The sequence below is a fragment of the Oryzias latipes genome, chromosome 12, assembly GCF_002234675.1.
Source record: "Oryzias latipes chromosome 12, ASM223467v1".
Taxonomy (NCBI): domain Eukaryota; kingdom Metazoa; phylum Chordata; class Actinopteri; order Beloniformes; family Adrianichthyidae; genus Oryzias; species Oryzias latipes.
Genome location: NC_019870.2, coordinates 12,597,415 through 12,702,245, shown reverse-complemented (window position 1 = coordinate 12,702,245; position 104,831 = coordinate 12,597,415). Strand labels below are relative to the sequence as shown.

At 38.5% G+C, this 104,831-nt stretch overlaps 1 protein-coding gene and 2 long non-coding RNA genes across 5 annotated transcripts; 1 reads left to right on the top strand and 2 right to left on the bottom strand.

The window, feature by feature from the left end:
* Window positions 1–7,043: 7,043 nt before the first annotated feature.
* tbx3 (T-box 3) lies at window positions 7,044–15,958 on the bottom strand. Of its 2 annotated transcripts, none has more exons than XM_011481780.3 (7): window positions 14,251–15,958; window positions 13,072–13,354; window positions 12,777–12,923; window positions 11,836–11,912; window positions 11,437–11,594; window positions 10,382–11,028; window positions 7,044–9,671 (listed from the first exon to the last, which is right to left on the bottom strand). In XM_011481780.3, the coding sequence occupies exons 1-7, from the start codon at window positions 14,640–14,642 to the stop codon at window positions 9,216–9,218; spliced, it is 2,160 nt and encodes a 719-aa protein (XP_011480082.1). In that variant the 5' UTR covers window positions 14,643–15,958; the 3' UTR covers window positions 7,044–9,215. The 2 variants fall into 2 exon arrangements, with proteins under 2 accessions (XP_011480082.1, XP_004074812.1); XM_004074764.3 differs by having other exon boundaries at window positions 9,216–9,671; window positions 13,087–13,354; window positions 14,251–14,642.
* A 6,681-nt stretch (window positions 15,959–22,639) lies between these two features.
* LOC110016063 lies at window positions 22,640–62,417 on the top strand. Of its 2 annotated transcripts, XR_002291331.2 has the most exons (4): window positions 22,640–26,450; window positions 26,749–26,808; window positions 61,718–61,805; window positions 61,980–62,417. It is a non-coding gene; the product is annotated as an uncharacterized LOC110016063 (long non-coding RNA). The 2 variants fall into 2 exon arrangements; XR_002291330.2 differs by lacking the exon at window positions 22,640–26,450 and having other exon boundaries at window positions 26,459–26,808.
* On the bottom strand, window positions 26,579–28,294 carry LOC105355231. The gene is made up of 2 exons (XR_909696.2): window positions 27,952–28,294; window positions 26,579–26,851 (listed from the first exon to the last, which is right to left on the bottom strand). It is a non-coding gene; the product is annotated as an uncharacterized LOC105355231 (long non-coding RNA).
* Window positions 62,418–104,831: the final 42,414 nt, after the last annotated feature.

Here is a 104,831-nt window from a genome sequence, read left to right as displayed (position 1 = left end):
GGGATGTTCCAGATTCCTTTTATTTCTTGCAAGATAATTAAGTGTAAAATAAATATGTGTACAAACAGACATGTAAACAAGAATTAAGGGCAAATGCATTCACATTTTAGTTTCCTAAAGTTTTGAAACTAAAGTTTGGTCATTTTTATTTTATGTGCTGCTTTATTAGTGTTTCCTCAAACTTCCTTAAACTTTTAGAAATTGATAGGATTGCACATCACAGACTGAATTCACTTTATGCAGATTCTGATGAGTTTGAAATGTATGGATTTTGTTATAGAACTAGCTTGTTTACTGCATCCACCATGATAGTCTAGAACACGTGTCAAAGTCAAGGCCCGGGGGCCAAATGTGGCCCTCCATGTCATTTTCTGTGGCCCGCGAGAGCCTACAAGTTTTTAATCTCTTAAAGTAAAAATAAAAATTGGTGTGTTTTTATTCATATCTAGGGGGAATATTGGATTGGGCAACTATACATTAGGACGTAACCCTTGTGCTATCCTAGGCACTTGGTTGGGTCATCTAGACCCACTAGTCAGGGCTATGAACCTTTTTTCTCCAATGATTTGTGACCTTCACTGGTGTCCATGGATTACATGAAATCTTTCCACCTTTATCCACCTTTTTCATGGTAGGGAGAACACGTCAATGTAAGGGTGGGGTCATCTAAGATAGCCCAAGGGTTAAACACTGTCCTTGTAACCTAACCTGACAGAATCAAATGTAAAAGGATTTATGCTAGAGTAACAAGCAAACATATGTTTTCCATGCAACTGGAATTGTCACTTCATTACTAAAAAATGAGTTATTTAACATTAAGGAGTAGTTACGTTTATTTTTCGGTATTTGGTTACATGTATAAGTTACATCTGGCCCTTTGAGGACAACCACTATGCTGATGTGGCCCTCGGTGAATATGAGTTTGACACCCCTGGTCTAGAACATGTGTTGACATTCCTGTTCTTTAGGCTTTCTGTTGGAGAGCTCCCTGCTGGAGTTTAATATGAATACACCTTTTGAGGCTGAATCTAAAACAGTTCTTTATTTATCAGACATGTTACGTTTTAAATCTCTAAATAGTTTTTCTTGTTTTATCAGAATCCACAGATCTTGAAGGGGATTTTGTGCCAGCTTGTTAAACTGGTTTGCTTTTTTTGCCTTTTCCTTTTTCTGCTGATTTTGGTTATCAAAGGGCACTAAAATGCAGCTTATTTTTTAATTTTGTATTTTAATTAAATAGAAATAAACTTTTCTTTTATTTACTTATGAAAATGACTTTATTATATTTGTAACAATATTGCTAAGAAATGAAAATATCTTTATTATATTTGTAACAATATTGCTAAGAAAATAATAGTTAGAAAAGCTGTCCAAAAAAGATAACTATCAGCTTTACACAATGCAAACTGTCTTTAAATAACTCTTTCCAGAGCAGATATATGCCACTTACTTTTGTTTGCTGTGTGTCATAACATTTTTCCGGATTACAGCATGTACACTCATCATGAAATGTAATGTAAGATGTAAATCTGCATTAAAACGCAAAAGATTGTTTTTATATTGTCTATTTATAGGTTTTTCTCATAACGTTACAAACAACTGTGAAGATACATGTTTGGCATTCACTAGACTCCACAAGTATGAACCACGCCCAGTGGTGTTAGGTGATGAGAAGGTGAGTAAGTGTGAAGGTGATGACACAGATCTGATCCACAGGAGGGACTTGGCAGTGAGTTAGAAAGAAGATCAGCTGAGAGCATCACGAGAAGAAGCTTCAGTGTTAACTGTTCCACAAATGAAATGCACTCATATTTTTGACAGCGCTGCAGCTGCTGCTGACTCCAGATACAGAAATGTGTAATATGAGGTTCAGCGACGGATTCCTTCGCTATAATGTTCTGTAGCATGCTACAACAGAACTCAGCAGCTTCAGGGCAGAGCTCTGTTTTCTGGCAGAGGCACGGATGACACTCGCAGAAACAGAGCAGTTCTTTGACTGACAGCGAGACATGTCGGTGAACTGCAAACGCCTCAGAACAATGTAACTTTATCCTCAGAAGTGATACCTTGAGATGTGCCATTTCACAACATCAGTGTCCAATAAAGTCCTGAGGGCTTGTAACTATTTTCACACCGATTAAAGTCTGCACTGTCTTCGGGGAAGTCAACCTAAAGTGACATATTTTCAGTTGTTCTGTAATTTGTGGTAATTATAGTTTAGTTTTTCTACCACTTTTATGTTGCAGAAACTCTCAAGTTACTTCCATCCCCAGATGTTGCAACTTGTACAGTTAGTGACAGTTTCAATGACGATAACTAAAGCAATAAAAACAATACATGCAGCTTGTTAAATTATTAGTTCCATTAATGTATAGAATGTTTTCTAATAGGTCACAAATGAATTATTGGTAATAAGGGGACCTAGGAATATTTGGAACTGTTTGCTACAAACAGTTACAAATATTGGCATCGAGTTAGAAAGAAGAGCAGCTGAGATTAACTAAAAAAGCGACTAAAGAATAAATGAATTAAAGGATTCAGTCTAATAATAGTTTTTTAGATACAAGTTTTTTAGATTGACTACATGTTTTATGACAATAATAATAGTAATAATAATAATACATTTGATTTATATGGCGCTTTTCGGGCACACACGGTCAACTTGCAAGTGAAAAACAAAACATAATTGTAAGAATAAGACAATCCTTAAATTTATAAAATCATAAAAGACGGTAAAACTATGAATTAATTAAGATCAGCAATGTTTCACAATCACTTAGGCCACTGTGCGGTATGTTTTACAAGTAACCTATTTCTACAGGATTCAAATACTGTAGTTATTACTGCTAGTTTTCTGAATAAAACCTGCAGAGGGTGGCACTGAATACCAGCATAAAAGGAATACATGTTTAATACAAATATGGTCAAGGATTTCCAATAATTTCCCTTCAAACTTAATGAACCATTGCCAACATTGGAATAAATGTACACGTGACTTGGAAAAAACATTTCTTTAAAGATATTGCTTTAAATCAATGGTTTTTAAATATTTTTATGTAATAAATCTAACTTACATCAGTAAATATAAATGAAAAAAACGTTTTTGTCAATTGGAAATAACTTCAAGAGTTGTGATTTTAAAATGCATTTTAAGATTGAGACATTATTTTTTGATTTAAAGGCCAAAAGCATTTCTAAAAACAACAAATAGTAATAGATATTTAACAAGAAGATAAGAGTAGGCCAGAAATTCATCATATTTGGTTACATTTTCTATAAAAACGCAATAATAAATTTCAATTTCAAAATATTTTGACATGTCACTAACTTCATTGAGACTTTTCATCAGCAGATGGTGCAATTGTGTCAGTCTGGAAGCTGTTGACTCAACAAAGTGGCTCTTTATTGACAGCACTCAACCAAAATGTTTTATTCATTGCTCGCTTTACCTGTTTACTCTCAACCTCAGCTATATTTCATCAAAAATGGCTTTCTGGCTTACAGTGTTGGCAATGTATGTACATGTATAATGACAAAAACAGACGTTTCAAAACATCTGATATTGATAATGCGCAAATAATTTATTCTCTGCTGTTTGTTGAAAATTCACGAGTAGGGAACAGACTCCAAATTTCAGAAAAGCTATTGGAATATGATTTAACATTAAAACACCCCATGGAATTTATGAAAACCTTAGTTTAATATTAATAGGTTGTTTTCCCTGAATAAACAAAGATATAAATAAATAACAGAAAACTCAATAAAATGAGAAAATGTCAAAAGCTGGTTTTAAAGGTATGATGAATGAAATTAAATAGGTTCTATAGACTATTTCAGAACAATTTATGGTAAATGGTAAATACCATCTACTTACATAGCGCTTTTCTATCTTCTTGGATGGTTTTACTGTCCCATTCACCCATACAGACACATACACACACAAACAAACATACATGCACATTCGTACACTGATGGGGACCCTGCTGCCTAGTTTACACTTGTGTAAACTAGGTGCCAGGAGCAATGTGTGGTTCTTCCCCAAGGAAACTTTGACATAGGTGGGGCAGGAATCAAAACTGCAATCTTCCAATCAGAGGTCAACCGCTCTATATCTGCTCCATGACCACCCCATGTAAATCAGTAGTATGAAAAAAATCAACGTATCTCAATATGTAGCATTTTGACATGCCATATTTTTGCAGGGACAGTTTTTCTTTTTAAACCTTGTGCTATCCTAGGCACTTTAACGTTGGGAGTTAGACCCACTAGACAGTGCGCTGAACCTTTTTTCTTCAATGATTTGTGAACCTCACTGGTGTCCATGGATTACATGAAATCTTTCCACCTTTATCCACCTTTGTCATGGTAGGGAGAACACGTCAAAGTAAGGGTGGGGTCATCCAGGATAGCACAAGGGTTAAGTGACAAGTGTAGTGACATATTTTGGACACAGGAGGGCACTGCCATTCCATGATAAGTCATTTTGTAGTGAACGCTTACTTGAATTTATACAGAAAAAGTAATCAATTTCTTTATTTTTCTGTGTGCTGTTTTGGCTAAACCCTGAAAATAACCGATTATTAAAGTTTATGGCATATTAGGTCTAATTTATTGACTGAAAGATAAAATAGATCAGTCTGTCTTCTAGACCAGTGTTTTTTGACCTCGTTTGAGCTTAGATTTTTTCTAGATAAAAATCAAAAGGCACACCACCAACTCAAAATGTAAAAAAGAACCTTGTTACCTGTATTAAAAATATTCAGTTAAAAAAAAAATCAAACTATCGTGAATAAGAACCAAATAAACACAATAAAAGGTCTTTCATGATTATTTACTCACTGAGATACTGTCTGCTGATCACACAAGGTCTGCAGAAAAATTCTCGTAAAATTTGAAACAGATAATAATTCATAATTTTCAGATAATAATTCACTTTATTTCAGACTCAGATGCAGTCCATAAAAGAATACAGACAGAACATACAAAAAGAAGAGATACAATTTACAACCATTTAAACTGAGTATAATCTCTGTGCCCAGTGCTTCCTTAAGGCGGAGGTGTAGCAGCATGAGCTTCTTCGAGGGTCAGTCAGAGACATTATAATTGTGTTTTTGGACTTGTCCAGGTGCTCCATGAGGCTGAAGATGAACACATAGTTGACATCTTGGCAATTTTCAATGTTTTTGACTACTTCAGTGAAATTGAATAATTTTCCACGACACACCAAATTATCTCTGACGGCAAACCAGTGTACTGCGGAACGTTGGTTAAAAAACACTGTTCTAGACCTGCTTGTTCCTTTTTATGGTCATGGGGTTGCTGGAGCCTACCCAGCTATTGTAGCACAAAGGTGGGGTACACCCTGGACAGTTCATGGGGGGGCTATTCAGGGCAACACATAGACAGACACATTCACATGTGAAGGACTATTTAGAAACACTGATTAACCTAGGATGCTTGTTTTGGACTCTGGGAGGCAGCTGGCATGCCTGTTTGATGTGATCAAACATCGTAATATCTTGTGATGGGGAATGTTATGTAGTTTTTAATACTTATTTTGTATTATATCTGTCTGTACTTTTTTACATAATGGACTACATGGAAACAAGTTTTTGGTTAATTCTGGCTTGTAACCATGTGTTTTTCTTTAAATTGAGCTGTACCTTTTTGAATATAGTATTATTATTATTATTATTATTAATCTCTGGCAAAAACCCATACATGCATGACGAGAACATGCAAACTCCACACAGAAAGGACCTAGCCAGGATTTGGACCAGGGCCTTGTTGCCATGGAGTCATGGTGCTAAGACCCACACCAATGCAGATAAATCCAAAACCAAAATTGAAACTAAAATTGTACTTTTCATATCAGTGACAAACTTACTTCTTCAATTTGAAATATTTAATAAGTATACAATAAAAAATCTTTTTATGAAGTTTGTGTTTTACATTTGAAAGACACTTGTATTTCTAGTTGTGACAGGGAAATATGTGTAATACAGGAGGAATTCATCAGAAGTCTTCCTCAGAAGTGTATGCAAGGTAAAGATACTTTTCTTTTGTGCGTACAAACTGAGCATTTACTCCCTCCTGTGTGATAAACAAAACTTTCTTGTCAGACAACTGGGACTGAGTGCAACGGCTACAGGAAACATGGGTTCAATAGAAGACTGACACCACTTCAGCGTCACATTTTAAAACACAAAGCTATAATTATTACCTACCAGTGCCAAGAGTTACAACAAGAGCTCTAGATAAAAGCCATCTGAGCCGACCCTGTATTGACTCTGAGTCATCTCTAGATTATTTACTACATTCAGATCCATTTATGAAAAAAGCGTTCTTTCACTTTGGAAAACACCAATATGTCTAGTGACATTTGTAAACAAAAGACAAAAACTCAGAGATCAAATATTTTTGCTGAATTGATCAATTTTTTCTGATCTGCGTTTTAATCAAATTGTTTGATAACAGGAGGTTTTAGCCATATAAAAAAGGAGGCTATAATTTATGGCCACTAGATGGCGCAACTTACCCTTGGCATTCACCATAGGTGAAAGATCTAAGTGGAAAAGGGCTGTGTGCTCCAAATGAACAATTCAAAACCCCTGCTTAGTGAGCAAAGAAAATAAGTCAACAAAATGCTATTTACTCCCTTCAATGTTTTCATAATTGTACAGCAAATATTATTTTATGTTGAGGGTGAATTTCCTAGGCTGTAAAACTGCAGATGTAAAGGTTTGCGTTCTTGCATTTTAAACTTTAATTTCGCATTTTAATTTAAGTTTCATATCCGGCCGCACACAAACGCTGAAGATAAATTATACTTTATTTAGTTCTATTTTGAGAGTTGTTAACAAAACCAACTAATTGAGTTTTTAAATTGACTTTTTTTACGTTTTTGATCTTTGCTTAATTTAAAAATGACTACTTGGTTTATATATTTTCTATTTTCAAATGGGTTTTTTTGTACAAGATTGCGCGTGTTACTTCTCAATGAAGCTAATATATGTTCTTCATAAAAACTCACAGAAACCAAAAGGATTTAAAATGCTTTATTTCAGTTTTTAATTAGATGTCCTGACATTGTAATTTATTTTGAGCGCCTGAAAGGCAGAAAGGTGCACAGAAGCGCTGATCCTCCACGCAGACTAAAAAACATGTCTTTGCTTTAAGGAAAAAAAAACTTATCTTACACTTTAAGCAGCCCTGTGACAAAGTCAAACTGTTGGTCAACCTCTCTTATCCGTCCATCACCGCCTGCGCTTACACTCTGTTTGCGCTTTGGTCCTTTTGGGTTCATAAAGCCGCGGCTGCTGCCGCTTGGGGGCGTCGCATTATGGGAAGATTACAGACGCATTGTCGCCTTCCGTGCAATAAAATGGAAGATATGCCCGCGCAAGGCGCCAGGTGAGCAATAAGGAGGACCAATTGAGACAGTTTGTATCATGTTTACACCTATTCACCAGCGCCAGGCGGGCTAAACATTAATCAGAAGATATACAAATGCAGATATGGTCTTGATAAACTCTTGACTGAGTGTGCAGTTGAAAGAGTTTTTTTTTTCTTTTTCTCACTCTGACCGACAGTAACTTTCCTTTTGTTTTTCAGCTTTCTGAATTTTTTTCCTTCAAAATTTAATTTCATAAAAGAAGTTGGATCTTATTTTGGATCCACTTCAGAAGAAATTGCACTTTCATTTTTAAACCTAACTCTCACATTTGCGCTTGAATCAATTTTGATTTTATTCTGAGTGGGACAGCAAAAAAACGACTACAACATTTATTTTATGAACACTCTAGTTTAATAGAGATTTAATAATTAAGAACAAAATATTTTACCTGAATAAGATTTCAACTTTCATGCGGATGGTTTTAAATTTGACAAATTAATATTTTTGTTAGATTGATGCACTAAAAAAACAGCATTTGAATGTTTTTATTGAAACTTTCAACCACACGATGTCGATGTTGTAAACTAGACAAAACTCCGGTACAACATAAACCCACTGACAACTTAAGATAGACAAAAAGAAACCTTCATATTTGTATCGATTATGCGGCACTATGACGATCAGGTGCGCAAAATGTGGAATAAAAAAGAGGAGGGAGGGGGATCCATGTTCGTTACGCTTTAACGACACTTTTCCAAAAGAAAAAATATATTTTTTTATTTTCAAGCCACGGGTGCAGTGCGTTGTCGCCTTTTCATTCGTTTCAAACAGTAGCACTTCACACACAGGGAGAACAGGTGAAAATACAATGGCACATAAGTGTGAATAACTACAGCTGAGGTGTTTTTTTTTCTTTCTTTTTTATGTGAAGGGGGCATAAAGACAATATATTTTTTGAAAGAGTTGAATATAAACGGTAAAGGGGAAAAACAAAGAATAATAATAATCCACAAACTTTTTACACAGGTACATTGATAATAAATTAAGAACTGATCCCTAAAAACAAACTACTCCATAGTATGTACAGGCAATACCAATATGAAATAATTACATAAATATTTGATATATCCCTATTTACACAAATCAAATTATCAATAGTAACTTTTATTTTTCGTTTTTTTTCTTTTAAATAGATGTCTGCTTCCCTTTGCCGGTTCAAATCCACATGATTGGGCACATTTGGCCCAGCAGTCATTCCTTAAGACCTTTTTTTTATTTCCATAAAGAAGTTGAATGAATTTAAAAAAGAAATTGGGAAATGACTTTTAAATTTGGAACCTTTTTTTTCTAAATGTTTCCTTCTTAAAAGAACCTCCTGGATTCAGAGGACATGCAACAACCGATCGATCAATCAGTTCATAAAGCTCCAACACAATACAGCAGTCTATTTTTTTGTAGGTCAAAGATTCGATTCAGAGTGCATGTTCCAAATACTTTTTTTTTCCTTAAAGAAAATCCAAGGACAGAGCAGCAACTTTTCCAAACTTTCCAAAGTCACAGACACACCAGCGCCTCCTTTCAATACTTGTATGGTATTCAGATGACAGAGGGGAAGGGTTTCATTTAAGAGAAACAATGAAAAGAAAAAGAAAGAAATATACATTTGTATTAAACAAAGTGCATCTCAGAAACTAAAAAAATCCAAAAGTTGACGTTTGGAGTTATTCATTTAATATTTTATTCCTCAACCTTAATAAATCTGTGAAGTTGTCCTCCTAAATGAAGTTGAAAGTCTTTCTGGTCGTTTTCATGCTGTTCCTTAAGGCGACCCGCTCCGCGCCCTGTCCTGGCTGGAGTCCAGTCCGCTGACCAGGCGCTGGATGCTCTGCAGCTCGTTCGCGGCCTCCTTCTCCGCGCACGCTTTTGGAGACATGGACACGGATCCAGATGACACCGTGGATGAGTGGCTGGTCACTTCTGACGTGGAATCCAGCGTGACGGCAGACACGGGGCTGGCAGGGACGAGGCCATCCGGTTTAAGCTCGGTGCCAACGCCGCCGCCGCCGCCCATCGATGGCATGGCCGTTGTGAGCAGCGTGCTGTCCGGTACCGTCATGGGGAGGGGGTAGGGGCTGTACCTGAGGCGCGGCCGCACCGCGTTCAGAAAGGGGTGCCGATGAACCGAGGAGGAGGCAGCGGAGGAAGCAGCGGCGGCCGCTGCCATGTAGGTGTACGGATACGGGAACAAACTCCCGAATGGAGACATGGCAATGCCCTGTGGGGGAGGACAGAGAAACGGAGCGTGAAGATCCAGGCTGGTGCCGTAGCATAATATGGGTAAAAACGCGAGGAAAAAAACATCTTGGAAACGCATTGCATTAGAAAGAAAATACCAGAGGCGTCTTTGTGTCCCCTTTGTTCACGTTTACTGCTTCTGTTTTGAAACCTTTCAGTACTAAACCCCCTGAGCGCGCGCTGCAAAGCTTTAAGCAGTAACACAAGCGTGTTGCTTGCTCAAGAATTTGTAATTCAAACGACTTCTGCCATCAAACAGAGTAAACTGTCTTTAAAGATTTAAGTCCAACAAGAAAACCAATGAAATCACATTTATTGACTCTTAAAATATCATTTTTTATCTCCTAAGCCAAGGTGGAACGTACCAAGCGCGAGTAGTGCAAGGGCGCATGTCAATAGATTGTTCAGTACTTCAATATGTTGTGTTTTTTTTTTTTTTTTGCATTTTAAGTTTGTGTCTTCTGAATTACAAGTAAAAAACAATTTACTTTTGTCAAATGTAAAAGTTTTTATCTGATTCAACAGTCAGATAGAGCGCATTTTCTAACTTGGTTTGATTGTTTTAATAAATAAATATTCTTATAACATGAACGGTATCTCTGCTTATGACGTGTGAGATCTGTCATTCGGCAGTCCAATCACATTCTTCATAGTTGCATGAGGTCCCGAACAGAAGTAAACAGGTTTTACCTGTGATGCCAAGACATGTTGCTGCAGGTGAAAGGGCAGGCCCGGCGTCCCCGCCAGGCTTTGGGAGGGCGATGCCATGCTCGTTGTGTCCATGGTGCTCACTCCTCCCGAGGAAACTGCTGCCAGTAGAGGTCCCATCCCCGCGGCCATGTTTGAGAACGCACCCCCCATGTTGAACTGACTGGGGTGCAACAGAAACGGGTGCGCGCTGCCAAGGTGATTGAAAAACTGCTGTCCTGTTAAACCTGGTGGAAATCCGAAATTATGCAAGTGGTTGTGGCCCAAGTGCGCGCTGTCCGTCTGCACAGTCAAAGGCATGAAGCTCTCTTTGTTTATTGACCTGCACTCGTCAGGTTTGGACTGGTCCAGGTTGGGGCTCTTCAGGTCTTCCCCAGAGCGCGTGGTGCTGGAGATGACCGTGATGGGGCTCTGCCGTGAGTCTGCCGGGGTTTTCTCAGTTCTAGGGCCGCGTTCACGAATCCTGCCGGCAGAGTCGGTTGTGAGGGCATTCCCCCCCTGCTTCATCGGGCTGGCCTCGTGGTCCTTCCCGTCTTCGGTAGTTGTGGAGATCTTGCTGGAGTCCGGTCCGTCTTTATTGTGTCCATCTTTGCTCTCGTCGTCGCTGTCTTCGTCACTGTCGCAGAAATCTGCAGAGGAAAAAGGCATTTGTTGACTTTTGCGATCACCTTTCAAACGTGCAGGGCACTTGTTGCAACGTACGGGAGCGCACTGGTATCCAATGACACACAATTAGTCTGCTCAGCAATTAAAGTTTATTTTCCCGATTCCCACCGACATACATTTCAGGCACACAAATTATGCAACCAATTAATGACTAAATTCTTTCCTTCTTGCGCTTTTTTACGCATTTCAATTAACATACAATGTGGGAACATCCAATTAGTTTTTCCTTGATGGTTCGCACGTCAGTATATAGAGCATGTCAGAACTGTTAAATATGCTTTAAAAAATACCAAAGCGAAAAAACAACAAAAAAAAAGTCTTTACTCGACTTTCTAACGTTAGAGGAGGGTAAAAGAATCTTGACATCTTACCTTTTAGGTGTGGGGGGGGCACAGTGGAAACAGCAGGGGAGGAGGCCTGGCCGAAGCACTTAAAGGGGGCCTGCTCGCCGGAAGAGTCGTCTGAAGCGCCGTTTTCCTTTTTTTGCTGCTCCTCGTAGGAACGCATGGATTGAAGGGCCAGCTGTTTCCTACAATCCAAAGATCAGGCTGTTAGAAGCGGCAAAAGTCAAAGTTCTGGTTGGGGTAGCGCAGGAAATAATCAAATATAATATTTAGGATGTTATCAAAAGACCAAATCCACTAACTTTGTATGTATTCGTTTATTTAAAAACGGAAAGTATTTTTAAAAGGGAACATGTAAAAGTTTCGGTGCAAATTTAACCCAGCCAGATCCCCTTCGTTTTTTTCTATTAAATCCTCTTGTCTTACCTCTTCTCTCGCCTCCCATTCCCGGTGTCACGGAATCCTTTAGCAAACGGATTATGATCGATTTTCAGTTGAGTTATCTGAAATAAAAAGAAATTATATGTAAAGACACGTAAATGTATAAATACATTTTTTATTTATTTTAACTCGTGCCTTGAACTATGTTCATGTTGGGTTGTTAAGTTAAAAACACCTCGGAAAAGCTCAAATAAATTAAATACATTAAACACTCAAGTCTGCACCACTCTTTTATGTATAAAGAATATCAGAAAAATAAATTAACAACTTTGTTTTGACTTTACACAACTCCTCTTCCTCCACTTTAATTCTTGTGCGCAATGGCGCACGAGCGCAGGTGGATGCGGTGCCAACGTTTTCCATCTGATTTTTTTTTCTAAATTGATTTTAATTAAGAATAAAAGTCTTAAAGTTAAATTTCCATCCTCCTTTCATCCCCTTCCTCTTTTAAACCCATCCCCCCTTCCCCGGATTTTTCTTTTTTCCCCTAATTTTTTTTCAAACCAAAGCCCCTTCAGTTAACATATACACGCACACACACATGCACACATACGTATGCACAAAATATCCAGAGGAGGGAGAAAGGAAGCCTGAGCCAGTGCCAAATCCCTTTCACGTGATTAAATAAACGTAAGATAACCTGTATAGCATTCCACAGAATTATTACTTTCCGACCACATGCAGGTTGGTGAATGTGGCACTTCCTTGCAACATCATACCCCCCCCCCCCCCCCGCCAACCACCAGCCCCCACATTCTCTCAACCAGATATGACGTCTTTCATATTTAATGACAACAAAATGCTGCGGTGCATGAAAGAGAGCGCGCGCATGACAGGACCGGGGACACACCAATCTATGTTTGGGAAAATGTTAAAAAGTGTTGGAACACTCTCCGGCCACCCCTCAGGGTAATAATCCTGCTTACCTTGTCATTTTGATAGGCAGTCACGGCGATGAAATCCGTTTCGGGGAAAACGTATGTTCTGAAGGTGCTGTACGGGAGTTTGAGAATATCGTTTGCCCTCACAATGTGAAAGCGAGGCTGATATTTGTGCATGGAATTAAGAATAGTCTGCAACAGACACGTAAAAAGAAGCCCTAATTAGAAAATCAAAAACAAGCATATTATGCTCTTTATACATTTAAAAAACAAGAATATAATAATACAATAAAATGCAAATAATTCAAGAATAATTCGATTATTAGGAAAATGTACATACATTAGTTGAACTTACAAATCCATGCTTGTCGGAGATGTTGTTCGTCAGCTTGAGTTTGTGAAAATTAACAACTTTTGACATCCACTGCTCCCCAGTTGCTGGACTGTCCGGGTGAATGTACATCCTCTTTGGCATTTCGGGGTCGGCCTTTCCTGCCACCATCCACCTCGAATTGTGAAACTTGTACCTGCAGTCGTCGGCTGCAACTATATCCATCAAAAGTATATACTTGGCCTTCTTGTCCAGACCAGTGCACCTCACTTTGAAGGGAGGAAACATCCTCCTGAAAAGAAGAGGGGAAAACATAAAATAAATAAGGTTGGAGAAAAGGTTGGGGGAACTTTAGCAATTCTTTGTATCCAAAAACTTGGGGTTAACGCACAATCTGCTCTAAATGTTACCACTTATAACTAAAAATAAACACGTATTTTTTGCGTACATCTACAATTTTTAACCACTTTTTTGGAGTTTATGGTATTTGCAACAAAAATCTGCCTCTTAGTGTGTGCGTTAAAGAAAGTGTTTGACCTTTTTAAAGCTTTGGAAGACTTTACACAGCAGCCCCTTTTGCATATTTTCACTGCCATGACGACAAACAACCAAGACCGAGCTTTACGCACCCACACTTGACATTTTAACACACAGAGCATTTTCGCAAAGGGTGAGAGGATTATAAGCAAACCATATTCCTGATATCAGAACGTGTGTACGGATCCTTAAAGCTGAAAGCTAATGGGAGCGGACGCTGGAATTAAACAACCCAGCTGCTGCATGCATAATCTCCTTTTTAAATGCGTTTGTTGTCATTAAAGACGTGTTCATAAGCAAGCATGAAAGCCACCAATTTATCAACAGGTTTTCATCTTCATTCTTTAAGTGTTTTACTATACTTAGGTGGTGTGTTGGTTTTGGTTTGGGCTTTTATTTTAAAGTAGGCACATGTTTTACAGATTATACTTTGGTGCCATCTGTGTGGCAATTATGAGAGGTAATTGTCTTAGATTGTGTTAAAAAGGGGTCGAGAGAGGGGGTGATTAAAATGTGTAGTATAATTTAATTAAAGCCTTACATTTTTGGGCAACAAAAAAGTTATTTATGAGGGTACACAACTGATTCTTGAAATGAATCATTTTACTGTTTTTGTTTCGTTTTCTTTTTTATTTAAACAAGCAAATTCACCTTCCGGATTTTGTGATCACCATCTCGGTACCCTTCTTATGGAACAGTTCCCAGAGCTCCTTGGCTTCCAAGTGAACTTTAGGGTCATCCTCCACCTCTTCCTCGGGCTCCAGGCTCTTCATTGGCCTTAGGTGGGCGGCTGCAGCCTGGTGTCCCAGCGAGGAGAAGTGAAGGCCGGTCTCCGCGGCTCCCATGAGCTGGTCCATGATCGGCTTCCCCAGCGCGCCCGGCAGAGACAGGGAGCCATTGGGAGGCAGAGCCAGAGCCGGGAAGAACGGAGGCTGGTGACCCAGCATTGCACTCATGGCAAATTCCGGACCCCGGTGAGGTATAAACGGATGATATGCCATACTCGAGCCTTGTATGACTGGATCTCTCATCAGGAAGTTCATCCAAGTGCAGGCAACAAATGGAGACGATCGTTCGCAGTGTTTCTTGGAGTAGCGCAAGCTTTCAAGAAGAGCAGTAACTTGGAGTGAAAATAAGATTTAAAAAAATAATAAAAAAAATCATTAAAAAAGTTTTAAAATAAACCAGAATTCCTCTTTTGGTGCAACAGAAACAAACATCCAATATTTTTCACAAGTTCTGAAATCAGTACAGTCCGGCGTTGAGGTTTATGATGAAAACTTTGAGAAGCAAAAAAAGGATCTCCATTAATCTTCAGAGGCGCACCGATTCACTTCGGAGGCTGACACTCTTCTGACACCCCTGTTGGCTTTCGGACATTAGTTGATCTGGACGCACCGGGGTGAGTCACTTTAATTGTCCGCGGCGCATTCTTCCTCCTCCGCCGCCGTTCAAAATATCGGCATTCCTTTTAAAAAGCGTTCCTTCTTATTGGCTTCGGTCCTGCTGCGAGTGCGACGTGATGAAATATTTCGATAGCGCCGAATAATCCCCCCTGCCTTTACGCACTCCGGACATGCACTCTGATGCGCACACACTCACTTAATTCCTCCTCTTTCTGCCGCGCGCGCACACACTTTTTCAGAGGAATACGTGTGCAGAGAAAGGAGTCCGGAGAGAGGAAGAGAGAAAGAGGTGGTAAGGTCCCAGCTCCGTGATTTTCCTAGCGCCTCTGTGGCCCATAGGGCTTCATAGTGTATGGGATGTGTTGCGTGTTACGAGGAGCAGCGCACCGTTTGATTGGCTCTTTCACGCTTTCGGACCAATTGTGTGGCTCTGTGGGCGTGGTTTTGACAGGTCGGGCGGAGGGGACAGACTTCAGACTTATAAAAAGGTGTTTGGACACTCGGAAGAGTTTTTTTTTTACTCCCGTCAAACGCCACCCATCCTCGGTCAGTATCGTGTGAATCTGTCAACAGCGGGCAGATGCGGCGCTGACGAACAGCACAGCTAAGCCGGGCAACCGGCTCTCTCCAGCGGGGGAGATGTTGCGCTCTGCTTCACACTGGCTGTGGATTCTCTGAGTGTTTGCAGACTTTTAAAGATTACAAATCTATTAATTCTTGGTTGTGTATTTTGAAATGAAAGCTGGAGAATTTACTAGTTAATGCAGCACCAACAGTTATAAGTTATCGATTTGTGCATGCATAATTCATACAGACTTTTCAATGTTTCTCTTTACTGTTTCTTTGTCTTTTTTTACTAAAGTCTCAAATTTGCTGTCACAACTATGTGTTTAGAAGTTGTTTAAGAATGTATCATTTTTGGTAATAAATAAGGTATTTAACAAATATTTAATCAAAAAACAAATTTTTTCTTCTTCTTTGAGATCTCCAAAAGCACAACAGTTTGGAGCATATGCGCAGGAAGAGTTGCGCAGAGCCCTTCAGCCGTAATATGCCCATGCGTACAAACTATCTATCAAAACGTTCATGGCTTGAGTCACGCCGATCAATTCTCTTGTTAAATTTAGAACGATTTCCCAGCACAAGTGTCTCTGCAGGGAGACATTTTTGTAAAATGACAGTTGCATGGTGCAGCAATAACCAGGTGTTGTTGGCAGAAGAGTCCATCACAACACGTTGTATTTAGTTAGTTTAAGCCTCTGACAAATGTTTTTTTTTATGTTTGTTGTATTAAATTCCATCCATTGTTTAGAAATGAAGCTACTGGTCATTTGAAGATGGCGCGTCCTTGTTTGGTGCAGTCAGTCAAGCATCAGAAATGTTGAACTCAGCCACAAATTCACAGGTAAACTAGAGTGTTGTGGCCAGCCAGCCACCGGACAAACATTGACCGTCAATTCTCAGTCTGTTGTCTGTCTTGCCTGAGACCAAAGTAGGCTTCCTTGAGTCATTAAGGTGGGTATGGGATGGGATGGGGTTGGGGGGGGGGGGGGGGGGGGGGGGGGTTCACATTCTAGCAAAAGAAACTACTATTCCAAGATTTTATTTCTTCTGGTGTTTTGCCTTTGTGTTCTTTTTACATTTTCAGATATGTAACCTGGTCAAACTCTCTTGATTTGGTTGAAAGGTGTGATGCACTTGTTGCACACATAAAAAACATTTATGGGCGCCTGTATTGTTTTGAAGTTTAGGGCTGGAACATGTCAGTTGCAGCCTCGGGGCTCAATCCAGGCCGCAGTGGCGGCATTACTTCAACAGAATTCACATTTTCCAAGTGTTAGTGTGAGAGCTCGACAGTTTCTGCACGTTGTCGATCACAAGCAAATGTCATGCTGCCTTCTGCATACATGGATGGGTGTTGTCATCAAGAAGACCCGTCCTTGTGCATGTGCATGCATGTGTGCAGAGGGTAGTGCTCTGCACGCACCATTGTATATTCCCTGAGGCGGACGGGATATCTGGCATGTGCTCTGTGATATTGATTTGCAACAGAAAACAAATGCAACACTGTTAAAAAGCTGCTGTGGCATCTTTCTGATTGAAAATTTCCCCAAAGCGCCAGCAGCCAAGGCCAGTGATGCATCAGAGCAAAACTTTAGATGCACTTTTTGACTTGATGGGACCTCACAGCCTTCCTTTTGTGTCAGCATGGGGTCATGTCTGTGTCAATTGCCGGGGCTTATTCTCCTTTAAACACTCAACCCCATTAGTGGCACATTTCAATTTAGTGGAAGGTGTCATCAAATAGGAAGCAGTGTTGACATTGTCAGCCCCTCAGAGTCTGTGGCCAAGCTGGCTTCATTAGCTAAGCAGTGGAGAGTGGTCAATACACTATATAAACTTTTACTGGGTTAGGGCTCACAGGGACTTGGAAGAGGCTATAAAAAGGTCTGAGCTGACGCGACTGATTGATGAAGCAAACTTTGTCAGCGCTTCCCTTTATGCATCAACAAGGAAGATGCACATCAAAATAAACAGAGATGGTAAATCTAAAAATTCTTACTGCCAGTACAGGGGTGATCTCTGACAGAAGGAACTGATGACTCACGCTTTTAATCTGACTGATAATTTGAAGCATCTTGCAGTTTACTTGTCCGCACAAGCAGTAGGAGTTAACTTGAATATGCTGTCTATTTCCAGCATGTTTTTGAATAAGTGCGCTGACATTTTGCTCTTTTGCTAATCTCACAATATCAGTGCTGAGGAAAACAGAGCAGCAGTAGGGTCTGTGGTTATGAGGCTTCCATGCCCTGACTGCCACTAACAGCTAGGCTGTGTAGGTTCATTAAGCAAAGCTTCAAAGACATTCCTGGAATTGATCATGGAGCTGCAAGTGATGTAATGTATGCTGTCCTGTTTATTTGCAGATTGTTAATGATAAGCAAGGACAGACTTGGTGGCACCGCTCCTGAATAGAGGAGATTGTCTGGTGAGAGTCATCAGCCCTAACACGACATGATAGGGAGAGGAAACATCGCCAGATTAGTTTATTCAACAAACGCACTGATTCCAAACGCCGCTGTGTCCGTCCTGACGTGAAGCGGACGAGATGTTCAATTGGCAGCATAATGACTTTGTAAACGCAGGCTGTTCCCCTCAAAGATGGGGCTAAAATTGATCATATGATTCTGTAACCCCCCCCTCCAACAGTGACTACAAACCATGATTTTACTACCAGAGCTGCACACGTTTTTAGTCAAAGAGCTAGCAGAACGATAAACTCTCTATCTGTCCACAAAATGTCTCTGTCAGGCATTTTGAGCCGATTCAACCATTGCTCCCATCAATTCTTGTAGCAGCCAGTTATGGCTATTGATGAAATACTATTTTTGTTAATTAGGGGATGTGCTTATTGATGGCGGCGCATTGACTACAGATTGACAGGGAAATGGTATGTGGGCAAGGAAGACATTTGCTGCTTTGGTTGTGGTTGTTAATCAGCCCTGAGTCAGGCTCATATCTTTTACCTTAATACCTTGTAGTTAGGAAGGGGTGGATTGAAGACAAGCTTAGCATGTCTGGTATTTGATGCACAATCTATAGGTAAGAAAATCAATGCTCAGTGGCTCAGAGGAATCGGATGTTGTCATTGTTATACATGGTTTTAGGTGTTTTACAGAATCACATTTATAGGCACAAACAGCAAGAAATATGTTTTTTCAAATGTAGGTTTGCATCACATTGGCTAGAGGGCTGCTAAAAGCTTGGTTAATGGTTCCAATTCACGGAAGAAAGTAGAAAAAAAAGCTCGTTGTTGCTTGTTTCTGCAGAATAGAGTCCTGACAGCTGCGTTTTGAGAGTACATTGTACACAGCTCCATTAGAACAAACCAGTCCAGTGGCATGCATCACCTGTAGAGCATAATGCAAGGGATTTGTCTGCTCAACCCCATAAACAGCCGTCAGGCTTTTTCTGTAAGCTACAGGCTGTGTGATCAAGATACTCACTGGAAAAGCCTCAGATGTGGACCATGTGTCAGAAGCATTTAGCTTGCCTTACGTGCCACCACTCGCCAGCATGCGAGATAAGCATCTTTCTGTGTTCCGAGGACTGAGAATTGGTCTGGATCTGGTTTTGCATGCTAAACGGCAAACAATTGCAAATGGGAAACAGAGGAATCCTCGGGTTATTTGTCATCAAGTTAGCGCGGTGTAAACACAGCGCGTTCCTTCACGAGAGCCATCAGTTAGGTTAGATTCAAAAATGTCTTGGGATTTGCACAGTGATGTGCCCTGATGTGGGTTTCTGCTGTCCGTTTAGCTTCCCCACCGCAGGCATCAAACATTGTGAAGCTTTACTACAACCGCACAATGTTAGAAGCTTTAACCGTTGATTCCAACCTCAAGTCCTGATGCTTTTAAGAAGAGAGTGCTAAAGCAGAGGATTCCTCCAATGAGGGAGTCTCGGACTAAGGGGGTTAGGGCAGCTTCTCTCTGGAGGTTAAGTGGGATAAGTGCGTGGCTCATGTCAACCCCACTACCCCCCAATAGTTTCTGGAAAATTTGCAAAGGGGTCAGATTGGATTACTGTGTTTTGGTATTTACATGGAGACATAAGGCTTTGAAATGGAAAACCATAGGCGGAAAAGCAAGTGCCATGCAGTCTGGAGAGCCTGGTAAAAGAAACCAGCAGTGATTTTCAATGACAAGATGGTTGAATACATGTCTTTTTCATCTGTCTGCACTACAATCAGACGTTTTATTAAAGACAATGATGATTGAGGAAACTGGATCAAGTGCAATGTAAACCCTTTAACTAAATCTGTTCTAAAAGACCTGAGATTGACATTTAATAGGAAATAGGGACGTTTTAGGCATATACTATCCCAGATGGGGCTTTGGCTCCAAGGGAGCTCCTTAAAAGCACTTAAGGAATTTTGCAGCATAGTTATACAAGATAAACTGCAGTACACTCCATCCTAAATGACCTTGTAAAAAGTAACTTAGGTGTGAGTTACCCTCAAGGTAAGCCAGGTTTTCCTGGATTTGTTCTTCAGGAGGTCTGTCATTTTTCCTGTTCAGCTTCATTGCAGCCCTGCTGGGATAAGTTTTTCTGGGTTATTTGAAGAGGGATTCTCCAACCACTCCCTGCAGGTGCTGTGTGCAGGCTTGAGCCCCCTAATCTGCGCCATTCAGTGTGGATTTTGCTACACCACAACCCTCTTTTTTTGGGTTTGTTTGTTTAAAATCCTGTGAAGATAAGGAAAATGACAGGGTGTGCATCTCAGGAAAAAACCTTTATTTTATATCAAATAGCCCCTTTTGAAAATACAAATGCAGAAAAAATGTATTTTTGTGCCTATTGTGAATTCAATGCGTATTTCAAAATAAAATTTGAATTTTAAAAATAAAATAAAATAAAATCCACAATCAACAAGTGTTTTCTTTATGGGAAGCTATCTCAACGTCATTCTTCATGGATGCTGTCGGCCACTTTCCTGCTCTACTCTCGCCGAAACTTGACCTCCCGTTTCAGGGTGATTTAACGGAGTTGTCAGGAACGGGAGCAGCACTTTGAACGCGCGCGGCTTGTTCGGGTGGCGACACTGCTGAGTGCGGTCAGTCCAATCTCTGCAGAAAGCTACTGTATGTAACCTTGTAACTATATATGAAAACCTCACTTAAGGCCTGGCATTGAGGCACTGCGAGATCAAGTGCACTTTAAAAAAAAGTCCGCCCTTAAATGGCAGCTCCGATGAAAATTAAAAAGTCATCATTAAAGTAGCAAAAGAAAGTTTTGTTTTAAAAATTAGATGTTGCTCAATAATGTTTAAAAATACAAAAAATGCATTTGTGTTGTATTTCCCTTTAGAGTTATGCATTTACAGGTTTGTCGGGTCTATAAGTCTATATACACAAAAATTAAACTTCTTTTACGTATAGTTTTGTCTAAATATCTGACCTCCATCCTATAAAACTTGGTCCAGAAACCAGCCTGATCAACCACCTTGGATTAAAACTTTCTCCGCTCAGATCTGACTTCAGAGTGACCCGAGTCAGTCACAGCGTTTGAGAGCCATTCTTTTTTACTTTTTCTTTTTCCCTTTACTGCCTGTTTGCCTCTGGTGCTTTTTCATGTCTAAATTGCCAGTCCTTGCATACTTACGACATTTGAAATATGAGACTGGTCGTATTTAAAGTTAGACAATACACCCAAACCACATGAAAATCGAAATGAGAAGGGATGCGGTTAACGGGGAGGGAGGGGAGAGGGGTGCTTTCATTTATTGAAGTCGCTACAGATGTTTTGCATAAAGACGTTTTTCGGGGTAATGAGAGGGAGTTGTTGAACGTAAACTGAACTTGGTTAAGTTAACTTATAGGCGTTTTGGAGTAACCACGAGAAAACGCGTAAAATGCTGGATTACTACAACTTTTGCAAAGAAATCAACATTTTTTTTTAAATCACTGGGGAACAAAGAAATATATTTTTAATAACTAGGTTTAATAAGTAAAATGTCATATTGAATTTGTATTTAAAATGTCTAATTCATGTATTTTATTGTGTTGCTTTACTGTGCCACGGTGGGCCGTTTACGCAAGGTTTTACTTCGCGCAATTCAAATCCATTATAAATTATTTTCCTATAGCCATTTGACACCTGTTGATTCTGATATCCAGATATTTTTTTGTATATATAAAAACATAAAGAAATAACTTAACTCGGTTTTATCCATCACCGTCCGTTTTTGTTGATTCGCGCGCGCAAACGCCAGATTATTTCCAGTGCGCACCCAGAAGACACAATTTTACTACACAACCAACCAATTAAAATCCGATTAGAAAGCATCTGAGTTGTCCAGCGCAGGGCAGTGAAAAGCCCGTAACCTTTACTCGCTGAGGTCATTCACCTAATAAGATCCATTGCCTATAGTGAAGCCGCAGACCTTCACAAATGTTCCTGGCGACCGAATGTGGCCCCAGAGACCTTTGGCATGCATCGCTGTTTAATTGGTCACTGTATTTAATAATAAGTTGGGATTCCAGTTAATTAGTGGCGAAGTGAATACGATTGAACATTATATGATTTGCTCCCGCTCCCCAGTTTGTTAGTGCGGATTTGGGCTGGATCAGCTTTTGTGCTTGACAAATGAGAAGTGAGTAGCGTGGTGCCAATGCACAGTGTCGTTTTGTGGGCTGGCGACAGTCTCTTTTCATGGGAAAAACTTAAAGGCGGCCCGCGTTATCACAGGACCTCATTATCTCATGTCTGCGACCATCTTTTGAGAGCAAGCCCTAATCAAACATGGCACAGACCTACTTTGCAGAACTTTGGTGCACAAAAACTCCCCCTTTCCACCCCTCACTTTCCCCTAAAACACACGCACTCATTTCTCTCACTCTTTTACTACAATTTCATGCATCCATTAAACACGTTCTGCGTGAAGTAATTAATCTGAGATTACTTTAATAATCTGAAACAGGTTTTCACTTGCTAAGAAGTTCTACTTTATTTTCCAAATATATTTAAGTGTTCTCAATTTATTTAAAATTCAAATGATTAAAACAATCTTTGCATTACGTCTCATCAGAGATTTCAGGTTTCTTCCTAATCTACACATTATTAAAGGGCTGTTAATTGGGCTTGATCACATGATCCATATCTTCTGTGTGCCTCTTGGTGCAAGACAGTGATGACATCCACCCCGCAGGGCTGTTTGCTCTATTTGCACAAGCCCGCAAAACCAGAGAGGAGTTGGTTCATTTGTGCAGCCATAAAGCATTTATTTACCTCCAGGTGAGTGCCGCACAGAGTGCAGAGTAAAGATCGCAGGAGAGATTTACACCTGTCTCTCCGCTCAAAAGGAGAAGCCCATAGCCTACAGAGATGGCCACTGGAGCCAGCTTGTCTGGGGCCGTGCTAGACAGCCCACCCCCTTTTTCTCCAGTGTGGATTAAACAACATCATAAAAAATGACCATCAACGCGCACACTGCAAACAGACCATTCTCCTAGGCGCCTGCCGCGCAAAGCTTTCGTTTAAGAAGCGAATGGCGGGCTGCAGAGTGCTTCCTGCGTCTTTCGTTTTTCAACACACTTCTTTGGACACTTTCCGGGCCATGTAAACACCGCGGAGCGTTTTGATGTTGCTGCTGCGGGTTTGAGAGACTTGTGGGAGGCTGCTGATGGACATCTACCAGATAAGGAGCCGCAGCTATTGCACCACAAGAGATTCTTTTTTAAATCTGTGGCTCTTTGAGACTCTTTGGATGCACACATTTAAAAAAAATGTATCTGTGAAAATTTCTATATGACAAGCTGCACACTATTGTGCACCCTTCTTTCACCCCTGTTTTACCTGTTGCTCATATCTTAACTGGGCTGTCAAGCCTGCAGGCATTTGCAAAACACATCACACCCTTTACCTGAATTTCGTTCACTGAACATATTCTGTTTAAAGATGGTCAGAATCACACTGTTTATTATATATTTATAGAGGTTAAGTTCATGAAGGCCATAACAAGTCTTATATTACTATTTTATTTATCTTTTAAATGTTAACAAAAGTCCATCTCACATTTCTTTAGTGTACTTCTTCACATATTCTACATATTTTAATATATAGTAACTGAAACCGAATGTAGCGACAAAAAACATGGGATTACATGAGGATTAGGAGCAACAACTTGGAAATATAAAAAATATCCTTAAACACCTTGTTCAAAGATATTTACCTTGTACCTTAATGCCTTTGAAAATACTTTTTTTTAAACATTTTTGGTATGTGAACAAGGCAGATTTTTTGTTTTTTGATGCATTTTAAAGTTCAAACTTTTAGGCAACTTGAAATGTGAACATTCTTTTTAAAGGTCACCCAATATGCATATGAGAAAGGAAATTAAAGAACTGATTTTAGATTTTCCGGCAATATTTAAACTTTCTACTCACAGTACCCCTCACAGGATCCTAGTTAGGCAGAATGAACTACTTTAGTAACATAACCCAAAATTTGCTGTCCATGCATGTGGGTCTTAAGAGGTTAATCTTCAATGAAAAATTTGGGCTAAAATTTGAGTGTGATGGTAAAGAATCAAGCACACACTCAGCAAATTCGCCCTGCACGGCACTGCTTCACAGAAGCCAGTTTAAAACTCTCCAGATTTTTCCCAGCCATCCAGCACAATACGGCTTTCGCAGCCACAAACACACTCGGGCATTTCTTTTCACTCTTCTCTTAACAAATTTTTTTTTTTTTTTTTTTGATGCTCAATTTAAACACCGACCACATTTGCTGGGACATTAGCCAGTGGTCACTCTGCTGTCCTCAAAGCAGGGAGGGTCTCCAACAGTCCTGTCAGGGAGTTCCATGCCCCACCGTTGTGAAAAAGGTTTCCTTTGACTTCAAAACAGGAGGACTGTAGAGGTTCTTCTTGATGGCCACAAATTAAAAGCTTTACCAGTCATTTCCTAAAGTTGTCAGCATTCACTTGCCTAACTCTTCCATAATTATTTTGGATTTTACACAGAGTTTAAAATATATTAATTTCATTTTAAAGTTCGTTTTTTTTAAAGTGTTTGATGCAAATTCCCAGAAACTTTAATAATAATTTTTTTTTTATGTGCAACAAGATAGAAACTAGGTCCGGAGCTTTTTTTTAGGATAGTTTTTGCCAAAGTGACTCCATTCAGCTGAAGTCACAGCACAAGAAAAATATTATTCAAATTAGATAAGATTTTGAGCCGACGAAAACTTGATTTTTACTCTGCAGAATGTTGCAGTAGAATCTGACCGTTGCATGGATTTCAGTTAGAAGAATGTGTCCATACGTTACACTATATTTGATTGGGGAAAGTGTACCGGTATTTAAAAGTAGTAAAATGACGAAAATTGTTTTGTTTCGCAGGCAAAAAAGTAGAATTTCTGTGATGCAAAGTGCGGCTTAGAGGAAGTTAATGGAGAACTGCAGATTTTTCTTCAGATTGTTTAATGTTTTATTTAGTCATGGAGCCTTTCAGTCATTTTACACTAGCCGTCTCTTCTGGAAAGCTGTGGGACTGGCAGCGTATGTGCAACCTGGAAATTATAAAAGGAAGCCTTGCATCCAGTGAATCCATGAGGGAATACTGAATGGGAGCAGCAGGAGCCAACAGAGAGCGGTGATTTCCAAAATGGCTCTCCTATTGAATGACAATAGCCAGACCTCTATGCCTGTCTCTTTTTCTTTCTTCATCAGACAACAAAAAAACCCCTCTAACATAATAAAAAAAAAGGGGCAAGAAGAAAATAACGAAATGTGATTTGTTTGGATTGGAGCAAATTAGATGTGATTTCAATTTGCCAGCTGAGATTTCAGTAACAAAATTTGTCATCCATGTAGGAATTTCTCTTTTTTTTGAGTGCAAATTTGCTGGTATTTTTTGATTTTTTTTTTGCAAATAATCAAGATATTTAGTAAAATTTCATTTTAGGATGTGCAGAAATACATAATCTTTAGATCACACAGAGAGTAGATTGTTAGCTTCATGAGACTTTTTGAAAATTAAAACACAAAAAAGTAAAATATTTTACTTCTTTGTGCAACAAAAACCTTTTTGGTGGAAAATTGTCTTCCACTAAGTGCATTAAATTAGTTATTTTCCCTGTGTCACTGTACCATCCTTCATTTGTGCTATGACAGTTATTTATATTCCAAAATTTTTCATTTAGTTTTGTGTTTGGTTTTTGTTTCACACCACCAGGCTGTTTATTTTTCTTAAATGTATGGGATTGTAAGACAGGAGCCCTACTTATTCTCTCAACCTTCAAGGATAGGGAAGATTTTTTTCAATAAATAATTCACCACTGATAGCCAGACCTAATGCATACATGAACAAATCTCTCAGTTACAGCCATCCTGGGAGTAAGCCAGTCCATGAGCATACTTAATAAACACATACAGAGCCTGGCAAGCTCTAGTTTCACTGATGTCTTTCCGAGAGGAAAGTATTTGAAGACAGTTGGTGAAACAGCATCCTTTCTGAGGGTGAAGGTTTAGGGGTCAGGTGTGGGTTTTGCTGTAAGGCCACGTCATCTCGTTGCGCTGTTGCTGCTGATCCTCGGGATAGATTTACTGTCTGTTTTACACAGATCGTAATGTAAGTGTTTCTTCAGCTATATCTGACATTTATGTCTAAAAGATTTTATGATCTTGCACCAAGACAAATGGCATAGAAACCCTACACGCGGAATAGCCAAATGTACAAATAAGCCCATGTATAAACACAGGTATGTGCCTCATATCTACACTGCAGTCTGTTTGAGCCCGTTATCTTTTGTGTCCACATTTACGACCGCAGGATTGACTCAGTATCAGAACCTCACATTGACCACATGTGCTCTTCACCCAGAAACATAATCCAGACATGATTCCTCTAACTCCTTTGGCTGAGGTGGCCAGATGTGCACGTATGTGCCTTTATATTGTACGTTTTTCATTATTATTATTTTTTGTGTGCATTTCAGTGAATCTCATACACTGCATATACTCTGCATTTTTGTTCTTTTGGGCTGTGAATTAAAAATGGTTTACACACTTTTACTGCATGTCATATTTAATCAAGCACATTGATTGTGTGTGCGTCGTTGTTGTTGTTATTTAGCCCATTTGTGCGTCTGCTGCATGACTCCCCACATGAAATATTCAAAGTCCAAAGAAAATGGATCTGCTGATCTGAAGTCTGTTTCACTGCCTCTCTCTGACCAGATCCCGGCGGAGCTGCCTTGGAGAAGGATCCCGGTATCACGTGTCAGTTGGATGACAAAGGTAGGCCCCGCATGACTGCCGGCGTTCAAAAATCACTCGGATACTGTTGAGGATGCAGAGGAGCACACTTTACACACCGGTTAGACCTGACTGCATGTCACATGGATGATTTGACCACCTCATGCAAATTCAACAAGGTAATTTTAGCCTCTTTAGTGAAAGCTGATTTGTGTGCTTTAAACGTTTTATTTTTTACAAAGTCATCAGTTAAATTTAAGATATGTATGTGTATTTTTAGGGTAAACTAAATTCTCACTTGACTGATTTTGTATGCTTAAAAATACGGTTTTATGATGACATCTGTTAAAGCTGAGTGTAAGATTATCAGTTGGTAAACTGCAGATCAGCTGTCATGACCTCTTCCAATCATAGGCCTTCAGGTCATTTAATCTGTGCTTTGGAGCACGGAGACCTGTACAAATGTCATGTAACCCCACGATTAAAGTGACACATACACAAAAAAAAAAGTCAAGCTCACAGAAACCGAACATCCTCGTCTCCCACTGTGCCCACCTCCCCTTTCTGGCTGTGACATGCTTCCCTAAATGTCTGCGACACTCTCCTCAGAGCGGCACAGCGCTGCACTCCGACTAAACGAGAAACAATTCGAGGAAACGGGCTACAATCTTAGGCAGGCTCCAGCGGGCTGCCATAAAAAAGAGGGGCTGCCTCTCCGGCTTTTCCCTCATGCCTTCAGCTTTGACTCTGGGCAGATGAAAGATCAATGGGGCAGCCGCTGCTGTTGCTGTCTGCCACTGCACCAGGAAGCAAGCCAATTACAAAACTTCAGAGAAGAAAAGGAGAAATGACAAAAAACATCAATCTTTATGAATGCAAAATGTGATTTGTGAGTTAGCTGGATGTGCATTTCTTCCTATCGTCCAGCTTTAAATACTTTCAAAAGCGGAATGTTTTTAGCCTGTGGATTATATTATAATCTTATTTTAACCCCACACATTCGCTGCAGTCTTTACTTCGCTCTCTTAACACTCCTTCAAACAGCCCCCCAGTCTCAAGGAGCTGAGGAACTCAAGCAGGAGCGACAGGAGGACTGGTGCAAACACATTGCAGCAGACAGACAAAATCATATTAGGTCTTTGCTGCCACTGCTGGCAGCATGTTTAAAGGAGATTTGTACCCTACCAGGAAGGAGGGTGCTTCCATTTTCCCAGGGAGGGGGTGCGGTAAACAACATGAGGGAGAGAACAGTGGAAGAGAAGAAGTGTGGTCTTTAACCGGATCACAGACACCTCTGCCCCTTCTGGCAGGAATGCAATCAGCCCCCAGTGGGGGGAGAGAGGCAGAAGAAAGGAGGAGGAAGAAACAAGCAGACAAAACAGGGGAAGGATAAAGGGAAAGAAAAAAAAGCCTGCGAGGGAAAGTGCGTGAAGGAGGGAGATGGACGAGCAGAAACGTCCTCCTGCAGCTTAAGAGAGGAAGGAGTGTCTACATATACAAACACAGACAAAAAAACAAACCAATCACCACACTCTGGCTGCGTTGAGAGCACCTCCGCTAGAGCACATAAGAAAACAAACAGAGCATTAGGCTTCTTAAATCCCATTTTAACCATGCTGCTATGGTTGTCATGACCTCAGGCCGGCTGCTGCCTAATTTGTTGTGTGACGGCTGATAGCTGAAGAGAGATCCCAAGTTACACAATGCAGAGGTGCCAAAATGTTAGATGACTGTTTAAAATTTTCTCCTTTTGTGAGTTTGTGTCATTCCAATTCAGAAAAAGAAACTGTATAATACTTTTTTTTTTCAAACAAGCACACTTTAACTGTCAACAGCTTTTCTTGGGAAACTTTAGCCCAAGTTAAATAAACACAATAAACCAGAGTGATGGGGTAATTGCTAATAATCCCTCCACTAAAGATGCTAGTTTGTGTTTTTTATGGTGTTGCCTTAAATTGGAAAAAAAAAACAACAAAACATTTATTCTTAATCCTTGTGATGATCTTTTCATGGCATTCCTGCGGGATAGCTGCGAGCGCTTTAAGTGCCAAGGGGAGATTGAGGATCAGGGGTTCATTTACAGTTCAGGCAGGAGCAATTCATTTGATCTTTACATTTTCATCTGCCCTTGGTGATTTCTTCTCTCCTTCAGCTGTTGCAGTTTTTTCTGCTCCCATAATGAAATGCTATCCTGGTGACTGCACACAGTTATGCCTTTACTGTTGGACACATGTTCTGGATGCTGTGTTTAATTCATAGTTATTCTGTCATTCAAGATTACTTGGCACACTGCAGTTCATTTTCTGTATTTGGTCTCTTGTATCGATTTCTAATTACTCCAAAAAGCGTCACGTGAATAGGTTTAGCTCTGCTGCAATATGATCACTTCATGCAGTCAAAGGTTTAATCTCTTCCAAGCAGGATGACACCAGAGCAGCCAGTTATTTACCTTGTCAATAATTTTCTGAAGTGAGGATTGCACAGATGAACCAGATGTGGTATAAACAAAATATCTCGGTGATTCAGGGCAACAACGGTAGTTATTTTTGAGGATATTAGTATGCTTGCTAAAAATAAAATACACGTTATGGTAAATGAAAGATTTTTAATTTACCTTTTCAGAACCATTATAACAGATTTTGATCATCATCACATAATTTGCTGAAGTACAAGCAAATATTTCCTTTAAAAAATTTAACATTTATTTAGTTTACTTTCCATTATCATTTCTATTAGACAAAAAAAAGCATATATTCCAGAAAATATAAAGCTTGCAATATTTCTCAGCTACCATGATAAGAACATTGTTTGTAACAGTTTAAAAAAATCAAATGCATGTAGTTATCCTTTTTTAAACATTGTTTTACCAAACAAAAGAATGATACAATGAGTCAAACGTTTTTAATATTATGTATATTTAATGTAAATTCACAGAAAGTTCCATGAACTTTCTTTACTATTATTATATTTTGCTTCTTTTTCATGTTTTTTTGCTTTTCTCTCTGAAATACTAGAATCATTCTGAGGTTCACACAACCAGCGGTGGTTTGATGCTCAAACCTTTTTCTGCTTTTCATCTCTGCGAAAGGTCATCGGTTCAGTTCCATCTTTGTGTCCGACCAAAGTGGCAGCGGGACTAAACTTATTACTAGCATATGTGGCCGGGTGAACGTGTGCATGCGCCACGGCCTATCACACAGCATCCCGCTGCCTATCAGCACCCCCAGATGGATCTTAACATTCATTAATGCAAGCCCACGACGAGCTCATGTTTCAACATGTTAATAGGGGATTCAAACATCTGGATTACCGAGAATATTGTGGCTTCCTTTTCTTTGATTTCTCCTTTTTTGGTCTTCTAAAAAGAGAAACTTATATTTTCCTCTGCTAGAGAAGAGGAAGTGGAGCTGATGTTGTTGTGGCATAGGACATCAAAGAGATGTGAGTCATGAGCAAGTAGAGGGCAGAACCTGGTCAATAGCAAGGATTTGTCATCTAATAACCCCTCTGGGGAGACTTTAGGTCTAATTTCAGAGGTGCTGAAAGTAGGATTTTATGGAGTTTGTTGCGTCCAAAGATCCTTTTGTTTCACATATTTTTTCTATTATCAGTGGCCTACTGATAAGTAATGCATACGAATGTGATATTAATTGTAAATGTATAGTTTTAGTCACAAACCAATTAGAGTCTCTAGAGAATGAAGCATCGCCATAAATAATTTCCATTCAGACTTTCATATTTATGGAAATTCATCTGTTTATCCCCTGTAGTCTGCTGATAATGTCATATTGATGGGACATGTTACGTCACACTGACAATAGTTCCTCCGTTTTGCTTGACTATTGATGTTTTCCTGCCCTTGTCTCTTGATCAGCAATATATTTAATGGTCACTTTCTGTGCTTATTCAGCACAAGACAGACTGGAGCAAGATAAACACGTCTCCATGAGCAGCATTCGTTTTAAAGGTTGAAAAAACTAGCTTGTATTTAATGAGGTCTATGTAAGAAGAGAGGGTTGACATTTGTTTCTTGCTGAATTAACAGGAAACACACCAAACGTCTTAGACTTTGAAGCTATACATTGTTCTACCTGCTATTGTTACAATCCTCTAAAGTCAGTGTCAATGAGAGGCATTGTTAAGACTAAATTTCACGTAAAATGGCTTGATTCATTTTGACTGGTGTGGTTAACTGATGATGTGGTTGTAAATTTCTGTGTCATGGCTCTGAGTATTTCTCCTCCTCTTGTCTAATTGTTTACGTCTTCTCTTTTGCCTCTTCATTTAATTCATCCACAATCTGCCCTTTTTTACGGATTAGGTAGAGATGTGCAGGACACTACTACAACATTTAGGGAGGAAATTCAGCAAACTGCCCAGTTGAAATCCATCTTGCAGAATTATCCGCAGTTGTGTGGTGAGAACTGTTTGTGTTGGCTGCAAACCAGCAGCAAGCTCAGAGAAGGCCAGGTTTTGAGGTTGTGGGGGGATGTTCTGTTGCTGCTGCAGCAGATGTGCTAATTGTGCATTCCACCATGCGGAAACTATTCTTCTTAAACGTTTTAAACCATCTGCAGTAGGTGTCACTGCTAGGTTAAACCAACTTCAAAATGCAAGTGGTGTTTCGACTTCTCACTGCTCAGTTGCAGAACCCTGTGCCCTCAAAAAAGAAGTGGAAAAAAAAGTGTTTGAAGAATGAGTTCTACAATCACAGTCATGGCTTACATTAGTTTGTTAGGTGCCTGTACTTTTCCACATGAAAGTGAGGGTACAAAACAGAAAGAAAAAAACTGGAAGATACTGTAAAGAAGGAAAAGGGGAAATTGTCTCAAACTTTTCATTACACACTGTAAGTTCCCTTCAAATCTTACAATCTAAAAGGTAAAATAAGGTCTACATATTTTGATTATAGAAAAACTGTTTCTATATTCCAACTTCTTTTATGTTGATGCACAACTATGACTAAAGCACATTCATTAAGGCCATGACACACAGCCACTATGCAAATTTTTCACGTATGTTTTTTTTTTTGTGTGATACATGCATGATATATCTAATTCATTAGCGTTTCTTGCATTTATCATTCATCAATGTGCGCAGATGTCTGGCAAGGGTTTTAGCCGACGGGTCTTTATGTAAATTTGTTTTTGAGCTGTTCAAAATATTTGATCGGTGGAGAATTACACAGTTTACAAATGTTTTACGTAGTTTACGCAATCATTACATACATTTTATGCAATTGTTTGGGATTTTTTGCAAGATGTATATGCAGATTTTTGTCTTTCCACCACCGTTCCACGTATGGCCACGTATGTTTAACAGACTTTTTACACACGTCCCACCCATGTAAAACTTTTATATTGCGTATATAACAATCAAATAACGTAATTGACGCACAAATCACCAATGAATCGCATATAAACAGCACAATAGTCACGCACGGTACATGTTTTATGTCGATTTATGTTTTCTTTGAGCGGTTTATCTGTACTTCTTCCGTTCCGTTCCTTGGTTCATTCGTAATACATCCGTGAAAATTTCAGGTAAAGACCAAACCTTTTCTCACTTTTTCCACATATATTCACATATGACTAATTTTCATCCATGCAGTTTGTCCAAATGTACGTAGTGGCTGTGTGACGTAGCCTTTAGCTACAGTGATGTTTTCTTTGAAGACTTCAGTTCAGTAAACTGTATTGATCAGCTATAAACTACAACAAAAATATCACAGCTATAAATTACAAGTAAAAATGTGGTGCATATTAGGTTGACCTCTGACCGGAAGATTTCAGGTTCAATTCACGCCATGGACAAGACACTGAACCCCACCTTTCCTCTGGTGGAAGGTTGGTGCCAGTGTTTGGCAGAGTCGCCCCCAGTGTGTTACTGTGTGAATGGGACTGTGACTGAAGTTAGAAAAGCGCTATACAAGTATGCCATTTACCATTTAAGATGTTTGCTATTCACAAGCGCCTTCAATGTGAAGAAAAACAGCTCCTCAGATCTGGTCTAATGACGCCTGATATACATCCTGGCATGGCTCAACACTTGGAGTGATAGAGTCCTTCCCAGAAAAAAAACACATAATTTACTGCATTTACCAGTTTTTGCTTTTTCTGCATGCTAAGTTAGATGTCTTTTTATTGAAAATGAATGAAACACTTCCCAAACATTAATTTCCTGGGAAGTATAAGACCATGACTTATTTCACATTTATTCTTAACTTTTTATTTAGTGTCATTCCCCACTTTATCTGAATTTTATACTTTTTTAAAATAATGATTCTGACAATAAAGCAGAATTCTGGTAAGGGCTTAACTTATGACGTATTGAAACTGAAACTCTTGAATCAGTAAGGACGCCCAAGGGTATTGTGCAAAGCAAAGGGAGAAACGATCCCTCCACTGTTTAAGATCACAACACCTTACCTGTGCCTGTGTGCGCAGGGTTGCTTTAGGTTTGCTGCAAAGTTTTCAGTGGTTGTATGACCTCATAACTCATTTTCATTGACCCAAAGTTGAATTCCAGAGACAATCCTGAAGTCTCTGTGAATAACATATTGTTTTCCTTTAAAATCAGGTATTCTCTGAATGTTTTGTAGGTTAGTGGGTTGTATTAAAGCTTTCTAAATGATGAAATGTTAAGAGAGAGGTGATTCCTGAGTCACCCTGGAAATCTTGACTTCTTAGGGAAATTTGCCTACATTTTTTTTAAATTGATTTCAGATGAGAGACAAGTCCAAATGGCCACCCGCGGTTTTGGACCAATCTCTGCATTTTAATGCTGTTACTTTGAAAACTAGCTAATGAATATTATCAGGCTGAAAAAGAGGTGGCATGTAAAACTGTGTTTGTACATTTGAGCATTACATAAATGCTTGCATGAGGATGAGCCTGTAGTCCCATGTTTGGCCAGCCGTGGCCACATCTGTTTGTCATGTTAGCACTTAAGCGCCTGCAGGAGCCACAGCACTAAGTGGAGACAGAGTCCTCTCTCTCACTCTCTCCATCCACCCTTTCTCCTAATTGCATTTGTTCATTAATCCATTTTCTGCCCACTTCTCTTTCTTGTTTATGTTCTTGCTCCAGTGGGCTTGCACCTCCTCCAACTAGCAGACAGTGACCTTTGAGAAGATGCCAGAAGACTCTGTAAGACAATGTTACCCCTTCACCCTTCTGCCCAGTGCGCCCACACACATATAAAGACACACACCCCAGCTCAGTCCTTTCTTGGCCCCTCAGTATCCCCTCAGGCCATCTCCTTCAGAGAGGCTAATGGAGTTAGCCTAATGTCTGCACAGTGCCAGCCATAAAACTGATTTGAGGCTAAAGGCTTGGTGCCGAGACCACCACTCTGCTTACAAAAAAGAGATGTGAGTGAGATGTTAAAAGAGAGCAAGTGTATCTTTAGAGGGAGAGATGTTGTGGTGGCGGCTGCAGGGGAGAGGGACAGGCTGGAGTAACTACGGCAACTGCAGACAATCTAATTGGTATTGACATCCTTGTCTTGGAGGAAATTTGACATCTAAGGGCAAATCATTCTATTTAGTCGCCTGAATAGTCTCCAAGGCGGGGCCTAAGGAGCACAATCATGCAGGAGCGTTGTTCTCGTCCTCATGTCTGGGCCAGCTCAGCCACGCAGCAATCGATCCTAATCTGATCGGGGTGGGAGGAGGATAAGAGGCTCTGGGAGGAAAAAAATGAAATTAAAATCAAAAGCTCTGTTGGGGTAATATTTAACAAGAGGGAGTACAATTGGGCCCTGTTGGGGCGGCAGCCTGTAATGCACTTCTGCTGCTGTAGCATGGCTAATGTATAGAAAAACCCGAGTAATGACTCTCCAGTCAAGGTGGCCAGGCTTCAAAGAAATCTGCTTGCTTTAGCTAAAAGTCTGCCAGGCTGGGCTGCCAAAGACTTTCATTCTGTTAGAGCATCAAATATTGCCCCCTCTCTGGACACACAGACACCCTGATTTTATTATCCTCACTCCCCTGAGAAACTCATCCCATCCCTCTTTTTGTTTGTGTGACTGACCATCAATGTGTAAGAGTGAAGTGGTGCTGTCCATCAAAAGAAACACTACCTTTTTATTTTTAGGTCAAGAAGGACAGCAATCTGTGTTGCTATTTCACTCAGGGAAAAAGTATTTTGTTTTTCATATAAACTTTGCACAAGATGAGTGTTTCAACAAAATCCTTTGAATGATTCATATCCACTGGTACAAGGCCTTTTAAAAATTGGAGACATAAAGTCTTTCTTACATAGAAATGGAATACACATTTTGGCTCTCTGAGGCGAAACGTTAACTTGGTTAATGTGAGGGTGAACAAATTTCAACAAAAGTAAAATTGTTAAACAGAAACTGTATTAACCTATTACCTTATGCATTTCCACCAATATTATGGCATCAAATATTTTTGTACATACCATGATGGAGTTAAACAGGTGGTGGAAGCTGGCGGTATTTCACCAAAAATGTGCACACTCATGTTAAAACTGGCATTTGCTGGGTTTTCGAATCTGTTTTATCATGCAAGGGTTATAAAAATTAGCAACACTGCAAGGTCTTTTAACACAATGAAGATATATATTTTTCTTTCAACAATAATTTAATATCAAGATCATATACACAGTAAAACATAAAGCTATTGTTTGGCAAAAATGGTTTTAAATTCACTTGGAGAGAGCAGGCTGAAAAACAGTTATCAGTGGTATTTCTTGGTAATAATCTTAAATAATTCCAACCAACCAACCAACAAGGAACATTACCAAATAATACGATTTAAGTTTCATATATGACATAAACATGGGTTTTCTAAAAGAAATTTATTTCAAATAAATAAACTTAAATAAACTGTAACGAGAACCAAATAAATTTAAAAATTTTTAATAAAAGGTTTTGACTTTCCTACATTGACTCAGATTTAAAAACAATCTTAACAGACTTAACAGATCTGTATAACAACTCCTAAATAATGATATGGTAAGGTTGTGAAAAAAAACATATAAGGAGAAGTTCAATATTCCTGAATTAGGCGCAAATATGATCAAACTGGTCATATAATTCATTGATTCATTTTTATGTAAGAATATGTCCTGTAAGAATATTTGAAAATCGACCAATGAAACAAAAACACAACGGTCTGTGATGTCCAAAGGACATTTTAAAATAATAATGGCTTGGCGACCATGTTGTGGCAAAGTGTGAAATTGGGCGATTTTAACATTGTCCCTCAAAATGGGAATAGAAAACTTTTCTTCAAGCAGTCTTCACAAAAATTTTACACTCACTCCAGGTTAAGGCTTCCATTATAACCACATTTTTTTTAATAGCTCAAGCTGAATGAAACAATCTGACATATGAACATATAAGAAATGTGGGTGTGGTTAACAAAAGACCTCAGTTGCTGAGTATATCCAAAAAAAGTACTTTTGCAGATACTTTTAAAATCAGATACAGAACAAAAATGAAATTTTTGCTATGGAGATAAACCAATAAAAAGCTGTGATTTAAAAAAAAAAGTGTTTTTATTATTTTTATTATTTTTTAGGAATTTGCAACATGCAGCTCTGATCAGGGTGGCAGGGGCAGAAGGGGAAGCTGAGGGGTGTGAAGCAGACATCCATCCAAGGCGGGTCAAAAGGGGATGCCGAGCATGGGGGTGGCGAGGATGGTGGTAACTAGCGGCTTTACTTTTTTGTGATCGGACACAATTGTGTGTAAATTTGACCTTGACTTTTTCTAAGGGAAAAAAAAATTGAAATATCTCAATATAAATATATTCAAATGTACATGCATCAATAACATGTATTAAGGGAGGTTTGAGCTGAAGTCACCCAGATACTTCAATCATGGTGGGTCTTGGTGCCCTGTGACTGTGTGGGCCGTGGTGCCTGATGATATCAAAGTAAAACAGTTGCCTCTCTATCAGCAAATAGGAGTACAGAGACATTGGTACATTGCTTATGTATATCCAGTATGTTTGAGTAAAGGGTTGCAATGTACTGTTGGGAAAATGCCAGAAAATGCTGTGAGAAAAATGTACAAACCAGTACAAGCTCCTGGGACAGGGGTCTGCAACCCGAGGTTCTAGAGCCATGTGTGGCTCTTTTATCCCTCCATTGTGGCTCTTTGATTCTTCAAGAAAAAATAACAGGTTAGAAATTTTGGTTCATTTGTTTTAGTGAATTAGGTTTTGTCATTTATTTTTAAAATTTTAACATGTCAGATAACTGAGCAAAATAATGTTAAAAAGTGTAACATGTTGTCAGAGTAATTTATTACTCTAAAAAATTTAACGGGCCTACATGCTATTCCTAAGCTTTTTATAGTAAACAAAATCCATTGATATGATAATATTATATTACCTTTGGGACACAAAAGAACACATTTTTTATTAATTGTTAGTTTTTTCCTGCGTTCATTTGCCTACCTGGAAGTAAAACGTCTCAATATCTGAGGCCCCAGGTTTCGCTTTGTGTGGGTGCCACCGATTTCATGACATAAACCTAGAGTCTGCCTCAGCAAAGTGTCTGCATGAAAACAAACAACATCCAAACTTTTGCAAAGATGTGCAAGTTTTGCATTACAAAAGGAAAGCGTTTTTGCTGTTCACCACTAGCTCTGCGGAGAAAGTGGTTCTGTTTTTAGCCTGGGGGGCAGTGCTGGCTGCGCAGACTCTTCCTGGAAGAGGCTGTTCCCACTCTTTACATCAGCTTGTGAGAACCCGTTCGTTTTCGTGGATTGGGTGGGGCGGGTGCTCAGAGCAAAGGTTTTTAGAGAAATACTCAGAAATGCGTGATCGAATCAAAATAGCGTTTTGGGTTTTTTAACCTGAGAACAAACATTATAATACACTAAAATACTCAAAAGATTGATATAGGCCCTTCAAAATCATATTCTTATCTTCTACTGCGCAACAGTGTCTAGTTGCTAATGCTGGGAAACTTTCTTAAGTGTATATAATTGCATTTATATGCATTTACATGTACATAAAAAATAAGTTCTACACTAGCATTAATTAGTAAAAGGAGAAAAAGAATGGTGGTGTACCAAAATCATGACAACACATAAAGGCTTTTTGACTTGACTTTCTTGCATTTTTAATTCAAGTAAATCTGCTGCAGCAGGAGGATTGTAACAGTTTTATCATAAAATTAACTTGAGTGTGCTGCCGCCAAAAGTAAAATAAGTTAAAACTGCTTTTTGAATGATAAAACACTTAAAATTAAGTTATTGCAAATATTTAAAGGGAATATTTTATAAAAAATGGCCACAAAAATATAAATAAAGAGTGGGACTTTGCAGCTTTTGCTGGGTTCTGGTTGGTAAAAAACTGGCCTAAATGGCTTTTTTGGCAATGAAGGTTGCAGACGCCTGTTGTGGGTCAATTACAGCAGGGTTTTGTTGGGGCTTTGCCTTGTTTCTGCCAAATGAAAATAACATAAAATTATAAAACCTAAATAAAGTTTTTATGCACAGTATGCAAAAATCCATTTTTTTGCAGCGGACTCTGGAATTGCAGAAAACGAAGTGACAACAAACTTTGTTTGTTTTTCTGCTTTTAAAATTGTTTTTGTATATTTGAAAAAGCTACAAAATAGCAGAACTTGTCTTGCACACTACAGATGTTGCTACTACAATACTGTAGCAATCTGTAATTGAGGTTAATGTTAAAAAATGCATTTGTCTAATTGTTGTTTAAGGGTTTGTTTATAGCTCAATAAGCTAATGAAATTCATTATATTTGACTATAAATTTAGCCAATTTCGGCGGGCATTTAGGGAGGGTTTTAAACGACACAGAAACCAGACCAAACCTGATCCCGTGTTACTGTGGTTTCCATGCAAGTAGGGCTTCTCAGATTTGATTACAGAGGTTTAAAACATTGCGTAACACCTGCATAAACCTTCACTCAGATGTCATACATAGTTTCTTGCTGTAATGATATATGAAGTATGCTGCTCTGCATGTGTAGACTTGTAAATAAATCTCAATGTCATGAAAAGTAAACATGGTTTGAAAAAAAACTGCTTTGTGCAAATTTTGCTAGTTTGTAAGATGAGAAAAATGTGTCTTTGTTGTAAATTAAACTAATGACCCATTTAGATGTTTGGCCTCCAAGTGTCTCAAAAAGCTTAACAGGGTATGAGCTGGTAGGGCAGAAATGTCTAGTAACGCAGATGGTGACTACAAGAGCAACGCTGACTTGAGAAGTTATGCTGTCACCATTCCTCATGTCTTCACTCGTTCCCCCGCCTGTACGTCTCTGACCGGTAGCACCCAGCAGGCCTTGATGTAGAAGTCAGAGGTCTCATGGTAGAGGCAACAAATTGTCAGAGGGGGGTATCAGCACCTCCAGGGTCTCTGTATGCCAGCAATTGTCTCTGGCCTGGATTAGTTTTTGTATCTTGTTACGGACTGTTATTCCTGTGGAGCCAGTTCATCATGGGACTGAGGGCCAGCAGCGCTGCTGAGAGCCCAGTGATTTATGTGTTGCTGAGTGAGAGCAGCAGGTTCAAGTCAGAAGATTCTGGACAGGGTAGAGTGCCATATTTGTTTGCGTGTGTGTCTAGATATGCAGCCATTTACAAGACATTGCTCTTCTCTCCAACACAACTAAGCGTGTACTCTGAGAAGCTAAAGGAGGCCCAACCATGCGCTCTCAGTAGGGAGCCTTAAACTATTTAGTTTGGAGAGGCTCCACTTGTTTGACTGTGAACATGCCTCGAAGGGTTTCAGGGCATAAAAAAAAAAACGTCTGGTGTCAGGAGGCGGGGTTATCTGTCTACAAGCTGTGTTGATTGGCCTAGGAGTGACAATGAAGGATGGGCTTTGATGACAGAAAAACTTTTAGGGAATAAAGAGAAAAATTATCACGCATGCAAGCATTTGTTTTGGCAGTTTAAAAGCAACCAAATGGACAACTTCCCTACAACATTAATCATGTGGATTTAGCTATCATATGACCAGTTCATGCCAGAAAGAATGCCATTGATATATCCCAAAACCACATGATCTAATTACTCAGGCACACAAGTGAAGTCACTGCCTCCTGCAAAGGTATTTGCAGACTTTCTTGTTTTTCCTTTTTTATTTCAAGAAAAGTTGACCATGGTCAGCTGCCAAAAGCAACAGTTTTTCTAAGTCAGTCTGCTGATTTCAACAATGATGCAACCCTATAAAAAAGTAATTAAAAAAAAGTTTTAGCTTTCAGTAATGTTTTCTTCTTTTTCTTTATTATATAAATATACATCCATCCATTTTCTCAACTCATTATATCCCTTTCAACGTCTCGCCTGTCTCAGCTACTGTTGGGTAAAGGCAGACTACACTCTGGACAGGTCACCCGTCTGTCACAGGCCACACAATCGTTTTTAGAGAAACCAATCAACCTATGAAGCATGTTTTTGGACTGTGGAAGGAAGCTGGAGAGCCCGGAGAAAACCCATGCCTACACAGGGAGAAAATGCAAACTCTGCACAGAAAGGTCCCAGCTGAGATTAAAACCAAGGACTCCTTGCCGTGAGGCGAGACTGTTAACCACTGTGCCACCGTTTAGCCTACTAGTTTATAAATATATTTAGCTTTTTCATCATTACATCAGTTTTTCTTACTTTCCTATGGTTGCAATTCTTCAACCTGTCGGTTACTTTGAGTGAGTAATTAACAAGAGTCAAAAAACAAAAAAAACTCAACTTTGTTAAAACTGTACTCATAATCAATGGAGGCAAAGTTAACGCAGTGTGGGCGTATTCACCCCCCCCCCCCACTTCAACCGTAGTCCTTTGAAATATGATGTCTCAAAATTTGATATTTATTCTCGATGGTCCATTTTTTGGATCTCACAGATATTTTAAAATGGGGCATCTGTCCTGTGGCTTGGTCAGCCATCTGGATAAGATGGGACAAGGAGAAGATGTTAATGCACTTCATGATGAGAAAGGAGGATGACACCTTTGACCTTCTCTAGCCTTTGACCTCAGCAGCCAATACGGAGCTACTGATGCTATGGGTTTCCTATATCGGACATATGCCGACCGCACCGATTCCTTAAAAGAAATTCTTCATTTGCCACACACTGTTTATATAGCCTCGCCCCCACACCCCTGCTGTAAACAGCGACGCTTTAAGAAAATAGATATTTACTTCTCAGGCTTTCTATTTGATTGCAGAAAGGAAAAAATTGACATGCATATCTTATATGTAACTGTGTTTATTACGAGAAATGCTAATAAGGAATGGATGTAAATGTGTGGAGTCGGAACTGGGATATGTCTTGCTCCTTTCATAACCATTCCCTTAGATGAGTATGGCTGAGTGGACAACTCAGGCGAGAATGCGGGTGCACATTTTTGCAGATTCAACACGGCTTTGTTTTCTTACCACAGAAGCTCATGTCCAGGAATATGAATGAAATTTTGAACCCTCAACAAGGCTGCACTCTCTGAGACCACCACTAGAGAGACACAAGGAGAAGTCGCTTGTACTCCACGTGTATTCTCAATGGCAGCTGTGTTCCAGTGCATTGACAGTTAAATAGCATTTCCCTTTGGTGTGCAGCTCAAGAGCTTAGTGTAGCGGTTGGAAGAAATATAAAGGTGGAGGGTTGATCCCTGTACTTTGTTGCTCAGCTCCTGTCAATAGCAGCCTACGTGCAATGACTGATCACTTTTCCACACTAAAATTTAATTAGAAATTAGAGAGCACATCACCTCTGACCCCTAATTCTGTTCCTGCTCTTGTCACAGGAAGAAACTCTTGCTATATTTATATGAGAACTGGGACCAGGGCTCCCACACTATGTATAATAATCATTGTCCAATGAAGCTGTCAAAGCAGATTTGGTGCTCTGACCGTCAATGTGAAGATGTTAAGAATCTACAATTGGTCTTTACCTCTTAATTGACAAGAAAGTCCAAAGAAACTAAGAGAACCTGTAGAAATGTATCCTTTTTACATGACACAAACATACTTTTGCAATTTTTAAGCTTTTTTTTCTACCACTCATACGGGTTTGTTGCAAAAGTTCCATTGGATCTTTTTCTTTGTTTTAAACCAAGATTTGCATTTTTTGAGGATGTTTTCAAGCTACTTTAAACTTTTAGGAACTCAGAAATATAGTCATCTTGATTTCCTTCTAGATATTCAGTTGGATTTTTGACTGTTCAGGAAACCATTCTAGTCATTTGACCGGTCCTGTGTGCTAAACATTGACCTTGTGACCTCTGCTCATGACCCCTGACCTGTGATGTTGACCCCTTGGATTGGGGGAAGGGTCTCTTAAATATTTCGACTGGCCGTCTCCATTGACTACCTGCCAGGCACCTGCTCTGAGAAATGAAGCCAAGGCAAATGCCTCTCCTGGGAGCCTTTTGGACTGAGCAGACAACAAGGCCTGGCCCCAGCCCTGCATTTGAATAGTCTTTGAGTGGCCCTGGTAAACCAATCTCCCTAATTATCTATTGAAAGAACATTCTTTTTCCTTGCCCAGTCATTACCTTGATTTCAATTGCTGAAAAGTAACATGGAGGAACTAAAAAGCAAAAAGGGGAGGGAGAGGATGTAGACAAACACGCACACATGCATGTGCACCCACACTTGCACACTTATAAGACATATAGCAGCACAAAGAGACTGTGTGTCTTCCTGATTTCATTAAGGTTAATTGTGGGTCAGAGGGAGCAGATTTTAGATATAAATCCAGGATATGGGTGCAGGTCAAGGCTATGAGGGGGAATTAAACATGAATTAATGGCATGTAGCTTCATCTCACTGCTTCAGTAATTGCTATTAAGGTAAGTTACCATAGCATGTGATTGGTTGCCCCCAAATCATTACTCTTGTCAAGAAACTAAAACAATCTTTGTTTAGGTGTGAATAATTGCTTCCACACCAAATCTCTTTGTCTCTGTCTAAATTTGTTATACGTGAAACTCAGAAAAAATATATAAACAGTGTAAAACTTTGTATTAATAAGTGATGTATTGCAATTTATAACCTTATGCAAATGTTTGTAATTTGTTTTACTGATGTCCCACCTCACATAAGTCAATGAAAGTTGGAGAGTTGCTGCATGCTGCTTTGATTATTTGCTGTAAAAAAGAGCTTTCAGCTTGGCTAGATTGATCTTTTTAGCTTAGCCTTTCATTCTGTTTCTTATTTTTTTCTCCACTATTTGTTACAGTAGTTAGATCACAAAAATGACGCCAAACAGCACTAAATACCTACATAGAATGCTTAAAAAACAGAGCATTTCTTCGTGAAGGGTTTCCTAATGAGCTTTTAAAAGATTAATTTTGCTGCTGTGCATCCCTTACCATAGCTAAGTCTGTCTGCATCCTGTGCTGCTGGGTCAAGGGCTTGGGGACAGTCACTCAAGAGCATGCTCTCTGGGTTCTAGTGTTGTTCCTAGTACTCAGGCACTCAAGGTTTGCACACAGTCACCATGTAGTGGAGGAGATAAGAGAGGAAAGAACAGTCCTTTGAAACTAAAAATAGGTCATAGCAAGCAGCATTTAGTGACTTGCTATCAAAACATCCTAATTTTATTCCAAGTATATGCTTCACATATGTATAATTTAAAGTTTTCTAAACTGCAATGTAAATATGCAACAATATATAAAGACATCAATTTTCTCAACCTGGGATTGATAAAATGTGTTCAATTTGTGTTGCAGAGATCTTCATCATGTTCACTGATGTGTGATTCCAAACTGACCATCCTTTGGGGAACTGAGAAAAGCAAACAATAAAAACCGAAAAATGACAATTGTTAAAAGTTATGTGGGTTTTAAGTGCTGCAGTGTTAGGGCTTTATTGCTCTATTCAAGTCTTTGAACTTTACTGAATGATTGTCTATCTTAAGTTTTTTAATCTCCTCCAGCCTGTCTGCTTCCACAGCAGCACCTCTAAATCAACCCCCACCTTTGGACACTGACTGGAACCTTAAATCTCTTCCCTCTCTGATCTCAAAACGCACACACACACACACCCACCCACACACACACACACACACACCCACACCCACACACAAGCACACACAATGCATACGTTTTCTTTTTAGTTATAATATTTTTTAACACATTTTTTTTTCATTAAAGACCTCATTCAATGAACATTGCGTTTTAAAATGGTAAATGGCGTATACTTATCTAGTGCTTTTCTACCTCCTTTGAAGGCCTAAAGCGCTTTACAGTCACAGACCCATTCACCCATTCACTCACACATTCACACACTGGTGGCGGCTCCACTGCCGAACACTGGCGCCAACCTACCACCAGAGGCACGGTGGGGTTCAGTGTCTTGCCCAAGGACACTTCGACAGTTTGAAATTGTATTTCTAGGTATCTCTTTATTCAAAGCATTGTGAATCAGAAGTAGACGAAAAAGAATAGTTTGAAAAAGCTCGTAGCTGTGACGTAGAAGCGACGATTGGTGGGCCACAAGCTCCCTGCTCTGCTCCAATCTGATGCATCCACTTACAGACAAATAGAACCATGTATGTCTTTATTTTCCTCGTACAAGCTTGTATTTGTCTCAGAACTCTAAGACTCCAAAATTGGTCACCATTTTTATTGCCCCGGTAATGTTAAGTTGGGGTTCTAAGGGGCTGTAAGCTTGTGGAAGAGAGTGTAACAGTTTGATGGGAAACAGAGGCGAGTTTACAAGTCTGTACCAACAGTCCCGCCCACAACTCAGTGGTGAATTTCTGATGAACTTCTGCCACTCAGCCGAAATTATTTCCTAGAAAACAACAGAGCGAAAACAACAAACTGGTATAATCAGAATTAAAAGACCATGAGGAATGCTTAGATCAAAAGATAATGGGAGTGGATCTTTAAAACAAATCAAAAATTTAAAAGTAGCGCACATGTCTTTCGTGATGAGGAATAGTTACTGTCATGTAGACTGATGCAATGAAATATTATCTCTGTGTACATCAATTATAAATAGAAACTTTTTGATATTCAATAAAGGTTCATTTTTGGATATATTTTTTAAACAAGAGTGAATGAACCTAAAATCTTCATAAAATAAACTTAAAGATCACAGAGTATGGTGTTTTTCTCAGTGGCTATGACTATTCACACTGAAACTTGTGGTTTATGTAAAGAGAAATATGCTCTCAGTTTTGTCGTCATTAGAGAGGAAGCTCGGAGCCCTTCAGTTGCCTATCTTCTTAACCAGCACCAAACAACTCCACACTGCTACTGGCAGCTAAGCAGTTAAGACTAGGGGCTCCATATCTGCTAATGACCACTTAAAGGCTTTGTTTACAAACAGGTACATTATCAATCATATTTGTTCATATGTAAAATGTCCACATGCAGGCATATTTGAACACCCTGGAGATGAAGCATCTAAAGATTAGACCCCATGAGCCCTTCAGAAGTACTCCAATAAGCTTTCTGTGGACAGCACTTCCTCAGTCACTTCATTTATCTTCCAGGCCAGGGGCACTTCAAGGCCCTCAGAGATGCATGGTACTGAGGTCATAGTGGTGGTGGGGTGTTGGGTTGCTCTGAAGATGTACATGTGTGAGAGAAGCATGACGCGGAGAGTGTTGTAAACCCATATCAACATATTTATGCCTATTTTTATGTTGAATAATGGCAACCAACATAATGGCATATTGCCTCGTCAACTTAGCCTATGGTCAACTTAGCCTATGATCCCAGCAGTTTCTGTATAGGTTGATAATTACTTACAATAGTCAATAATTACTTACATTAGTCACAATAATAGCATAGCTTTTGCCTTTTTGCAGTTTTTTTTAACCAAATGTGATGCAAATTATTTGAAGTTAACTTGAGAGATCACCTGAATCCTCACTTGACCTGTTTTTTACATGCTCTTCAGTTTTTTTTTGCCGGTCTATTGAATGCTATTCATCTGCATTACTTTTCCTGTTCTTGTTGTGGACCGTCTTCATTTTTTTGTCATGTTTTTGTTATTTTTTCCATCTACTCAACTCCATTGTTTTTGTTTCTGGTTATCTGCAGGTTTCCAAGCAGTTTTCTCCCGTTAAAAGATGCAGGCTCCAGGTATAACAGACTCCAGGTCCAATACATTTAGTAATTTTTCTCCAGATTTGTTGGTTTGTTCTGTTAGCTGCCCCACAGCATTTGGAAACATTTTGAAAGCTATTTTGCATATTTTCTTTTCAAATCCACAACTGCAGGAAAATACAATCCATGCAGCACGGAGCAAATTTTTCAGCTTACATTTCGGATTCAGCCCAACATATTACTCTATTTGAGTAATATTACTCTATTTAAGTAAAATTTAGAGTAATATTTTGATGCACACATGCTGCTTTGAATTGTAGGTGCTTTGAATTATGGGTGCTGTTCAAAGCAGCATGTGTGCATCAAGTGTGCACAATCCCGTCCCGAGTTTTAAACATGTTGTTCCAAACAGCTTTAGGAATGCTTTTCAATGTTCCTTTGTTTTCCTTTAATTTCTCACTTTGCCTTTTCCAACTGGTTGGAACTTGACACCATAGACTTTATAACAAACTGTGGTTAAGGTAATCACAAAAAAGTTCTTTAATGGATTTAGTGAATTTGAAATGTGGTCTTTCAAGCATACATTTTCTATTCAATAGGTTTTCCACACATATAAAATAAAGGTTATACTTCTTCCTGTCTTTATAAAATGCTTTAAAGTGATCCATAAGAACAACCAAGTAATAAAACTGCTATCGACTGGGACAAAGAGCCGTGCAATAAGTATCTTTTTGTCGATAAACATCTTTTGGAAGTTTAGAAGTCTTCTGCTCTAACCAACATTTTGTTCTGTGCTTTCTTTCCATATTTGAGGGGATTTTATGTGCTGAACATGTTCTGTGGGAAGATTTTACCAATACTTGGTTTAACGCACACTATATTTTAATGCAGTTCCATTATTCCTGTAGCTTTTTCACTCTATAGCTCCCCCACGGTTGGTTTAAAGCACTACGAGACGTTTCTTGTTTCTGTATCAGTGTGCATGTATTATGTGTATGGATGGAGGTGGAGCTGTAGTGTGAGTGATGACACTAGTGGTGTAATTCCACTGACATCTGCTTCAAATCTGCTAGATGAAAAAGACACTCTTATGACCCCTCACTTGCCCCCAACCATCCTCTACCCCCACCCTGTTCCTTTTGCCCGATGTTGTTCACTGTCGTTTCAGTTCCAATCAAACAGTGGGTCATGTTACACAAGATTTCTACCATAACTTGCAATCAAACTTTCAGGGAAGGGGGCTTGTGCTGGCTGTGTATGTGCTGTCATCCACAGACTTATCAATCACTAGTTTTATGCCTCAGAGTGGCTTTTCCTTCATATGCTTTGGAAGCATGAGATAGAAAAAGATGGACATTTAAAGTTTTGGTTTTGAGGAGATTGTGCTGCCTTTGGAAACTTTCCTGCAGATGGAGCCTCAATTTTTCTGGAGTAATTGAGAAACAACTCCACAGCCAAAAAGGCTAAGCCTGAGCTGATGAGCAAGGAGAGGATGTGGGTGATTGAAACATGGCGGCAATTTGTTTTAACTGGCTTTGGAAGTAAGCATGGCAGAGCTCTTGGGGCTTGGTAGCTGTAAATCTGGAGCCTTCCAAGAGTAGTGTCGGTTCATAACCTTTCTTTTTGCCTCTTGGTCCCTCCCTTACACCTCCCCAGGGTACATTTAGTTGAAGAAATAGAGCTTTTCTTTTCTTTATTTGACTTCCTCCTCGCTGGCAAACTCTCCTTCTTTTTGTCTGCCTTACACAGGCATATGCACACACACATATGTACTCACATTCACTTTGACCCTAATTTTGCAGAACCCCCTAACTGTGTCTGTGCTGGTCTGTTGTGGGAGGACAAGGACACAACACAGAGATACATTAGAGAAAATCACTTCCCCCTTTCAGCAACAATGGCTCTTGGAAGTTGTGTAATTCTTCCGCGATCTGCTTTCCTTCTGTCTGTCCATAAATGAATTTTTAATTGCATTATTCTATGGACAGTCTGCATGTATAGAGTGGAGTTTTGTATTGTCCACTTCTGTTTTTGTCCTGACGACCATACGTGTGCTTAGAATAGTGAGACCTTAGTTTCTGACTGCACAAGATTTTATATTTAAGGAGGATTTTAGATAAACCCTAAAAGAATGAATGAATAAATAAATAAATAAATAAATAAATAAATAAATAAATAAATAAATAAATAAATAAATAAATAAATAAATCTTGCAAAATGCAAAGCAAAAATCATTTCCACAACTGTTGCAATTTCCAGAGAATACATTGGAATTCATACTGCTTTGCAGCTTACATGATTAAAAACAAACATCAAGGGTTAAATCTTAATATTTTGATATTTGTGGTGCAATTAAATTCATGCAATCCTGATAAAATACACATTGATTTGCTTTTATAAAACTGAGAGGGGTGACGTAAGCCTTTTAATGACCTATTAAATTGGACAATATAACTATCTGAGCAGTTAATAGGGTTGTTTTTCCTCTGGTTAAAATACAACATGTTCTCTTTGTGCAAACGCTTCAAACACAGAGACAACTTAAGGTGCAACAATCAAAGCAACACTCACCTCAAGGCCTTTTCTTATTGCAGGCTGTGTTTTCTTCTGTGGGGTTTTATCTTTAAAAGTGATGTGGAAGTGTAACAGGTTTTTCCTTAAAAAGGGGAATGGATGAGAGATTATTGACATGTTCAAAATTGTTAGTAGACATTATTTTCACACAAAACAATTACAACAGGGAATTTTGAAAATTGAAAACATTTTTGGTCATTCACTCTTATTTTGCAAGCATAGAAAGAAAACATTTTAGAATTCTGCTTGGATAGCGATTGAAGATTTAACCAGAGCACTTAAAAGATTTATTTATTTTTCATGTAATACTGGAGAAACGTTTTATATGGCAAAAGCATTTTTTTTTCTTCAAAAGAATAGTCTGAAATTTTTGGATTTTTCGGGTTTATTTTTAATAAAATATATTTTTTTAAATAACTGTTTTTCTTTGCACTTGTTTCTTTCTTTTTCTTTAACTTGTTTTTCTTACGGCTTTTACGTATACACGAACCATTTTAAACTAAATCTGTCATTGAGTTAGAGGACAGGGAAAATTATTTACCGGCAGAAAGTGTGAGCGGATCTCTCTGTTCGCACGTCTGGTTCAAGGCCTCCGCCTCACCAGCCTCCTGCCATGTTTTGTGAACTTGTCTCCCGGGTTGCACATGCAGAGTCACACATGTTTAGTCACACATCCCCACACTTTCTCTCTTTCACCTCCAACATCCCCTTCCCTGACGCTGTCCTTCCCATGGAGCGATTACTGAAAGTGCTGGTTTCTTCCGAGGCCAAACACTCTTACACACTGATCTTAGAGTCACACACCACTGCATCACAAAGAGCTGAGTGCTTCTCACTCTATGCTGTTGGTCAGTACTCAAGGTTTACACAGGGGGCAAAGGTGTTAATGCTACATGCTTTAAAGAAGTACAAGATGTCTTCACTTCAGCCCTTAACAGGCACCCTGGGTAAAAGCTGGAACTAATCTTAGGTGTGTGTGCAGGAGAAACCATTGCAAAGTGTGCAAAAGAGAGTAACAAGGCTTGAAGCAGAGCACTGCACACTGCTAAAGAAATAGGGCCAAGAAGAACTATTATTGTGATGTGTTTCTATGAATGGAATATGTTGCATTTAAATTGAACATTCATTATGTGCAGTTTGGGTCTTTATTTTTCTGCATTTTCTGCATTTTATCTGTTAAAGCCAACAAATAAATTCCATTTTAGCTTGAATTTGACAAAAACGGCTGTAAAATGTCCTTTATTTTATATTTTTCCCACAATCACAACTGTGTGTTTGCGCGCTTCACCATTGAAGTAACCATCCTAAAGCTACCTTTAGTGCAGCAAAACCTGGCTTAGGTCATAGCATTGGTAATGAATGAAAACACATTTGCGAGCAAATCAATTTTTACAACCTTTGTGTGTTTATTAGATATTCCAAGGCAAATGCAATAAAGTGGCCAAAGCCAATATTGTATGCCATGAAAGGTGGTGGAACAGTTCCAATCCGTAATGTCACCTCTACGGACAGAGCTCAGACATTACACATGGACTGAGCTTTGGTATTGAATTGGTGTGTTTATGAGCAAATATGTTTGATTAAAGCCACACAGGACTGGAAGTGATAAAACACAAACTTCTGTTCAGTGATTATTGTTTTTCTTTGTGCTTTTTCATGCTTCTTTTTGCTGTGATTGCTGTGTATATACACATCCGACTTCAAACATACATGCACACAAACACAGTTGCACACGCCGTCCTCCCCTCTACAGCCAAAGGAAGTAATGAAAACAAATGGCAGAGTTCTATTCCCACAGGGTCCCGAGGAGGAACTTAGTCATCAAGCTAATTTTATTCTTGTCTGGCCCAGAGACTCCATTTCCTCTGGGTGTTTTTACAAACGTTGGGTTGCACCACGCCATCGGCCAGTGATGGATAAGAGGGCCTGATGGCCGGATGGCAGATGCTGGCCCTGTAACTCAAGCTCCAAACTCTTGCTGATGACCCCCTTTGCACTCGTGCTCCTCACTCAACACGATCTTTCAGGAAACTTGTGCTTTCGATAGAATTGGACTTTTATTTCTCAGGCCAAAGCTATCATGTACATACATTATGTGTATTTATTTATTTATGGAGCAACAAAACACAAGTTAAGCAAAGTATACCTTTTCTAGTGAAATAATCTCTACATTAAATGAAAGCAGAGGTTAAAAAACCCTGAAGAAAATGAATGAAGTGGCTACATCTCTATGGTTCTGTTGCATGCCTTTTCCATGACAAAATTATAAATTCACTTCATCTTTACTTTTTCAGTGACTTATGAGCAGGAATCACGTTACAGTGACAGGTTGGAGATTCGCAGCTTAAGAAGTGAGAGCTCTTGTTTCTCCTACAGGCAGCTGAGGTTAGCTTAAGACTGTAATAGTTTTATTTCAAGTAGAATTTGTGTTTTGCTTTTGTCTGTATATAGTCTTAAACACATTGGGGCATGGTTGTTTCTCTAAAAAGTCCATATCTAATGAAAACGACTAAAAACAATGTTTACTGCTTTGAATGACAGAAAATAAACTAAAAATTCTAACTATTTTGAAATATTTGAGATAATTAGACAAAAAGTAGACATTGTTTGCAATCTACTTGGGGAAAAAAACATTTTTTTCTTTTAAATGTTTAAGGGCATGTGATGTTATCTCTCTTTTTTTAATCTTTCAGGGTTAGTAGTGTTTAAAAAGCCATCCATAACATTCCTTATAATTCCCCAGATTAATAATAAATGCTAAAAACTTTAATTTTGAAGTTGTGGCTTAAAAGGGACAGGACATGTCACAGTGGTTCATTTGCTAAACCAAATTATTTGGATCAGTATTTCATCTTCCCATTCTTTCCTGCACCACAGTCCCACTTTGTGACATGCACACAGCTGGGAGCATAGGACACATGGGACAAAGCAGAAAGAAAGCCAAATGGCCTGCTGTTCCAAGTACTCTTTTACCAGCTTGAAGCTTTCATTGCAATGCACCCTCCATGGATTATTCAGTGACTCCATACCCTTTTAGGCTTAGCTTTGGCCTGAAATGGCAAAAAAAGAACCTTATTGTTGTTGATTTATATGCAACAACTTTCAGAAAGGGAGGGAAACATTAAAAAGCAATTAATACACCAGAGTGCAAAAGAAAAAGAGAGCCGCCTTGGCCTCCAGTGGGACTCGGCATATCTGCAGCACGACCTGAAAATGCGGAAAACATGGAAAAGATGGCTTTTAGTGTGACTCCTGTTCATATTTGCAGATGGATGACTGACGGGAGAAAGCGAGGGGCAAACAAAGGCAGTTTACAATCAGCATAATCAATGTGACATCAGCACAGCAGCATAATGCACAAGGGTTGGAGGGAAGTGGGGTGGGAACACAAGATGCTCTTTTTAATAATACTGTAACTTGTTCCTTTGTGATTACACCTTCCTGATCTCTGCTTGAAGGAAGTTGTTTCTCAGGCTTCTTGATGGGACATCAGTGTCAGCCGCTTTAAAAGCAATTGTGTGCATTGAAACTTCAAACTGACAGTTCCTGTACTGTCTGTCAGGGTCCTGGTTTTCTCTGCATTGATGTAGCCCCCACTCACCAGAAAGTTGTTAAAAAAACAGAGGATTTTATATACTTCACTGTACTCAAGAGAGTTGAGCCTTTGCATTGGCTTGTTAAGACCTCAACCAACCAAAACTGTAAGTAAACAGGAAGTAAAAGGAAAACAGGATACATCTTCTAGTTATCACAGTCTTTGCAGATCTGCATTTGGCACAGAGAACAGGTTGGAGCATCATACTCTTAACCTTGACTTGTCAACATCATGAAAAGGGCTTCAAATGACTGATTTACCTTCAATATTCTGGCGGTGCAAGCAAACCTGACATGCTGCAATCAGAGATTGTGGTCATATTTCTAGGGATGGGCAGTGTTTCGTATTGAAAAGACCTGACAGGCCCTCGGATGCATGGACACACAAACAAATGTGCAAAACAAGTTTTTGTTGATCCCTTTCTGTTCCTCACCATTCATTTAGTTCAAGGCTAAGAATAGGAGGAGGGCGTCATTTCTAGTGGGAACCACTCAAACCCCGCATGCTCCAAACATCACAATGAGGAAAGAGGAAAATCCATTTTTTGCTTTGACAGGCCTAGATTTTATGAAAACAACCAAGGTGAATGTGCCAAGCAACAAAAGAGTGCACACACATGCACACAATATGGAAACAGAATGGTTAGCCTTGGTCTGAACACCATAATGACAGGGCACATGGACCTAAAAGGATGTTTTTTAATAAAATCCACAAAACAGCAATGGACAATTAGACAAATATAAGTTCAGATAAAATCAAGTTTTCAAGTATGTAATGTATTTCAAACATAAGCAGTGCTAAAACTACATCGACTGTCATCTTGGTTTGCTTATTCTGTGATCCTTCCATTTTAAGCTGCACGATGTGACACTATGCTCCAAAGCCCAGGTGTCATAGAGGCTACATGATGGCTTTTTCTTCCAACGCGACTCGTTCATCATCTGAGGGGCCTGTAGGGTTTTATCTCTGTTTGGCTTACTTTGAAGCACTCGATCCTCTATCATGTCTGCCGTTTGAGGCTCACTATGTCAAGCAGGAGGTCACAGGTAGGGCAGTATCACTGGCTGCTTTCCCCCCTGCAATCCATTCATTTTTTTCTGCTTACACTTTATATCCTTTGCAGTATTGGATAGCTGGAGAATTGTAAGGATGAATAGACAGACTGTGTGAGAGCAGGAAAGACAGAACGATGGGGTCAGATGGAGCTGAATCAATCAGGGCACATCAAATCAAGAATTCATACATGCTGAAAGTGACAAATATTGGTGTGGACAGTTAAAGCTGTCAAGGGCTTGACATACAGTAGCTTAACTCTGATCATCCTCATTCTATCATCATCTGTTTTTTGGGTTTATGTTTTCCATTTCATACAGTCATTTTTTAATTTATATTTAGACAGAAACTGTGTAATTAGTTGCCTCACTCACACACGTATGCTCGTTTATTTAGATTTGGAGTATGCAAAATCAGTGAAAATATTTGACCCAAAAAAACCTACCTATATACAAAATGTTTGGATTATCTTAAAGTTGTAAAACAAAAACTTTTCAAATTCAGCAAAACATATTACCTGTTTTTTGGGGGGGCACACTGCAAAAGACATAAAAATAGGATTCTTCCCTAATTCTTTTAAGTTGACCTTGCAGTACTTTGAGTCCTTTTTTCCTAATGAAAGTGGATTTTATAGTGACTCCAAAGCCCTTTACATCTCTTGTTGGAATGTGCAGCACAGAATCACCAAAGCATGTAAAAAGAAAATGCTGTGTAAAAAGGTAGGACACAATAAATCAGTCTGGGTGCAGATCCCCACAAACCGTTGAACTCAAAGTATCACCCATCACAGCATTTGCGGGAGTTATCAGCCCCTTCTCTGCCCCCTATCTCCACTTACTCCTTCGGGTCATCCTGGTGTCATCAGCTGGCGCAAGCATATGTCTGACATCTCCCGCTCTGTCTGCCTGCTCCTCTTTCCCTTTTTTCTTTTTGCCTGCTCTTCCAACTCCACCCTCCTCACCCCACATGTCACCGTCGGTGTTGCTTGTGTCGACCATGGTCCACGTAAACATGTAGCGACCACTTGATATGTTTAGGGGGGGGTGAGCATTACCATGTTTTGAGAGATGAACATCTGGTGAGGGGAAAAGGTTACAGTATACGGATCCTACCAAAGCCAGAGCTCTGTTCAGAATTCCTTCCATCAGATAAATCAAGCCAGCAAGTCACGGCAACGCAGAACGGGCGGCAGAGGGATGAGAGGAGGGAGGAGAGTGACATTAACCCAGACCTGCCTGAGAGGAAGAGAGCACTTTTTTATAAGTTGGCTTTTTTTAAGTAGCCATCTTTTTTTACTTCATCTCACATCTCTGTGAGATCATCTCTGTCTCTAAAGTGTCAGTCATCATCATTTAGACAAAAAGACCTTTTGCTTTTGTTGTGTAATCTCCATTTGTGATTACTCTGCTTGTGTAGTTTGGAGATCAAAGCTCACAAAAGCACATTAAGCATGTGTAGACTTTCACCTTTTTGATGCTCAAATTTTTTTAAATTTACCTTTTCTAGTTTCCATGAAAAAAAAATTGGAAAACAAAAATTGGAAAACAAAAGTCATTTTCAGAAATCAAAATGAAATGTTAAAAAAATAAAACAAAAACGAAACCATAAAAGGTAGGTATTATGGGACATTCCTGATTACAATGATGGCATTTAGCCATAATTTCAACCAAAAGTTATTTGACATGAAGTGATATTGAATGTGCTTCGCACGAATCATGAAACTTTTGTTAGTATACGGACATTGTAGACGGATTTGAATAAACTCAAACATCAAAAATCAAACGTCATCTTTCAATACAAATCCAATATTAAGTACCTTTTCCAGTTTCTTACTGTTTTTCATTTTTTTTTCATTTCTGAAAACTGTTTTTCTTTTCAAATATGTTTAATTTTTTGTTTGGTTTAATCTTTTTGGAATTGTGTTTTGGTTTCTGGAATTTTCTTTTGATTTCTAAAATATGTTTTTTTTAATCATTTGTTTTGCTTCTTAAATTATTGTTGTGATCTTTAATATGTTTTGCATTTATTGATTTGTTGGTGTTATTTGGACTTCAGGGCCACCGTAGGAAAGATTTTGCTACAAACCAGAATAATGTAAAAGTTTTTTAAAATAAACTACTACAGTATATGCCTTTACACCACACCGGCTTCCGCCTATTTTGTCCCTTTCTCATTTTTGTGTTTTATTTTGAGTTTAAAGATTTTTTTTAAGCTGCTACCTAATTAATGTTCTTGAGCACGTCTGACCTAACCTGGGCTTTTAAAACATCATCCCAAGTGCCTTGGATATTTTTCTTATACTTTTATCCAATTTGAAGGTCTTGCTTTTGTTATAAATGTAGTTCTTTTATTCTTTTCATACAACTATAACCTGTTGGGGCACAGGTGCATGACCCCTGGATTGCACCTCTGGCACAGGAAAACAATTGTAGTGCATTTTCCACAATTCCACATTTAAATCTAAGAAAATTGTCTACAAAATTTCAGCGCAACCTCTCACGATTTGATCCTCTTGCCACTACAATATCCATCCATTTATCTAGCCTCCGTCATTTAATTTCTTCTTATATCGTCATGTCGTAGAAACAGAGAGTTGAGGCTGGGATGAGTAAAGCACTTGTCAGGAGACGTAAGGGCTTCTGTGCTGCTTTATAAGATGAGGCTGTCAGAGGAAATGCTGTCACCACCCAGTGACACCCAAGTATCAAGGGCATTTTTGTGTCTCCTCTTCTGTTCCTGTCTTCTGTTGCCCTTCTTGATTATATTGCATGTTTGGTACCAGTATATTGTCAGGGTTTGACATGGCTACACTGTTGGCGTGTGCAGAGCCAAGTTTGACACAGTGCCCTGAAGACTACTGTTGTGGTGATGTGTTGTTGAAGACGTGAATGGGGAGGCGACAGAATTAGGATTAAAAAAAAATTGGCCATTTTCTTTTAAATTAATTAAAATCTTCTTTCTGATCTGTATGCATGTGTAAAATCTGAACAAACACGAATGGTGCTGGCAGTTAAGGCATAGCACCTCACACCCCAGATTAACCAGGAAGTAGTTGACAGCTCTCAGTGCCCTGGCCTGCTGCTAATTTCTCCACTTCCTTCCTGCTAGCCCAACTTAGCATCAATCACCTCTCTCCACTCGCAGTGCTAGTGCAAACCAATTTCCTTAATGCTGATTGCACTGTAAACCAACTCTCCTCACCCACTCTGGCTTGTGTTCTGTTTTGCTTGTTCATTCCATTTCGCTTTCCTTCCACAGCTTTTCCTTCACTTTGAAAAGCAATGATTCAACTCTTAAGAGGTTGAAAAAAAATAATCTGGATTTCTTCAAAGTTTGCTGTCATGTTATGAACAGCAATACATTTAGCCTTTTTATAGTAAAATTATCTATTCTGCGACAGACTGGCGACCTGTCCAGGTTGTCCCCTGCCTTCGCCCACAAGTGGCCGGGATAGGCTCCGGCAGCTCCGTGACCCCGAAAGGGAAAAACGGTCAAGAAATGAATGAATGAATATAGTAAAATTCTGGCTCATTTAACCTGTTTATACTCGACACCAGTGGCAAAAATCTAAGACTGGAAAAGTTCTTTCCTTACATGTCTGCAAGATCTTTCTATACTAAGAACTCAGCAAAGGAGAGAGTAGATCCATGCTTCCTGCTGAGGCATGATAAATTTCTTACATGCTTCACATGTTTAAGAGTCACTGTCAAGACAAGGGGAGTTTAGCTATTTCTCACGTTCACTAAATAAATCCACCCATCTTGTATCTGGGGCCAGGAACCGTGCCAGGCCATATACTAGCACATGTGCCAGTGTGTGCATGTTTCCTGTTAGCTCCGTCTCAAAGGAGAATGTCAGAGAGATCTCCACATTGGCAGGATATCTCCCAACATAGCAACTCAAGTGAAAACAAAGAACCAGATCATATTTTGATCATCTCCAAAACTTTTTCCCAAGCATCATCAGCAATGTAAGATAGCCGCGTCTTTTCATCATGCAAACTTGCCGTGAGAAGGTTTTAGTAAGAATACAGTAGCTAAGCATCAGCTCTCACCTCATTAATGTCATTCCAACCAGTTACAGGATCCAGTGCCAGATTTTTGGTCTACTTTCACATACTGTGTGCCCTCCCACTGACTTGGGATAATTAACACTTCATAATTCTACCAAAAAAAAAATGAAAAACAGGATGATCATACATCCTGCAGACTTTGTTAACTGCTCCTTTTCATGATGCTAAACACATGGATATAAAAACACATTCATCCAAACTTTTTTTCTTTAAATGTCATTGTTGTTATCATATTATGTTCCTGGTTTTTGTCCTTGTTTTGGTTTTGGTCTTTTCTCTGTGTGAGCTCCATCAACTCTTAAGATCTAATGGCAGACGTTTCCCAGTGGACAAATCGATGAAGTGCTGTGGCCTGGAGCCAAGGGGAAAGTCGCCCCCTGCTAAGACTGCTCTCTGGCCCACTGAGCACACCACAACCACACAGGATGCATTACTCAATCTGTTGCTAGCACACATACTCAGGTCCCACACTGGGCAACAGAAGGGCTGTAGCTTGGGCGAAATTGTAGCTGCTTTAACTCTTGTCCAAATGGCTGGTACAGAGTGGCTCATGTTTCACCCTTGCTCCAGGGTCCACAGATGACATGCTGCTACATTATGTTAGCCTGTGTTTTATTTGGCTCAGTTTGGTATACTGCAGTGGAATGGGAAGTGGAGGGGGACAACTGATGGCCCGGCAGAAGGACCACTCCAACACAAACAGTAGAAGGCTGTTACTAGTAAGCTTTCCTTCAGCCAAAATGTCAAGTTTCATGCAGTATAAGACTCAAATAGAGCAATTTAACCAATATGCTTTATTTGTTTTGAGCATATTGAATATTGTATTAGATTAAACAACAACAGGTTCTCTTTCTGTAATCATCTATGGTGTAACTTGTCAGCATGTGAAGCAGTGTTTTAGAAAAGGCGTCACAAATGTTGCCTGGTGTTGGATGGCAGCGTGTCACATTGGGCTGATGGATGGCTCAGATTGCCATGACAAGGATGCCCCAGCTTCCAATTGATGCCTACCAGCATGGTCATTGCTTACACAGGCGCTGACACCGAACAGTGTGGGATTGCCTGCTCTGGCGACAGAGTCGAAGAGATTCCCTGACAAAGCTGTGATGTACAGAAATGCTCTCCTGCTGACACACAAAAAACATGAAAAGCAGGGGGTTGGGTTGACCTGACAAATTACTTACATCCAAGGCACTTTAGAGTCTTTGCAGCAGAGAAACTCAAAGCCCTGCAGGGGGTGGCTGGCTAAGTAGAAAATTGGTACAATGAGTTGGGAGGACAAGTTGAGCCATTAGTTTCTTTTTGCAGGAAGATTTGAAAGCAGAAGACCCACACATGCTCTTGTTAAAGATGCTATCATCCAACTTTTTTCTGCAACCTGTCCTCATGCAGTCAATGTGGCAAATATAATGAGAGCAGTGGACATCTCCCTGTCTTTGTGTAGAGCAGTGAAGGCTGGTGTTTCAGACTGCAGGGAAAGGATTAGAGGTCTGGAATGCAAGACACTCCTTGACCCCACTGCGACCTTTGAGGCTAAATCCCTTGCCCATATCTGTCCCTCATGGGTCATGATCCAATTGGTCGCCCCTTCAGAATGCCGGCCTCTCATGTTGTCACTCAGTCTGCTTGAAACATCTCTATTCACTGACAGCGAGGCCTAAAAACAAGCCCGCCATGGTAACAGCTGGAGTCTATCTGTAGCAGGCACGTGCACACATAGGGCCCTAGGGGTGCTTGAGCACCTGCCCTCTTTGCCTTGTAATAAAAAGTGCCCTAGTGCCCTCTGTTTTTTTATATTCCTGTTAGTGAAACAAAAAAAAAGTTGCTACAAAATCCCTACAATATTCTTCTATCGTACCAATTTTCTAGTATTATGGTGTTTCTGAGCTGCTGCTTCTGTCTTAGTGGCTCCACTTGGATAACAGATAGAGAGAGAGTGAGGGACAGCAACAGGAACTGCTGCCCCACGGAGAACTGAAGAGACGTGACAGGGAAGCTCCTCGAACCTGTTAGTTCTGATCTAACTAGTTTCTGTCCACTGATTCAACGGGCTTAAATATGGTTCATATTTCAGAAAAAAACGCTCTATATTAGTCATGGTGTCTGTTTTTTTCTGCAATGTGGCTGAGCACAACACAGATTTCAGCAGATCGTGAGGGGACTGGAAAAAGGGTACTGAGTAGCCTACAAAATAAAACACCAGGAGAAGTTTCAAAATAAAAGAACCATATTTATGGAGAGTTCATAGATTTCTCACAATAGAGAGAAATCCTAGCCTATTATATACTACACTAACAAAAAAGCTGTTAGAAAAGTTGAAGCATGGTCTCACATGAAATGTTAGTAGAATCCTTTCTTACTCTTACTATTATATATATATATATATATATATATATATATATATATATATATATATATATATATATATATATATATATATATATATATGTTATTGATATTTTTTGTTGTTCAATCTCCTGGAAAAGTAAAGAAGAAAGTTGCTACCCTACTTGTGTTCCTCTTTGCTTTAAATGAATTTGCACTCACCGGTAGTAGGGAGTGTCAGTCAGTGTAAGACATTCAGTATGTATAATATTTGTCAATAACAAAAACACAGACCTTACTACAGATCTGAAGCTAATTGATGTGTTTTATTCAATGAAGTTTGTGAATCCTCAATTGGGGTGCAACTGTTAGGAACTGGGGGCATAGAACCCAAAATGCATGAAATTGGGCTTGGAGGCAGAAATATAAACCTTTATTGGATAAACCTTGACAGGACAAAAACCCGTGGAGAAACAAAAAAAGAGATAAAGCAGATGACCTAACAATGAAGAACTGAAAACCAGACTTCTATACACAGAGAACAATTAACAAAAATGAACACAGTTGTGGTTAATTAACATGAACCTGGAGTAACTGATCTATTAGTACTTTATTTGAAAAATATACTTAATTTTATATTGTTTAAAGGCCGAAAAAACTGTGCGCTTTTGTTGCCCTTTACCGACTTGGAGCCCTTGCCCCTCCAAAATCCTGGGCTGGACCCTGATCTGTAGACAAGGCCATCAGAGTATAAGAGCAGCATTTCTAAGTACAATTACAGGTATTTGTTATGGCAAGCCTACTTGAAGGGGCAAAAATTATATGTATCACTCTTGTTCTGCCCTTCAAACGCCCATGTACACTTAAAACATAAATGAAGTATTTTCTTTTTTTCTATATTTTGGAGGTCTGTACAGCTCGCATTTGCATGTGTGTTGGCTAAGACTGACATTAACAGGGGAATGAATACATCAGAATGGCGGGTGAGTGGCAGTGACACTCAGCAGCACGTAAAGAGCTGCGTGGCAAACAGTCAGAGAAGCTCTCATCCTCTTTCACTTGGGTCCCACCTGACATGGCTGACTGGGAAGATGAGAGACAGATGGGTGGCTGGTTTGCTGTTACCCTTGAATAAAATATCCCACCTCTGATTAATTTATATTTTATCTGCAGGGAGCAGAGCATCACTGTTTTTGGATGGTTGTCAAATGTATAGTAACTCCATTATTAAGTAAAGAATAAGGAATAAATATTGTTAGAATATTAAAAACCAAAAATATTACAAACTTTAGGAGCTAAGTTGTGGATTTTCCAGGCAAGTAAAACTTAGAAGAAGAAAAATATTTTTTCCTTCTAAGAATGCAAAAAAAAAAAGATATTTGTGAAAAAATAATTCACAAATTGCTGTTTTTATTGCCATTGTCATATTCACTGCACTAGCATCCAATAACTTCCATTCACAACATATATAATTCTTCCAAATAATGTTTTACATTATAAATGCAACCCTTTAGGAAATCTTTTGGAACTCAATTCCAAAACAAATTTATTGATTAAAACATACTTGTTGCCTTCTAAATACCTTACGGTTCAATAATTTTAACTTTATCGTTATTATTTAACAAATATAGACTGTTATACAAACATGAACACCAACAAATCAGAAGGTTTTTGACCAAGGGCCTGGCTAATAATGATTAGGCAAGAAAATCAGACCTTATAAAAACTTTGTTCTGCTTTATGCTTCACATACATGTGTAATTAGAACCACTTAGTTCAATTTGTAGTTTTGTCTTGCTGATGTGTTTTTTATGTGATGTTTAAAGTAAAAGCCCACATACGGTTTAGTTGGGATGAAACATTTATATTTATAGCATTTATAAAAACCCCATTAAGCGTAATGTCATGTAAGATTGCATGAATCCCCCTAATGTTTGGTTGTTTAAAGCTAAATGTACATATGATTCATGTAAAATGTGTGTAAAAAGAGGAGTAGATAATGGAGGACAGTGGGGGTGGTCAATGGCTACAATAAATCATGTTTGGAAGTTTTGGGGTATTAAGCTGCAAATGTGGTGAATTCTGGTCAATTCCCAATCGTACCTATGATTAAGGTTATGACTTGATGTATAACAGGACTTCAAATGAAGACATGTACGCTTTAAAGGAAAGCGTACATGTCTTTTGAAAGTTGATGCGTCAAATGATTCAACAACACAGAAAGCTGCAATTTGACTTTTCCTTTAGCAATGTGTCAACTTAGCTTTAAGAGACACGTGATTGGGTTTTCTCAAACTACTTTCACATACATTTATCTGACAGGGACAAAGAAGCAGCTGTGAAGAGCCTGGAAAGTCGCCCGGTGCTTCGCCCCTCACCTGTGTCCCCTCTGCCCGTTAGGGCCATCAAGGTGCGTCAGCCGTCTACTTTGGCACCTTTTCACCTGTGGCACTGCACAGTTTCTCACTGGTTTACATGCCTTTACCCTCACCCACCCATTTCACCTCTCATACCTTAAGGCCTCTGTCACTCACCTGTCATTTTTTTCATCAACTCCTTGTTTCCAACTGTTTTTCCTCAACAGTCTCTGTGAAGGTGGGAAGGGAATCATTGGAGCGTAAATGGTGACCATTATATCCTGATCGACCCAGCTGCTGAGGATGATGCATCCCAGAGTTGATGACTGACAGCCCCCTTACTCTAAAGCCGGTGTACCCTTTTGGAAACGCTCAAAATCTACAAGTTTATTATTTAACACATTGTAAAAAAAACACGTTTTTAAAAGACTGTACATTACACGACACAATGTTTGAGTAAATTATAAATGTAAACACCAGAATGTAAAGTTTAAAATTTCTGTTTCTTACACATTTTTCCAGAATTAACAAGTGTTAATGTTAAAGTTACTTAATGAGGGAACCCCTTAAAAAGGGCCTAGCCCTAGATCCTCCAATACTTCTTAATATTAAGGTGTATGTCTATTTCATAATGTTATGTCTAATAAAAAAGAACATGAATCATGTTTAAGCTGTAAGATTTTGACATTTTTCACACGTGAAAACGTAAATCTATAAGACATTATTTCATCTGCTTATTTTATTGTTTTGATATGAATACAGCTACCCATTTTTACTTCATTTCAGCTTAAAACGTACTGCTTCAAGAGTGTCATACAACCTCTATAGGTGCACGCATGTACAGTTTGATAACTTGCTGCCCTGCAATGATCCAAAGAGGGAAAAAATAACCCAAAATAAAGGAGAGGACCTTTGAATCCTTGATTGGTTGACATGATGCATCTTCTTTACCAAAGTTCAGATTTCTAGCTCTCAGCGTGCTGCCATACCCAAATTGCGAACCTGCCAGACTGAGGTGCCACGCCTTACGCCCATATTGCTCCACTGGACCTTTGACTATGCCCATACATTGACTTAACATTAAAACTGGGCGCCCTTGATGCACTAATCTTTAGAATGCAAAGGTGTAAATACTTTTCATTAAAAAAATTAAAAAGTATTTAGTTGCCTATTTTTTCTGTCAAAGTGGCACAAAAATAACATGCATTTATTTACCTCTTTTTATTTCATAGGTATAAGCAAGTACTAAATGTTTCTGACATCTGTTGGTAGCCTTAGGGTGTTTTCCCTCTCTTTCTTCTCTGAGTAAAGTGATCAAAGCAGTGCTACCTTAAGGGTTAGAAACATCATCTGCAACAAATTTGCCTGCACTAAGCCTAAACCGAACAAGTCAATTTTAAACTGTCAACAGTGTTGCTCAATTTCCACCCCCCATCCAGAGTGTGTGAAGACTCCACTGGTGAAAATATGATTGAGAGTCTTTGCTGAAGACTAACATTTCTTGAGGCGAAGAGAGGGAGGGACTGTTGTCTTCCTCACCTATGCTTTTCTCTTCTTGAGGAAAAAAGGGGGAAACTATGTTCTCCTCTCACCACAGCAGCTCTTTTATAAAGGAGTTTTGGTATGAGTTAAACAACCACCACTGCAGTTCTCCAAACATGCTGGGTCTAAAGGCTAAAAAGTCCATCCTGATGACAGACGAGCAGTAGTTTTATTTCACATTTTCAGACACACGGAAATGATTACAACAAGAAGAGCCCTTGGCTGTGGCCCAAACTCTGGCCATATCAGTTATGCTTTGCTGCCACGTGGCATATGGTACAAGACAAACTGTCAGCCTTTTTCCCTCCTGTCTGTGCTTGCTAAGAGATGACAGGAGCAAGAGCATGTTCGTGTCCCGGCAGCAGGCATCAGGCAGGCTTAGCAGTGATTTGGGGGGAAAAGGGGAGAAAGGCAGTGCATCTTGCTGTGGCAAGCAGTGATGTGTCTGCATGGCTGGGCGTGGGGAGGGGGTATACAGTAGCTGCGGGGGACAGTGCGGTGCCTGCGATTGTGAGGAAACTGCAAATTGATCAAATTGTGGAGGCAAGGCTTTGGGCCCATTATCTGGGTCATGTCAATGTCTCTCTGGTCTCCAGTTGGTCATAGAGGCTTGTAAAGTGCACATATTTGTTTGTGAGGAATTCAAGCTCTAAGAGCTGAAACTGAAGTTTTGTATGTGTCTGGTCAACCCTTCATGCACTTGTTGTGTACACTTTGACTCTGCAAATAGATCGAACAAATACCAAACAAAGTCTCCATTAGCACCTGAATGAGACTTCTCAACTATTTCTTTTGAGGTTGAATTTGAGGTCAAATTATGAAGATTGCCAGCACAAAGCTACTAGTACCCCTTATTTGTCAAATTATTTTATTTTTTCTTTTACACTTTTTATCACAAAATCCAGAAAGTACTTAGTAGACAAGAAGCCATTTTGGTATATCCAATTTGACATCTACAAGTCACGTTGTCCCCCCAACAGATGTGATCACAAAACAAAACCTCTATCAGAGATGACTTCAGCAAGATATATTGCGGCTATTAGCCTCGCTTGGTGCTTGATCTCCATCTTGTCTTGATGCTAAGGGTGCTGTCCTAAGCAGTTTAGGGACACATGCATGAGGAAGGCATCGCCATCACTTGTCACCATGTTTCTGTCACAGTCCCTAGAGTTCCACTGGCTCCCTAAGGTCCCTGTCACTCTTCCTGGCTGCAAACAGCTGTTCACCAGAATTACTGCTATCCAACGAACATAGGTAAGTGTATGCTTGTATTGAGCACGACGTGCAACAATTTGCAAAATGTAACATTCTTTTAAAGAATTAATTTTAAAATATTGTATTGAATGACTGTTTTTATGTCAAGCCCCAAACAATTTTTTGTTACTGAAGAAGAAAAGTGAAATATTCTTTGTAAAAAATGCTCAAAATTTAAATAATTCCATATTTCACCATCATCCAATCCTTTGTGAGCACTTTAATTATGTTTTTTTGGCTAACATTACATTCCACAGAGCTGGAGGTATCAGCACTACAGATGTAGAGTAAACATTCTTATTGGGAGCTTGTAAGGAAGGATAAGATCAAGAATGCATCAAAGGGACATCTCATATTACATTGTTGGATATAAAAGAAAGCTGATGTTAGAGACACCACGAGTAGCCTTTAACATTAAAGACCAAAGATGTGGTTTATAGATTTAGTCAAGGAGGACTTTAGAGTAGTTGGTTGAGGAGAATGCACAAGACAGAGTTAAATGGAACTTTAGCAAACCCTAATGCCACACACACACTGGTGATGTGTGGCGTGTTTAAGAATGCACTTAAAATGGATTTTTATTTGCACTTTTAGTAAATGGCGTCATTCTGTCTTTCTCAACCTGATGCTAGTGCATTTGCTCACAGTTGGAAGCGGCTTGGTCAGAATTATCGAAGTGGTGCAAATCTTGTAAATCTTCTTTCACAGTTTTATTCTGATATTTGAAAACTTGGTGTCCTATAAGTCTGTCCGGGCACAAATTGCAGTTAACAATTTCTCGTTCATGGTCAATTTTCAAACGGTTGGCACTTAAGTGCTTTGAAAAGGACGCTACACAAACAACCCTACCAACTCCAGGTCCCTGATTTGTAATTGTCTTCACAATCACAGCTCACAGTCAGTGCATGTTGTATACGTTGAGCCCAAAAGCAAATAATAAATATGCGTATGAACGCAGGGGCCTGAACTGCGGATATACACGTGTTTACATGGACTTCATTGGAAGTCAAATGCACATTTCCAAGCCAGATGTGAATGTAGCATAAGGGAAACAGCCGAAATGTAAAGAAACAGAACAGTATTGCATTTGCCGATTTGAAGGCAAAAGTTAGCCATGTTCCAATTAATACATATTAACACAATTAATAATTTGTCTTTTAATAATTGTACTTAAAGGCAGGAAATAGGCCCAGCCATTGTTGGGTCATATCAAGTAAGCTAATGAGCTACTTGACATTGAAAATTAACAACCGGTCAAAGGTTTTCAAATTCTATGTCAAATTTATATTAAAATAAAAAAGTCTATTAAAATTTACCTCCAGGCCACTTACCATCAATAACATAAAATAGAAAATATAACTGAAAAGAATTGAAATAACCCAATAGTTTTCTTAAAAAATTGGACAGCTGATCATTAGAGTGTTCTCATATACAAAATTGTGTACATCTGATTGAACTTTTAAGTTTTAGAGTTAGGTGTTCATTCTATCTCAAAGAAGTTTGATGGAGGCCCCTCCTGAGTCTGAGCAGCCTAATTCCTTGTAAATCAGCAGTGCCAATATTAGCTGTTGAAGAGTAAATGGCCATTATGAATCCTCGACACCCTGACACGTTGTGACCTGCCTTCTCTCATGAGGTATGTGGCGCTGTGTGTGGGAAACACATACACATGTACATGCATCTCCAGTCGCTGCTCTGTGTGTGGGCCATGTTTGCCACCAGTTAATGACAGGTCAGACTGCCAGAGTGTGATCAAACAGCAGACACAACTCTCCAGAGTTCCCACAACACTCCGCTTGGTGGAGAGTGGACAATAAAAACAAGAGTTGTTGGCTTTCATCACAAGCTTTGCCAAAGCCTGCCGACTCCATCTCGGCCTAACTGTCCACAGGTTAGCAGAAAAATATACACCAACTTAAATGGCGTGTTGGGAGTGGCTTCAAACTAACTTGACATATTTTTCATATTTTAAGGTTCTTGAAATGTAAATTAAAACAAATGTTTAGTACTTAAACACTGAGATAAAGTGTCAAAAACCAAAGCACTGCCATGTTTATGTAAAAGTCAATAAAAAAAAAACAGTGCACAAATTGGAATGAACATTTTAATTTCTTTCCACATAAATGATGCACGAGGACTGGTCAGAGTGGAGCCAGGAAGTCTCTTAGAAACTTAGTTTTCAATTATTAAATCATTATGTGCCATAATATTGTGAAATTGAACTGATTTAGAGCTAGAGAAATGAAATAATATCCAAATGCTGTGATATCACTCATTGGCTGATGTATTCAAATGTTCTATGATGAATTTACAAAGAACCGCATAGTTAAATACTGCTTACAATACTTTTCTGTACATATACGACACAGTGGGAAAGGAGATGATGTTTCCCGACTTTTGCAAACAGTGCTGATTAGCTCTATAGAACTTTAGGCAAAACAAGCTAAGGCCAGTCAGCCAGGATGTATTGGATCAAGTGGGGGCCCTATCTGTAGTGCTATCAGCCCCAACCCCTGTCCTACACTAATGGAATTGTCTTCCACCCCGGGCTGTGTATTACCATAGATCTGTGGGATAGCCTCAACCCAACAGGAGAGCCCACTGATTTAATTAAGGGCACCTCTCTGACTCACTTATAGCACAACAGCATCAAGACAGGCAAGTTCAGACATCCAGCAAATAAATAAACGGGGGGCTTTTCCCTTGGAAATGGGATGTATGCTTCGATCAGTGTGTTTGTTCATGCCAAGGCTGATTATTCAGATAAGTTTTAACTTTTAACTGACTGATACAAAAAGACAAGTGTTGACCTGCAGTAATACATGCAAACATTATGACACATTTTAGCTGTAGATTTCTCTAGTTTTGCATTGGCCCTAATAAAGGGAGGTCTTACCAATTATCATTATGGAAAAAAACAAAATTTCAAAATGTGTCAAATGGTAAAAATGACAACAAGTTTATCCCTTGTGCTATCCTAGGCACTTTGACATTGGGAGTGGGGTCATCTAGACCCTACAAGACAGTGCGCTGAACATTTTTCTTCAATGATTTGTGATCTTCATTGGTTTCCATGGATTTCATGAAATCCTCTTCACCTTTATCCACCTTTGTCATGGTATGGAGAACACGTCAATGTAAGGGTGGGGTCATCTAAGATAGCACAAGGGTTACACAAAATCATATTCTCTCTCTGACTGAAAATTCCCTTTTGCCATAGAATCTTCCTGTTTTGTGCCTGGATGGCCAAATATAATACACATCTGAGAGAACAACAGACAAAATGATCACGCAACTTTATTCATGGTCACTTAAAGTCTCATTCCAATAATCTTTTCATCTACTTTTGAAGCGTTTCCAGTGGTCCATCAATTATGAGGATGCCGTTTCAGCCAAAATCTAAAAACCTGTGTCATTTTCTAGAACATACTTTCTGCAGGGTGCCAGTAGCTCATTAGAAATTCATCTCTGAGTTTTGTTATTAGTTTAGTATCAATAACTCTGCTCCTAAATGATTCCTACAATGGGAAATTGTTGCACTCCGATTTTAGTGGGAACTTGTTCAATTCTTCTGCCGTTTGAAGTTCTAAATGTCTGTTTTAATCTTACCATAAGGAGGAGGTTATAGTTTTGCCCCAGAAAACACTTGCTCCAGCACATAAACAAAACATACACAGATGCATACCTGTGCTATATCCAAGCTTGGTTGACGAGTTGGCCTGTGTTATGAGTTCCTGGACCACGGTGTCGCTACCTACACCTAATGAAGTTATAACAAGGCTGGAACTACAAGGAAACGACTCCCTGTAGATTGGCAGGTCTGGGTCTGACGTGGCCCACACACTGTTGTACACACGAACATATACACTGCCTTGTATTGTGGTTCACAGACTGTTGGAGGATTCATGCAGTTCCCTCAAACAACCCCTTTCCTTCTTCTGCTGTTTTTGCAGAGGTGAGGGAGATTGATGTCCAATCTGTTGTCTGTTGAGGTATAGGTGTATCCTCACTATTTCTGTGTCATTTTAAACACACATGAGCTTCTCTTGGCCACCCCAGAGCACTCGTTGGCAAAACCTTAAAAAAGCACAGGCAACGCAATTATCTTTTACGACCTGCCAGAAAAGACCGACTGTGGGGAGGTCCACTTCTGGACCTAGTGGAAGACTTTAAACTGAGGAGGATGAGATCTAGTCTTTCTGGTTTTGTGAGGCCAACCAGAAAAAAAAAAGACTATATATTTTAAAGCCATTTTTATTACACTGTTATTAAATGCTGATTTATTTTTAAAAAAGTCAAATCTTCCTTTTCTATGTTTAGACCAACTTGACCAAAAAGCAGAGCTAAAATGAAAGAAAAAACAAAAATGTCAATAGAAACAGTTTATTCTATTAACTAAGAATACTTTTAAAAAGAACATTGAACCAAAGAAATCCTCTTTTGCAAGTCTTAAATCATTTTATTTAAAAGTTAAAATATCCAAGAGTCTTAAATATCAGTTAAAATGAGCTTCTGTGATTACAATTTTTTTCCTCAAAACAATCAACAAAGGAGCAAGAATATGTCATGTTTCCACATTAAACAGTGCTACACAATATTAAGAAAATACATGATGGTGATGGTACTGGGTACAGGCAAACAAAAAGTGGAAATCCTTAAGGCTGAGTATAAAGTACAGTTCAAGTTCAAGTTTGACCCTATAGTCCTAAATCCATGTCCTAACCCTTACATTAAACTCCAAAGTTACAGCAATTTCTGGGAATTTAGGAAATTATTGCAGAATTAATTTATCTTGCTACTGATTATATCATTGGTCAGGTGTCTTATAGAATAGTATTGGTTGGGAAAATACAGTTCTTGCATATGTATCCCTCTAATCCACATGCACAATGTAGAAGGCAGCAAATCAAAATTAAATATCTTATGAAGTCCTTTTTTGACTTTTTTTATAAGAAGACAGGTGAAGAGGTTACTGGTCTCAACAAGTGAGGATGCATCATCACGATTCAAATAAAAACTAAATGAATGTCCCATCCACAACAATAGAAACAATTAAAGTAATTTAGACTTGATAGTGTTGCTCACTGACTTTATCAAATAACTGACTTCAAAATAAGGTTTTGCCTTGATCAGTTGCTTAATCTAAATCCAGTTTTTCTTTTATAAAGTAAAGGGAAAAAAATCTGTAGTTGTAAATCCAAAACAGAACTGTTTAGTAAAACAGGATTCTTTGTGTAAGTGATTTTGAAAAGGATATGACTGAATTAGCTCTGTCTCTCTAACACTTATCTACACACTACTGTTTTTTTGACTGTTGTTCTTGCAGAAAATCTAAATACTTAACCATTTATTTATCTTTAAATATGTATACGTGTTTCAATGGCACAGTCAAATTTCAAGCCATGAATGCTACTGGGTATTGAATTTATCATTGTCATGATCAGTGAATCTTTCTCTGACCTTTTGCTGTTATCCACTGGCAACTATCTTTTCAGATAATATCTCTGAAATTGGGAATGCTGGGGTCTTCACCAAAGGACGCTCATTGTAGTGATGTGTGCATATGGAGACCGTAGGACTGCAGGGGAAGAGCCGGGTGCCTGTGTTGGTGTATCTTATAGGACATGTGGTGTCACACCAGGGCCTAAACAGGCATGCTGATCGTCCCTGTAGAGAACAAGGATCAGAGGAAGGTCTGACTCCAAAGTGTCCCCAGGCTCTGTGTAGAACTGGATTGCCTGCCTGCAAAAGCTGGTGTGCCTGTTTACCAACTCACCAGGGGTCCCCACAGTCGACAGCAGGGCCTCGTCTAGACGAACTAGAAACGTCTTCTGAGTGTTGGCAAACGTGCTGTGAAGACAAGAATATGGAAGCTGACAGAAATAAATGTGGGTTGGGGGAGAGGCAAAAGGCAAAGAGAGGAAGAGATGTAGAGAGCAATGGGGGTCCCTAGTGCTGAAGAGATTGTGCTGGCATGGTGGCCAGAGGCCTTTCTGCTGAGTGGAAACCACTACCTCTCCCTCCACCCTCTGAGGAGCGGTCTGCTGGTGCTGCATGCAGATACAGACATCTCTCATCGACAAACACCACAGCCTGAACTTTTTCTCCTTTGTACTTATCTTGAATGTGCTAGTGTCCTTTATAAAGATAAGCATTTATGGAGAACCATGTTTCTAGAAAAAAGAGGGAATGCTACGTGGAATTTGAGGAAGACCAGAAAGCAGCGCTCAGCAAACCATGAAAACGTTTTGTTGCAGGAACAGCAGTAAAAAGACAGCACAGTTAATGTTTACACAGATATGTGAGTGTTCTTTGAGAGTGTCACAATAATGCTCATTGATATATTTTATGTAGTCTAAGCCATAAAACACATGAAGTGGGGGTAGGGGGCAAAGACAAAAATTAACCACGATTTTGATGCTTAAGATGATACAATGAAAATTAATTTTTGATAGCTAATTTCAGTCCATCACTGTCTGCAAAACCACCCATTTTAGCCAGCTCACTTGCACCTGTCAGCTTCCTCTAATCACTCAGTCACCACAGCATTTAAGCCCTGCTCAGGTTCTCCCCTTGTGCAGATTGGCTTCATTGTTCGCTAAGACTCACTCAAGGATCTGTTTTCTTTATGATCCATTTGCCTTTAACCATAATTTTTATGAGCGTTGAGACTTTTCAAATCCGGATTATTTATAGATAATAGGAACAGAGACAACAACTGCTTCAGTATTCAGTGACTGCTGTTATCTAACCAAATATTCAAAATATTGTATTGAACCTTGTTCCTTTTTCTTTATTTCTAGACCTAGGCTGAATCTGAAGTGCTACCCTACCCCTTCAGCTTCTCCCTACCCCTACAGTATCTCTCTAAGCAGAGAGATATAGAAAAAATAGCGTCTTCAAATCCTGACGTTACCACTGCTTGGTGGTGCCATAAATGGTCATCTACATTACCGTGTAGCTGCTAGTGCTCTGGAAATACACAACAACATTGGTTTTGTAACTTTCAAAGGTCATGTTAAAACAAAAACACAATACTTGAATTTAAATCTAAACCTCCACGCTTCAGACCACACCCACGTGAATAAATGCATTTGTCCTCCGTGCTACAGCGTGACATAGATCACCGGCGGAGGGATAACCAGCTCTAAGTCGCTACAGCTCCTCCGTAAAAAAAGACTTTTGGACTCCACTACACCTTCAAATGCCCCTACAATTGGAGCCAATGGGAGGAGCCAGAGGGGTAGGGAAGTAATTTGGATTCGGCCTTAGACTCAAAATGAGTTCAGCCTGGCCTGGAAATGCCCACCACATAGTCCATTACCTCAGACCTACTGAAAAAAAAGGCCGACACCAACATAATGAGACCAGCATGGTGGTCAAAGTAACTTATGATCACGGCTCCAGACATAAAAATAAGTTTTACACAGTATCTATCATTCCTAATGTAGCCTCAAGTTTTGTTCCTTGTTTATGCAGATATTGCTTGAAGCATGGTTTCCTTTTTTAACTCTTGCAGAATCCTTCAGTTTGACCCCTCTTGATTAAACAATTTCTTTCAGTATGATGGTTTTAAATTATTGGATTTATAATTCCAGAACGTACATTGTCAAATTAAACCTTTGTGCTTTCTAATTTTAACTTTCACTGTCCTATTGCAGTGGTGTGAATTAAGTATAAACAGTAACAAAGCATTTACTTGCATATTTCCATAAATTCTTATTCTGTCTAATTACTAAATACTCAGAAAAGCTTTTTTAAGCAAAATTTTCTTTATGTATGTCCTCCACCATTATATAAATGCCACAAGAACAGGTTAAAACACCAAAAACACAATTTTTATTGGCTCTTCTGCCTTGTATGTAACAAAAAGGGGAAAAAAATCATTTCTAGTTTGTCCTGTCCAGCAGCTTAGCAAACAGATAATAGCTGAAAGCCACTTGTGTTGGTCAGATTTTACTGCTAGGGGTTATGAATATTCTGACACCCAAGGTGTATATTTGCATGAACTCCTTCTGTATTTTAGGCTAAAATAATACTTTCTAAATCTTTAAAAATACCTAAATGCAACTTGTTTTATTTTCAAGGCCATGAAATGGTTTCCTTGGTCAGTACAGTATTTCAAAGATATGTTTTAGGAACAGCCTCTACAAGAAAGCTGATTAAGTATAGAATCAAAACAGGCAGACTTGAAAGGATTTTACTATTTCTAATTTCAACATTTTAACATTTCTAAGCTATCTAGGATAGTAACAACGTTTTTATTTTTATTTTGAACAAAATGTTTGAAGTAAAATGATTTCTCCCAATCTTAATGTGCACATTTTATATGAAATTGGACATGTCTAAATATATATATATAAACATATTCGAAGCCTTTAATGTCCAAAATAAACAGTCATTTCACATAGAAAAAGAAAGAATGGGCAAACATAAATGTGTAGAAATGCATTAAAAGAATGCGCATGCTTGATGCTCTTGTTAAGTGTTTTCAATGACAGGTGGAAGTGGAAATCCTCAAGCCAAAGATATTTCAAAACATTATAGATTACCCCCCCCTTCCCAAAACCACTAAACTCAGGAATCTCCTCTCTGTGTTATGCCTCACTATAGAGATATTGTGACAGATCTGATCATTTATGTATCATCTTTCTAAAGAAAGCTTTTTGCAATTCCTTTATCCTAAAATAAAAATTTATAAAACTTACAAAACCTCTTTTAGCAAAGTATTATCCTTTATACTGTTTTGCCCTTAGATACCATAATACAACTGTATTTCCTGCTTTCCATTCCACAACTTGTTGTTTTTCCAATCAGCTTTATTTCCACGCCATCTTGATTCTGTACTTCTTACACTGAGTTTTGTGAGACAACAGCTCAGGAAGCGGGTTCAGGTTTGGGGAGAACCGGACAGTTATGGTGCTGTCGATGCGGTAAAGTAATTCTGATTTGTGCCCACAGTTATCAGTGTCACTCTGTTCGGGTTGTCAGTCCCTAGGAGCATCAAAGCTTACTGTCTGAGACGGCTGTCACTAACAGTAATAGATATCATTTCAAAAATCAGTGGTCCTGCTTATTGTGTCTGGCTCGAGCCTATGGCTGGAGCCCACCTTTACCACGGCTGGATAGGCTCACTCTGTGCTTGGCGCACGGGGGCCCCGGCGCCGGGCTTAACTGTTGGGTCACGGTATGATATGTAGACACTCATGGGTGGTTAACTCGCTAAACATGATGTTATGGTCAGAGGGTTGAATTAAGGGGACAGTTGAAACTATGCTAAGGCGAAATCATGTAATGTGGATTTCAAAATGTTGGGATAAATGCACTGATTTGGTCCATATCTGGTGATCCTCTGTCACAAATGGAAGTGTCACTGATTCTCACACACATGCATGCAGCTTGTCACATCGTCTTCCTACACCAACTGAAGTCCGGTGCACGACCTCTAATATCTTTTAACTACCCAGCCGGTAGTGCAAAGAATTTGGCATCACAATGTCACTTTGCATCATCCTACTTGTCCTCAGCATAACAAGGTTCTTTTATAATGTGTGTGTGTGTTTACATTTTTCATCCTGCATGTATGTCTTGCATGTGCCAAGATGGAGGGCAGGTTTTGGCACTGAGGATGGACAGTGTACATGCTTGCATGTGCATTTCTTATTTCTTTCTCTGCCCCGGTCTGTCATTCTATTTAGTGCTAACAACTGCTATGTTACATTATAGAGAGGAGAGACATTTCTGAGCCTCTGACTATCCAGTTGTGGCAGGCTTTGTTGTTGGTCTCGATGGCCCACCATACTTAAACAAGTAAAGCCGCAACATGGTAATGCTGCTTTCTCTGTGAACACCGGAACACTAAAAAGAAGTAGGCCATCCAAACAACAAACAATAATCTGCTTAAAGAATTGCCAAGTCTCAATATGCCACCAGCAAATAACAAGGTCATTTATTCTGGCTGCCAATTTACATGTCAGTGTGTGAGTAGTTCCTAAAAACATGTTTACATTTACCAGATCATAACTTGTGGTACAAATTATAGAAGATTAAAGTGTTTATGAAGACTAACCTTTGAAAAATACTACACTAGGAGTAAATATTTGTGGAAAACAGCCATTTATAGTTGTTTTTAATATCTTGAACCTTTTCAAATAATTCCACGAACAAGTTATGGGCATCTAATATGAAAAATGACCACCAGATTATAAGCTAGAGATGCAGTAAAAGAAAATTTCAGGGAGGTGTAAGTGAAGGCAAAAGAAAGGAGGCCTTAATGAGATAAATGGGCAGCAAGACTGAGAAATAGATAGATAGATGAATGACAGCGAAGCACAATTGAGATTAACACTAAGTTGACAGAAAGCGCTTACGACGCACTGCCTCTTCGCCTAAGCAACCCCCCCTTCCCCCCCTCATGCTCTCGTCAGCTAATTATACAGAATTAGAATCTTCTTTCACACCAGTGGTGTCAGTGTGCTTTAACTTGATCTGTCAAGCCCCTCATGACTGGGTGCTAAACTCATGACAGTTGATGAGTGCGAGGCCCGCCACAGCTAATTGTAAGTGAAAAGCTGGACAGGACTGACAATGCAAGGGCGGGGGTGTGTGTGTGTGTGTGTGTGTGTGTGGGAGAGCTGTATTAATTTAAGAACAGAAGAAGAAAGGAGGTTTTGTTTGTATTTTGCAGGTGACAATTGGATGGCACTGTAAGCTGGTGCCAACACCAGCCAGAGCAAGGTGCACGGTATGGGTAAGGGGGTGGGGGGTGGCATTCTGACAGGTCTCGCGGCACTGGAATATGTGCTCAGCAAGGTGAAAGAAAAATGGAAAGAGGGCTGGGGAGAAAGAAGGCAAGGAAACGAGTAAAAGAAGCCAAGTGTGAAAAAAACAGGTAGGTGTGATGAAGGAGGACAACAAATCTGTTCTTTCAGGGCATGTCAGGCAGGATCTTGCTCATCAGTCTTCATGGCCTGCAACCACCATCACCGTGACAACATAGTGCTAGTGTGAGTGTGCTCGTACATATTTACACTTTTTTAAACTTGTTTTGTCATGTGCATCAGAATGTAGGGGCTGAATGCTGCCATATGCTTGCAGCCAATAACTTATAATCAAATACTGTTGTGCAGAAGTAACGACATGCGCTTTCTGTCTTCCCACTGTTCACTGTTGGGGGAAAAGTCCTTGTAAATACCTATATATATATTTTTTTTTTTCTTCTGTTTTTTCATTTAACTCTTAGAGAGAAGTTCATGATATACGTTATGGATAAAATGTATTACAAACAGTGTATGCATGTACACAAAATTAATTTCTGTCTTGTTCTATTAGTGCAGATGTTGCAGCATGAACAGGTACTTGAGTCGTCGTGCAGTACATGCCTTCATGGCTTGTCAGTTAATGTAACCTTAGGTTAAATGCTTACAGTATTTGCCAGGCCAAATTAAGTGTGTCATGAGCATGGAGAGGGCGTGATGTGGCTTGATGAGAGGATGTCATCTTTGTCCACAAGGCATTTGATAATCTGCACATAATTCTTCTTTGACAGTATACATGTTTAACATATATTTAAATAATTTTTAGTGTCTATTTTGAAGCCCTTTTTTTGTAAAGCAAATATTGAACAGAGGCAATTCAAAGCAGGAGTCAAATGGAATGGAGTTTAAGGAATAGTGTTTTTTTTAAAGAATGAAATCTGCTTAATTTTTGGCCGATGGGAGGTTTCCTCATCCTTTTATTTTGTTGAAATTATATGTTAAAAAGACAAACATTGATAGACAAACAAAGGTTTGCAGCATGGTCTTTGTGCTGGAATACAAATAAGGTCAGGTTATAAGTGGACATCATTTTATTTAGATCAAGAAAATATTAAAAAAAAAAGTATTGTGGATATAATGCTTTGTTTTACTATTTTATGTTGTAGATTTAAAAGCATATTGATAATTTTATAAACTTACTTAAAACGGTTTTGGAAGGTGTTTTCTGCTGTAAAACATGAATAAAAAACAATAGAAGCATAGCAGAGACATGTACAAATATTTTGTCACATAAAAACACAAGTATCTGTCAAATCTTCATGTGAACTCAGGAAACGATGGTCTTATTTTTTTTGTTGGTTTTTTTATCTCTGAATTTGTTTGTTTGGAACCCCATTAGCTTCCACAAAGGGGCTACTCTTCCTGGGGTCCATAAGCATTAAAATACACATATTTTACAATAACCTAAAATGATTTCACAAAATGCACAAAATAATTAATCACATTTCCTTTAAAAGATGCACACATTAAAATGAGTTAAAAACAGATTCATTACCGTACCGTATCATACCCACAACACATACTTTTCATAACACATGCGTTTCATGACAATAAATCATACAAATCATTAGAATTATTGTAAATAGTCTATGTATCTTAGTTTTAAAATCTTTTTGAATTGTTTGTTTTTAATAAGCCTTGTCCTCCCAGAAAGTTGATTCCATGCAACGGAAGATTTAAACAGCACTGTTTTTCTCATACAATTGGATATTAAAAAAGGAACAATCGAATCACCAAAGTTGACCTGGCGAATTTGATATTAATGACAATACCCACTGTTTAATGATTTCTCTGCCAAAAATTGTGGGTTTTTTCAAAGATGGCGTCATGCATGAAGCATAGAAAACTGAGTTGTAATCTCTCTTTTACCCTCAACAGACCTAAAGTGGTGTGCATTTGATTCACATTGGTCCAATAAAAGCAGCCAAGAGCCACCCTGGCAGCTAAACTTTGGACAAGTTGTAATTTATTTAGAGCCTCCTGGACAAAATGACCGGGCAATACTCCAAATGTGACAAGACCAGAGACAGTTCAACTGTCCTTATGACGGAAGGTGGACAATACTGCGCACACCTCCGAGCCAAAGCAATACCTCTGCCCATCTTGGATACCATATGATTAATCTGATCTGTCCATGAGAGCTGATCATCCAATTTGATGCAGAGAAGCTTAGTTTTAGTCACTTGTTCAACCAAAATATTGTCAATACTCAAATTCAGGTAACAGGGTCCCTTCAACAAATATTTTGAACCAAAAACAATGCATTTTGTTTTAGATGTATTAAGAAATAATTTATTAGACTTTACCCAATTAATAGTTTAATAAAGTCGATTTTGTAAGGTTGTATCGAGATCTGAGCCAGTAGTAGATGCACAGAATAAAGTTGCGTCATCTCCATATATCACCACTTCTGCATTTCTCACCTCCTAGGACAGATCATTTACAAACACTGAAAATGAAAGTGGACCCAAACAACTATCTTGTGGAATACCAAATTACGTAAACTTTGTTTCAGACAAGCTACCATTGAAAAGGACTTTCTGTGTTCGGCCAATAAGATAATTTCTTATCAATGAAAGATAGGCACACATCCCATAAGCCCAAATGAAGAGGCTAAACCCCTAGTTAAATAAATTTGTTGGCCTTTTGGGAAAATTGGGCTTTAAGGTTTAAAATATTTATTGATTAATAAAAAAAAGGAAATCATAAGACTTTTCCTATTTCTTTCATTTTTCTTGATTAGTTGTTTCCCAGTCTTGAGTCACCATGGTTTTCGTGTTATAAACTGATGGCTCTTCAATAACACAGCCTTTTCCATACATTTTAACAGACAACTTCCAAAATGGTTATGTTGGAGAATCAATGATGCACATGCCGTAAAGAGTTTATAGTAATTTATAAAACAAGTTGCTGAGATTCATTTTCTGTAGTTATTTCTTCCTCTCTCTGTTTTATACAGGCACAGAGTGATTGCATTGATTGCCAATGATAATTCATTGTTTTGTTAATACCCATTACCTTATAAATCCAGAGGAGCTGTTGACCTTTCATTTATATGTTTGCTGGAAAGCTAAACAGGCAGCCACCAGGATTCAGCAGTCAGCCAGCAGACTCCACTCCAGCAGTACTTTTACCCACTTGAAGACTAGAAACAGCTTTTCTGGGGCTAGTGTAGATTTGTGTGGATTAGTCCTCAGCTCTACAACCGAGGGCTTGAAGAGATTCTCGGCAGAATAGGCCAGGAAGCTGTTTGGAACTGAATGTTGTTCCTCCCCTCTCATCATTACCCTCAAGCCCTCACAAAGGGCCCAAATCTCCCAGCGCCTTTGAACCTGTGTTTTAAAATGAAAGACATGTCCAATGGAGGGTCTTTTCTTATTCTTTTTTTAGTGAATGGAATGGAGAGAAAAGAAGGAATAGGGAGGGGGAAAAAAGAAGCTTTAGAACTCCATTTTCCCCTCCTGCTACACCACATTCGTTTTCTTCCGGCCTTGAGCTCCTTGTTGGAGGAAAGAGGCAAATTTATGGAAAAATTCCTTGAGGTTATTCCCCCAATCAACTGTTGCACTCCTCCTCTACTTTTTGGCAGGGACAGAGAGAGCAAAAGGGCGAGGGTAGAAAAAAAACAGCGAACACAAGGCTGAAGTAGAGGGCACAAAAAGAGAGGACTCTGGAGACAGCTGTTGGAGAGGTTAGTTGGAGATTTCCAGCCATTAGCTTTGGGCCAAGACAGCTTGTCCACTTGAAGCAAACAAGAGCTGGGCCAGGCCAGAGCCCCAATAAGAAAAGGAAGGGGGCCCAGCTTGATCTCGTGGAGAAATTGTTTACAAGTGGGACCCTCATTTCCTCCAATAGACCGGAGTGCAAGAAAGAAGGACAACATGAAAAATGCTAAGAAAAGATGGTAAATGAAAAAAAAAACCTGCAATTGAAAGAGTGAAACAAATCTGCCAAAGCTCAGGAGTGAGGGTGAAAGAGCTCAGAGTGAGCTTGGTTTAAGACAGACCAATGAGAAAGCAGGACAGGTGCTGCAAGCAGGGCAGGAAAAGGATTTTGGTTGACAGTTATAACACAAGTGGGAACCTGTGCGGTTGGTGGGATGGGAGTCTTTCTTTACGTTTTCAAAGCCAGGATAAACAAGCAAATGAGTCTGTAATGATTTCTGGAAATTGCCTTTCTCTTTGCCTTTGCTCTCCTGGAGTTGTGTCCCTGCCTCTATTCATTAGCAGGCCATGGCCTGGTAACACACTTTCATTTTGCTAAGCAAAAAAAAGGGAGTATTATGGTTTTTTTTTTATGTTTGCACTTTCCTGCTTAATTATTATCATTTTCTTGTAACAAATACAAAAGCCCCTCGAGATTTTAACAGCGGTGTGTTGAAAAGGCATAAAATATTGTCAAATTTGTATGTTTAGATCACAAAATAAGAAATAAACAATTGTTGCGTAAAAACCTTTTACACTGAAATGCTCAAATTCGGACTTTTTCTAAGCCTTTACATACACATCGGAAAGGACATGTTGGCCCTTAAACCTTATTTTAAGGCTATTTTAACCCTTAACTACCATTTTCTTTTGCAACAAAAGAGTACCATTCAGTGCTGCATCATCTCATACAATGGTGTTGTGGAGGGCTTGCTTAGAATTTCTGGTGAAGCACAAGCTGTCCTTCAGCACCGATTTCCTGATACACAATATTTATTGTTCAAAGTATTTAAAGTGATCAGGTCCTTAAAGGGAGTTGAAGGGAAGCAAGAAAATCTAAAGAGATATTAGTTTTAGACTAAATGTATTTAATAAAAAATATATATTTTTAAAGTAGTAGACTCTGAGGCTAGAGCTCCTTCATGCGGAGGATTCTCTTTAAGACTGTTTGATCCAAACCAGTGTTTGTTTCCTACAAAATTCTCCCTCTTTAAGCTGGTGCGAGATCTTATTAAAAACTTTATTTGTCTCAGAGGATATTTTGTTAATTTTACCTTTAACTACAATTGTATAAAAAATGAAATAATAAATAAATAAATGACTGACAAATGGTAACTGGAGAATCCCTAAGCAATAAAAGACACCTTTGATGGAAATCACATTTGGTGTGTGAAATATTTCACACACAAAACCTGAAATTTTTTGCTAAAAAAATCAAACCTGACTTATTTAAATGTTTCTTTTAGCCTTCCGATGTGTCTTTGTGTTTTTAAAATTTTTAGTGCCATTTTTAACATGAACTGTTTATTTATTTCTGGTTTTGTATCTTCACTTTTGGAATTCTTATTCTTGTAAAACAAATCCCATCTTGGGACAAATCCTGTAAGGTAGTGCTAAAGCATTATGACATGGGCATGTCACGCCTTTTTGTAGTATGTCTGTTTTTGTATCCGCCCGTATTTAATGACTTAAACACAAAATTTTATAAGACCAATTTAAATTTTAAATATCTGCTTGTTAAAACGTATCAAAGCTAATTTTTGCATATATAAAAAGCACAACATATTGTTTTTTTAATGGGAAATGGCAATAAAAAGGAAGTTAAACAAAAAATTAGGAAAAAGCAAAACAATGGGTAGAAGTGCTCATAAAAACACACAAAAGGATGAAAAAAAGATTAATTCAAAACAAAAGAGCATCTGGCAGAATGACAAAGTTTAGTTGCGGTACGTTAGAAGGCCTTTCACGGCAAGGGAGGAAGTATTTGGCTTTTACTGGTTTCATATGACACGACAGAAAGTTTTTAAGATGTTGTAGACGCGCTGGTAAAAAGGCAGTCTGCCCACTTCTGCAAAAAGTCACCCTGTGATCTTGGCCATATTTATAGGCACTGTCTTGTGTCACATGGCTTCTATTTCTTCCCTTGTTGGGACCCCCTGTAGTTGCTTTTATGAGCAAAGGTACGAAAAGGTCAAAAGCTCCCTTGTCAGTGATTTTGTCACACAGCCCTCTGTACCCTTCATACACAATTTTCTTTAAGTACTTTTCTTTTAGGTTAAACTTTAAGTTAAGCATAAAATCAGAATATTTGATTTACTTTGAGTCACAAAGCATATTTTTTATTTATTTTGTCTTAAATTGCACACCCACTACTTGGAAAAAATAACATTGGATACCTTAATTGTCTTGTTCTCCTGGCTATTAATAAATTGTTGTGATGTCATATTATACACAAATAGAATGCAAAAGGTTCAACTTCCTTTTTGAGATTCGACTATATACTAGTATAATTATAGCCTTTATTTGGTCTTTTTTCCAGCAGAGACTTGGTAACACGGGGGTGTTTGGGCAAAGTATTTTGCACCATTGACAAGCAGGCTTTGGAGCTTATGCAACATTCCCCCTTTCTGACTAAGCTTGAGGGGCTCCAGAGCATTTCACAGCAAAGAGCCAGCTTTCTTTATCAGTTTGTTCAGTTTCTTTGAGTCATAAACTCTTAAACTGCTGCCTCATGTGCTTTGGCGCATGACTGAATGATAAAAAACACACCACAGAGTTAAAGGACAGAAGATGATCATATTTGACTGCAAATACTGCAAGCCTATGTTTTCTTAAATATATGATTACATTTTCTTTCTAAAGAATCAGCTTCTTAAGCTCTATATAAACACTGTATCCTTTAGTCCCATTGGATCACTGGGTCAATCAATGGAAAACACCTCATTTTGCTGTTTGAGATGGAGTTGAACAATTAATGAATAAATGGACATGAAAAGTATAAGGTATTGACATGATTCAGAAAGAATTCTGAATCATGGAATCAACCAGATTTCTCTGGTTTTTGTGTATTTTTTATTACCACTTCATATACAGCTAATTTATTTGCTGATGACTTGCGACTTGCAACTTCTGATGAAATTAAAAGAAATACATTCTACTTTCTTTGGATGCTTCGCCTAAAAAATCTTGAAAAGCTTGAACTTAAGACTTGCCCTCCAAAGACTTAAAATCTATAGAACAGAGGCTGTGTTTTTCATTCAGCTTAATTTTAAATATGGTATATTAGCTGCAAATTTAGCTGTTGTTGCCATGAAGAACATCAGTGACACAGTGGTGTTCATTTAAACAGGAAGATTTGGCTTAACTTGTGACTAAACACTCTTTCTTGGACATGGAAAAAAAATACTTGCCCATGTCATAACTTTGATCTACCTGAAAACAAACAATAAATAACAAAAAAACAACAACAATAAATTCCTAAGTTAAGCGAACATTTACTACATTTTCGGTCACCTCAACAAAACTATCTTTTTTTTCTTTTTCACTGGGTAATGCATGTACAGCAAACAATATTATCATACAATCTTGTATTCTCTATGATTCTTTGCATATCTTTGTGTGACATCTACTATTTTCATGGACCTAAACCCATAACTTTTTTGCATTTCTTCAGTGTTTTACCAAAAAACACTAATTTCAAAGTAACGTCAAGTTCAACCATCAGCTTTGGCTCCATGTGATTAACTTTGTGCACACACTATAAATCATGTCTATTTGCTTTTACCTTAGAGGTTCTATTAAAACTGCATCTGTTAAGTGAAATATTGGACCAAGTGCAACATAAAATCCTATCTTCTACTCTTTTCTGACTAAAACCAAGCCAGTCCTAGTCTATTTCCTGTGTGTTTGTTGAAAAAAATCCTCCTGTTCTTTTTCTATCTCTCCTTCTTTCTTTTATCCTGTAGGACCTTCTGCTTCTTGGCCATGTGGTATGGTGTGTTGGTTTTAGTGGGCACTAAAAACACACTGTTAAACATAGTTTTAAAAGTTCCTAAAAGCATTTTTCCTCCTCAGGACTGGCACTTTAATCTACTCTCAGGTTTCACATGCTGCACAGGCACACCTGCGGGGACAGGAATGAAATAAGCTGTGTCCAGCATGTCCACTGGCTCCCCACACATTTTAAAAGTCTTACCAAGACCAAGAAGTAGAGACTTAATCAGATTTATTGTTTTAATCATAGAGATGTTGTTTTCTTTCAACACAGAGCCCCATGAACTCTGGATTCATTTGGCAAGAATCCTTTACATTTCATATCTACGTAGAGATTAAATCCTTTGCTGCTTACCTCACCTCGAGGATGTCCGAAGCAGCGAGTGTTTTTCATTGTTTTAGTGTGATAAATGTCAAAATAATAAATCAAATTGACGATCGGGATTTACTCTTTGATTTTAGTATTATGATATAGTTGCTGGGCGTCCTCGCCGACACTTTCAAGACAGATCCAGAAAGTCGGTACATTATGGTCAAATCCAAACTTGACAAGACCCACAAAGCGGGGGCTCCTTCTTCTTTCTACAGTCTCATAAAAATGATTTTTATTTGCACTTTTTCCACTTTTACAGCCGTCTCTGTGCCCACAGCCAGATATTTGAAAGCAGCGTAAGGGAGTATACACAGCTCTATCTTTCTATCTTTAAGGGTTAGGACAAAGTGGTTGCAAAAAAAGGGATAATGAGTGAGTTCAGGGGAGTTCAGGATCTCCAAAAGGTTAAAGTTTAAGCTCACGGTGCAATAAAAGTTCACTGTATGGAGGTATTAAAGGTTTTTGTTTGGTCCTGTCAGAATCCTAAATAACAGTTACCTGTAAACAGGAATTTAAATCACTTCAGCGTTAACAAAGAAATAAACTGACCCAGTAAAATAAAATAAAATAAATAAATTGAAAAACCCCTAAAACATTTAACACATATTTCCAAGAATGTTTGAAAGATTTTTTATTACATTTTTATAAAATTTAACTTTTCATCCTTTTCTTAAATTTGAAGCCAACCTGCAAATCTGCAAATCCATTCACATTTTAGTTTCATCAGGTTCGGCCCACTGCTGTTTTTCCATATCAAAATTATACAAACAGAACATCGTTAGAACATTCTACCACACTGTTTCCTCATGTTTTTGCAAAATTCAATGTGTTTCCAGACATTGAACTGTAATGATGGCTCGTCTGTGTGTTGTCTGATGTGATGGCACTTGGTTGGTTTTATGTTAAAGTAAAATCAACCTACCTTCTTTCAATCCAAATGGTATTTTCCAATTTTTATTTGGTTTTTGATTTATCTCATTTTGAAATAATTTTTTAATTGTGTTGGTCGATTTGATTCAATTCTGCCTCAGAGCAATCAATCTGATCCTATCCTAAAAATAGAAATCGATTCATCGATTAATTGTTACACCCCTATTTATAAGAGGAAACTCTTTGACTGTCTTCCAGTAATTTAAATTACTGGTCAAAACAGTAATTTAACAATTCAGCTGCAGGCTTCTTCAGCCATATTTGTATTGAATCCATGGTTTAGCAGGTTCTTGATCTTTGCCCCAGTCCACCACTCTACTCTAAAATCGGTCAAGAATGTGCATGTCATCCAATTCAAACTTGGTGAGAGGTTACCCTTAGCTTTGTTAAATAAACTAATTTAACATTGGAGAAAAGAGGAGCTTCTTTGAACCTCTACAGGTGAGGTATTTGAACATAAAAAGTGTGTATGATAATAGATCTTCAGAGAACTCCTAAAAAACTACTCCCATGTAAAATTAAAGTAAACTCCTTGAGTTTTCAAAAACGTGCCAGCGGTAAAACAAAATCTTCAGTCTCTTGCTTAGTTCAGTCGATGGTAACATTTACTTGATTTTTCAGACTTAGACTTAAAAGGCAAACAGTTCAAAGCTTAACAAAAGCCAAAAAATTGTAGAACACTATTAATGTAAAATCACAGAAGATTTGCATTTTGATCAGACCAAACCCAGGACAGACTTGACAGGATTAAGGACTGATCAGCAGTCGAGTGGCTGCATCTGTCTGATGAATAGCATCTATAACTGCTAAACCTTTATGATTGGATAGGAAGAGAAAAAAAAAGGTACAGGCACTTGACCAGTTTCCAGACCACAAATGCTGTTCAAAAGGAAATAGTGAGCATTATTGCTGTTGATGCACTAATGAAAAAAAGAAGTGGATTAGTGGAAAGAAGGCTGAAAATGATCATTTTCTAGTTCTGCATGACAGTGGCTCAGTAGTTCATCAAAATATCTTTGAAGGCATGCACCAGTTTTCAGAAAAAAACATGAAATACCAGCAGAACTGTGACAACACATACACTGTATGTGGATTTTTATTTGAGGTTTTTTGACACCACAATAAATATACACATATTTAGTTAACACAACATGAGTATGAATGCATTATAAACATTTAAATGGTGTTCTGACTCAGTTCGTGCAAAGCAGCAATGAAAAGTACACATCTGATCCCCTTGGTGGTTTGATGGGTGGGGGTGTGATCTCCCTCTCCCAGTAATCACTGTAAATTGGATTAGATTAGAATAGAACGGATAAGCGATTGTATGAAAATAAACATTCAATATGAATAAGAAAAAACAATCCCAAAAGCATTCAAATAATTTTCCTTTTGATCTTATCTTTGGTAAAGCTGATGGCCTTGATACCAACATTGACACTCATAATACTAACTAAACAATAATGTGCCTAAGGGCCAAAAGATACTTGTATTCAATAAGTGCATCTTTTTGTTTGTTTGGCCAGAATGATTTATGTTTACATAAAAAAAGAGGAAATATTTATTATTTATAGTAAATATGTATGAAACCAGTCATGTCCTTAACATGAGCATTTAAAAACCTCTTTTTTTTAGTTTAAATTTGATCACAAAAACAGGCACAACACTTCCTTAACAATCAAATTTGAAAATATTTAGTACTTTATGTTCACATTGGACATTTTTTGCATATACATCTTACCAGCACATGCCACTTGCATATTCAATACAATGTAAAACAAAAATGTGCCTCTTATTTAATCGTCAGAAGATTTGTTAACATCTTTGTGATGATTAGCTGGGACTCCAAACTGTATAATGGGCAGGAAGAGCTTGTGTGTGTACAATTAAAAGTTACAAGGTTTTTAACTTACACCAGCCATAAAGCATTTTGATGTTTTAATCGTAGTTTATTGTAATTCGAGGCCACAGACCATTTGTTACTGATTTAAACAAAAATTATTGATCAAGCATTGAATCTGCCTGTCCAACTACATTGGTCTTATCTGGGGTGATGCACAATTAACCCTTGTGCTGTCCTATGCACTTTAACGTTGGGAGTTGGGTCATCTAGACCCACTAGACAGGGCTCTGAACCTTTTTTCTTCAATGATTTGTGATCTTCACTGGTGTCCATGGATTTCATGAAATCTTTCCACCTTTATCCACCTTTGTCATGGTAGGAATAACACGTCAATGGAAGGATGGGGTCATCTAAGATAGCACAAGGGTTACAACATACAAAATCTACAAAAGGATACCTGGGAAATAGAATATATGAAAAAATGACCATCAAAGTTCAAAATTCAAAATGCTTTAGATGTCAGGGAAGGACCTAAGCTTGCTGAGTAAAAGTCAGTCCATGTAGACATTGACTGTCTCGTTTAACGTGTAGAAACGTGTGCCAAGGTTTACAATAAGGCTATAAATGGCATTTGCTCTTTAATCAAGTACTCTTAGAATAAAGAACATGCTTAGTAAAACACAAAATTCATGTATCATACCACATCCTCTATTGTTCTTAGTTTAATATTATTTTTAACAAATTTCACAACCATTTTTTTCTTTATTTTTTTATGTAAGACTTAAATTTCAAGCTAAAAGCTTGCTGTGTATTGTGCATACCACTATGCAGTCTGTATTAGAAAACTGTCTGAAACTGTTTCGGGGTCACAGGGCTGCTGGACCCTGTCCCTGCTGTTAGCAGACGGTAGGGTAAACCCTGGAGACGTCGCCAGTCCATAGCAGGGCCTTATACTTGATGTTGACGTTAATGATCAAGGTCTGGCAGATACCGTTCTAAATCAACATTAAACATAGATTTCACAGTTGTGCTGTTATCTAGCCTTTTTCTACAACATATTTCATTTATACAAATTAAAAAAATAGGCAGCAAGAAAATGAGAAAAATAAGGAAATCTATAGCTTTGTTATAGAACATGCAAGCTGTAATATTTTTACCATCATAGACAATAAAATAAGCACAAATTAAACAGAAAAGAAGTGGATTTTAGTGCTCACAGGTCATATCTTGGTTGTAGCTCCATGTAGCTTCACCATTTTAACAGCAACAATAAGGACAACAAAATACAAACTTGTCACTTTAAAAATGTGGAGTCAATTATGGTAATTCATTCCCCAACTCTATAAATTGTCAGAATCCAAATCACGTTAAAAAAAATGTTGCCACCCACATAACAGGTTTCTCCACTTGCACTCTTGGAAATGTGTAACTTGCTGAATTAAAATGGACTGGCTGGCTCGTGCTTCCAAACTGCAGCCGCAAGCATACACACATACACACGCTGGCACACAAACACACTTTGAATCAATTCCTGTCTCCGCTATCAATCCATATCCTGATCATTGAACCTCCTGATGTGAATAAACTAACTTACAGGCTTTGCAGCAACCCAATACTTTATATATTTTCCTGATGTCATACTGATGTCAAAGTGTCAAAATGAAGTGCTGTGCACTGGCAGCTGGTAACCCCCCACCTTTCCTTTGTGGCCTTTTGAAACTAGAATTTCATGTGACGGTCAATGAGCAAATGTGTGAGGAAGGGAAGTTTTCTTGACCTGTCATATAGTTGCTATTTCCAGAAATTCATCGATCTCTCGGTTCCTAGCTGTGAAACGTTATTTATTCTTTAAAAAGAAATTAAAACATTCTATTTACAAATTGAAGAACTTGTTGCAAAGACCTGAATATCAATAATACTACAAACAAGTCAGTCTGTGGGAAAAGGTTCACCAGGGATTTCTGGTCAAAATGCAACAGTAATGGGGTAAGACTCAGGTAACCAGCAGGTGTAATTACTAATATGCCTGTATCCTGTTGAAGCTCTCACTGGCCACTTTCTCCTCTGTTCTGATGGCTTTGGCACGAGTTGCGGAGAGGGTCACTGTTTAATAATGAACAGGTCGAGCCGGCTGTAACAGATACATGCACCTGCTTTATACATCAGTCAATTACCTAATTAGAACTCCCCCTCAGGGGAAAGGTAATACCTCACCCTGGAGCAGGAGGACGTCCCCTTTCCATGTGAACGGAGGTGCTTGCGAGTCAAACAGTTACCTGTGCCTTAGTGCAGCAGTGGTGGATGTGTTTGCTTGTGTATTCATATGTATGGGGGACAATGGGAAAGGGGATCAGGTGTTTCTTTTCTAAGATCCTGTACTCCAGGGCTCACCTGAGACAAAGTGGTCAATTCACTTGTGATCCTACTAAGAATCTTGCTTTTGTTCATTTGCACAAGAGAAAATGCAATGAAAAGTTTTGATCATCGCACTAAGAGGACAGGATATTAAGTGATTGAGGGCCAGTCATTCTTATTTACATGTTAAAAAGTGGCTAAAATACAATTGACTTGAATTTTCTGACTTGTCCTATCCTGACTTATTTTCTCCAGACAAGCTGCTGAGGAAGTTGATGGAACGTTTAGATTTACAGAGTAATCATGTGCCATCAAAGCTGTTCAAAGTCATCTCAGGGGAAGTGAGTGCATACCAAGCCTGCTTCAGGGTTACTGTTGGCCATGGCTGAGATCATGCTGTACCTATATTTTTGTGAAAGCCTCTAGCATGTTCAGGCATATTTTGGTAAAAAAAAAAAAAGTAATGACTTGTGTAGGAAGGTTTTTTAAACAAAAAAATCATTTGGAATATTGGTGCCAAATTAAGTCCAGTCTAGCAGTTTCACTTTATGAAAAGAACAGGCAGGAAATCTGAAGGGAATCAGAAACATGTTATCTCGGAATGCGTCATATAGCCTCTGCTGGGAATAGAGGTTAGTTGTTGAAATACATGTGTTTTTATAATAAGGACTGAATAAATTTGACAGTTAATATTTCTATTGCTTTATAAATCCTCCTCCGAATTTCTATCATGACTGCTGCCCTTCATCCTTCTCCATCAGGCAAAGGCAAAATCTCTGACCAACCTAAATCCTTGTTTGTTCTACACAACAAAATCAATTTCTGCTCATTAATTACAGATATAGTGTAAATATATGTACTGCAAGAAAGATGGATGGATCTGGAAATTAAAAAAATATACAGAGATTGTGGTGGTGGTGGCAGCGGTTGGATAATGCAGCAGACTCCAAAAAAATCAATCTTGACACAGGAGGACTATTAGGTTATTGAAAAGAGGGATGACTGATTGGTGATTTGAGCGGGCAGCTGTATCCATGGGTTTGTATGTGTGTGTGCTTACTGTAAATTACTGGAAGACTTCACATAGAAACTTTACACTCTTGACTTTGAAGGTGCTTCAGACTTAATTTGGTGGAGCGACCACCAGTGTGAGACTGTGTGTGTGAATGTGTGTGTGACTGGGTGAATGGGTCTGTGACTGTAAAGCGCTTTGTCCTTGTAGGAAGAAAGGCGCTATATAAGTATACGCCATTTACCCATTTACCATGTTGCATTTTCACATTCCACGTTTTACTGAAAACAAAGCACATAAATCATTTCTTTAATGCCATCTCTTTTATGAAAAAGTAGACATCCTGCCCACTTCAGCTCAGCAACCAGAAAGGAGGAAGCACGTGGCCTGCCTCAGCGAGAAATCCCAAAGTGCTTGCTGACTCCTAGCTGCTAATACAACTAATGCAGTAATGTAAGGGCCGAGGCGATTAATGAGAGCGCTCTGCCCCTGACATCTCAGACACCCTAATGTTGCTGCAGCGTCTCCGTAGCTGTGCTTTAATCCATCACTGGTCCCCGTAACCCAATTATGGCCTGATGCTTTACTTTTAGCTCCTCTGCTGGGTCTTTCACAGACATCTATAAAAGGGCAAACCGGCACACACACTCTTAAATACACACAAACACACACTTGGTCACATACAAGCGTCTTTGAACACCCGGCATATTTGAGAAAAGTATATTTGTAAAAAAGTATTTTAGACATTTTATGGTTACGCGGACAGTTTAACCTTACAGCCATCTCCAAGGGAGTCTTGTGGTTAAACTATTTCAGATAAAAAATATTGTCCAGCTTCATTATGGACTTGTCTAACTTCCTGCACTTCAACTATTAACCTGAAAAATCACTGTTGTTGTTTTGACTCGTTGCAAGATAGAACACTAGCATGCTTTATTCCCTTGGGTCCATCAGTACTCTGTTTCAGCTAAGGGGGTGTATGTGCTGCATTTTTCATAATAAACCCCTTGCAACATTTATGATTCACCCTGCAGGCTTTAAAACAATGCTTGACTGCTTTTCCCAGCAGGATAACACTAACTACTGGGACAAACTGAACATGTGGGTGTCCTCCTCAACACTCCCCTCCTCCCAGCCCTCACCTCCACCCCATCTTCCTCCCTGTCTGTCACTTATGTCACACACCGAGTAACAGCTCAGTCAATCAAGAGATCTATGTACTTGCTTCCTCTAAATCAGGTGGATTGTCTCCTTAAGAGTTACTGGAGTAGCCTACTTCCATTAGCCACTCCCAACGGCAAATTAACTTAAATGTACCCGCTCAATAGAGTTCAAGACAATCATTTGCATGTCAATGTCCTTCTCTCAAGGCCTTCCCAAACATACAGCTGACTGGTGCAAATCCTAAGATTGCTGAGATTCTTTTGCACTAATAGCAATTACCCAAATAGCTAATTGCAAAGGCCATTTAAGGAAACCAAATATTGCTTACTCGTATCAAAGTACAAGATAAAGAAATAGAACTTTTCTTTTAGGAAAACCCAAGCAAGATGTGTTAGAGAATTGATTGTGTCCAAAAATAAATACAAAATGCCAGCAATTATGTCATTTAAGTTAATTTGGATTGCATGGCAAGTGTAGTGGTGCAGAAGGCCTTGGTTCAAATCCCAGTTGGGATCTTTCTGCGTGGAGTTTAGATATTCTCCCTGTGCATGCGTGGGTTTTCTCTGGGCACTCCAGCTTTCTCCAACAGTCTATTAACATGTTTCACACGTTAATTGGTAATTCTTGATTTTCCTCATGTGGGACTATGTGTGTGTGTGGTCATCTTTCTCTGTGTTACCATGCTATAGACTGGCAAACCATGGGATTTACTGTACTCCACCTTTGCTTTTTTTTTTTTTTTAACTTGTCTTGTCCACCAGCTAGGCAAACAGATGAGAGCTGAAGGCCTCTTGTGTTGGACATATTTTACTTTAACAACAGAGGTTCTGAATTTTTTGACAAACTGTCTGAATACTGTCTGATGAAGACAAACTGTCTGTATGTCTGAATAAACCCTTTTTGTAATCAAGGCCAAACTTTATTCATTTTAACATTTGCTGGGATAGGCTCTAGCTGCCTTGTGACCACAGGAGGGATTAATCAGGCTTTGAAAATGGATAAGTAACAGAACTTTCAAGCTTAAAATGTTTTTTTAAGAGAAACAGAGAAAATATTAAACACAGGCAAACAGTAAAAACAGATGAACAAAAAAATACACATTTTTCTCTGGTGTTTTTGGTGATGCCCATGAGAGGACAAAGATGTAACTGATATCAAAATAAGGCAAGTTGCTTACAACGCAAGAAGGGTTTCACCCTGAAACTGAACACAGAGCTAGGGGGAGGTAGCGGAAGACTAAAGTTCAGAGCTACTATCCTAGATGAAACAGCAAATATCATCAGGAAGATAACTCCAATGTAGGACTTGCTTAGTGAATACCTTAGGCAACAAAAACAAGGGAGAAACAAGAACCCATCTATCTATCCATCCATCCATCCATTTAACCTGCTGTATCCCTTTCAGGGTCAAGGGTCGGCAAGAGCCTAACCTAGCCTGCTGTTGGTCAAAGGCAAGGTACACCCTTGATAGGTCGACAGTTTGTCACAGGGCCACAGAGACAAAACTGGAATATATCAATTCACTCATGTCATGCTATCAGACAACAGGATTAACATTGTTCCTCTTCAGTGCTAGGAATCTGATTATGTGGGATTTAAATGGTCTGACTCTGTATTATTTACTTAATGCATACTTATACAAAAATGATTTTTTGTAATATTGTGATTATATATATATGCCCTGTATATAAATATACTATATATATAATCACAATATTACAAAAAATCATTTTATATATACGCTGTATACGCTGTATATATATATATATATATATATATATATATATATATATATATATATATATATATATATATATATATATATATATATATATATATATATATTCTTTTGTCAGAAAAAAATTGATGGTGAAACTTTCTCAAGAATACTTATTGATTATTCAAAATATTTATTGATTATTAAATTGTCAATTTTAACAAATATTTAATACCAGTAATATATATAGGAGGTAGAAAATATATGTCAATTGTATAACCTTTGTACCTTTGTAAAGATTTTAAAGCTAGAACAGACCACACTAATGAGAGAAGCATTTTGTTGTCTTTGCTTTTTTGTGGCAAATCCAAAACATATATATTTCTTGCTATTTTGAATAAAACATTTCAATTTACTATGTAGGCAGATTTCATCTACAGGTACTGCAAACAGAAAGAGCAGGATTGTCCTTATTTTCAAAAAGTAGCGCCTGAAATTTGGCCCTGAGAACAGTTGCTTTTGCCTTCAACCTTGATGTGAGAGATTGACTTTTTTTTTTAGCTTTTCACACCCCGAGTTGAAGTGGGCCTGTTTGTCAGTAAATAGATTATTATCTGTGTTTCTCTTTAAGTAAAGGATGAAGTTTCAGTTGCTCAACAGGTGAGTTTCACTCAAACCAAACAGGCATCAGGAGGTTAGCTGCTGGGCAGGTTTGAGCAGATTTGATGGTATTGCCTTGGAATATATTGACACATTGTGATATTTGGATTGGTCACTTCATTTGCTACTTCATTTGCACTTCATTTTGACACTCTGGGTTTGTATTAGATATTTACATTTAATTCTTTTCAGTCAGAGCAGAGATGCAAATCATCAATTACAATATCCAAATACATGGACATCAGTCAATGAGTGGGAAACATCTAAGTTTTAAAGAATGAAAAGTAAATCTTTGGTTTGGATTCTAAACAATCTAGATAGTTCTTTAGTTTTACAATAATGTAAATATTCCCAGCTTTAATATTCCTGTCATGTTTAATAAAAAAATGAAAGAACTCATAATTTACATAAATGTAAATTAAAAAGGGGATGCTTGGACTAATTGTAATTTAAGAGACTACAATATATAATGTTTTGCTTGGGGAGGGTTTAGTTAACCCCAGATCTAGTCTCGGTTCTGTTTTTGTAATATTACAAGAAATTGGTAAAATGTGTCTTTAAGAGGAGAAAGATTTATTAAAATTTCACACCATGTGACAATCTAATGAAAGCTTTTCCAGTCATAAATTGCTAAAACTGTTTTATTAACCATACAGACTCCAAACTTCCCTCCTCAGAGAATTCCATGCACTCTGTTAGCTTTGTTTGTGTGGAGAGACTTCTTTTGAGCCAAAGTGAATTTAATATCCCGATAGGGATCAGAACAGCACTTTTTTCTTAAGTTTTATTTTTTTAAAGTGCCAAAAAACTGTTATCAGCTCTGCACATCAGCCGCTTCAAAATTAATTTAGACACAAAATTCTTATCCACGAGAAATTCACATAAGCTGTTAAAGTTGTGGAAAATGTCTTTGCTCAAGTGTGGCTGTCAATAACTCAAATAATTAATGTCAACATTAAAAAACTTTTGTAATATGTATATGTATATGTCAACACGTATATTTGAACATTTTCATATACGTTATCAGACTGCAGTAAGTTGTGTTTAATGTACAAACTTGAGCATCAGATATCATCCTGCTGTAGGCAAAGTAAGCCAGAGAAATATACAGCCCGGACCTCTGAGGAGAACCTTGCCACACACAAGTGCTATAAGTGCCTGGGAGTCGTCTTACAAGAACCACTTATTGCATTTTGTATTGAGCATGAAGTTATAAAAAATTTATATTGCGACGGTGTGTCTTCCTCTCCAAAGCCTCTCCGATAGAGCGTCTGTCTGCCATTTCATTTGTATGTAATTGCACATACTTTGATTCTGTTTTGGCACATGCAAGCTGGAGTAGAGCGATCTTAGGTTGCATACACGTGTGCCTCTATCAAGGCATAACCGAAGAAGTCAGAGAGGATTCCATATTTAGTGCTGAGATCAATCGAAGCCATGTCTGATTCCCAGCTGAATTTCATCGGCTGCATTTAGTCACTTTACTCCCAGGTTTATACGTTATTGACTCCACTATTGACAAAGCAATAATAGAAGACCATCATAAGGGAAAACAGATACAAAACAACAAAAGGGAAAAATGTTCTATTGTACAGTCTTCTAAATCAAAGTGTCTAGGATATGAATAATATAGATATTTAAAACAACTCCTGCTCTTATTCCTTAAAAATCCACTTCGAATCTTCATCCCAGTCAGTCCATTTTTACATCCCTCTTTCATTTAATTTTGTTTGTAGATTAATTCAGCCAACCTGTACTTTTTAATTTGTGATGGATTATCCTGAGTAGATAAAAAAAAAATCTCATAAAAATGGATTTCACATAAATACAACGGTCTGTTCGGCCATTGTTCATATGCATTTTCCAATCTGTGCTTGATTGTTTTTTAAATCCAATTTTTCCTACTTGATTGTTAGAGGACATTTGCTGCTTAAATGGTCAGAATTATTCCTTTTTTAAAATCTAGTGTTTTCAAGCTTTGCAAGATTTTGAATCAGAGCATCATTTGTACATTCGCTTTGAAATTAAGTATAAGGCGAAGGCTAAAATAGCTCACAAAAAAAGTGTGCTGGAATAAAACTTTTTTGCTGTTTATGACAACTGACTTGCTCATTTGAATTCAACGTAAGCCTCTCAGGACAATGATGAATATACAATGAACTCCTGACCCAATGAAGTGTAAAAACAAGGCTTGTTGCAGCCTGGCATGGAGCAGGTCAGAGTTCACAGTTGTTAACAATCTGCTTGGATCTGAAAAAGTACATTTACCATTGTACTGGATGACACAAAGCTGTGTATTATACAGCCAGGGATTATAGTTTTAACTCTGATATATGCATGGCTGCCTGAACAGAAAAAAAGATTGTATGCACTTATAAGCTGAAAGCTTTTCTACATAGAATAACAAAACTATTTTAAAGTAAATTTCTTTATAAATAATTAGAAATTTTATCAATAGAGTTACATATTTAATTGTCCTCAAGCTCAGTGGCCTTGTAGTAGACTGTCAAATCCACGATTGAGTGATACTAAAAGACTTTACAAAAATGGGACCCAATGCCTCCCTTCTTGACACTCAGTAATTTTGTATAAGGGGGGGTTAAACCCCCAAATGGTTCCTGAGCATGGCTGTTTCTGCAGCTTACAACTCCCCCAGGTGATGGGTCAAATGCTCAGAGCAAATTTCGCACACCCAGGTGTGTGACCATTAATGGTACTTTAATTTTAATTTTAACCTTGCTTGGAAAAAGCAAATACAGAAAAGATATAAAGAGTGTTAAACTTGAAGACCCACTCCAATGGAAATGTTGTTTTTGGTGTTTTTAACATTTTTCTTGTAGCATTTTCTCTTGTACATAAATATGTGTAAGTTCAAAACTGATTTTCTAAATTATTGTGAATCAGGAGGAAATGAAAAATTAATGTTAGAAAAAGCTTGCAGACAAAGAGATCAATATAGATCTATTTTCCTCGTCTAAGCTGGCTCAAAACTGTACGGCTGAGCAGCTTCAACATTGCTCACTGTTTTTGTTGCACCAGTAATGTTATGTTGGGGTTGTGAGAGAGTTAAAAAAAATGGATGATGGAAAATGGGGCCAGCTTACTCGGAGTCAAATTTCCTATGTACTTCTGCCGGTCTGCAGAAACTATGTCATAGAAAATGACACAGGTTTTTTGATTTTGGCTAAAAACTGCATAATTATAATTGATTGACCACTGGAAAGGCTATCAAAGTAAATCAAGTTGATTGGAGTTGGACTTTAAGCATACTAATTTATTTAATGTAAACTTATTTTTATTTCAACAAATGTAATGTTAAAAAAATAGCATAAAACACATAAAAGTAAATTTTCATTGATTCCAAGAAACTGTATAAATTAATACAAACAAAACTTTTCATGTGTAACATGACAATTTTTGCACACTTAAAATTTCCTTTATTTTTTTTGAGAAAGGCAAGAATCGTCATTCACAGTTTTATAAATTTGAAAGCCAAAATCAAATATTTTTTGAAAAGCTGAAAGCTGTTGAAAGTCAGAAAGAGACCTCTTGCTTTGAAGCCACATGCAAGACATGCTTTCAATTTGTTTAAACCATTTATTGTTATTTTTAAAAAGCAATATCATCATCGTCATCATCGTCATTCTTCCTTGTTAAAACTCAGTAAACTAAGTAAAATTCAGTTCAGTAGAATATAAAGGTGAATGGATTAAAATGTTTTACGTTTAAAATAGATAAAATTACACAAACTTGAAGCAGTGCCCATGTGTCAACTCCCACTTTTCACAATAAGCTTAATGAGCCTCATTTCTATTTAATTCAACCGCCCCCCCCTCCCATCTAGCAACAGGGTTTTTCCATGTTACTTCCACCACAGCAGAGATAGATAAACACACCCTTCTCTACCCTCAAACAAGACACACTCATATAGCCTTGAACCCTGAGGGTAACTGCAATGGGGCTGCCATGTGTGAGTCGTGGCGTCTCCTCTCTCCATTCCCCACCTCAGTGTGTTTCCCTCCATCCTGCCTTTGGGGCTTGAGCACGGTCACTGTCTTCAGCTCCTTCTTCATCCGGTCCTAGCCCTTATGTGTCGGACAGGGCAGCAAAAGCTGCAAATAATAATCTCTGTCACTGAAATGGAAAAGCGACTGCTCAGGGTCTTCCTCAGAGCTGTTGTGATGATGAGGTGTTGGGGCAGTTTTTTCGGAAGCTGAAATAAAGGTGGAGGCTTGATTTATTGCATCTTTGATGACAAGGTTTGGGTTCATCTCTTCAGTGCTTCAAGGCAAAAAAGGGCCCCTCTTCTAAAGATCATATGAGCCTGGTTAGGACCATTTGTGCTGGACATCTTTTTATTTTTATTGTGCAGTGAAACGTCAAAAAGCGAGGCGATTTTTTTCATATTTCTGTAATTTAAAGATCTAATTGAATTTCAAAAGAATATTCTTTTTGCTCCTCTTGTCAAATTTTGCAAAAGGAAAATATATTATGTTTACTTATACTATTGATTCCATGTCTCTGCCCACTCAAGGCTCTCAAGGCCAACATTAAAATGTCTTGCTTCCAATCATCATCTTTATTTGATGGTGGGTATTGCTCTCATATGCACACACACTCAATTCCCTGCTCCTCTCTGCCTGATATTAAGTGTGTGTAAATGTGTATGGACTGTAAAGGCTGCCTGAATGCCCTTTGCTGGTTTTGATATGATTAAGGAAGTTATGGACGCCTTAAGAGCTTATGGATTAAAAGAAGGATGTGCACTGTGAGTGCAAGACAAGGCATTAGGAGCTCTTTATTAGCTAATCGTGCAGACAAAGGGCTTAAAGCACTTTGATAAAACAATATAATGACAAAGGCAAAGGATTATCTGCAATACTCAATGTTTGCTGGGTCCATTTGCATTAATTAAGAGGGTGGTGATTTGTATTGTAGCAATCAAGCAAGTACTGCTGATAAATTGAGGGCAGAGCCTGCTTTAAGGGCTGCTAAGGAGGTACAGTTGGGATGGATGCATGGGAATCCAATGCTTTAATGTAATGCAAGCAAATGCAAACATCAAGTGGGTGATAAAATGGTCATAAACAAAGTATCAAAACATAAAGCAAGCATTTGCGGTGTTGCTGGAGGATTTCAGGATTAAAGCACAGAAATTCCTTGTCACCTGTCAAAACTGAAAAAAAGTCTCTTGACAGAGTGAGAAGATGAGAGACAAACAGACACATCTGCAGCCATTATATCACTTGGGTATTTATCATTTATCACCCCTCCCAACGTGCACAGAGCAATGACAAAAGAGCTTGGAGGAAGTTTAACACACACATGTGATGTGTGAAAGCCTGACAGGACCCAGACATTAAATTGTTTGTTGCAAAAATTCACATCTGGACCTGTTTTGTTTTTATCTAAGCAAACTTTCTTTAGTTTATTATTAACTTTTCACTAGCATACATCTATATAAAATGATAGGAGGTTTGGGGGTTTGATCACATGTCATTATTTGGCAGAAATAGAAAACCAGGTCACATGACGTTTAAAATGGAGATTTTATATCAAGAAGCCTGTGAATGTGTATGCTTATGTTCACGCATGGTGTTTGTGTGTGTGACTGTTCCCTGAGGGAACGACTGCAGTAATGATTTACTAAATGTCGAATGAATAGTGGTGGAGACAAAATACCATGCAGGCGTGTTGGCTAGGAGCTCTTTAGCATTTCACGCCCTGATTGTGAGATGCCTTAACACAGCAGTGAGGATGCAACATATTTTAAGAATAAAAAATAAAAAAACATGGAGACCTCAATCCACTTAAGAAAAAACTTATTGTACAGAAAAAATTACAGGAAGTAGCAGTTTTAAGAATAAATGAAATGTCAAGTCAGTGTCAAAATGAATTTCCTAACCCCCTTTTCTTTTATATTGTCTCAGTTGTTTTCCAAAGATACCATTACATGCCGAGCTCTGACAGTTTTTGAGTTAAAAAAAAGAGCACAAACCATCTGTGCAATAATAGCTTTTATGAGTTTTTTTGCTACTCACAGAGAGCACACTGTGGTCTCCTGGGTGGGCGCTGCAGTTGGCGACAGCCTGATGCAGGTTATGTTGCTGCCATGTTGGACGCATTCTGCCTCTCAGACTCATCTCCAGGGTCCACAGAGATAGTGGAGCAGGGCCTATCACCAGTGCTCTGTTCCCTTAATCACTATCTCCTCCCCCCCCCCACTCCTCCTCCCTTAGTATCTCTGCTGCCATCTGCATTTGCGCTGTTTTCCCACACCATCATTTATTTATTTATTCTTTTTCAGTTGTTGCTGTTCGGTAAGCACTCTGAGTCTTCTAGATTTGCAAAGCAAAGATCAAGGATGGCACAAATGGCGTGATGTTAGAGTCATAAAGGAAAAAAAAACGGGGACGAAGAGGCCTACATTCAGGAGCACTAAAGAAAACGTTGTAATCTCACCAATTATATATGCAACAATCACTGTTCCGATTTACTTTTTCTTATAGGCCCCAATGGAATTATTACTGGAAGGGCAGCTCAATCTGCCAACACAGAGATCAGTCAAAAATGGATTGACTGTCTTGCACTTGTAATTTCTACAAAGAGTGTGCTTATGAGGTCATGGTGGCAGTGAGTGAAATAACTATATACCACTAAACTGTTTGGTGCCCTTTGATAAATAGATTACAGAAAGAATGGCTTTTTATCTTTAGTTATTGTGGTGATATTACAAAAACACAGAAAACCAACTGCTTTTTTGCTTGATAAGGTGGAGGGCTGTAAAGGCGGAGGCTACTGAGTTGGGAAGGTCACTGTGTGGAAGGAGACAGACAAATGCCTCAGGACGGACATATACGATGAGGTCAACGGTCGTAATGTAAGGTGGATACACCTATTGAGCCTGCTGCTGCCTTAGTGTGTTCTGAAAGACACAAGCTTTAGCTCTAAGCTCACTTGTACCTGTTAGCGCACGTGACCTCACAACTTGAACAATGGGAGACAAACTTTTCCTTTTTAACATTTTTTTCTTGCTGAAAAATCTCCATCTTAAACAGGTTTTCGGACTGAGTCATCACTTTTTTCAAGGACCAAATGCAGATTTTTTTTATTTTATTTGATTTGATGTACGGCTGTTTAATCTCTTTTAGTTTTTCCTAAGGACTACAAAAAGTAAAAAAAAAAAATTTACACAAGTTTCAATAAAACAAGTCACAGGGCAGTTTTTTTTAACTTTCTGGTCATCGCCAATGTCAGGATGTTGTAACACTGAACTATTGGCTAAATTGGAAAAGTAGACTTTAAAGGCTCAAACAAGGGCACAAAAAACCATATACCATGTTTGATTATTAGTTGTAAAGTGTAAACTTTTAAAATGTTTCCACTGACTTGACATGAGTCACATAAGCATTTTAACATTTTAATTTAAGTATATTTTTTATTGTCTTTTTCTACCATCTGCTTGTCGATTGTGCTTTTGCAAATGGTTACTTTAATAATAATAATTTGAAACGTTTAATTTTCTCTGACACTAGCAACTGTGTTTGCTACTTACACAATACCATTTTTACTCCTCTCCACAATCAGCTGATCCTTCATTTTGACTCCACTTCTACATAACTATATCTGTTTATACAAAGATTTTTGCAGTTGTTCTTCGGTACACTTGAAAAAAAAGTGAAGCTTCAGTTTAAGTCTTAACTTATATTTATCTAATTACAAATATAATTTACTGAGAATAAGACTACAATGAAAGTATGAAACCTTTTTTTCAAATGTGCAGTGCTCCGTCTTTGATGACGAGGTGAGGTTCTGTGAATCCAAAGATCATGTCCCACTTTATTTGCCATTTCAACAGTAAACTAGTACAAATTGATGTTTGTAAAAATCTCACAGTATTAGTTTTTTAATGGCCCCAAAAGCAAAACAAATATTGTAAACGAGGTAAAAAAAAATAAACATGAAATTGGACCGTTTTACACTATTTGACTGTTAACTAATCTAAATATGAAGGCTCCCCAGCAGTTTCCATATCAGCTACTTGGCTGCAGTCACTATCTTTTCTTAAGGAGTTTTAATCCAGAATTTCTAGGGTTATATAAAAATCTTGATTTAACTATTTGTCATTCTAAAATATTTATTTGACTGTTATTTAGGAGTGCAGAAGCTATGCTCACAAATTAATTTCTTTCCATTATTGCGCCATTTGTGTTAGGCCTTTTGTCCGACTTTTATTTTTCCAAACCTGCTTCACCGTGTTTCAACAAAAGGTTCAATTCTAATTTTGCTTGGTTTTTGAATTTGTGCTTTAATACATTTATTAAAAACACTTGATTAGGTGTGATTGAAACGGACATGTTTGTTCCCTAACACAACTAATTTTAAAAGACCATTTTGTATGAATTAAATTAAATTGAACAATTGAATAGTATTATATCACCAACATCTGCAACCACAACTACTGTATATATGGGTAATAATGAGTCATGTTTTTAGTATTTGAATGGGATGTGGAGTGCCAATTTGGTATCCATAAAGTAAGGATATGAAATCTGATCATAAGAAGACATCTGGATGTCTGCTGAGACACATTCTAACAGCAGGTGTAAACTTACAGTTTTAGAGCTGTCCACTTTTAAAACTGAAAACAAATCTGCTCTAAATGAACAAGCAGGTAAATAGTTAGATCCACGCAATTTACAAAGAATTTCTTAGTTTGTGATTATCTGTGTAAATCTAGCCTTATTTAATCTTCAATCTGTGAATCAGTCTAACACATTTGTCCATTTCTTCTCCTTTGCCACCTCTTATCTTGATTCTTGAGTACAGCAGTGGACAGGTGTGCCACCACTGAGAATGGTAAGACAACACCTCCAGCCCAGCTTTCACCCCTGTACCCTAACTACTGTGGTAGAGCAACACAACTGTGTGTGTGTGTCTGTGTGTATCATTTTATCTTACTATGTAAGTGTGTTTTGTTCCTGCATTTGGGGGTTGGGGGTTAGATTTCATCCCGATAGCAGGGGCAGCCGCGGAGGAGGGACAAACATATGTTCCAAGGGCCAGGAACAAAAGCACTGACACGTTAGCCTTTTCACGGAGATGACCTTTCCACCGCTCCGTATCCCAGTTCCTCTGCCTGCCGCTGTCCTTTTGTCTGCCAGCCTGCCTCAGGCCCAGCTCAAGATGAGCGCTAGAATTTCTCTTCAACTCCCCAAATCTTCCTTGACTAAATGTCAGGATTACATATTTCTGTGCTCACACCGAAGGCTTTAATTAGCGCTACTGCGTGCACACACGTGAGTTTGTTTATGCGCAAATGTGTTTGAAAGGGTGAAAAAAAAGGACCACTTTGCTGCACATAGGTGCGTGTCACATTCTCTCTTGCAACTGAAAGCACTTGCCACTTGATAGCATGAACCTGTGTACCAACAGATTCTCCACGCAGCGTTCTGCAAACTCTTTGACTAGAGGCCAAAGCAGGCTGACAAGACGAGAGCGGTAAAATGGGAAGGGAAGAAAGGTGAGAAAAAGATGGAGAATCACACTCAAGAGTGGTTGCAGATCTGCTAATGTGCAAAAATTCTAATGAACAAACACACATACACACGTGTATGCGAACGCTGCAACACAGGGTCACACAAAAACCTAAGGCAAGTAGAGCGACACACACACAAATGTCACAGTTAATTCTACTTAGCCAGATCTGTTAGTTTAAGTGTCAATTCAGGCGTAGTGACTAACAGTTATAAGGTTAGCCAATGCAAAAATGGAAGGATAAAGACAACCTTTGGCAAAAAATATGGAATCATCACTGTGTTCATTCAGCTGTTTGCACCAATAAGAGATATGACACATAACATTTTTACTTAACAGCTGGGCTTCCTGGGAAGGTAAAACCTTGTATTTAGAGCAAGACAATCAAGTGTAAATTAAATATGTGTATAAAAAAACAAGTAAACAAGAATTAATGATAAATCCACCAACATTTTAGTTTCATAAAATACAGTCCACTTTTGTTTTTCTATATTATAATAATCCAAATATCATTATTAGAACAAACTACCACATGTCTTTCCAAAATTCAAAGTGTTTCCACAAATTGGACTGATCATTTTTGCTGCCATCACATGTGTGTTGTCTGCTGTGATAAAATTGGTGATTGTTACGTTATAGAATAAACCTACCGTACCTCAGTCTGCATGGTATGTTCCAATGTTGATTATAATCAAATTATTTTAATTGAAAAGGATTTTATACTGGTATAGGTCGATTTGATTAACAATTTGCCTCATACAGATCGATCTGGTTGGATCGTAAAAAAACACAACATCAATTCATCAATTAAGTCGATTAATCGTTACACTCTTATTAATGATAATGTACCAAACTCTCTCAAAAACCTTTGACTTTTCATTTTTTACTAGTATTTACATATCTGAACTTTAGCATATAAAACATCTCATTTTTGTTTGGCTGATATGCTTATGCACATCTTCCATTACTACCAACAATTGGACATTTGCTGTTTTAATATATACAATTTACATTTTTTTCTCCAATTAGCCACAATTTACTCTAAAATCTTTGTCAATGCACCGCAGTTACCTGGTATTTTTTACTCCGAATTTTAGGGGGGGCAACATGGGTTCAACATAAGTTAGTTTGACCTATGACAATTCTGAGCATGAATTTGTCCATTTTTGCAAAAATTTTAGAAAAATGAGTTGGAGGTTCTGCAACTCCTATAAAGAAAATTAAGAATGCACCCCTCCTGCCTCCTCCCCAAAGCCACCGAATCATTTTTGAGACTGCTGTAAGATTTAGCTAAAATTTGGCAGAAGCCAACCTACACGGAGGAGGGTGGTTATGCACTGCTCGTGTTCTGTCATTCGTGCATGTAGCCTGAAGTGCAGGAGACCAATTTCACGTTTACAAAACTTTAACAACTTTAAGAAATGATTGAACTCCTGCAAAACTGATAAAACCGTGAAGAACCTGAGTGCACTAAAACAAAAACTGAAACATGGCATGATGGGAGAAAACAAAAGTTACAAAATGGTTTGATAAACAGTACAGTGTGGGCCAATCAGCCTAACAGAAAACAGCTGTGGTGATCACATACTCAGACCAAGTGCGACCATGACAGGGGGCAAGGCATTAAAAAACAGGAAACTGTACAGGAATATTTGTTACATTACTTCTGAAAAGTTTGGAAATTGGATAAAGAAATTTCTCATTTCTGAAATAACATAGATGAGTTAACAAATTTTTGTGTTTTTATTTGAAAAAAAGCAGATCCAATTCTGACCAACCTTAACCTTATTTTATACGGATATAAAATAGCAAGAGGAGTAAAGGGAAAAAACTCAATCTGACCACAGAGTTTGTGGCAATACTGACAGAGTTAGGGTTCAAAATTGACTTTAGTTTAAAAAACTAAAATCTCTCCATGGTATATTAGAACCGTTTGGGGTTGTTTCTATTTAGCATGTCACTTACCGGTACTTGCTGCCATTAATGCACACAAACAGTTGACATCGACAGATATTGGGAGCACCATGTATGTTCCATTTACTTTGACAAAGAGTTGGATTGTTTGGAGCTTGAGAACTTTTTTTATGTCTTGGTTCTGAGGTTAATTAGAAAACAATGATTTAATAATTTACGCTCCTCTACCCTGCTCACTGAAACTGTTCTCTGCTGCTGCATCTTC

Excerpts from the sequence above, each read along its gene's own strand:
- tbx3 (XM_011481780.3), bottom strand. The coding sequence starts at position 14,642 with ATGAACTTCCTGATGAGAGATCCAGTCATACAAGGCTCGAGTATGGCA. Across the intron at positions 13,355-14,250 it reads GTGATCACAAAATCCGGAAG|GAGGATGTTTCCTCCCTTCA; the intron begins GTGAATTTGCTT and ends TCTTCTTTTCAG. Across the intron at positions 11,029-11,436 it reads GCCCCCCCCACACCTAAAAG|ATTTCTGCGACAGTGACGAA; the intron begins GTAAGATGTCAA and ends TTTCCTCTGCAG.